General features: G+C 39.1%; 1 protein-coding gene, 1 long non-coding RNA gene and 1 pseudogene across 3 annotated transcripts; 2 read left to right on the forward strand and 1 right to left on the reverse strand.

Annotated features, from left to right (window-relative positions):
• Nucleotides 1-10,271: 10,271 nt before the first annotated feature.
• LOC101439724 (sterol O-acyltransferase 1) lies at nucleotides 10,272-102,249 on the forward strand. 2 transcript variants are annotated; one of them, XM_004478235.4, is made up of 16 exons: nucleotides 10,272-10,448; nucleotides 16,589-16,711; nucleotides 45,138-45,196; nucleotides 73,727-73,878; nucleotides 75,102-75,161; nucleotides 78,313-78,420; nucleotides 79,362-79,644; nucleotides 81,416-81,494; nucleotides 82,035-82,116; nucleotides 82,404-82,449; nucleotides 83,447-83,576; nucleotides 85,743-85,840; nucleotides 92,524-92,622; nucleotides 93,657-93,792; nucleotides 94,763-94,908; nucleotides 97,666-102,249. In XM_004478235.4, exons 2-16 carry the CDS (start codon nucleotides 16,597-16,599, stop codon nucleotides 97,720-97,722), a joined length of 1,650 nt encoding a protein of 549 aa, XP_004478292.1. In that variant the 5' UTR covers nucleotides 10,272-10,448; nucleotides 16,589-16,596; the 3' UTR covers nucleotides 97,723-102,249. The 2 variants fall into 2 exon arrangements, with proteins under 2 accessions (XP_004478292.1, XP_004478293.2); XM_004478236.4 differs by lacking the exons at nucleotides 10,272-10,448; nucleotides 16,589-16,711 and adding an exon at nucleotides 55,027-55,147 and having other exon boundaries at nucleotides 45,136-45,196.
• LOC139436347 (programmed cell death protein 4 pseudogene) lies at nucleotides 45,383-46,609 on the forward strand (annotated as a pseudogene).
• A 4,837-nt stretch (nucleotides 102,250-107,086) lies between the features above and the next one.
• Nucleotides 107,087-107,516, reverse strand: LOC131273049 (uncharacterized). Its single transcript, XR_009180152.2, has 2 exons — nucleotides 107,468-107,516; nucleotides 107,087-107,316 (listed from the first exon to the last, which is right to left on the reverse strand). It is a non-coding gene; the product is annotated as an uncharacterized lncRNA (long non-coding RNA).
• Nucleotides 107,517-144,179: the final 36,663 nt, after the last annotated feature.

Below are 144,179 nucleotides of genomic sequence, written 5' to 3' on the forward strand. Positions count from 1 at the left end.
TCAGTTTTGGAATATATTTTTCCATTGTTAATTAAAATACAAATATATTGATAATGTTAATTTTCATAGACAAATATATTTTATCACCTCACTTTTTTACAAAGTGAAAGAACAAATTCTTTTGTAACAGTTTATAATTAAAGATATTCTTAAGCATTTTGTTAGAGTATTAAAAGTCACCAGCTCTGAACATCATATTTAAACAGGCCTCTATTTAGCACAGTGACAAATAAATTAGTAAAATAGTTAGGAATAGACTTAACTTCCATAATAGAAGTGGCTCTGTATGTTTGTTAAAACCATTAAGGATGTGGTAAGGGCAGCATGGAGTACATGAAGCCATTCTGATAACGTACAGACTCTTTGTGCTTTATATATTCATCATTTCAAAAGGACATATATATTCATCATTTCAAAAGGACATATATATATATATATTTTTTCACTTAAAACAGATGAACAATTTAAGAAAACTGTTACTTTAACAGAGAGAGAAAGTAGATCATAATAGATTAAAGCGGCCTCTGATAGGTTTCTCTGCTATGAAGTTACTTTTTGTTCTCATTATCAACTCCTAGATTTCCCAGATCAGTCATTTACATTGTAATCTTTCAGTTTAGAAAACGCTTTTACAAACTTCTCATAACCATCCATAACCACACAGACTACTTACTTCGCCTCAAGACAAATTATACTTTTAAATAAGCTTACTGAATTACAGTCAGCAACAAGGAAAATCTATTTTCACAACCCTTCTACAACATTCCATATCCATTCAAGTCTTATCCTACATATTTCCACCCTGATTTTCTGAAAACCAGCTATCTTGTCTTAGGACAAAGCACACTCCCTTTTACAAGCTATCATAAACATTCTACTTCTTTCCATATCCATTTAAGTCTCATCTTACATCCCACATTCTGTCCTGTGAAAAACTAGTCATTTCACTCTAGGTAACAATTAGTTTATTTGTTTGCTTTTGTTTTGTTCTGAAAGCAGTTTCACTGAGATATATTCACATACCATACAATCTATCCAAAGTGTACAATCAATGGCTTTTAGTATAATGACAATGTTGTATACTAATCATCACAAAAAAAATTTTAGAACTATTTCATTACTCAAAAAAGAACAACTCCATACCCCTTGAAACATTTCTAAAAACAATAATTTCATTAGTTAAAAACTTAAAATTTTCATTTTTAATTATCTTTTTAAAAAAAGATACACAGATCACATAAAATGTTCCATTAAAAAATATAAGAGGTTCCCATATACCCCACTCCCCACACCCCTCGCTCCTCCCACGTCAAAACTTCCTTCATTAGTGTTATATATTGATTGCATCTGAGAATATATTTTGGAGCACTGCTCCATAGCGTGGATTTTAGTTTAGGTTGTAATTTACACTCTCTCGGTCCATTCAGTGGGTTACGGCAGGATATATAATGTCATCCATCTGTCCCTGCAGTATCATTCAGGACAACTCCAAGTCCCGAAAATACCCCAAAATTATACCTCCTTTTTCCTCTCCCTGTCTTCAGCATCATCATCTTAAAGATTTAACAGACTTCATGCTACCTTATTTTATTAGTATTCATATAAACCTAGGGATATTATACCTGAATAGAATAAAATTAAAATAATGATATTTATATAAGAAATATTTTCTTTCAGGAAGCAGATGTGGCTCAAGCAGTTGAACTCCTGCGTACCACCTCAGAGATCCCAGCTTCAGTTCCCAGTGCCTCCTAAAAAGAAGATGGGGAAACATAGAGAGCACACAATGAACAGACGCAGACAATAGACAGTAAGCACAAACAACAAGGGGTGGGGAGAAATAAATAAAAAAAAATAAATCTTTAAAAAAAAGTTTTTTTTTTTTTCCTCCAAAGTTTAAAACTTGTTTTCATAATACCTTAAAATTATAAATAACCTCAAAAGCATACTGACTATCAGACTTTGAAAAATATAATTGTTTTATTGTTTAATCATGATTTAGGAAAAAAAAACCATTCCCCTAGTTTCCAAGGACATTTTCTTTCACTTACTAAAATTTGGCCACTGGATTATTAGTTACTCTCATCTCAAGGTTGTTAAAATTTAATTGTGGAAATACAAGACAAACTTTGCACAACAAAGTGTATTTTGTTATGTTCCTTTGTCCCTATCATTTAAAAAAGATCTATTCTTATTTATTTCACCCCACCCCCTTGTTGTTTTTCACTCGCTGTGTCTGTCGTCTTCCTTGTTTCTTTAGGAGGCACTGGGAGCCAAACTCAGGACCTCTGATGTGGGAGGGATATGCCTAATTGCTTGAGCCACCTCCGCTTCCTGCTTTTATTGTGTCTCTCATTTTTTTTCCTCACTGGGTCTCTTGTTGCATCATCTGTTGTGTCAGTTCACCATGCCTGCCTGTCATGTCACCTGCTGTCTTTTTTAGGAGGCACTGGAAACCTCCGCTCCCTGCTTTGTTGTATCCCTCATTATATTTTTTCTTCTTATGTTTCTTGTTGTATCAACTTGCTGTGCTGGTCCATCGTGCCAGCTCACTGTCTTCTTTAGGAGGCACTGGGATCCAAACCAGTGACCTCCAATGTGGTAGGCAGGAACCCAGTTGCCTGAGCCACATCCATTTTCCTGTCCCTATCATTCTTTAAAAAGATTTATTTATTTACCCCCCCCACCCCCCAGCCCCCCAATGTCTGCTCTGTGTCTGCTTGTCTTCTCTTTAGGTGGCACTAGGAACCAATCCTGGGACCTTCTGGAGTAGGAGAGAGGTGCTCAATATCTTGTACCACCTCAGCTCTCTGGTCTTCTGTGTCTCTTTTGGTTGCATCATCTTGCTGCACCAGCTGTGTGCTCGGGCCAGCTTGCTGTGCGGGCCAGCACTTTGCTTGGGCCAGCTTGCCGTGTGGGCCAGAACTCTGCGGGCTAGCTCTCCACATGGGCTAGCTTGCCTTCACCTGGAGCTCAATCACTTGAGCCACATCCACTTCCCTGTCCCTATCATTTTTAATTTTTAGGCCTAAGCTATATTCTAAGCTATATTCACATCTCCCCCATAGTCTCTAAAACTGGTTTTATGAGTCATTCAAATTCAGTCAAGTTTAGGAGAAAACGCTGGGGATTGGATAGGCCACAGAAAGACTGTGGAGGAATTCAGGACAACCTTTTAGTTTTCAATGTTTTGTTTTTTTTTCCCTTTAAATAGTGTCTCCAGTCAGATTTCTGTGACTTGTTTATCTCCAAAACACTCACTCTTCAAGGTTTGAGGATCTAGACCATAAGTTTTAAAAGAGCATTAGAATATCATATACATGCACTTATTTAATTTTTAACAATTTGATTCGAGTACTCTTAATTTTTATCTGTTAATTTGATATTACCATCCAGAGGTTTGAAAATATACACTGAATAAATAGGCACAAATAGAGTTAGAACAAAAACACAAAACTCACTAATTTGACTTTTAATTCTCATTCTCTTACAAAGTAAGTTTAACTGTAAAATAACATATTCGAGAGATCTTTTTGAAGGCTCTTTCTGATTATTCTAATCTGCACTGTGGCCATGCAGTTTTGCACAAAAATTTTGTTCTTTTTAAGTCATTGGTTATAACCAAATTGTTCCCAATGCTTTAAAATATAATCTACAACATTTTCCTTTACTTCAGAACTCTGCTTATTTACCTTCTCAGCTTTCAGACAAACCTTGGATGAGTAACACCAATTCCAGTATATTTTCTTTAAGACAGAAACCAAGACCTAGGCAACCAAACTCAGCAACGCTTCCTTATGCCAGGGCTGCTCCCTTCCCTATTAAACTAGGCGTGGTAAAAAAAATCACTTACAGCTTTGACAGGAGCTATTGTGCTGCTGAGGATACTGCTCCAGCCCAATGGTGAGATCTCATACCTAGGGACTACTCCCCACGGATGGCAAGAGGTCTCCAGGCGGGACTCCAACCCACAGTCCTTAGAACTATTCCATCCCCAAAACTAGAAATCTAGAAGCCTAAAAACCAAGAGTGGGCTTGCCACTTACAGTTTTGGCAGAGGATTTAACCCATCACCCCAAAACTAAAACCAAAGAAACCACTACCATAAAACCAAAACCAAGACCAAAACCAACTTAATTTTATACTCACTGAGGTCACTGAAGTCTCAGGGTAAACTGTTTTCCCTCATGACCTGCTGCTTTCAAGATCCTCAATCCTCAGAGCTAAGAGAACTCTGGTAGCTGCTGGACTGAAAGAGTAGACATCCAACCCCGAGGGTTGAGGATTCCACCAGGCAGCAATCTCTTCATAGGTTGTGGGGTCCCACCTGGGGTACCAAATTGAAGGAAACCCTACAGGGGTCCCCCTGAGTTCTTGCCCAGAGCAGATGAATTGGAGTCCACACTGGGAAGGTCATGAAAGAAGGCAGGATTATTTTTTAAAAAGATTTATTTATTTATTTATTCTCTCCCCCCCCCCCCCCCTTTTTTATTTTTGCATTCACTCTCTGATTTTGCTGTCCTTTCTCTTGTGTTCTTAGGTAACTGCTTGTCTTCTCTTTAGGTGGCACCAGGAACCGATCTTGGGACCTTCTGGAGTGGGAGAGAGGTGTTCAATCTCTTGCACCACCTCAGCTCCCTGGTCTGCTGCGCCTCTTATTGTCTCTCCTCTGTGTCTCTTTTTGTTGCATCATCTTGCCGCACCACGAGTGCCGTGCGGGCCAGCACTCCACACGGGCCAGCACTCTGCATGGGCCAGCTTGCCTCCACGAGGAAGCCCCAGGAATCGAACCCTGGACCTCCCATATGGTAGATGGGAGCCCAATTGCTTGAGCTACATCCCAAGGCAGGTTTATTAATGCCAGCAGACGAAAAGTGATGGGGGTGCCACAAATCTGCCTTTCCAGAACCACAGGGACCAGGAGTTTTTATGGATTCAAACAGGGAAGAGTAGAGTAGATACCATCACAATGACAAGTATACACAAGGGTGAGGCTAGTCTTGAAATAACTATAAATAAAGTTAAGTCCAGTCTATAATTACCATCACAACAGTACGTAGACACAAGAGTGGGGCTAAGTCTGGAGTAATCAGAACCAGGGCTGAGACCTGTTTAGAAGGACTACGATAATAGGTCTAGGCTAAATCCAGCCAGTTTCAGCAATTTTAGATATTAACCTTTTGCTGTTTAAATATAAAGGCATCTATATGATTTTATGGTCATAATCATTTGTTAATTCTTAACTTTTAGTTACACTTTCAGGCTTATTTTCACTTCAAAACTACACTTTTGTCCATCAACCAAACAAACCAAAATGGAGCTAGATTTAAATTGCTGTGGTTCACTCAGGGTGGTGGAATTTCATGTGATTTTTCTGTCTCCCAATATACTTTTTTATATTGTTTGAATGTGGATTTTTAAAGTTCCATGAAGGAATAGATTTATTAGATAAATAATACAAGCTTATTGAAAAACTTTCTATTAAAGGAAGCTAGCCCTTCCTTTTGGCGAAAGAACTTAATGTTGCCGGATTTTTCTCTAGGTTCTTGGCTACAAGAAATGAATTTCAAGATCAAGCCAGGTTAGTTAGGCCAGTAATTTATTAATTTATTAAGGAAGGAAGGGAAGAGAAATGGGAGAAAATAACAGATCATGGGTAGAAAGTAGACATGGTAGAGAGAAAGGGGTTGAAAAGTGATAAAAGAGGGCTGATTTACAGACAATGATTCTCCATTACAGATTATAAATGCCTAGGTTTTACTTGCATCCCATCCCAGGCAGGGGGGAAGAAGGCAAGAGCAGGGGGTATAAAGCAAGAACAAGGCCAATTTGATGTCCCCCTTGCTTTTTGTGTGTGTTTTCTTCTTTACTTTCTTTTAAATGTTACATTCAAAAAATATGAGGTCCTCATATACCCCCCAACCCCCTCATCCCACTCCTCCCACATCAACAACCTCTTCCATCATCGTGGCACATTCACTGCACCTGGTGAATACATTTTGGAGCACTGCTGCACCACATGGATAATGGTGTGGTCTACATTGCAGTCTACACTCTCCCCCAGTCCACCCATCAGGCCATGGCAGGACATACAATGTCCAGCATCTGTCCCTGCAGCACCACCCAGGACAACTCCAAATCCTGAAAATGCCCCCATATCATATCTCTTCTTCCCTTGCTTTCTAAACCATGAATGATTCTGCTCCATTGCTAATGACAGGGGAGGAGTCCCAGTTGTTTGTGGGGCACAATCCCTAGGAAGGGCCAGTGATAAGGCCTGTGGAGAATATCTATGGCTTCTCCTGACTTCCAGAAGAAATCCTGTTCCAAATGTAAGTTCTCGGAAAGGTCTTCCAGCAGCTGTCTTGGGGGTACCAAAGGCCACATGCTTAATGGCAGCAGTTTTTCTGCCAGGTTCCAGATTCCCCTATGAGTCCCTATCTAGCCTGCCTCACTGATGCCAGAGAAGATGAACTGGGTCAGCAGCAGCTGTGTGGCCCTCTTCTCTTCTTCCATGGGACAGTAATAGCACCCAATTACTGGTGTTTCCTCATGCACACACATCCCTTGAGTTGTTCTACGTCTACGGTGGTGTCTAGAATGTAGTTTGTTACTTAAAATATTTAGGGCTAGAGAATCCATGGAGTCAAGCTGGCAGCCTACTAACTTGGATAGATCTTTGTCTCTTTTGTATATAAAGATTTCCGTTTGCAGAAAAACAAGTGATTACATAGCATGGAAGATGACTGAATCGCTAAGAGAAGAAATGTAATTGAGACTCATCCCTAGTGTCTTTGGGATCTTCCCACAGTCTGGGGACTTAGGCCTTCAGTTGGCTTCATTCATTCAGCCAATACACTTATCAGGTAACTCTTAGGTATGTGCTTTAGGAAAACATAAACAAGACAGCACTCCAGCTGTCCCTGAGTTTTCATGGACACACCAATTACCAATGTCCTGGTTTGCCTGGTTTATCCTGATACACACCTTTGCTCCACTGTCTTTAATCTTAATCACAAAACCCTAGATGAATCCAAGTATTTTGTTTTCCCTATGCCTGGATGCCAATACTAAAATTACACTTAACGGGATGAGATAGATTTATTGATAAAAAAGAAAAAGAAAACAAAGGAAAGATTTATTGCTTATTTTGAACAGTTAAGAGAGATGTGACTCTTTCAAGCTGAGATGCTTATGTTTTAAAACCTGGCTTGGTTTCATGTTCCATTTCCCTCTCCAGCTCCTGGTCCAACCCTGTGCCTTCAGGCAGTGCAGCTCAGTCCCCAGGCTCAGGTCACTTTTTCTTTTCCTAGGGCCAAATTTAGTTGCATCTATGGGTAGCAGGATAATATATGGTTTTTATCTTTGTGTTTTTCTGTATTTGATTTTTTGTCTGCAATAAGCATCATTATTATTATTAAGGAGGTACTGGGGATTGAACCCAGGACCTCCTATGAGGGAGGCAGGCACTCAACCACTGAGCTACATTCGCTCCCAATAAACATGCATTATTGACATAAACAGAAAAAAATGTTAAAAGTTTTTTTCACTGAAAAAAACACAACACAAAACTTGATTGCTACTTGTACAGTTCCTTCATGTCTCAGTAGAAGATGGACTAGTTCATCTTACATATTAACCCAAGTAAAACTTATTTTTGCTCCTTCTCCAGAATATATAGTCTTCAGTCAACATTGACTCCAGCCACCCATGCTGATAAACCCAAAATCCATAATACAAGTTCGGGATTCAAACAAAAAGCTCCCAAGTCCGGCCGGCCTTCAATAAACCATTAAAAAAAAAAAATCCATAATACAGCCAAACATCTAATTCTGGTAATGGTCCCTTTAAATGTCTCTCAACTTTGCCCCCTACTTTCCATCTCACATGCCATTGCCTTAGTTTAGGCCTTTATCTCTCACCTATATTAAGGCAACGGCCTTCTAATTGATCTAACTACCTGCAATTACATCATCCTCTAGTATAGTTTCCTAAATCATGACTCTCCCCTGCTTAACATCCTTCACTGCTCCACATTGCCTAGCAGAGTCTGAGTCAGAGTGTCACAGCATGGCTGACAAACACTTTAAGCCCTAACTCCATATTTACCTCTTGTCACCCTAAGTTGGTACCCTACACCATAACACTACTCTACTACCATCATGTCTTCTAAATGGTTCTGGTTCCTTGTCTTGTGTTCTTTTACCTCATTTTTTTTCCTTTGCTTGGAATGTGCCTTCCCCCTTGTCCGAAACTAAATCCCTACTCTTGCAGAAGTATCCAGAAGAAGAGATATTCTTATTTTTATATTCCCAGTACCTAGTATAGGTTCTCTACCCCGTGTTTGTTTGGAATAAGATGAAACATTTAACTGAGTCCTGATCCCAAGATCAAGGATTGTGAAATTTTCAGGCTGTGGGTGAGAGAGGCTCAGAATTTGGGCAGAGGTTTTCAAGGTCTCTCCAGTCGCACAGTATGTTCTTTTCTCTTGCACTTAATGGCACTGCCTTCTCCCAGTTGCTTAAGGAAGTCACCTGATTTACTGCCTTTCTTCACATCTGCACCTCAAGAAAATATTCTGAAACCCTTCCAGTTCTATTTCCATGACAAATACCCTAGATTATCTAGATTATCACGATCTGTATCATGCTCTTGACTAATAGTTCACTATTGTTCTCAAGATTCTCCCTGTTCCTCTCTAAGACGTTCTCTATAAAACAGGTGGAATAAATTTTAAATCCAAACCACATGATTTGGCTCCTGCTTAACTGTGTAACATCAATCTCATACCCTTCACTTACCATACCCAGGCCTCCTCAAACAATCCAAACTTGTTCAGCCTCAGGGCATTTTTACCTGTTATCCTCTGTTTAGAATGTTCTTCTTCCCAATGCTTGGCATGACTGGCTCCTTTTCATTTAGATCTTAGCTCAGATCCCCTCCTCAGAAAGTCCTTTCTGACCACTCTGTTCTTTTTCTTCTCAACACTTACATTATCTCAAATGATCTTTTACTTTTTTATAATTTATATTTTCAACTAGAAACAAGCTTCTAAAGGCAGGGGCCTCTTCTGTTTTATTCACTGCTGTATCTCTAGCACCAGAACAACACACCATCAGTAGTTTTTGAAAAAATAAATGAAACAGTAAAAAAGCAAGAGTCTTCGTGTATATATAAAAGGTGGCCAGCAGAGTCCCAATAGCAAAGAATGACTGTGTTCCCATTGCCCTTTAACTGGTGGGAGGGGAGAGGTGTAGCACAAAAGATGTTGGGATGGACAGGATCTTCTCCCCATCTAGTTGGCAGAAGCAGCAATCAGAAGAGGCAAAACTGGGCGGTATTAACTCAACTTAGGCCTGTTCTGCCTTGGGGTAACCAGTGCTGCTTGCTTTGCTCCCAGGAGAAATTGTTAAGAAATCCATTCTGTTAAAAGGTGCACAGAGAGTGTCAGGTTAGGTAATAGTGTGACCCACTGTTTCATGAACACTGACAGGGTCAAGGGGCACCGTCCCAACCGGTTTGAAGGAGGGATGGAGTGATGAGGCTGCCAGTGAGCTTGACTGGTTTGCAGGCTGAGTGAGGCTCTTCAGTCTCGGCTCCAGTCATCCTGCCTTTTCACCTACCTCATCCCTAAATCAGCTAACTGTGCCATCATGACATCTCACGATTAACTGTGGTATCTAATCTACGTCTTAAATCTCCTTGCATCGTTATTTTTTCATGGATCGTGAAGTCCCAAAGAGCCGGAAAGGACTCTTAAGTTACTTAAGTGCCTCATCATTTCATGTGGCTTCCTACTGCCGCTCACACAATTCTCTGACCACGGCTTCGAGCTTGTTTCTACAGGGTCAGCTCTCCCGTCCTGATCCACACCTCCTGAGGCGGCTTCTGGGAGTCCACGGAAGAACTGCCACACTCCCCAGGCGGGCACTACCACGTGCGCGGCTGCTGTCGGACTTGCAGGAAGTTTTTCCATTCCGGTCGCCCGGGTCCCGTTGCTGCCGCGAACTCGATCGCTGGGGTGGAAACGGAAAGCAAGCCGTGGTCTCGCCGGAGCCGGGTCTCCCGCGCGCAACTCGCCTCTCGCGACGCGGGGGCCGACGGGGGCCGGCGGGGGCTGGGGGTCTCGGGCGGCAGGCCCCGGCAGCCGGAGGGCGAGGGGGAGGGGGAGCGGGGCGGGGGGCGGGGCCGGGCGGTGGGCGGGGCCCGGCCGCCGGGACCTCCAATGGAACGCGGAGCCCGCGCTCGCCGGCGCGTGACGTGGCGGGGGGCTGGGGGCGGGCGGGGGCGCCGCGAGGCGGCGCTGTGCTCGCGCGCTGCGCGGCCGCGGGCAGTGCGGACCTCGGGCCTCCGGAGAGCGGCTGCGGGCGCCTCTCCCGCGGGCAGTGCTGCGGCGTCTCCCCGGCCCTGCCGCTTCGCCGAGTTCCTCGGGCGGGTCCCGGCTCCAGGTAACGCCGGTGCCCCCCGCCTTCTCCCTTCCCGCCCGGGTCCACCCGCCTCCAGCCGGGCTTCCCGCGCCGAGGGGCGGCGGCGCATCCGGGGGGCGGAGGCCCTGCGGGTCCCGGGGAGTGGGAGGCTGTGCGGAGAGCGCAGGGAAGGTCCCGGCAGGCGCCCGGGCTCCCGGCAGCCTTGTAAGCCTTGGGCGTTTGTTCGGTGCCCGTCACATCCTGAGGCATCTCTCAAGCTGGCAGTGAAGACAGTAATGAGTAAAGGGACATTTTATTCTTTAAAAAGCGAAGCGAAAAAATGCACCCAGCAAGTCAGCTTCTTACGAAGTTCGGAAAAGTGAGGAAAGAAGCAGAGCTCTGCAAAACATCGAAATTTATCTGGGCACCAAAGCCTTTAAGTAGGCCCTGAATTTATTTTTACATGTTATAATGTAGTTACTAAGTTTCTGTCGTTGCCCTTAAATATTTAAATTGCCGTACAATTAAATTATGTATACACACCCTCCACACGGAGGGCTCATTTTGAACTTGTAAATGGGAAACAACAAGCTTTGCTCTCTCTTTGCATTATTTACGTATAGGATAAGTTCATTGAAATCATTGGTCTTTTTATTCTTTTAATAGTTCCGTGGCCGCCATCTGTTTAAAACTTTTTTTTTCTTTCCGGACTGGTTGTCTTTTTCTCTCTTAATGCTTAACCTTTGAAGCATTCTTTTTTGCTTTCTCGAAGTTGGGAAAGATTGATGAATGGATTGTTAGGGAAGTTTATGTGCCCTCTAGGTATGAGAATGTACTTCTGACGGAATTTTGACGCATTTAAGAGTAATTGTTGTAGAAATGTGTTTATCTCCATGCATCACGAGCTTAGAACCCGTGAAAGATTTTACATTCTGTTAGGATAAAGAGCAGAATACTCAGTGAGTCCTTTAGCTCGTTTTGGGTCACTTTCCTCATGGCTTTCTGTGTTCAGGTTGCCCTGGCTTTATTTTTGTTCCTGGGAAAGCTCTTTCTCTTTCTTATCCTTTGGTTTTGAGGGATTCCCTCCACTTCCAATGCTTGGTCCTCTCCGGTTTCCTAGTCTCCTATAAATTCTTCAAATATATAAGCCCAGGTATTACTTCCCCAGGAAAGCCACACCGTGGTTAAGTTCTAACACTGTACTCTCTTTAGTAGAAGTTAATCATCAGTTGTAATGAGTTGTGTTAATTAGATGTTTTGTTTCCTCTACTACTATGTAAGTAGGTTGGGCTAGTTGTATTTTTCTCAGGGTCTTGGCAGATCCTGGTACAATGAAAGCATAAATGACTGGAGGACAGATGAAGGAACTTTTAAATAGGAAATATTACTTAAAGAAAAAACACTCAGTGTTCTGGAAGAGTGCTGCTTTCTCTGTGAAAGAAATGGAAAAAGTTTTTAGCAAAGGCCAGTCACGCTTGATATGTTAAATGTGAGACCTTTTGTTTTGTAACTTAGCACATAGGCTCAATGGTTACAGTAACCGTAGGGATATAAATGAGAATTTCTCCTTGTACTTTGGTTTTAATGGTTGCCTTGATGTCCCACTTTTTTGGTTTGAAGAAGTTGGAAGGTTGTACTAGAGCAATCCTTAGGAGAGAAAAGGGAGAAATTTTATGTTCCCCCCCCTCCCCAAACCTTAGGGAGATGTAGCGCTCATTTCCTTCTCCAGAGTGGGAGATCACTATTTGTTTTATGATTTATAGGTTCTTTTTGGAAACACTAACACTGCTGGCAGGCTAAAGTAGACATTTCTTTCCAACATGTTTGTTTTGTTTTCCTAAGGCAAATTTGATATTGTCACAACTGAATATTACAAAATTACAACACCCAGATTAGATTCTTAAGAAATTCTTGTTCAGTCAGTATGTCATTGTACTTTTAAATAGCTATCTATACTTTGTTTTATGCCACCTCCAGTGTAAATATTTCCACTGCCTTTTACTGCTGTTTGACTTGGAGTAAGTTAGCATTTCTAAATCTCCCACTTCTTTTAACATGGAAATGTTAAATGAAGTATATGTGATGCACTGACTGTGCTTCTTGACACTGTAAATCTTACTGGCTCAGTAAATATTAGTTCCGGGTTCCTTTACTGCCTGACCTCTTCAGAGATTAGTCTTATGATCACTGTTTTCACTTCCTCAACTCATCTTGCAACCCACTCCAATATATCCCTCTCCTCTTTATTGAAACTGTAAATGGTAATTGTTAGGACCTCAAATTGCTAAATATCCCATGTTGCCCTTTCATCCATTTTTCATCCTACTTGACTTTGCTGTAGTATTGGCCACAGATTACCTTTTCCTGAATCTTTTTTTTTTTCCCAAACATGTTTTATTTTATTTCTCTCCCCTTCCCCCTCTCCCCCCAGTTGTCTCCTCTCTGTGTCCATTCACTGTATGTTCTTCTGTGACTGCTTCTATCCTTATCAGCAGCATGGGAACCTGTGTCTCTTTTTGTTGTGTCATCTTGTTGTGTCAGCTCTCCGTGTGTGCGGCGCCATTCTTGGGCAGGCTGCACTTTCTTTCGCGCTGGGCGGCTCTCCTTATGGGGCGCACTCCTTGTGCGTGGGGCTCCCCTATGCGGGGGACACCCCTGCATGGCACGGCACTCCCTGCGCGCATCAGCACTGCGCATGGGCCAGCTCCACATGGGTCATGGAGTCCCAGGGTTTGAACCCCGGATCTCCCATGTGGTAGACGGACGTCCTATCCATTGGGCCAAGTCTGCTTCCCTCCTGAATCTTTTTGAAGGAAACCCCAAAGGGATCCCTCTGGCTTATCGCCCAGAGCAGATGAATTGGAGTCCACACTGGATTGTCATGAGAGAAAGCAGGTTTATTGACACAGGTGGAAGTACAGGAGATGGGGGTGTGTTAAATCTGCCTTCCCCAAACCATGGGGAGCAGGAATTTGTAAGGATTCAAACAGGAGAGTAGAGTGGTTACCATCACAATGGCAAGTATACACAAAGGTGAGAATAATCTTGAAATAACTATAAACAAAAGTAGGTTCTGTTTAGAATAACCACCACAACAGTAAGTTTACTCAAGGGTAAGATTAAGTCTAGAGTGACCATAACCAGGGCTGAGACCTGTTTAGAATGACTATGGTAATAGCAAGTCGAGGCTAAATCCAGCCAGTTTCAGCAATTTCAGATACTAACCTTTTGCTATTTTATAATAACAAAGGCATCTATATAATGATTTTGTAATCATAATTATTTGTTAATTCTTAATATTTAGTTACACTTCAGGCCCCATTTCACTTCAAAACAAACTGGACACTTTTGTTTATCACCTAAGCAACTAAAAGTATTTTAATGTTAGGTTATGGAGGACAGGACTGCGTCATTCAAGACCCAGGTGTTTGCAGAAAGCAAAGTGGGACTGAATTTAAATTTTTTGAAAAAAGATTTATTTCTCCCCCCTACACCCCCATTCCCCCTTGTCTGCCCTCTGTGTCCATTCACTGTGTGTTCTTCTGTATCTGCTTGTATTCTCATTAGGTGGCTCCAGGAACTGATCCTGGGACCTTCCTGAGTGGGAGAGAGGTGATTACTCTCTTGCACCACCTCAACTCCCTGTTGTGCTACATCTTCTTAGTTTCTCTCCTCTGTGTGTCTTGTTGCATCATCTTGCTGTGCCAGCTCTCCACGTTGGCTGGCACTCCTGTGCTAGACGGCATTCCCACACAGGGCAGCACTCCTTGCACAGGGCAGCATTCCCGTGTGGGCCGGCACTCCGTGTGGGCCAACTCGCCCTCACCAGGAGGCCCTGGGCATTGAACCCTGGACCTATATGGTAGATGGGTGCCCAGTTGGTTGAGCTACATCTGTTTCCCGGGTTGGGTTTAAATTGCTGTGGTTCAACACTCCTTGCTCCTGATTCTCCTCTATTCTCTACTAGGCCTTTTACGTGCCTCTTTTTTCCTGTTTGCAATATGTTACAGGGAAAGTTACTTAACTACCTGTAAAGTGAGGTAATAGGCTCTATTGCATAGGCTTTTATGAGGACTAACTGAGCTATAGCATGTGGTATATAAATGTTAGTTGTATTATTTCCTCTATAGCATCTTTTCTTGAAGTGTGATTTCCCTGAGGAACTTGCTGTGTCTTGTCCTTAACTTCCTCATGTATGCTGATGAATCCCAGATCTCTAGCCAGTGTCCAGATTTGTATGCACACTCAGCTGCCTGTTAATTTGGCTCTTAGTAACACTTTACCTTGTGCCTTTTTTTGAGTTATATTTTTGTAATTCTTAATTTATTATATACAGTTTGAACTTTATTTGCAGATTGCGTATTTGCTAATTTACCCCCTTGCTAAAATTTATTTGTAACACTACACTTGAGCAGTGTGTAGCAGTGTGTAGCAGTTTGATGTAATTGATGAATTCCAAAAAGAAATATTGGATTATGCTTGTAATCTGATCTGAACCTGGGCATGACTGAGTTATGATTAGGGTGTTGAGTGTGGGGACTCACAGATAAAAGGCATGGCGTAGAACAGAGTTGAGGGCTTTTAATGTTGGAGTTTTGATTTTGGAGTTTGATGCTGAAGACTTAAACTGGAGCCACGGGGAAGTAAGTTCACAGAGGAAAGAGAAGCCAGCCCCAGGAAGGAAGGAATCTTGAAGCCAGAGTAAAGCAAGCTCCAGGAACATAGGTACCCAGGAAGCCTGAGCCCTTGCAGAAGTCGGCAGCCATTTTTCTCCAAATAGACATTGGTTGAGGGAAGTAACTTATGCTTTATGGCCTGGTATCAGTAAGCTCCTACCCTAAATATATACCCTTTAAAAAAAACAACCAGTGTCTGGTATCTTGCATCAGCATCCCTTTGGCTGACTAATACAGGGTGCTTTCACATCATTCCTGGTTGTGTGGAGTGGTGAAAAACTTCATTTGCTCCACCCACCTTAGTTCAAACAAGGTGTTGCTGTGTGTGTGTGTGTGTTTTTTTTTTTCCCTCTTTCTTTTTTCTTTTTATTTGAGGTACTGTGGTCAGGGATTGAACCCAGGACCTCGTATATGGGAAGCCCATGCTCAACCAGTGAGCCACACTGGCTCCCCTGAGTTGTTTTTTTTGTTTGTTTGCTTGGTTTTAGGAGGCACCAGGCACCTAACTCGGGTGTTTTTTGTTGGAGGTTTTGCTGTTTAAAATGGCCCCCAATTGTATTGCTGTAGTGCTGAGCCCCAGAAGGCTGTGACGAGCCTTTCAGAAAAAATGCAAGTATTAGATAAGCTTGGTTCAGGCTTGAATTTTAGTGCTGTTGACTGTGAGATCACTGTTAATGAATCAGCACCTTATTTAATGGGCTCCAAAAATCTGCTCCCCCCAGTGCAGTTTATGGTTAAACTTGCTTAAACTTACGTTCTGAGTCTTTGTTTAAATGTTGCTCTAATACCAATCCCTGTATGTCGTCCTCTGTTGACAATGATTTACAATGACTTTATAGTATTGATTATACCTTATGCCTTGCTTGTTCATCTAAATTGTTCTTTAAAATGAGGGTTGTGTTTAAATAAATACCTTTGAAGCCAGCCATTTCTTTATAGGGGCTAATTCGTATTTGCTTCACTCAGAATATGTTTATTTTGTTTGTTTATTTTTTATTTATTTCTTCCCCCCCCACCCCGTTGTCTGCTCCGTGTGTCCTTCGCTTTGTGTTCTTCTGTGTCCATTTGTATTATCAGGCGGCACTGGGAAACTGTGTCTCTGTTTTGTTGGGTCACCTTGCTGCGTCAGCTCTCCCTGTGTGCAGTGTCACTCCTGGGCGGGCTGTGATTTTTTTCATCCGGGGCAGCTCTCCTTGCAGGGCACACTTCTTGTGCGTGGGGACATCCCTGCGTGGCAGGCACTCCTTGCGTGCAACAGCACTGCGCGTGGGCCAGCTCACCACACGGGTCAGGAGGCCCTGGGTTTGAACCCTGGACCCTCCGTATGGTAGGTGGCTGCTCTATCAGTTGAGCCACATCCACTTCCCAGAATATGTTTAAACATATGATTAAAAGAAAAGGAAGAGAATATGTATGTCATTAATTTCCACATTCCCTACGTATGGTGATAATTGTAAAACTTACTCAACCCAGTGCTTAGTTTAAAACTTTTTATATCTTCCCTAGAGAACACAATGGTGGGTGAGGAGACTTCCCTAAGAAATCGACTGTTGAAGTCCAGTGAAAATCTTGAGGAGGACGAAGACCAGAAAAACGCCATAAAGGAGTCCCTAAAGATTCCTAATAATGGTGAGACTTTTAATTTTTTGGAGTGAATTAATGGAATGAAGATAAAATTTACTTTTCTAGCACAGGAAATGCCATCTCTTTAGCTCTGTCTTTTATAAAAGAGTGCTACCGTTAGGTAGTGTAGAGATACTACCTATGATAGAGATAGTGGAAAGGAATAATTTAACTGCCATTCATAGTTGTGTTTAGATACTGTTGGTGATACTGGTGTGTAAATTCCTATGCATCTCCTAGAGGTGAACTTTATTACTTAAGTTGACTTAAGTTGACTTTGTAACATAATTTCAGTTTAGGATCTATATTACATAGCATTCTGTATATCTGATAACTTAAAAAAATTAGACGTGCTTCATCTTTTAGTTCCCTCCGTAGAGGTTGAATGAATTATCTGGATGTAAATTTTGAGAATGAATCTGGTCATGAAAAGTTCAGTGTCTCCCGTTCCACCCTCTTATTGTAATCCACCTGCCATTTAATGCACACTTTCTCCAGTGCTTGCCTCTCCATTGTCTGCATTTCATAGATACACCAGTATCATTTGGGGAGGTCTGAGATAATGCAACTCTGCCTGTGGCTGAATGGGTAAATGCAATTTTGAATTTCATTGTTAAGAAATCCATTGTTGTTGTAAATATAAGGCCATCTTTGAATCTAAAAAAGAAAATTTAGAAAAACAAAACTCTTGTTAAATCAGTGAACATTTATTGGATTTAGTGCATATTGCTATGCTTTACATCAGGGGTTCTTAACCTTTTTGTTCCATGCACTGCTTTGCCAGTCAGGGGAAAACCACAGACCCCTTACTAAGTTCATACTGTACTCTGTATTATTTAAGAAATATATCACACCTGCACCAACACATCCCCACAAGAATAATGTTTTTTTTTTAATTTAAATTCAAGCTTGTTGGTCCCTTGTTAAGAACCCCTGCTTTAGATACTGTTTTCATTTGCCAAAGGCTGCCAGTGCAATATACCAGAAATGGTTGGCTTTTATTAAGGGTGATTTTTATTTTATTTATTTATTTTTTTTGCAGTATTAGGGCCTGGGGAATGAACCTGGGACCTCTTATATGAAAAGCCAGTGCTCAACCACTGAACCACAATGGATTCCCTAAGCTGGTTTTTTTCATTTGTTTTGCTTGTTTTTGTGTTTGTTTTTTCCCAGGAGACAACCAGGAACTGGACCTGGGACCTCCCATGTGGGAGGTGGGAGCTCAACTGCTTGAGCCACATCTGCTCCCATAATGGGATTTTTATAGGGTAAAAGCTTACAGTTCCAAGGCTGCAAAAATATCCAAATCAAGGCATCATCAGGGGTGTTTTCTCACCAAAGGGTGGCTGCCAGCAGATTCTGGAGTACTGCCATGGGTCTCTCGATTGCTTTTTACTTTCTCCTTGAGCCCAGCTGTGGGTGAGCAGGCATTTCTCCTTGGGCATCTTCCCCTTGAGCCTCTTGGGGATTCTCTTGAACTGTAGGTGAACCTGGAGTCTTTTCTGTCTTATGGCAGGGTCAGGGCAGAACTCCTTTTTTCTGTCTCTGTCTCTCTTTTTTTTTTCCCTCATTCTTTATCAATTCATTCAGTCCTGGGAAATTTCCTTGGTCCACTCAGTCTTGTGTTAGCAATCTCATAACCAATTGGCTTCTTCACTAGACTTCTGGAATCTTTACTCAGCCCAGTAGTGTGGTCTTAAAGTTATTTAAGCTGTGTTAAGAGAAGTCTGTGCCCCAAAGTACTGGCATAGTCCTTTCTGTGGGTCTCCAAGACAGTTGTTTTTGTTGGAGACGAAGCATCTGGCCTGTAGCTGATTGCAAGTGTTTTTAGGGAAGCATCATAAAAAAAACCATCTGTTGATGACAAAAGACTTATAAGAGTCATTGTTAACTTATTACTGTTTTAGAATAGTAAAAGTTCTGATGAAAGTTCATAATAAAAATAATGCGATTGAGAAGGAATTTTGTTTCTGTGACATGTAAATTCTTTTCACCTTTTAAAAGATTTTTATTTTAAATCAATTTTATACGTATAAATAAAGCATACAATTCATTCAAAGTGTACAATAAATGGTATTTGATATGATCACATAGTTGTGCATACATCACTTCAGTCATTATTAGAACATTTTCATTATTTCAATAATAAATAAAAACAACCAAGAGGAAGTGGCTGTAGCTCAATCATTTGGGCTCCCGTCTACCATACGGGAAGCCCTGTGTTCGTGTCTTGGGGCCTCCTTGTGAAGGCAGGCTCACCTGCACGCTGGTGGAGTGCTGCCTAGCCTGCAAGTGCTGTGGGGAGCCAACTTAGCAAGGTGATGCAACAAAAAGGGAGACAACTAAAAACACAGAAGAGTGCACAGTGAATGGACACAGAGCACAGACAACAAGCAAGTGCAAGGGGGGGGATAAATAAAAATATATACAGACATACAGAAGAATGCACAGTGAATGGACACAGAGAGCAGACAGCAAGCAAGCCACAAGGTGGGGAGGGAATTAAAAAAAATCCAATAAAAAAAAAAACAACCACCAAGAAAACGCTTCACTTCTCAATCTCTGTTTCCCCTGTTGTACATAGCTGCTATTTCTGGTTATCCACAATTATTTATTTATTAAGCTATTTCACTGAGATATATTCACATACCCTACGATCTATCTAAAGTGAATAATCAATGGCTTTTTGTATAATCAATGTTGTGCATTCATCATGACAAAAAATTTTAGAACTATTTCATTATTCCAAAAAGAAAAACTCCACACCCCTTAGTATGCCCTCCCTAGCCCTATGTAACTGCTAATCAAATTTCATCTTTATAAATTGATTTGCATTTTATGTAAATGAATTATATAATATGTTACATAGTATATTTAGTTCATAGTAGTGTAATCATACAGTATTTGTCCTTTGTGTCTGGTTTGTTTCAACATAATGTCCTCCAGGTTCATCCATGTTGTCATATGCTTTATCACTTCATTTTTTCTTATACACAATATTCCATTGTGTATATACCGGTTTGTTTATCCATTCATCAGTTGATGGACATCTGGGTGGTTTTCCAACTTTTGGCAATTGGGAATAATGCCACTATGAATTTTCTCTGTATCTCTTTCTTTCATTGTGTTCCCAGTTTATATAAGACCCAAAAGGAGGATGGAAACCAACCTGGGTCATACCTTATTGACTTAGTCCAATCAAAAACCCTAAAATGATCTAATCAAGGGTCCCTTAGCTGAATGTAATGCAATCAAAGGACCCCATACCTATAGGAATGGATTAGTTCAAGAATATGTTTTCTGGGATTCACAAAATTCAAATGATCACAGATACTATATTCATTTTTATTAATTGTCAACTAGCCTATCAGTATTTATTGAGGTGACCTGCTAGGTGCTGAGGGTACAGCAGTGATCAAGATAGGCAGGTGTTTTTCCTCATGGAATAACTAGTTAAATGAAGGAGAAACCCCTCTGCCAAACTACACACAGAATTAGATTACTACAAGTGCTACTGATTGTTCATAGTAGATTTAATGAGTATGACAAGAGAAATAGAGTGTACCTAACTTAGTTAAGTGGGATAGAGAAAGCTTTTTACCCATTCAACTGGACTAAAAATTTTGGGATAATGGGAGAGATGAGGGAGTTTTATTAGTTCTTAAATCTAAATTAGCTGAGTGCATGAATACAAAAGTTGACACAGTGTTTCTTATTAAGGTCAAGGTTTACTGGTTTAGGGTTCACTGTGTTATAGAAAGCTTTTTTTATCCTCTAGGTTTCCTTCTAGTAACATATAATACAAAACTTCCCCTTTCAACAACACGCACATACTTCAGCGTTATTAATTATAATTACAATAATGTGCTACCATCACTGCTGTCCATTTCCAAAGAATTACAATCAACTTAATTTTATATTCTGCACAGAATTAAGTATCAGTTCCCCATTCTGTACCCCCATTCTGTTTCCTTGTAAACTATCTTCTAGATTCTACCTCTGAGTTTAATTATTATAATTAATTCATATTGGTGAGATCAAACAATATTTGTTCTTTTGTGTTTGGCCTATTTCATTCAACATAAGACCTGTGAGGTTCATTCATGTTGTGGTGTCAGTACTTCATTCCTTCTTAACAGCTGAATAATATTCCATCTTATGCATATATACCACATTTTGTTTGTCAGTTCTCTGTTGCTGTAACTTTTTTTTTTTTTTAAGATTCATTTTATTTATTTCACTCCCCTTCCCCCCCATTTTCTGCTCTCTCTGTGTCCATTTGCTCTGTGTTCTTCTGCGTCTGCTTGCATTGTCTGGTAGTACTGGGAAACTTCGTCTCTTTTTTGTTGGGTCATCTTGCTGCGTCAGCTCTCCATATGTGTAGCACCACTCCTGGGTGGGCTGTGCTTTTTTCACGTGGGGCGGCTCTCCTTGCACGTGGGGCACCCCTATGTGGGGGCATCCCTGCATGGCATGGCACTCCTTGTGCATGGCAGCACTGCATGTGGGCTAGCTTACTGCATGGGTCAGGAAGCCCTGGGAGTTGAACCCTGGACCCTCTATATGGTAGACGGATGCTCTCAGTTGAGCCACATCCACTTCCCAGTTGCTGTAACTTGGGTTGCTTCAAATTTTGTGAATAATGCTGATGTGAACATTGGTGTGTGTATATCTGTTCATGTTCCTGCTTTCAGTTCATTGGGGTATATAACTAGGATTCTGAATCATATGATAGTTATATACTTACCTTTCTAAGGAACTTCCAAACTGTCTTCCACAGCAGCCGCACCACTTTACATTCCCACCAACAGTGAATGAGTGTTGCTATTTCTTCATACCCTTTTCAGCAGTTGTAGTTTCCTGTGTTTTTGTTTGTTCTTATAAAATTTTACTGTAGTATATCATTCACACATGAACATGCATAAGGGTATAAGTGTAACAAACAAGTGTACACTGAATGTTGTAAACTTACTGAACAAACTTGCATATCATCCTACAGGGTTCCCATACATCAGTCCTGCACCAAAACCTTGCATTGTTGTGAAACGTCTGTTACAAACTCTGCAAGAGCGTCATCAATATAACTATAGCCCATATCCTTCACTTAGTGTGTTTTTTCCCCTGAACCCACTCAATTAGTAACACCTGTATTAATATATTATTTGCTGTTGTTCAAGAGAAAATGTTCTGTTTGTCCTGTTAACCACAGTCCCTCATCCACCACTGAATTCTCTGTGTTATAAGTCCCATGCTTTGTACAAACCATTCAAAGTGTACACTCACTGGCTCTTAATTTCATCACAGGGTTGTGCTGTCATCACCTCAGTCAATTTTAGAATGTTTTTATTACTCCAAAAGGCAAAATCCCATACCCCCCCATGCCTCTGTTGTTATCCCTTAGTATTGAAATAATATCTTCTTGCCATTGCTGCAAAATGTTATAAAATTATTGATTGTCCTTAAGTTACATTAGTTTAATTTTCCCATGTATCTCCATATTCTTAGCACTTGGTAAAAGAACATTCTTATATTTATACTGTTAACCACAGTCTTCATAAACCACCAGAATCACTATGTTATACATTCCCTAGATTATTCCCTAGTGTCCTTTCCATGACATTTATGCCCACATTCTACCCCTTTCGGCCACAGTCACATTTATAAATCAGCAGTGTTTGTTATACTCGTAATGTATTACTCTTAACTCTATTTCATTTCCACACCTTCACATCTGGTCCTGGGCTTTTCATTTTTGGGAAGTTTTTAATGATTGTTTCAATCTTTTCACTTGTGATTGGTTTGTTGACGTCTTCTATTTATTCTAGGGTCATTGGACGTTGTTTGTGTGTTTCTAGGAATTTGTCCATTTCATCCATGTTGTCTAGATTTTGGTGTAAATAGTTGTTCATAGTATCCTCTTATGATTTTTCTTGTTTCTGCAGGGTCAGTTTCATTTGTTTCTGCTCTGGTCTTTATTAAATTTCTTTCCTTTAGCTTGGTTTGGGATTAGTTTGCTGTTCTTTTTCTAGTTCCTCCAGTTGTGCAGTTAGGGCTTCTTTTTAGCTCTTCTTTTTTTGTGTAAGCAGTGAGGGCTATAAATTCCTTTCAGGGTAAATTCACAACCATATTCTGATGCCTAGACATCAACAAAAAATTATAAGCCATTCTGTAAAACAGGAAGCGATGACCTAGCCAAAGGAACACACCAAAAATCCTGACAAAACACAGGATTTAGGACAACTTATCAGTGATAATCACACACATCTCCAAAATTAGTTCATGGAGTTTAGGGGAAATATCACTAAAGAGGTAAAGAATATTAAGAAGGCACTGGGTGCATATAAAGAACAGTTAGAAAGTCTGCAGAAAAAACTAGCAAAACATATGGAAATGAAAGACACAATGGATGAGATAAAAAATGCAATAGAAGCATGTAACAGCACATTTGAATTGATGGAAGACAGAATTAGTGACTTGGAGGACTGAATATCTGAACTTGGAAAGAAAGGAAGACAAGGAGAAAAGAATGGAAAGAATGGAACAGAGTCTCAGGGAATTGATTGACAATGCGAAATGCACAAACATATGCATTACAGATGTCCCAGAAGGAGAAGAAAACTGAATAGGGGCAGAAAGAATATTTGAGGAGATAATGACCAAAAACTTCCCTCCCCTTAAGAAAGACATAAATATTAATATCCAAGGACAGCATACCCCAAACAGAATAAATCTGAATAGAACTACTCGAATACACCTATTATTAAGAATGACAAATACCAGAGATAGAGAATTCCAAAAGCAGCAAGAGAAAAGCAATGCATCACATACAAAGGAACCTCAGTAAGACTAAGTGCCAATCTTTCAACAGAAACCATGGAGAAGAGAAGAAAGTGGTATGATGTGTTAAAGGTACTGAATGAGAAAAACTGCCAGCCAAGAATTCTTTATCTGGCAGAACTGTCTTTCAAAAATGCGGGTAAGTTTAAAGTTCACAGACAAATGAAAAATGAGAGAGTAGGTTACCAAACACTGTTTATTAAACACTGGTTGTTTAATATTGTGTTGTTTAAATCCTGTACATTTGTGAGTTTTCCAGTCTCCGCCCATTATTGATTTTATTGATTTCCAGCTTCATTCCATTGTGGTCAGAGAAGTGTTTTATATAATTTCATTCCTTCTGAGTTCATTGAGACTTGTTCTGTGATCTTACATATGATCTATCCTGGAGAATGATCCATGAACACTCAAGAAAAATGTGTATCCTGGTGTTTTGGGGTGTGGTATTCTGTATATGTTTGTTCATTCATAATATTGTTTGACAGCTCTGTTTCCTTATTGATTTTCTGTCTAGATAGTCTATCTTCCGCTGAGAGCTGTGTATCAAAGTTCCCTACTATTGTGGAGAAGTCTGTTTTTTCCTTCAGTTTTGTCAGTGTTTGCCTCATGTATTTTGGGGCACCTTATTTAGTTGCATAAATGTTTGTAATTGTTCTTTCTTCTTGGTAGATTGCTTCTTTCAATAATAGTGCCCTTCTTTGTCTCCTGTAAGAATTTTGCATTTAAAGTCTATTTCGTATATTAGTATAGTTACTCCTACTCTTTTTTGGTTACTATTTGCTTGGAATAACATTTTCCAACCTATCACTTTAAACCTATTTGTGTCTTGAGTCTAAGGCAGGGGTTCTTAAGAAGGAGTCCATGAGCTTGAATTGAAATTCAGATAAACATTATTCTTGTGGGGATGTGTTGGTAGAGGTGTGATATAGTTATTAAATAATATACAGTATAGTGTGGACTTAGTAAGGGGCGTGTGGATCTTGGAACCAAAAAGGTTAAGAACCTGTGGTCTAAGGTATGTCTCTTATAGATAGCCTATATATGGATCATGTATTTTTTTTAATCCATTCCCTATTAATAGGCATTCATTTTTCAATACTTTATAGTACATGGCTAGGGTTTAGAAGATATGTTATTTATCAGTCATGTTGCAGTGTGCAAAATGTTTTATTTCTTTGAATCTTAGCATCTTTATTTATAAAATAATAATAACTACCCTGCTTATTTCAGTGGGTTGTTACAATGAATAAATGGAAATGATATATGGTAATTCCTTTATAAATGTTAAAATTTCTGTAGCAAATTAATTTTTTAAAGATTTATTTTATTTATGTATGTTTTTATTTATTTATTTCTCTCCCCTCTCCCCCAGTTGTCTCCTCTCTGAGTCCATTCACTGTGTTCTTCTGTGTCTGCTTGTTTTCTTGTCAGCAGCACTGGGAATTTGTGTCTCTTTTTGTTGTGTCATCTTGCTGTGTCAGCTCTGCATGTGTGCAGTGCCACTCCTGGGCAGGCTGTACTCTTTGTGCAGAGCGGCTCTCCTTATGGGGCGCTCTCCTTGTGTGTGGGGCTCCCCTACGCGGGGCCACCCCTGTGTGGCACAGCACTCCTTGTGCACATCAGTACTGCACGTGGGCCAGCTCACCACACAGGTCAGGAGGCCCTGGGTTTGCACCCTGGACCTCCCATGTGGTAGGCGGACACTCTTATCAGTTGAGCCAAATCTGCTTCCCATTCTGTAGCATATTTAAAGAGCATGAGGATTTAGAAATTTGGTGGCTATAGTGACCATACAGAGAGAAGGATTGCAGAAAGGAGTTGGGGGAAGCAAATGTGGCTCAAGTGATAGAGCGTCTGCCTGCCATATAAGTGGACCTGGGTTCAATCCCTGGGGCCTCCTGGTGAAAAAGAAGAGAAAGGATGCTCATGCAGTGAGCCAGTACCCATGCGAGTACCCACGTGGTGAGCCAGTGCCCAGGCAAGTGAGTTACGCAGCAAGATGATGACGCATGAAAAGAGAGACAAAGGGAGAGTCAAGGTGAAGTGCAGCAGAAACCAGAAACTGAGGTGGTGCAGTTGACAGGGAACCTCTCTCCATATCAGAGGTCCCCAGGATTGAATCCCGGTGAATCCTACAGGAGAGAAAATGAGATGAGAAGACAGCATAGACAGCAAAAACAGCAGGGCAGGCAGAGGGGAAGGGGGAAAAGAAATAAATAAAAATAAAAATAAATTTGAAAAAGAAAAAAGAAAGGAGTTGGGAATGAACTGTAGTGATAAAGTGAAGATAGAAAGTGTAGGCCACTTTATGAGAGCTTTTTATGATAAAGGAATAGAACAGAATTGTAGGCGCCCATGAGGAGTAAAAAGATCATTGGAGTGGGTTATTTGTTTTATAGTAGTGTATCCCAATGTTCAGTTATTCATTATTTTTGCCAGTATCTATATATCACATTGTTATTATGGAACATTACAAAAATCTAATCACTTTAAAAAACAGCTTAGTGTCATCTTAAGCAATAAGTTCTAAGAAGTCTTGGATTTGATGGTCTCTTACATTTTTTCTAAAATATTAGATACATAACATTTAAACAATTAATGTTGGTGGTACCACAGATTTAACTTTAATACCACTAATGACATTTATGTCATAGTTTCAGAAACATCATTGGTAGAGAATAGGTTGTATCTGAATATAAATGTGGACATATAAATGATTCAGTGAGGGAAGAACTTTTTTAATAGTTTCTCAATGGATGTGGGAAGAATCAAGAATAACTGAAGGATTATCCTTGAAAAAAAGATATGTTACACCTTCCTCTAGACAGGAACAGTGTAGAAGAGGATTAAAGGTAATAAAAATTAAGAGTACTAGAAGACATTCAAGGAGTTGGTACCAAAAGTTAACAACTAAAGGTTGTTTGGTAGTCCTTGAGTTTAGGAGGGTGGAAGGGGTTTGGAACTATGGTTGTGAAGAACATTGCAGAAATTTGTCAAGAGGTACAGACACACATTGCATTTTATCATTGTGGGAGTCTGGCCAAGGCTTGACATTTCATCTCAATTTAGTCCCATATTTCTAAGTATTTCAGCAGTGCATGGCCATTTGGAATTAGAGAAAGCTCATAGATAGGCAGTGTCTGGGGTTGGGTGTGGCGTGGTGGGTTTAGAAAATGGTGGTGATGAGGATGGGATAGAAATAAAGAGAGGTTGTGAAGCGGACTTGGCCCAGTGGTTAGGGCATCCGTCTACCACATGGGAGGTCTGCGGTTCAAACCTTGGGCCTCCTCGACCCGTGTGGAGCTGGCCCAGGCTCAGTGCTGATGCACGTAAGGAGTGCCCTGCCACGCAGGAGTGTCCCCCACGTAGGGGAACCCCATGCAGAAGGAGTGCGCCCCATAAGGAGAGCTGCCCAGTGTGAAAAAAAGTGCAGCCTGCCTAAAAATGGCGCTGCCCACACAGAGAGCTGACACAAGATGACGCAACCAAAAGAAACACAGATTCCTGTGCCGCTGACAACAACAAAAGTGGACAAAGAAGACACAGCAAATAGACACAGAGAACAGACAACCGGGGCTGGGGGGTTGGGGGGAAGGGGAGAGAAATAAATACATCTTTAAAAAAAAAAAAATAGTAATATTTAAAAAAAATACAGAGTTGGTAAATCTAGTCTTGATAAGGAGAATTGGTACCAAAATAATTTCCTTCAGAAGAGAAACTTTCTTTTCTTATGTTTCTGTTCAGAGTAATGAAACCTTTCTTAGAGATTCCCCAAAAAGATTGTCATGTCTCATTGGCCAGAAATAGGTGACAGGTTTTGCTAGATATGTTGATTTTTGCCGTTCTACCCTACTTTGTGCCCTGGCAGGCTGACCTTATGGACTGTATCTATAGGGTTCCGTAGTATCTCGTGTCTGATAGGGCATGGACAATGGGGGGCTAGGGCAAGAGATCCCAGGGTAGAAAGTGAAGTGGGCATATTTATAACTTAGGCTCCCTTCCTGCTAGGTGGCATTACTCCTGTTTTGTTTTTTTAAATTTAGATTGATTTTATTTATTTCCCCCCCTTCTCCTCCTCCTGCCCTTTTGTTTTTGCTGTCTGTGTTGTCTTTTCTTCTCATTTTTTCTCCTCTAGGATTCAGTCCCGGAGACCTCTGATTAGGAGAGAGGTTCCCTGTCAACCGCACCTCCTCAGTTCCTGGTTTTTCTTGTACTTCACCTTGACTCTCCCCTTGTCTCTCTTTTGATGCGTCATCATCTTGAATCAATTGCGAAGGGCACTGGCTCACCACGGGGGCACTCATGTGAGCCCTGACTCACCACGCAGGCTCTGGCTTGCCATATGGGCCTGTTTTCTCTTCTTTCTGACAGGGGGCCCCAGGTATCGAACCCAGTTCCTCCCATATGATAGGTGGAAGCTCTATCAGTTGAGCCACATCCACTTCCCCATTACTCCTGTTCTCTCCAAGAAGTTCTCTCTGGGTTCTGGTAACCATTTCCATTCCTTGCTCTTGCAGGCTTAAGAAAAGTAATAGCTTTCCTTAAGTTTGTACTATTCCTGGAATTCCACACCATCTTCTGTTTCTTTTCTTAAACTCTGCCCACACATTTATAGACAGGACCTTTTTAAAAAACTTCTACCAATAAGCCAACTTGAGTGGGCCATCTTTAGGCTGCCCGTACATTGATGCACATACTCATTCATAATTCAGTTACTGGCAAGGGAAATGAAACACGTACCTTTGCTGGAGAAGCAAGGAACATGCTCACCATAGTTATGATAGATGATAAAATAGTGTGTACATGTCAGTTATATTTGCCAGCTACTTTTATAGTAAATTTAGCCATCTAGAACAGAGGTTGGCAAACTCCAGCTCACGAGTTATATTTGGCCTGCCGCTGGCCTGCTGCCAACTCACAAGCTAAGAATGGATTTACATGTTAAAGTAGTTGAGAAAAGAAAGATTATTACTTTGTAGAATTATAGAAATCCACATTTCACTGCCCATAGTTGGTTTTTGGTATAAATGCTGCTTTTATGCTATGACAGCATAGTTTAGGCATAGTTGAATAATTATAAAGTAGTTGCAGACCATATGGCCCATTGACATACTTCCTATCTGGCCTTTCACAGAAAAAGTTTGCTGGCCCCTGATCTAGAACTATATTCTATATGGTAGCTTATAACCACATGTGGCTGCTGAGCACTTAAATTGTGACACATCTGAATTGAGGTGTACTCTAAGTATAAAATACACACCAGATTTCACAGAATATACACACTTTCACATGATTTTACATGTTTAATTTTTCTTTTTAAATTTTATTTTTCTTCAAAAATTTTGCCGTTTTAACCATTTTCATATGTACATTGAAAATTCAGTGGCATTAATTACATTAATAATTTTGTGCAACTATCACCACCATCCCTTATAAAAACCTTTTCAGCATCCAAAGGAAAACTCAGTATCTATTAATCATTAACTCCTGTTACCCTTGCACTTCCCCCAGACCCTGGCAACCACTAATCTACTTTGTCTCTATGAATTTGCTTATTCTAGATATTTTATATAAGGGGAATCATGTAATATTTGTTCACTTGCGTCTGGCTTATTTTACTCATTAAAGAGTTTTCAGGGTTCATCCATGTTGTCACATTATCAGGGTTTCGTTCTTTTTCACGGTTGAGTAATATTCCATTGTATGCATATACCACATTTTGATTATCTATTCATTTTTCAGTGGACACTTGAGTTGTTTCTACCTTTTTGCTATTGTGAATAATTCTTTTTCAACTTTTAATTCTTTTGGGATATACCTATGAGTGGAATGTTCAGGTTATATGTAGTTCTACCTTTATAACCTTTTGAGAAACTGTGAAGCTGTTCTGCATAGCAGCTGCCCATTTTGCTTTCCCCTCATAGCAGTGTGTGAACAGTCCATTTTCTTCACATCCTCATCAACAGTTTTTATTTTCTGCTTCTTTAATAATAACCACTTCTCTGGGTGTGCAGTAGTATCTCATTAGTTTGTTTTTGTTTTTGTTTTTGTTTTATTTTCCCTTAAGCATTGGGGATACAGCAGTGAATTAGCAAAACAAACAAATCCCTGTTCTCAAGAAGCTTACATTCTCCTGGGAGAGATACAGGCAACTAGTAAAATAAATAAATGAAATATTTAGGTGAAGTGGTGGTTTTAAGTGCTTTGGAGAACAATAAAGCAGGGAAGACGGTAGGGAGTATTGGGATAGATTGTAGCACACACCAGAGCTGAAGGTCCCTGGACAGTCATGGGCTCAGCTCCATTGCCCAAAAGGGTGGAGGGTGAGATGGGGGAGAAACTTGGAAATCAGAGACTGTTATCATCAGTCATGGGTCCTTCTGTGTGTGATGGCAGCACACCCTACTAAGCAATTCACAAAGTCTTTTAGCTTCTTGGACCCCTTGCGCGATGCTTTGAAGCCGAAAGACATGGCAGAGTTTAATATCCACTTTATAGACTGGAAAGCTGAGACCGTAAAGAGGGGAGGCAGCATGCTAGGGCAATGCTGCAGATGATGGCTAGTGTGATGACTAGAGCTTGAGTGTTCAACAGCCTAACCCAAGACTATTTTTGCTGGACCAATGGGTTTATCGCCAAGCCTGCAAATTCACTTTTACCTTGAACACTGTCTTATAGTAGGCTACATAAGTGACTTGTCTTACACACCTGGGAAACTATATGGTTTATTTTATTTCTAACATGAACCTCAGGAGATTATGGTATGTATCCCAGATTTGAAATGTTTTCAGAAAGTCACTAATGCTCAATGTGTCTATTGAGTGAATTGGTCAGACCCCTTCCTTGGTGGTGGAACAGACCTAAGGGTACAGGCATGTGGCTCTTCAAAGACTGGCTTCTCCAGCCCACCAAGTCACCCTCCAGGAAGTGCAGAAGTTTGGAAGCACAGGCCTATGGCTTGGGGCAGCCCAAAAAGCTTCTTATGGAGGCAGTGAGTCTTCTGCCTCTTCTGGATATGGATTACACACCTACAAATAGGTCTTGTGTTTGGGTAGAGGTTTCTGGCCAGTTTAAACCCCAAGCTGCTTGCTGGAAAGTTCCTTAGGCAGTGAGTGGAGCTGAGCTGTCAGCCCTGCAAGAAGTAGAAGGTTGATGGTCCCTCTAATCCCCAAGCTTGACCCTGGAGACATCAGTTCTCAGTGCTTGGAAAGGATGTTATTGAGGTTCTGATTGCCCTTAAAGATGCCAGGCTCTCTGTTTCCCTGGGAGTCTCCTTTGTGCTATTTCTGCCTAGAACACTTGCCTCTAGCTCATCATGACATGCCCACTCTTATCCCTCAGGTGTCACTTCATTGTTAGTCCTCACAGAGTCCTCACATCACCAAAAGAAGTAACTGTCCCCTGTTCTTTTCCATCACTGTAGCCATTTTCCTCCTTGGTGCTTTTTAAAAGCAGTTTAATTGAGGTATGTTCACATACCATACATCAAATCTATCCAAAGTGTACAATCACTGACTTTTAGTATCATCACAGTGTTGCGCATTCATCACAACAAAAATAGCCACTGCTATGGGTGTGTAGTGGTATCTCTTTGTGGTTTTGATTTGCACTTCCTTAGTAATTTATGTTGAATATCTTTATGAGCTTACTGACCATTTGTGTATGCTAGAGATTTGTCTATTTAGCTCCTTAACCAGATACGATTTGTAACTATTTTCCCCAATTTTGTAGATTTCTTTTCACTTTCTTGATAATATCCTTTGCAAACAAAGATTTAATTTTGATGAAATCTAATTTACCTATTTTTTCTTTTGCTGCTTGTGTTTTTGGTTACATCTAAGAATCTGTTTCCATATCCAGATAATTAAAATTTTACCTCATGTTGTCTTCTAAGACTTTTATGTTTTTAGTTGTTCAGCTGTTTTGAGTCAATTTTTGTATGTGGTGTGAGGTAGAGGTATACCTTCATTCTTTTGTGCATGGAAATTCACTTTTACCAGGTCAATTTTTTGAGACTATTATTTTTCCTTTGAATGGTCTTTGAACCCTGGTTGAAAATTGAATGGCCAGGGAAGTGGACGTGGCTTAACAGATACAGCATCTGTCTACCATATGGAGGGTCCAGGATTCGATCCCCAGGGCCTCCTGACCTGTGTGGTGAGCTGGCCCATGCACAGTGCTGCTGCGTGCAAGGAGTGCCGTGCCATGTAGGGGCGCCCTTGCATAGGGGTGTCCCACTCACAAGGAGTGTGCCCCGTAAGGAGAGCCGCCCCATGTGAAAAAAGCGCAGCCTGCCCAGGAGTGGTGCTGCACCCATGGGGAGCTGACATGGCAAGATGATGCAACAAAAAAGAAATGCAGTTTCCCACTTCTGCCGGATAATACAAGCAGATGACACAGAAGAACACACAGTGAATGGACACAGAGAGCAGACAGAAGGGGAGAGAAATAAAAAAAGTAAATCTTAAAAAAAAAAAATTGAATGGCCATATTTATGGGTTTATTTCTGGATTCTCAATTCTTTCCATTGGTCTTTAGGTCTAACCTTATGACAAAACCACACTGTTCTAATTATTGGAGCTTGGTAGTAAAATAAATCAGGAAGTGTGAGTCTTCTATGATTGTTTTGGGTATTTGGGGCATATTGCAGTTCCACATGGAATTGAGAATCAGCTTTTCCATTTCTGCCAGTAAGACTGGTGGAATTGTGATAAGGATTGCTTAAAAACTGTAAATTGCTTTGTGTAATATTGCCATTTTAGCAATATTAAGCCTTTCAATCCATGAATGTGAGGTGTTTCCCCACATATTTAGCTCTATTTAATTTCTTTCAGAAGTGCTTTGTAGTTTTCAGTGTAATCAAGTCTTTTACTTTCATGGTTAAACTTAGTCCTAGGTATTTTATTCCTTTGCATGCTATTTTTTAAAAATTTTTTAAATTTATTTTTAAAAGATATATAGGTCACACAAAATATTACATTAAAAATATAGGAGGTTCCTATATGCCCCACTCCATGCACCCCCCTTCTCCTATATCAACAGCTTCTTTCATTAGTGTGCTATATTCCTTGCTTTTTACATTTTTAAAATTTTTAATTAAAAAATTTTTTAAATTAAAGTTAATCGATCACAAGGAATGTTACATTAAAAAAACATAAAAAAAACAAAAAACATAAGAGGTTCCCATATAACCCACTCCCCACCCCCCACCACATCATTTTTATAAATTGTATTTTTTTGAAGATACATACATCACACAAAAAAAGTTACATTAAAAAATATAAGAGGTTCCTGTATAACCCCCCCACCCCACTCCTCCCATACCAACAACCTCCCTCATCATTGTGGCACACTCATTGCATTCAGTGAACACATTTTGGGGCACTGCTGCACTACACAGATTATACTTTACCCTGTAGTTTACACTCTCCCCCAGTACATTTAGTGAGTTAAGGCAGGGTATATAAAGTCCAGCATCTGACCCTGCAGTATCATTAAGGACAACTCAAAATCCCAAAAATTCTCCCGTATAACATCTCTTCTACCCTCTCTCTGCCCTCAGCAACTACTGTGGCCACTTTCTCCACCTCGATGCTAAAATTTCTTCTATTACTCGTCACAATAATTTTACAGTAGAATATCAGTAAGTCTACTCTATTCCATATTTTATTCCTCCATTCTGTGGACCGTGGGATGGCGATGTCCCCTCCACCTCTAGATCAAGAGGGGGCTTAGATTCCACATGGATGATGGATGCAATTCCTCTGCTTACAGTTGCAGGCACTCCTCATTCCCTGGTGTGATGGTTGACCATCTTCGCCTTCCTGTTAGCTGACCTGGGTAAGACCAATGAACCAGAGAGTAGGGAGATGCCACTCTGCTGATGCTCAGGGCCCCGCTGGCACATGGGCAGTCCAGGGATTCAAGTCTCCTGGGTATGGACTATGCCTAGCACCAACCACAGGCTCAGTAAAAGTGACAGAAGAGGCATGTGTAGAAAAGTCACATCTGAGTCCAGCTCCATCACACTCAGGAGCACAAATTCCAAAGTAGGGCTCTCTGACAAGGCACAGGAGCTCTGTGCTATTCATTGCTTTTGATGAATACATTTTGGAGCACTGCTACACAGCATGGATTATAGTTTACATTGTAGCTTACACTCTCTCCGAGTCCATTCAGTGGGTTATGGCAGGATATATAATGTACTGCATCTGTCCTGGCAACAGCATTCAGGACAGCTCCAAGTCCCAAAAGTGCCCCCATATCACACCCTCTTTTCCCTCTCGCTGCCTTCAGCAACTCCCGTGGCCACAGTTTTCACATCAATGATATAATTTCTTCCACTGCTAGAGTCACGATAATTCTATAGTAGAATACTAGTAAGTCCACTCTAATCCATATTTTATTCCTCCATCCTGAGGACCCTGGGATGGCGATGCCCACTCCACCTCTCATTTGAGAGGGGGCTTTGATCCCACATGGCTGCTGGATAGCACCCTCGTGCTTGCAGCTGTAGACTTGGTTCCTTGTGGTGGTTGTCAATCCTCACCTCCCTGTCAGCTAACCCAGATAAGTCCAACAACTGGAGAGGTGCTGTGACACTGCTGAGGCTCAGGGTCCAGCTGGCACATGGACAGCTCAGAGATTCAAGTCTCCTGGGCATATACCAACCATAGGTTCAATAAAAGAGACAGAAGAGGCATGAGTAGAGGTCAATCTGAGTCCAACTCCATCAAACTCAGGGGCACTGCTTCCAAAGTAGGTCCTACTGTCAAGTCTCCATACTCTGGAGCCATCTGCCATGACCGTAGGATTTGGGTGTTTCCATAGCCCTCAGAAGAACCACTACCTGGGGTTGTATTTACTTTGACTGTCTATGAGATCCTACTGAGACATGCAGAAGCGCAAACCTTCTGATGACCTCCTGACTCCTTTTGAAGTCTCTTAGCCATATAAACTCATTTGTCTTTACCATTTCCCCCTTTTATTCAAGGTCTTTTTCCAGCTGTATCACCAGTGGGTGCTTGGTAGTAATCCCTCAGTGCAGGGAGGCTCATCCCTGGAGTCATGTCCTATCCTGGGGGGAAGGTAATACATTTATATGCTGAGTTTTTCTTAGAGAGTGGCCACATTTGAGCAACATGGAGGCTCATAGCAGGTAACTCTTAGGCATCCTGCAACACTAGGCTAAGTTGAAATTCCAAGCACAACAGACTCATAAGCATAGACATTAGTAGCAAGGGCCCATCATTGGATCATCCTTCATCACTGGTCATTGCCCTTGCACTTGGGGGATTGTTGCTCTTCTAGTGGGGAACGTGGTAGAGCTCCCCAGGATGGGTATCCAGCATTCCCTTATTTGCTGTGTGAATCTCTCACCACTGTGTCAATATCCATTGAATGTCCAAACATATCTATATACCCTATGTGCATTCCCAGGGGAACTCCCTCCCATGCATCCCCTGTCAATGATACCCCACACCAGTGCTCCTCCCCTGCCATGATTGAAACCCTCTGTGATCCAAAACTTTTTAAAAAATGAAGCTTAATATATTGCCAAATTCAATTAAAAAGAAAATAAAATAGTCATGATAGGTTGAAACATTAGAAATAAAATACATAATAATTTAGAAAAAGTAAAATAAAGTAAAAAAAATTGGGGTATTAAAAAAATAGTGTTAAAATTTTTTTTTTCATGTTTTGCCTTTCATTACTGTAATAGGTGTTATCCTCTATGTACAGTGGCAAGGCAGTCTCTTCCATTTCTTCCTCAGTGTCTTACCTCTTTTTTTTTTTCTTTCCATTATGTCTTCAAAGAAGTTTTAGTAAAGTAACATACAGAATATAGGGGACTCCCATATACCCAATACCCTCCCCCTTCTCCCCTTTCCCCACCAATGATGTTTTTACATGTGGATGTTACATTGGCTACAACTTATGTACAACTATTGAAACATAGCTACTGAGTATGGTCAGTAGTTTACATTATGGTTTACATTTTAGACTGTACACTTTTATAAATTTTTGGTGAAATTTAACATGGCCTGTATCCATCATTGCAAGATCATGCAGAACACTTTCATTGTCCCCCTTTTCCATCTACTATATTCTTCTCTCCCCTCCTCAGCAACCACTAGGCTTCACTCCTTAAGGAAGAGGTTCATGGAGACTTGCAGCAATGCTGAGGGCTTGAAACACTAGTCTGTCCTCCCCTTTTATGAACTACCCATACTCTTGAGAGATACCCTCCCTATGTTTGAGAACATGTGGCCTCCCCAGGATGGGGGTACAATGCCTTCCCACTCATTGTATGGGTCTCCACACACTGATATAACACACTATGACAAGATGAGCACCCACAGACTCCCTAAAAGCCAGCCCCAGGTGCACCCTGTGCCAAATGCCCCATATCCAACACCCTAAACCAGTAACCCTTCCTTATTATATTGTCTAAAGAGTTTTCTCAACATTATGGTGTTGGAAAGACATAATGATCTCCTATGGATAAACAGGCTGTTTGCCTGGTAACGCTTGCAATGTAAGAAGTTTGGCAGTTGGGAAAGAACACTCAAGCAGGACAAAGCTGTCATGGGCTACAAGAATAATGAACATTTGTACTTCGTAGTTATATAGAACATCTAGATTTTGTACCCTGAGATAAGACTTTTTAGTTTCTTAGGATGGATGGGTAACTTGAGACAATAGTCGATTGAATTCTGTAGGTTATAGGTAATATTAATGTTTAACTACATGAAGCTGCTTGTTTGCATGTATGTTGGGGTATATATAGAAGCCCCTCTGAGGCAATAAATTTGTCTGATGAGTCTTCACTCACAGACCCCCTCATCCCAGCTCTCTCTCTTTCTTTCTCTCTTCTCTCTTTGTTTCCATCCCGATACCTTTTCAGCCTTAGTCTCCAGCATTATAATGCCTACTATTTTATTTATTTATTTATTTTAAAGACTTATTTATTTCTCTCCTTTCCCTCCTTCCCCCCCAGTTGTCTGTTCTCTGTGTGCACTCGCTGTGTGTTCTTCTGTGACCGCTTCTATCCTTATCAGCGGCACCGGTAAACTGTGTTTCTTTTTGTTGCATCATCTTGCTGCATCAGCTCTCGCTGTGTGCCCAGGGTCACTCCTGGGCAGGCTGCACTTCCTTTTGTGCTGGGCAGCTCTCCTTACGGGGTGCACTCCTTGAACGTGGGGCTCCCCTGCGTGGCAGGGCACTCCTTGTGTGCATTAGCACTGCACATGGGCCAGTGCCACACGGGTCTGGCAGGGCGCCAAACTCCTGAGCTGTCAGCCCTGCCTATAGTTTCTGGATTCTCCAGAGCCGTTAGGAACCCCACTATTTGAAGCAATATTTACTGTGGGATTTAGTGAAAAAAGAAAAAAAAAATTTTAAGTTTTTTCTTCATTGGTGTAACTTGCCTTTTTTCCCATCTTATTAATGTAAATTGATTTATATTTATATTTTATATAAACGGAATCATACTATATGTATGCTTTGTGTCTGGTTTTGTTCACTTAGCATAATGTTTTTTGTCTGATTAATATTTTGTAACATTGACATTTGTTTAATTTCAAAGAAAAACATTCTTGTGTGTGCAATTTTATGCATATTCATATTTCACATGCAGTTTTGTTATGCTATCCAGTTCCGTGTTACATTTTTTTAGCTTTCCTTTCAGTAATATACATGACCTTAGACTTTCCCTTTAAACCCCTTCTATACCTACATAATAGAGCTGCTAGTTACAAACATTATGTTGGGCTTTCACCTTTTCTATTCATTTCCAAAGATTAACACATTCTTTTTAACCAATTCTGCACAAGTTAACCCTCAGCTCTCTATTCTCTAATCATTCTGTTTTTTGGTCATCCATATTTAAATTATTAACTGCTTGTTAATAATTGCAAATGATGTTGAACATTTTTTCATGTGTTTTTTTAAGCCCTTTGTATTTCTTTGGACAAATGTCTGTTTAAGTCTCTTGCTCATTTTTAAATCAGGTCATTTTTCTTTTTATTGTTGAGTTGTAGCATCTCTTTATATATCATGGATATTATACCTTTATCAGATATGTGATTTTCAAATATTTTCTTTCATTGAGTGGCTGCGTTTTCACCCTTTTGACAGCATCCTTAGATGTGCAAAAGTGCTTAATTTTGAGTTGGTCCCATTTATCTTATTTTTTCTTCAGTTGCTCATATTTTGGGCAATGATCAGTATGCACATAAGTGTGTGTTCTGCCATTGTTGGTTGTTATGTATATGTCTTTTAGTTCAGTATTGTTCATGTCTTCTATTTCGATACGCTGTGAAGGTATTATTTCCATAATTAAAAGTGGTCTATTGAAGTATCAAGCTATTATTGTAGAACTGTCTATTTCTCTTTCCAGTTTTGTCACTGTCTGCTTATATATATTTGAGACTCTGTTATTAGACGTGTGTATGTTTATAATTGTTATAGCTTCTCCATGAATTTACCCTTTTATCACTGTGTCATTGGTTTCCTGTAATAGTTTTTTTTTTTAAGATTTATTTATTTCTCTCTGCTCATCTGCCACCGCGCCCTCCTTCCCCCTCCCATTGTCTGCTCTCTGTGTCCATTCGCTGTGTGTTCTTCTGTGTCTGCTTGCATTCTTCTCAGTGGCACGGGAATCTGTGTCTCTTTGTTGCGTCATCTTGCTGTATCAGCGGCGCCACTCCTGGGCAGGCTGCGCTTTTTTTGCATGGGGCAACTCTCCTTGCAGGGCACATTCCTTGCACGTGGGGCTCCCCTAAGCAGTGGACACCCCTGTGTGGCAGGGCACTCCTTGCGTGCATCAGCACTGCGCATGGGCCAGCTTACCACACAGGTCAGGAGGCCCTGGGTTTCATCCCTGGACCTCCCATAGAGTGGGCTTTATCAGTTGAGCCAAATCCACTTCCCTCCTGTAATAATTTTGATGTAAGGCCTATTTTATGTGATATTAATATAGCCGTCTGAGTTCTTTTTCTTGGTTATTTTTTGCATGGAATTTTTCTTTTCTCTCTCCTTCCCCTGTGACTTCAATGCATATGTTGATATTCTCAAGAAAGTATCTTATAGGTCTTTAGGCTATGTTCATTTCACTTTATTCCTTTTACTTCCTTCTCTTCAGACTGGATCATTTCAATAGTTCTTTTCTCAAGTTTATTGAATCTTTCTTTTTCTTGCTTATATTTGCTTTTGGACCCCTCCAGTAAAATTTCCATTTCTGTTATTGTACTTTTCAGCTCCAGAATTTCTGTTTGTTTCTTTTTTATAGTATTTGACACTATTGATATTCTTATTTTGTTCATGTATTGTTTTTCTGATTTCTTTTTATTCTTTGCCCATGTTTTTATTTTAGTATATTATTTTAATATACTTTTAAGGCTGTTTTAAAATCTTCATGTAGTATGTCCAGTGTCTTTGCTTCTCAGGGATGATTTGGTTCATGTATTATTATTTTTTTAAATACTTATTTTTATTTTATTTCTCTCCCCTTCCCCACCCCCCCAGTTGTCTGATTTCTGTGTCCATTCGCTGTTATGTTCTTCTGTGTCTCCTTGTATTCTTGTCAGTGGCACCAGGAATCTGTGTCTCTCTTTATTGTGTCATCTTGCTGCGTCAGCTCTCTGTGTGTGTGGCGCCACTCCTGGGCAGGCTGCACTTTTTTCGCACTGGGTGGCTCTCCTTACGGGTTGCACTCCTTGCGCATGGAGCTCCTCTGCATGGGGGACACACCTGCATGGCACGGCACTCCTTGCGCACATTAGCACTGCGCGTGGGCCACCTCACCACACAGGTCACCACACAAGGTCCGATGTGGTAGGTGGATGCTCTGTCCATTGAGCCAAATCCGCTTCTCTGGTTCATGTAATGGTCCATTCTTTGCTGTTTCTTTGTGTGATTTTTCTTTTTTTGTGTGAAATTTGGACATTTGAAAATGATAATATATAAATTCTGGAAATCATTTTCTCAACCTTTCCATGGTTTTTTGTTTTTTAATTGTTGATGGCTATTGTAGTTCATTTGTTTAGTCATTTTGCCTAGCTAATTTTTTGAAAATTAATTATGTTTGCAATGACTTTATTCCTTGTTATTTGTGGTCAATGAAATCCTTTAACATCTACTCAAAAAAAAAAAAAAGTTAGGAAGAGTTTAACTGAAAAAAAAAAACACATCTACTCAGCTGTGTTTTGGCAGAGATTTCAATGATTGCCAAGGGCTGAAAAGACATCATACCCCTAAATAAACAAATAAAAGCCACCTTTCCTAATCTTAGCACGTTGACTGCTGCAACTCTCCATCAATGCTTAGTTAGGCTTGCACTGAGCCTAGAGATCTCCCTGAGTTGAAAGCTTAGGTACCTTTTATGTCTTTTCTAAGCATTTGTCTTTCCCAAGGATTGCATCCTGGCGCAAGGATTGCATCCTGGCTTTTAAATAACCGTGTATACATGGGTTCTTTTGAACACCCTGATTTACTAAGGATACTGTCTCCAGCTTTTCCTTTCAGATCCCAGACACTCTATTGTACGTCTTAACTATAATTTTATGCCTTAGGTAATTACATTTTGATTGTTTCCTTACAGTGTTTTCAACAATGCCTGCCATTTTTCTACCCTGACTGATTTTCAAGATAGGTGAAACAAACAAATGCTTTGGATCAGTCTTTCAGGTATATACCAGCGAAGTTAGAATTAGACATACACACTAATTTACAAATTAGGTGTGCTCTATTCCATCTGCAATCAGGTACATCTGGTGCCGGTGCCATGTATGAATCAGTACTGCCATCTTCCGTACTGCTGCTGTACTAGGAATGGTTGGGGCAAGGGTGGATAAAGCAACACAAAGCTTTCATGCTGGGTTTTTTTTCTTAAGATTTTGTTTCTCCCCACCCCCCTCATTTGTACTTACTGTGTGCTGTGTCTTTAAGTGGTCCGGGACTGAACCCGGGACCTCCAATGTGGGAGGGAGGTACCTAATCACTGGAACTATCTCCATTTCCTGCTTTGTTGTGTCTCTCATTGTTTTTTCTTCTTGTGTCTTGTGTCATCTTGTTGCGTTAGCTTGCTGTGCCTGCCCATTGTGTCAGCTCACTGTCTTGCTCATTTTTTCTTTAGGAGGCACTGGGAACCTCTGTTCTCTGCCTAGTTGTATCTCATTATGTTTTTCTTCTTGTGTCTCTTATTGTGTCATCTTGTTGTATCAACTTGCTGTGCTTACCCATCACGCCAACTCTGTCTTCTTGAGGAGGCACTGGAACTAAACCACGGACTTCCCAGCGGTAGGTGGGAGTTCGGTTGCCTGAGCTACATCTGCTTCCCTTTTTTTGGTTCAGCATTTACTTGCCTTTTTTTGGTTCAGCATTTACTTGGTTGCTGTAAACTTTAGTCTGTTTTGCAGAGTTCTCTAAAGTTTGTTCTGAAAGTTTTTGCTAGTTTTTGTTTCTCTTCGAGGATGGGAGTTTGGTGTAGCTTATTCCATTATCTTGCTGACATCAGTCTCAGCCTGTTTTTATCTTTTAATGTAGCACCTAGAAAATTTAAAATTACACATGTGGTTATTAATATATTTCCAATGGATAGAACTGTTCTAGCATGCCACTGGTAACCTGGAAAGAGAATAGATAAAAGCTTCTGTTAGGTAAATACCTCTGATAAAATGTTCCATTGTAAAGCAAAAAGCCTGGTATGGAGACATTTGACCTAGGTTCATGTCCCAGGAAACCCAAGTCTTCTCAAGTCTTTATGCTGTTTTTTGTGCCTGGCATATTCTTTACAGCACCTATTCAAAATATTTTCCTTTATTATTTGAGAATCAGATTAAATATTGACTTCTTTTGCAAAGGCTCCTACCCCCTTGCTCCCACAGTATTATGTTTATTTTAAGTATCAATGTTTGCATATTTTTCTTCTGAGATCCTCATGGAAATGTTTTGTAATACAGTATAATAAATGATCACTGTTACTTGCTCTAAAACTATGTATAGTATGGTCTCTTTTAAACTAGTAAGGCATAAAAGATTTTATGAAGATAGACATCAAATCTGTTTAAAATAATATTTTTGACATTGCAGTGCATAAATTTTCAATATTCTAGGTAAATGAGTTATTACTGTAGTAGTCCTTACAAGGGTCATATAACATTTTTTTTAAAAAAGATTTATTTATTTATTTATTTAATTCCCCTCCCCCCGGTTGTCTGTTTTCTGTGTCTTTTTGCTGCGTCTTGTTTTCTTTTGTCCGCTTCTGTTGTCATCAGCGGCACGGGAAGTGTGGGCGGTGCCATTCCTGGGCAGGCTGCTCCCTCCTTCGCGCTGGGCGGCTCTCCTTATGGGTGCACTCCTTGCGCGTGGGTAGCACGGCCCTCCTTGCGCGCATCAGCACTGCGCATGGGCCAGCTCCACACGGGTCAAGGAGGCCCGGGGCTTGAACCGAGGACCTCCCATGTGGTAGACGGACGCCCTAACCACTGGGCCAAAGTCCGTTTCCCCATATAACATTTTTTCAAGGAGATTGTTGCAAGCTTGATTTCGTTGCATATCAGAGTTGTGCACGGAGTAAAAAACAAAGAATATCTTGTGTCATTTTCCTTAAGGATTTATCATTAGGGTCTCTTAAGTTTCAGTTAGAAAATAATTTACTACTAGTGTTGTTAGTATTATTAAGTAGGCAGATATTTCAGAAATAACATAACCTTCAGTCTTGGCTTATCACTATTTCAGGGTCAATGTTTGAGAAATTTAGAAGCCTTGAGTTGACTTACGTGGCTGAGTTTTAGTTCATATTTCATAGTTCTTTAAATCATTAGCTTTTAGGGCATAATTCTTTAGGTTTTATGATATTTAAAAATTTCAGACTTTTAATTAGCAAGAAAGTATTTTTTATTGTGTAAAGACTTTTTTAAAGTGAAGGGAAATGAATTGAATTGGCTCTTTTCATATATTTATCTTCAACTTATGAAACTTTAATGTCATTTTTGCCAGATCTTCAGAAGTACTTATCTTAAGCATGAGCAAAATTGAGAATTTGTAAGCCAATTTGTGATGATAGTTACCATGTTATTTGTTGGTAGAAAGATTCTTTTTTTGGAAGTCATAAACAAGTAGTGAGATCTAGTCTTAATATGTCTCCTTCCCATCCTTCTCATAGTAGTTGAATTAATTGAAGAAGTTTTTGTATTTATTTGCTTGTGAAATAGTATCTTGTTTATGAAACCATGATCTGATCACAGTATATAGAGACTATAGAGTTATTTTATTATTTTTTTCATTTAATAAACTATATTTAAAGAGGTTTTAGACTATAGAAAAGTTAAAATGAAAGTGTAAGGGATTCCCATATACCCTACCCCCTCCCATGTCTTCCCCTATTAATAATATTTACAAATGTGTGGTACATTTGTTATAATTGATGAATAAATATTAAAGCTTTGCTGTTAACCAAGGTCTGTAGTTTACATTGTGGTTTACACTTAATTCCAATGCCCTAAAAATATCCAATGTTCCACCTATTATTCCCTCCTCTTCCCCTCAGAACCTCTGGTAATTACTATCTTTTTAACATTATTGCATGTTTTTCTATTGCTACAATATTAATAAGTTTGCTTTGTCCGTGGTTTCATTCCCCTCTTTATGTTTGTACATTTCGCCAAACTTGAAATTTTTGGGATGGTGATGTCTATTCTGCTTCCATTTGAGAGGGGACTTAGATCTTATGTGCGGATGGATGGAACTGTTTTGTTTGGTTATAGATACTCTGTTTTTTGGAAATGGTGTTTGTCCATCATTATTTTGTTAGTTGTCCTGGGTGAATCCAATGATCTGGAGAGTAGGTATTGGCTGCAACTCTTCTGAGATTCAGGGCTCAACTGGCATATGAACTGACCAAAGATTGAAGTCTCTGAAATATATGTAATGGGTATAATACTAACCACAGGCTTAAATAAAAGGGGTAGAAGAGTCATGTGTAGGGAAATTATCAATGAATCTAACTCAGTTACATTAGGGAAATAGGGTGTCATATATTTCAAGGTAAGGCCCACTAACAGGGTGCTGATTTCAAGGGATCGTGTGCTTTTTTCAGGGACCTTTTGTGTTATCATGAATATTCATAAAGTATCATCATGGGACTGTCCAACATAATGACTTCCTCCAAGTAGATTGCAAAAGTTCCTGGTCAAAAAAACTTCTATTGTAGAACAACTCACCATCCATTTCCAGAGCAGCTCTGGTTGGTACCTATCTCCAATTGCCTATTTGTTTGGATCTGTTCCTTGTTTTAGCTTTTAACATTTTCCATCACTGTTGCTCCGGGTTGCATTCTGAATAATTTCTTCCAATCTGTATTTCCATTTGCTATTACTCTCTTCCGACGTGTTTATTCTGCTGTTTAATCCATTCATTGGTTTTTAAATTTGTTGTTTATATTTTTAATTTCTAAAGTATGTTTGATTCATTTTTAGATCTGCTCAGTTATTTAGTTTCTTGTTCCTTCTTGTATTTTCATGTTTGACTTGAACACATATATTCTTATTTTTCATCCTGTAACTGATAACTCTAGAATCTGTGGATTGCAAATTTGATTCCCTTGGCCCTTGTATTGTTGTTTGTCATTTATGTTGTCTAATTTCCTTGTGTGATTTATGAGTTTTGACTATGAAATTTCTTTTTTCTTGGAACTTTATCTGTTAGAATTCTTTAAGGTCTTACTTGATATTATGATCTTTCAGGGAGGAAGTATTCTGAGGACACAAACAAATTGGGATTGCTTTAAAATATTAATAAATTCACGTGTTGAGGTATTTCAGACCACATCGATAGATGAATTTAGATTGTCAACTTGACTTGAGGTTCAGTTCTCAGCAAAAAATTTGTTTTCCTGTCAGTATATCATGAAAGTAGAGACAGACATATTTCTTTACTTTTTCTCTTGTTGTGAGTTTCTATCTTGTACACTGATGATGTAGTACTATAAGTTTCCTATTTTATAGGTGGTATTCTGTTAGACTTCCTATCTTGGGCAGACCCTAGACTTTTTCTTTCATCCTCTATTCTTGTCTTGCTGTTAGGATGGAAACTTATGTTTTATAGGCTTTGGCAGAGATCCTTAAGTTTTTTGCAGATTCCATAGGATTCTTGTTTCTTTTTCATTTCTGTTCTTTTTTTGCTTCTGTAGATTTGAAACATTTGGCAGTAAGATAGAAACTTTTTTTTTTAAGTGTTTAATATTTTACCACCAGTTTAGTATCCTCAATTGTAGGATCCATTCAGGGACTCTGATTTCCCATACTGTCAGAAGTAGAAGGATCTGTACTACTGCATCATTAAGATAGTGTAATTAGTATGTATACACATAGTATCTTTATGTTCTACCTAATTTTTTTGGAATAAATTTTCTTCTATTCATATTACCTATGCCTCATTTAATAATTGTGTAATGTTTTGTGGTCGTGCCATAGTTTACATAGCTTTCCTTTGATTTTGATTTGCTTGCCTGGGCTTTCATCTTCTTGATTAAATAGTACTGCTTGGTACCCATATCTTTCAATTATAATGTCACATTTTTTTCCTCCCATAGGTCAGCTTGACATAAAACAATTGATATCAAAGAAGATACAGCTGACAGCAGAGGCAGAGGTAAGTAACTCCTCCTAGGAACAAATATAGAGCTTTAGGGTGAGGGTTTTGCTTAGAAAAATTTTAGTGAGAAATTGCTTAAAGAACTATTAAAATTTCTTGTAGGTTGACATCATGCTATGGTACAGGGAAAACAAGGTCTGCCACTGTGTTAGTTTCCTTGGCTGCTCAACTAAATACCATGCAATGGGTATGCCTCAAAGTGGGAGTTTTTTAGTTTGCAGTTTTGAGGCTAGGACAGGTCTAAACCAAGTCATCATCAAAGTGATGCTTTCTTCCTAAAGATGTGTTCTGGAGCAAAGGAAGGTTGCTAGATAGGCAGTTCAGATCTTGGAAAGGAAGAGAATGGCTAAAGAAAGGTGATGCAAGAAGCAAAGGTGTCTGGGGTACACCTGGACAGGTATATGATGTGGAGGAGATAGATGTAAAGATTCTGTGATGATGACCAGTAGAACTGTGTTTATGAAACTATTTCTGCCTTTGGATGAGAGGGCATTTGAAAAGACTTTAAACCAATTATCCAGGAATATTTTGAGCATGGAGACACTATTGAAGTTGTGGAAATGCTAAGAGTTTAAATCTTGGTGAATTGAAAAGTGGAGAACCAGTGTTGGCAGTGTCTTTGGCATTGGAAAAGAAGGCTAGTCATAGAGAAATGACATCTCAGCTTCTTTCTGACCTTTTTGGGTCAGTAATGAGTATAAGTGATAAATGAAAAATCATTTGATAAGTTGTTGAAAGAACTACCGAATTAGCACTGTATACTCCTAGAGCCTCACAGTTGGTGGGACAGTTTATTGCTAGAGCTGTTGGAGATGGAATTTTATGTAATACCTATATTGATAGTTACAAAGGAACTGTAGATTGTGTGCAGGCTAGAGCAGCATTTGACAAGGCTACAGTGTTCCTGAATACGTCTAAAGGTAAAAAGCATAAAAATAGCGTGTGGGGGCTCTAGAGGTGGGCAGCAGTCTGTTAATCACCTTGTCAAAGAGATTGATACTCTGCTGAAAGAGTAATTACTCTCAGGAGACATATCTGAAGCTGAACATTGCCTTAAGGAACTGGAAGTACCTCATTTTCACCATGAACTTGCCTTTGACGCTTTTGTGCTGGTTTTAGTCAACTGGAGAAAGTACATTTAAAATGATTTTGGATTTATTAAAATTTCTTTGGAAGTCTTCTACCATTACTATAGGCCAAACGAAAAGAGGTGATGAAAGAATTTACAGTGAAATTCCAGACTTTAATCTGGATGTCCCATATTCATACTCTGTGCTTGAGTGATTTGTTGAAGAATGTTTTCAGGCTGGAATAATTTCCAAATAACTCAGAGATCTTTGTCCTTCAAGGGACAGAAAGCATTTTGTAAGTGAAGAAGATGGAGGTCATGTTAAACCAGAGAGATACTGAATATAAGAACTCTTGCAGTCTTAGATATTATAAAAACATAACTGAATTGTAAGAGTTGTTTGTACAGTTTTTGTTTTTTTTAAAGCCCTTGTTTTGGGTATAAGGCATTTCTGAAATTTTGTAAACTTAGATGGAAACTTTTAAAAAAGTTTTTATTTTGTTTTGTTTTTGAGGGTATAAAGGAGGGATTGAAAAGTAACCAAATACTTAACCTTGCCTTTTTTACCTGCTACTTTTCTAAAAACCTGCCTGGGTTTCTCTTTCTCTGCCTCTCTTCTTCCACCATCCTTTATATGAAAGGTGCCTTGGAAGAAGCTACAGGGCCAAATGTTGAGGCACCTGCCCTTTTTCTGCCTCCTTTAGTAAAACTCCAAGTGAACTGATATTCCTTTTTGGTTTTTACTTAACTGTTTGAAGCCAAAACCTCACACGCAAGTGCACAAACTGTACAAATCGACAGAAAAACTAAATATGTGTACAGTTGACATGGTAGTGTACAAAGGATTGTTGTTGATCTAATTTTTCTTGATTTTTGGCTTTTAAGTTATTTTACCTGTTTTTTGTTTGTTTCTTTGTTTTTGTTTTTAAAGATGTGCATTCTAGCCTGGAGGTCAGTGTTATGTGTTTGTTTATATATTTGGTTCCCTTCCTTCTCCAAGCTTCCAGGCCTGCTGTCCTAGTTTTTGTTCCTTCTTTCCTCCTCTGGCTTGGGGACCTTTGGGGGAAGGCCGTGACGCCTACTCTGTTTGTGGGGTGATGGAACTCGGGCAGGACAGCTGCTGCAGCTCCCTGACTGCCATGGGGCCCCCCACCCACTTACCCAAGTGGGTCTGGGTTCTGTGGATGATGGGGGAAAGGTGTTTCTGACTCGTGTGTAGAGGATAGATTCATGAAAAGCAGTTCTGGGTGGTGTGCCTTCCAGGTTCTCTCTGGGGCTGTTTTGAGCAGCATGTAGTCTGCTGGTTTTATGAGTGAAATCCTATATAGGGGAATAAAAGAGATCTTATTATTATTTTTGAATAAAAACCTTTTGTCTTTAAAAAAAAAAAAGTAACCACTTCTTAACTGGACTATTCTAATAAACTACTTTTATATAAGTGCTATGTTTATGACCTAATCCAAGTTTTGCATTGATGTCTGACTACCACTCCTTTCAAGGATAGTGTTTTTTAGTAAAATCACTGGTTTATACAAAGCTTTATTTAGCGGGTAAAGTTAAGCCGCTAAAACCCCATGTTGGCTTCTGCTTTGAATATGTGCTTTGGAAGTAAAAAGAAAAGTTATTTCTTTGTCTTAAAGAATTTTAAGAAAATTTTAAGAAAAATCTCATAAGCCATGAGACTTATTCATCTTTCCAGGGAAATACTGATTGGTTTTAAAGACTAGATAGTTCAGTAAATGAGGGCTGGAACATCTATTTTTCTACAAAACTGGAAAAATGAACCTAGTTTTACAAGAATATATGACAAAATAAAACATGTAAAGCAGTGTTAAAAAAAAAGATGTAACAGTAAGAAGTCATTACAAGTGGGGCAAACCATTTTATATGTCAGAATTCAGTAGTGCCCTCATGAAATTCTGGAGGACAAATAACCCTTTTTTTGTTTTTTATTTTTAATCCAATACTGTACCTGAATGTAAATTGAACTCAAATTCAAAGCATACCCCCTTCCATTTTCCCAGTGAGATATTCACTTCCAGAATTTTTGGCCAACTTGAAATCTTTATTTTATTTAATTTTTTATTTAATTTTTAAATTTTTGTCTTTTTTTTTAAAGATACATAGATCACAAAAAATGTTACATTGAAAAATATAAGAGGTTCCCATATACCCCACACCCCATCCAACCCCACCCCTCCCACTTCAACAACCTCTTTCATCATTGTGGCACATTCAGATAAACATTTGGTGAATACATTTTGGAGCACTGCTACACCACATAGGTTATAGTTTACATTGTCATTTATAGTCTCCCCCAGTTCATTCAGTGGGTTTTGGGAGAGGGAAGAAGAGATGTGGGGGCATTTTTGGGACTTGGAGTTGTCCTGAATGATATTGCAGGGACAGATGCAGGACATTATATATCCTTAATAACTCACTGAAGAGACAGCACTTTTTAAATCCAGCTATGATGCTGTCACTAGAACTTTCATTACAAGTACCTACCCATTTACTTATCATTAGGAGTTTTTTTTCCCTTTTGTTTTGTTTTGTTTTTTTTCTGTGTGTCTGTTATTTATTTTATTTCCCCTTCCCCGTCATGGCTTGCTTGCTGTCTGCTCTCTGTGTCCATTCACTGTGCACTCTTTTGTGTTTTTGCTTGTCTCCCTTGCTGAGTCAGCTCTCTGCGGCCAGTGGGCAGGGGCGGCACCCCGTGCGTGGTGCTTGTAGGCTGGGCTGCATTCCGCCGGTGTGCAGGTGAGCCTGCTTTCACAAGTAGGTCCCAGGAGGCGAACCCAGGGCCTCCCATATGGTAGATGGGAGCCCAACTAATTGAGCCACAGCCACTTCCCCCTTTTGTTCTTTATGTATATTTGTGATTTGTACACTGTAACCACTTTCTGTATTGCTTTCTTAAAGTGGTATCTTAGTTTGACAGGCTGCTGTGACAAATACCACAGCATGGGTTTGTCTTACAGTTTTGGAGGTTAAAAGGCTTGCTTCCTCCAGATGTTGGCAGGATTCTGGCCTGCCAGCATTCCTTTTGGTTCCTTGACTTTCCTGTCACTGGAGATGCCCTCTCCTTTCTCTTCTTGTTTCCTTCTGACTCCCTTGGTTCCAGCTGCTTCCTGTGGCTTTTTCTTTATAATGGTTCAGTAATCTAGATAAACATCCACCTTCATTCATTTGGGCCACACCTTATCTAAAAATAACATCCTCAAGAGGTCCTATTTACAATGGGTTCACACCCATAGGAACACTGACCAAAATTAAGAACATGGCTTTCCTGTGGTACATAACCTAGTCTACCACATTCTACCTGCTGGACCCCAAAAAGACATGTTCTCCCACATGCCGAATACATTCATCCATCACAACATCCCAAAAGCCTTAAATCTTTTAGTAACAACTCTGAGCACAAAGTGACATCAGACACTTTTATGACTGATGTGTCCTGGGGCAAAGTTCTTTTCTGCCTGTGGGTCTGTGAAACCTATAAAATAAATTTCTCTTTCCAAAACACAATGATCAGACAGGCATAGGAGAGCCACATCCATTCCAGAAGGGAGAAATTGGGAGGAAAACAGGGATCATGGGTCCTAAGCATTCCAAAACTCAGCAGGGAAAAGTCCATTGGATCTCAAGGCTGAGTATCATCTGTGGATAAATGCTTTGTCCTCTTGTGTCTTTTGGAGTGGCAGCCCCAACCTTTCTAAGAACTTGTATGGGGGACATGCTCCTGTGAATGCTAGGGCCTAGGCCCCACTCTCTCTAAACAGGGGTGTATGGCCATTTTCCCTGAACACCTGGGCATGGACTCCATTCTGTAATTATTGGGGTGGTGCCCAACTCTCCTGAAATCAGGGTGGGAGCATACCTTCCAATAACCAGGGCAGATGGCCTGCTCTCTCCAGTGGCAGGGGCGGACTTGCCCTTGCCATACTCATGTGTGGGTCTGCTTTCTTGACTTGAGGGGATTTCTTCTGTTGAGACTTTGACTTCTGTTGTTCTGTCTTTGAAGTCATTTTCCCTTCAATTCCTCTCATCTCTGTTCTTTACAGTCCTGGTTGACAGCCTGTGTTCATCAAAACTTGTAAAAAAATCTTGTCAGTTTCTGTATATTTCAAGGATTTTCCACATCCTTTCTAGATAACTGCATTTCCCATCTCAACTTCCTCAGAGATTGCTGAATGGATCCATACACAGCTATACCCACTTTAGCAAAGGGTTGTTTGCCTTACCCTCATGAGAAGCTTCGTTGTCTGGAGGTTCAATTCCCAAGATATAGGGACGTCCCTGATAGAGCCATTTCTGGCCTTATTCTCAGTGCATATCCTCTGGATTGGCTGAGAATTTCCCAAATCATTCATTGCAGGTTTCTTTGTACTTAGCAGTTCAATTGTAAATCTCTTTCCTCTCTTATCTCACTATAAGCTACAAGGAGAATTAAGACTTCACCTTCTACACTTAACTGTTTTTTTTTTAGGAGGTACCAAGAATTGAACCCAGGACCTCGTTCATGGGAAGCAGGCGCTCAACCACTTGATCTACATCCACTCCCCCACACTTATCTTTGAAATCTCCTCAGCTGAATATCCATAGTCATAGCTTACAAGTTCTGCTCTTCATCCTACACCAGAACACAGTTTCAACAAATTACCTCCCACTTCATAACAAGAATCAACTTTCCTGTTTTCCAGTAATACGTTCAACATTTCCTCCTAAAGCATCACTGGAATTACCTTTATCATTCATATTTCTATGAATAGTCCCTTCAGAGCAATCCAGGTAGCTTGTACCTAGTGCTTCACAATTCTCTCAGCATCTACCAATGCCAACAATTCCAAAGTCAGTTCCATATTTTTAGGTATTTGCAGTAGCAGTGTCCTACTTTCTGGTACCAAAAACTGTCTTAGTTTTCCACGCTGCTATGACAAATACCACAGTGTGTTGGCTTAAACAATGGGAATTTATTGTCTCTTGGTTTTGGAGGCTAGGTTTTCTTCCTCCTGGGGTGTTAACATCCTGACTGGCCAATAATCCTGTGGTTTCTTGGCTTTCTCATCATGTGGCTATGTGCTCTTCTTTATCTTCAGGTTCCTGCTTCTGACTCCTTCCTATGGCTTTCTCTTTTTAAGGCCTCCAGAAATTGGATTAAGACCCACCCTCATTCAGTTATGCTACATCTTAACTGAAAAAAGCATCTTCAAGAGGTCCTAATTACAGTGGATTTATACCCAGAGGAATGTAGACCAAAATTAAGAACATGTCTTTTCTGGGGCACGCACACCTATATACCACAAGTGGAGTTCAAAGGATATATTTACTATACTTGTAACTTTGACTCCAGACTCCTAGTTCAAAGTGTGTTAAATTTTATTTTATTTTAGGTACTGATTCCATTAAGTTACCTGCGTAAGCCTACAAAATCACACTGATTAAGGTCATTTCTGGTGAATGTGTTCTCTAGTTAGCAAATTGTTGGTCTATTATGAGAGACCATTTAAAGGCTTATTAGGCAACTTCCACTTAGCTGAGAGAGAAAAATTTTGGCCAAGAAAATAAAAATTTATTTAATATACAGACATAGATGGTTTTAAGGACCCGTTTTTGCTTGTTTAGTGGTTAAAATAAAGCATTTGTTTTACAGTTTTCTAGTTGTTTCTGGCCCTTCTTAATCTTCAGTTAGGCACCATATCAGGGTTTGTCTACCATTCCTTCTGCCTTCTTTGCTTCTTCACCCCTTTCCTAGTAAGAACACAAAACCTTCTTGTGTTCTATTTGTGAAGTAAGGATTTCAAATAGGTGAAAGGATAATCTGTCCATGGTATCATTGCTTTGTATTTAAACAAATCTTAAATGGGATGGGAACATTTTTCTGTGCAGAATCATAAATCCAAACGTTAGTGGGGAGGGTCATGGTGAGTTGAGTGGGGGAAAAGGGAGAAATATTCCAAGGATTTAGTATAAAAATATTGCTTTTTTTTTTTTTGGAGAGAGATTATTCTACTTATATGCATTGCATATTAATCAGTGAATAAAATGATTCAATTGTTTGGTTTGTTAGGAGCATTAGAAGGAGAAACAAAGAAATGAATGAAGTAAGGGTTAATAAACTAAGGGAAAGGTAGACGTTTGTTTAACTAGTAATATTTATTTGACTGTGTTATGCAGGTGATATGAGAGCTGCAGAATTGTGCAGGACTTGTTCCCTGATGTTAAGGGAGGGAATGGCTTCAATAAAGGTGTGGGCGTAGAAAACTTATCCTGAATCTTGGAAATGTCACTTGGTTGAAGTCTGTGCCCTTATTGGGTTTAATGGAAAGAAAGATAAGGTTGGAAAATCGGGGTTAGATTGTAAAGCATTTTTCCCATCTCCATTCCTGTGTTCAATGCCATCCTCTTTACCTGAAATATCCTTTAACTCCTTACTTTCACCAGTCAAAATATGATATATCCTTAAAATTCTTCTCAAATGCTGCTGCTTCTGCAGTTTTCTAAATGCTCTAGCTTAAATGTATACTCTAAAAAAAATTCTTAGCTTATACCCTTAGTGTAAACCCTGGTTTTATTAGAAAGTGGTTTAGAAAGTGGTTTGTTTGGAATAATCTCTCAATTCCAATTGAATTTATAGGTGATTTGATTTAGAAGTTTTTTTTGGAATTATTTGACATTTAATGAGATTGACCATTTTGCCATTGTTTATTCACTGGAATATTTTTGAGCAAAATATACTGGGAATGTGATTCTGATGTCAAAGTTCACAGTTTTGGCAACAATGAGGCCAGATAGGCAGCTATTGAATATTTTAGTACTCTAGACTGAGTACTCAGAAGCGCAGGGAGGAAAAGGGAATTATGTTTAGAAGTTTATGGGCCAGGTCTTGTACTAGGTGCCTTTTTTATATACATAATCTAATTTACTTAAATGATCCCATTTATAAGAACAGTCTCTTAACTGGTCACATTTTTGTGTTTTGTTTGCTTTATTTGTGACATTTCCTAAGTAAAATGACTATTGAGTTACCAGATACGTGTACATTCACAGATTAATCTTTTTGGTGCATTATATTTTTTGCAAAATGAAAACCAGGCTCCATCTGTGCGTTCGTTGAAGCCGCTGGTCTTGGCCAGCACGGCCCTGGCCCTCCCTCTTTTTCCTTTCCTGGGGCCCCAACCCAGTCAGCCTGCTGGCTTGCTTGCCTGCTCTGTACCACACAAGACAAGGTGCCAGGGGCCACAGAGCAGCAAGAGGCACGTGGCCACAGCCAGCTTGGTCACAGGAGTTAGTGTGTCGCCCTGGTGGAGGAGTTGGGCGAGAAGAGCAGGGGACACCCTGCCCGCTCCCTCTGCTGACCAGCCCTCAGGAGTGCAGATAGAGAGGCAGGATGGAGATATAGGGAAGATGTTTGTGGCTTCTGAGTGATCAGAGGACTTGCCTATTGTCTTCAGAAAACTTTGCATAGCAGCAGGAATGGATTAACAGGCCCTTTCAAATGCTGATTCAGACTTTAGACAAAGGTGATGATCACCGTGAAGTTTTTCTACTTTCAAGTACTACAACATCAAGTTAAATACAAAACTCAGAACTAACTGCTGTTCAAAAACAGCTTATTAGGGAGATGCTCCTATTGTAGCTTCAAGCTCAGATGCTGAATCCCCAACCAGAGAAGACTTATACGAAATAAAGCAGCCCAAGTCTTTGCCTTTCTCTTTGTTTCAAAATATCTCACTACATGGCTCAAGTTTTGTTTTGTTTTTTTTTTACATTCTCTCAGTAGGAGACCTAAATCTGGGGAGAGTGGATTTGTACCTCTGAATCATTATGACTTGATTCAGAATTGCTGCATGGTGATGTGGTGCATGCAACAGAGTCGGCTCATAGGAACAGTCTTAGATACCATGAGGGAGCAGTGCATTGCAAATCTCGTGAAATAATGGTACCAAAGCTTACAGAATTATCAATATACTAATTCAGAAGTGGCATGTCAGTGCATTGAAGTAGGTGGGGCTTACGCCTATTAGATAGACTTATTCCTTACAACCAATGCTAGGTTTATAAATATGCTGCTAGGTCATCTGTTGATAGAAGTTCTATGAGAAGAAGCATGTGACTGTTTATTTGAAATTGTAATTAAAAGAATGGACCCTGTTGATAAAATGAAGCTAGTAGAATTTTTGTGTTTACTAGTATTATAGTCTGCTGGGTTTTTCAGCATTTACTGGGAAGATGATGTTGACTTTCTGGCCAGATTTTCTAAGATGGTAAGTGGAATGGTAAAGTCATTGATAGTTAGCTGGACTAAATTATTAAAGAATGGAGATATCAAGAATGCATTAGAGGCGCTACAAGTTATTGAAACAAAAGTAGCACTCTTGTTGCAGCTATTAATTCATGAGGATGATCACATCTCCTTTAACATTATTGGGTTTTATGATTATCTTCATATTTTGAAATAGCTTACAGTGCTCCAGGATCAGCTAAAAGCTAAGTAGAGGGGGTGGGGGGTATACGGGGACCTCATATTTTTTGAATGTAACATTAAAAAAATAAGGACAAAGAAATTAAAAAAAACAGGTAATGTAGAGACAATCATCTTGGCATTTACGAAAAAATTGACTTATGATGAACAATATACCTTTGAAAATGATGGTGACAACAAAGTCATGTTTATAGAATACAGAAAACAGCTGTAGTTATTGTTGGACAGGCTTGCTCAAGTCTCACCAGAAATACTGCTGGCTTCTGTTTGCAGAGTTTTTAGTTCAGCACTGTGGAATTGACAGACTACATGGTTAATGGAAGTTGCAGTAGCAGTAAGATTGCTGTATATGTTGGCAGAAGCTCTTCAGTATCTCATGGTCCTCTCTTCTCAGGTGAGGTTTCTGATGCGAACTTTGGTAATGTCAGCAGTTCTTACCAGCATACATCTGTGACTTTGGAATTCTTTGAAACTGTTATTAGATATGAAAAGTTTTTCACAGTTGAACCTCAACACATTCCATGTGTTCTAATGGCTTTCTTAGGTCACAGAGGTCTGCAACATTCTAGTACAAAAGTATGGAGCAGAATCGCTTTCTTGATTTGTCAAATCTCTCAAAAAAAAATTGATTCTTTCACTGAGGATATTCTAAATAGAATACAAGACTTATTAGAGCTTTCTTCACCTGAGAATAGTTAACCAGTCCTTGTTGAGCAGTGATGTTCAGTTATTTATTTATGAGACAGCTGGAGTACTGACTGTTAATAGTGAAGACCCAGCAGAAAGGCAGCAAGAATTAATGAGGAGTTTGTTGACTCCACTAATGGAGAATTTTAAAATTATGTTGGAAAAATTGGTGCTGGCACAAGATGAAAAAAAGGCAGGCATCTCTTAGTAGACAGCTTCAACCATGCTGTTGGATTTGCCAGTTAAACCAGCAAAGCTTTCAGCAACAAGCAAATTGTAAAACAATTTGTGACTGTTCTGAAATTTATCTGGACTGTTCAGTGGTTTCCCTAAACATGGCTCTTCTGACTCTTCTGTTTGAACCTATAATTAGTACTAGGGTTGATAGGTGTACATACAGACATTTTGACAGTCCACAGTTCTCCCTTTTTTTTAAAAGATTTATTTATTTATTTATTTATTTCTCTCCCCTTCTCTCCCGCCCCAGTTGTCTGTTCTCTATGTCTATTCGCTGCGTGTTCTTCTTTGTCCGCTTCTGTTGTTGTCAGCGGCACAGGAATCTGTGTTTCTTTTTGTCATCTTGTTGTGTCATCTTCTTTTTGTCATCTTGTTGTGTCAGCTCTCCTTGTGGGCGGTGCCATTCTTGGGCAGGCTGAACTTTCTTTTGTGCTGGGCGGCTTTCCTTATGGGGCGCACTCCTTGTGCATTGGGCTCCCCTATGCAGGGACACCCCTGCGTGGCACAGCACTCCTTGCATGCATCAGCACTGCACGTGGGCCAGCTCCACACGGGTCAGGGAGGCCCGGGGTTTGAACCATGGACCTCCCATATGGTAGACGGGTGCCCTAACCACTGGGCCAAGTCTGCTTCTCTCAGTTTTCCCTTACAAAAGAATATTCTCAGAAGTGGAGTTTGTACTTTCCTTAATTGCATGATTATATGCCCAGACGAAGAAGTTCTTTTGTATATTCCATTTGCTTCAGAGCATATGCTCAAAGATAGTGAAGCAAAAGATTTCCAAGAGTTCATTCCTCTTATCAACCACATTACAGTCTAATTTCAAATACAGATATTCCCATTTTTACAACTAATGTTCATGCCTCTCCTACATGCAATTTCTGAAGTGCTGCTTCATCCAGCAGAAGAAAACAGCCAGTCTGCTCTGCTTTAGAAAAGCAAATATTATAGAATTTATTTTGCTTTCCTGCACAATGTCATGGGGAGTGGAAAAAGCTAAGTCATAGCAAATCAAGGTGCAGAGAATGTAGAACAGGTATTGGTTACTGTCATCCAAGGACCGGTATGCACAGAGAACATATTTATCATCCTCTCAGAGTTGGTGGAACTCTGGAGAGGTAAAGATGGATCAGAGGAATTTGCTGATGTTGTTTGTAAGCACATTGTCCCTGCATGTTTCCTCAGACCTTTAAAACAAACCTATGACCTGGCAGGTGCACAAACAGTATTGGTTTTATCTATGTGTACAGTGATACTGACAACAGTTCATCTCAAATGGGACCCAGAATGTATTTAGTATCTTCAATAAGAATACCTGCCGTCCTTGCAACTAGCTCCAGAAATAATTCAGGAATTTTGTCAGGCACTTCAGCAGACTGATGCTAAAGTTCTTAAAAACTTACTTAAAGATGTTCTTCCAGAGAGGAAGGCCCTAAGGACAGGATCTCTTTGTGCCGACTTCATGATCAGGAATTACAGTGAAATAATTATAAAAATATGATTTTTGTGTGACATTCATCACACTGATCTTTTTTTAACATAGCTTGAGTATACGCTAGTATACGTATTGGGATTTTTCTGTAAAATGGGTGTAATTTTCCCTATGTACAGGTATGTGACAACATGAGTAGTTGCTGGCACGCAAACTTATTGTTCTATATAAAAATGTTGTTAAAAGGAAGTGGATGTGGCTCAAGCAGTTGAGCACCCATCTCCCACATGGGAGGTCCTGGGTTCAGCCCCCTAAGAAGACAAAACAACAAGCAGACATTGAGCAGAAAAACATAACAATGAGCAGACAATGAGAAAAGGCAAGGGGCAGGGACAATGAGCAGACAAAGAGCAGAAACAAGCAGGGAATGGATGTGGCTCAAGCAGTTGAACACCTGCCTCCCACATGCTTCCTAAATAAAACAAACAGACAGAAAACAGACAAGAACAATGAGTGGACAACTAGTGCAAACAATGAGCAAAAAAAAAAAAACTAACAAAAACAACTGAGCAAACAGACAAGGGAGCTGTGGGGGTCGGGGTGGGAGTGGGGGTGTGATGTTAAAAGATACAGCAAAGTTACCCTAGTACCACAGTTTTTTTATTTGAAAGTTTAAATCCAATCCTTTATAAAGATTATAACAGTGGAAAACAGTATACTGCTTAAAATTACCGAATATAAAATGTTTGAGAAATTTTATTTTCTTCAATGTGTGCAGACACATTAAGAATGAGGGGAATAGAGAACCAGCAAGATGGCGGCAGAGTAAGGAGCTCCTAGAGCCAGCCCTTCTACAGGGCAGTTAGCAAATACTCAGAGCTCTCTGAAGCTAGCTGAAGCACCTGTCTGGGGGCTCCAGGAGGCCAGAAGAGCATCCTGCAACATACTTGAAGGAGTGGAAGGAGACTGTCCACCTGCAGAGAAGACTCGTAAGTAGAGTGCTCCACGCCACAGAGGCCCGTGCCCATCCTCCACTGGAGGCACAAGCTGCCTCTGGAGCTGTTCTGTGGCTGGGATTGAAACCTCAGTTCCCAAAAATGGGGAAGGAAGAGATGGTTGGGCACCAGTTTAAACTATGATGAGGAAATTCAGTGGGCTACAGTATGATCCTGAGAACAGCTAAGGTTTGAGAAAGAGGCTGGGAGCTGCCATCTTAACTCCGCACCTGGCACAAGGGTAAGCGGGACAGACTGAGAATCCCAGTGCTGGTGGACACTGGCTTCTTCCCATCCAGATTGCATGTCTAGCCTAGGCCCCAGTGCCACCTCCAGCAGGAAGGAAGCTGTGGGGGCCTGCACCAGCCTCTCCAGGAAATTACCGGCCAAGCCTCGGAGGTCGGTGATTATCCTGCTCTGGCGGCACAAGCCTCCCCAGGAGCTGTTCTGTGACAGGAATTCGAAGATCCATTTCCCAGAAAAGGGAGGAGGATAAGGTTGGCTGCCAATTTCGGCTACAGATTGGGAGATTTGGCTGGCTAAGAGATAACCCTGGGAACAGCTGGAGTGAGACCCAGCCCAAGTCAGAAAGAGGCCAGTAGCCGCCATTCTGACTCTGCCCCCAGTCTGAGGGGAAGCCAGGCTGACTGAAACTCTCAGTGTCAGCAGGAACCAGTTTCTTTCCCTCAGATCAGCCTGCAGCCATAACCTAGGCTTCAGCCCTGCCTCTGGCAGGGAGGAGGCTGAGGAGCCCTGCACAAGCCTATACAGGGAACTGCAGGGAATTTTGGCTGGCATAGACTGAAAATCAGAAGTCTACCAGGGCAACTGTGGTCATCTTGGACCCACACTGCATAGATTGCTGCCCACACCTGCAGCTCCATCCCTGCCCCAGGCAGGGGAGAAAGGGATATGAAGCTTCATCAGTTTCTCTGGACAACTACAGTCTAGGCCTGCACGTGGATTATTCCATGTAGCTGTGACTCTGTCCCTATCACTGGCAAAGGAGAAAGTTGGAAGAAGCTTCATTGGTCCCTGGTGCAATGAGGGCAGCTTGAGCCTCCACAGCTTACAGCAACAACTACATGCTTAGCTCTTACTGCATAACCAGCAAGGGAAAAATGATAGGAAGCCCTAAAGTAAAGAGATAAACTGTACCCAGAAAAAGTACTCTAGTAAGTCAGATGTGAAGACACCAACAAAATATTACAATCCACACCAAGAAACAGGAAGCTATGGCTCAGTTAAAGGAACAGGATAATCTGCCTCCAGATAACATAAAGGAGTTGAGACAACTAATTATAGATATTCGAACAAATCTCCCTAATAAATTCAATGAGATGGCTAAAGAGATTAAGGATAGTAAGAAGACATTGGATGAGCACAAAGAAGAATTTGAAAGCATACATAGAAAAATAGCAGATCTTATGGGAATGAAAGGTGCAATAAATGAAATTAAACATTGGAATCATGTAATAGCAGATTTGAGGGAGCAGAAGAAAGGATTGGTGAACTTGAAGAAATAGTCTCTGAAAGTGAACATAAAAAAGAAGGAATGAAGAAAAGAATGGAAACAATTGAACAAGGTCTCAGGGAATATATGACAGCAAAAGGCATGCAAACATACACGTCATGGGTGTCCCAGAAGGAGAAGAGAAGGGAAAAGGGGCAGAAGGAATATTAAAAGGAATAATGGTAGAAAATTTCCCAACCTATTGAAGGACATAAATATCCCTGTCCAAGAAGCACAACATACTCCCACCTGAAAAAATCCAAGTAGAACAACTCCAAGACACATACTCATCAGAATGCCAAAGGCCAAAGACAGAGAGAATTCTGAGAGCAGCAAGAGAAAAGCAATGCATAACATATAAGGGATATCCAATAAGATTAAGTGCTGATTTCTCACCAGAAATCATGGAGGCAAGAAGACAGTGATCTGATATATTTAAGAAACTAAAAGAGAAAAACTTCCAGCTAAGAATCTTATATCCAGCAAGACTGTCTTTCAAAAATGAGGGCGAAATTAGAATATTCACAGATAAACAGAAACTGAGAGAATTTCTAAGCAAGAGACCAGATTTTCAGGAAATACTAAAGGGTGTCCTAGAGCCTGAAAAGAAAAGACAGGAGAGAGGGCCTGGAAGAGAGTCTAGAAATGAAGATTATATCAATAAAAGTAACTAAAAGTGTCAAAAGAGTGGTGAAAATAAAATACGACAGGTAAAACTCAAATAGGAATAAACTTAACTAATGATGTAAAGCACTTGTATTCAGAAAACTGCAACTCAATGTTAAAACAAATCAAAAAAGCCTAAGTAACTGAAGAATGTTCCATGCTCGTGGATTGGAAGACTAAATATCATTCAAGATGTCAATTCTACTCAAATTGATATACAGATTTATGGCAATCCCGGTAATTCCACCAGCATTAAAGAAAAAATTGAAAACACAATCATTAAATTTATTTGGAAGGGTAAGGAGTCCTGAATAGCCAGAAACATCATAATAAGGAAAAGTGAATCTTCATCTCCAGATTTTAAATCATAATGCCTACATATAGTGGTAAAAACAGTATGGTACTGGCCTAAAGACAGACACCATAGACCAATGGAACCAAATTTATGGTTCAGAAACAGACCCTCGCAGGTATGGTCAAATGGTTTTTGACTAGCCTGTCAAACTCACACAGCTCAGGCAGAACAATCCATTCAACAAATGGTGCTGAAAGAATTGGACATCTGTAGCTGAAAGAAGGAAAGAGGACGCCTATCTCATACCTTATCCAAAAATTAACTCAAAATGGATGAAAAAACTAAAAATAAAAGCAAGAGCACAAAACTCCTAGAAGAAATTATTGGAAAATATCTGCAAGACCTGGTGGTAGGTGGTGGATTCTTAAAGGAGATAAGAGAAGGACTGAGTGGACTACTGATGTTTGTATATAGATGATTTAATTACCTTTACTGTAAAATTGTGGAAATGTATATAGAGCAGATGGTAACACACAGTGAATAACAGCTAGTTTATAAATGGGGATGTGACTGAAAATGGTAGTCTCATTATATAAATGCCAGTTGAGAATGACTGAATGCTTGAGAATGATCTAGGAACTTGATAGCACAGTAAACCAAGAGGTGGGTAAGAATTGTGGTTGATGGTGAAGATGCAAGAGTGTCCTTTGTGAGCTACAGCAAATGTAAATCACTACTGCAGGGTGTTGGGAATGTGGAGAAGCATGGGAAAAATGCAGCTGGAGTGACCTATGGACTGTGGTTAGTAGTAATAATATAATATTCTTGCATCTATGCAAAAGATGTACTGTGTTGATACTGAGCCAGTATGGAAAAAGTGAGCCAAATGTACGCTATGGACATGGCAGTAATCAGATGATGTTTTTTTCTTTTAAAGATTTATTTATTTATTTCTCTCCCCTTCCCCACCACCCCAGTTATCTGTTCTCTGTGTCTATTTGCTGCGTCTTCTTTGTCCACTTCTGTTGTTGTCAGCGGCCCGGGAATCTGTGTTTCTTTTTGCTGTGTCATCTTGTTGTGTCAGTTCTCTGTGTGGGTGGCACCATTCTTAGGCAGGCTGTACTTTCTTTGGTGCTGGACGGCTCTCCTTATGGGGTGCACTCCTTGCGGGTGGGGTTCCCCTACGTGGGGGACACCCCTGCGTGGGAGGGCACTCCTTGAGTGCATCATTACTGTGCATGGGCCAGCTCCACAGGGGTCAAGGAGGCCCGGGGTTTGACCCGTGGACCTCCCATGTGGTAGACGGACGCCCTAACCACTGGGCCAAGTCCGCTTCCCAGATGATGTTTTTTTATTTGTAGCAAATGACACAGAGGGGTGTGTTGTTTGGGAATTCTGCACATATGTGTAATTGTTTTATAAGTTTACAGCTTCTGTCATAAAAAAATATATTTAAAAAATAATAATAGGGATGGGTTGGGGGAAAAACACACCAAATTTAAGATAAGAACTATGGTTAGTAGTAAGATTTTGACAGCTGTTTTTTCATAGTTTGCAACAAACGTCTCATGACAATACAAGATATTGGTGGAAGGTTGATATGTGTGATCCCTGTATGACGTTATGCATAGTCGCTTTGTAAGTTCACAACTTTTACTATATACTTAATTGTTCATGTATGTTCATATATAAATGATATAAAGATAATAATGGATTGGTTAGGGGAAAAATAATTTGTTTAGTAGTAATAATTTTGAGAATGTTCTTTAATCATTAGTTAAAAAGGTTTAAAAACAATGTAAGTTATTGGTGGTAGGGTGAGATGTTATATATGTTTGTTTGATGTTATATGTTTTTTAAATTCACAACTGTTATACATTTATTGTTTATGGTTTATGTATGAGTGATATATTTCAATATATCACTATATAATCAATATATATCAATATATAACAAAAAGCTGAAAAAAAAGAATGGGGGGAATATAATAATCAAAACTATTTTTTTTGTACATGGCCATTATTTCTTTAAACTGTTTCAGTATCAATGTGTATTCTACAAAAGAGAATGTTTTCGTTAATTGATTTAAAAAAAGAAAAAGGAAAACCAGGAATCTTTTCTAGTCATTTGTTACTTGGTGTCCTGTTCACCCAGTTGTCACTCCTGTCCATTGTGTAGGCTCCTCTAATCTTTACTATGATAGCACTGGAGTAGCTATGTCCCTGGTCGCCTTCAGCTCTAACAGTCTGTGTCATAATTGTGTAGCTAACTTAGACTTTTGCTCCTCATTCACTGTTTCGTGTTGTAAAAGGAATATGGTAGTCTTTAAATGCTGTTGGGCCCATCTTTGAGCTCCACAGAACTAGAGTTGGCAGATAAAATACAGACTGCCTAATTAGATGTGAATTTTCAGATAAACAAATAATTTTTCAGTCTTCATGCAATATTTGATATGTACTTAGTTAGACTAAATAAATTATTCATTATGTGAAATTCAAATTTTTAACTGGGCATCCTATATTTTCATTTGCTAAATCTGGCAACCCTACAAAGAACTCTCCATGAAAGTTTAGGTTTGTAGTTAGGGTAGGTCATATTAAGGAAAGATGTGAAGAAGGTTGGCAAGTGCTGAGAGCAAGCCCTTAATCTAAGGAGTACCAAGAGTCAATGGGGTGGTGATATTAGGGGTTTGAAATTGACTGAATCTATTAAGGTCACTTCCAGGCCTAAAATGATGTCATAAGGAACTTTTAAGTATTTACTTTTTATCTGGAGCTAGTTGGGTCATACAGAATTGTGTAATCCTGAGTCATGACCTTTTGAAATCATTACAATTACGTTGTTACAAGACTCAAAAAGAACTTGGAACAGTCCAAAGAAGATTCAAATGAATAATTATCCCACTTATATTAATAGGTAATTAGCTTTGATTTAACTTTGTGTTAGTTAACCTGAGTCTCTTGATTATAAGTAATAAATCTACTTTGGCTTTCTTAAGCATAAAAGGGAATGTATTTGAAAGATGTTAATGTATCTCATAGAATCCGAAGAGAAGTTCAACACTTATGCTTTAGAAAGGATTAAGAGCAGGGGAACTTAGTAACAAGAGTTCAGAAACTATCTGCCTGGATATTTAATTTAGTAAGATTTTTACTATTTCAAAACCTAGAAGTTCAGATTTATTGTAGAGAGAATGGAGAGAACTGCAGTCACTTGGTTTTTGCCAGTAGGGTAGATTCATTTAGTACCACCCTGGCCTGACTACTGGTTGCCTGTCTTCACCTGTGAGGACAGTTTCCTGAAAAAGTGGTTATGTGGAGAAGGTTTCTGGAAAAACAGAGTGACTTTATTATCAAGATTTGTATATATAAAATAGTAACATAAAAATAAAAAGATAAATTTGTATAAATTTTATTAATGTATGTAACTTTATAGAAGAAGCATTATGGTTAATGTGAAAATGAAGGGATGAAAAGATTACTTCCTACTTCTACTTCCTAAAAATACTGATTTATTGCAGCATATTCCATTTACTTCTTCTATAGAATTTCAGTACTTTATCCTATTGCCCAACCATTGGATGAGCAAACCGTAATGAGTAATAATCAGATGGTGACTTCTTATCACAGACTATCACTTATTCAACTAACCCTTTCTAAAAAAGTTTTTAGATAGAGCTGATCTACCTGATTTATTGGGACACTGATGGACAGACAAGTCTCATTGTTAAAAACCTAGCACTGTGACCACACCTACCTGTAAATTTATTCTGGACATTCACTTGCCACGTAAAAATCAAGGATTCTATTATAGTATTGTGGGATTATGATAGGGTTGACAACTAACAGTCTTTACTACAAATGGTTTATTTTCCTCCCTTTTCTGGTCAAGTTTTATCTTCTTTTGGCTAGTTATAAGTCTGACTACATTCTTCCTTTTTTTTTTTAAGTAGTAAGATCCCATTTTATTTAAAAAATTGTATAATGAGATTGTAAATTTACAAACACTATACTCAAAAGTGTTCAATGTGCCTTCTTTGTTTCTCAAAATTGATTTTTCTTTTTTAAATTTTTTAAATTTTAAATTTTTAAATTTTTATTTTTTTCTTTATTTTCTTTTAAATGTTACATTAAAAAATATGAGGTCCCCATATACCCCCCACCCCCCCACCCCACTCCTACCACATGAACGACCTTTTCCATTGTTGTGGCACATTCACTGCACCTGGTGAATACATTTTGGAGCACTGCTGCGCTACATGGACAGTGGTGTGGTCTACACTGTAGTCTTCATTCTCCCCCAGTCCACCCAGTGGGCCATGGCAGGGCACACAATGTCCAGCATCTGTCCCTGCAGCACCACCCAGGACATCCTGAAAATGCCCCCACATCGTATCTCTTCTTCCCTCTCCCTACCATTCTTCTGATTTTTCCCTTCCTACCTTGTCCCATTTAACATAAATATGTGGTTTTTATGAGTATCCAAAGTACTTTGAAGAACCTTGTTGGAAATTCTGTTCATCTTACTCAATGATTTTATCACTTACGAATACAGAAAGGTAGCTGCCCTATTGTGCTCTTAGGAATGCCCAGCAACTCATTTCTTTTATACTGGGTTCCATTGTTTGTTGGCACTATGTTAGGGGCTGGGATTCTAAAGTAGGGCTTTATATCATTGAGCTGTAAGGTTATATAAAATGACCACACTAATAAAAGAAGTTGTTGATGTGGGAAAATTGGGGGGGTGTAGGGAGTGGGGCATATGGGAACCTCTATATTTTTTAAAGTAACATTTTGTATGCTCTATGTATCTTTTAAAAATATTTTTAAAAAAGATTATATAAAATGGATAACCAAGAGGATCAGTTGCCAAATTACGTATCTTAAAAATGTGCTTTGAAAGATGTGAAGTGAGATTTAAATGTTAGTAGGTATTCCTTATTAGAAATCACGTTATTTTAAAGCTATTGAAGTGCTTACAGATGATAGAGTTGTCCTCTATTTTACAGTTAATATGACAATCCAGAATATCAAAGAGAGTCAAATGGTAGCCATTTGCAGCTCATTGATTGAGGAACACATTTTCTCCAAAAAATATTTTAATATCACTGAAATTGGAATGTATATTACTATATGCCAAGAAAGTATAATGTAGTGTAGTTTAATTGGCACCTTGTTCTTTCTTTAATGCCAGACAAAATCAGTGGCATCTTAAATGCATTATTTAAAAATGTTCCCAAGGTTTGTTAAGATTTTACTTTAATGTTTTGCTACTACATAGAATTGCTTCACTATAATAGGAGGAATATGTTTTCTTACATAAAATAAGTTTTAAAAAAAATTATTATAGCAGTATAATAGTACAGAGTCCTTATAGGAAATTCATAAAAGACAAAGTATAAAAAGGAGTCAGCTATTTATATGCCCATGCCCTACGGATAACATTTTGGTGAATTGGCTCCCAATAGTTTGCTTTCCCTTTTTCATCACACACACAGATCTACATAAGCACATGCATATTTAATTTAGTTTTTAATAAAATTAAAAAATGTTAATGAAGAATATCAGTTTATCATTCATATATGAGCATACGTAAACGTATTGTGAACTTATAAAACATTGTGAACTTATAAAATAAACGTGTAAAACATACAGGGCTCCCATAAGCATCAAATTTTATGTTCACTTTGTGTGTTGTTCTTAACATTATTTTGTGCTTTCCCTGTGTCATAAATACTCTTTGAAAATGTGATTTAAAAAATTATTTCATTTCGTTTGTATGAATATATCATCTGTTTCGCTAGTAGAAAAGTATTTTTACTATTTTTTGGTTTTCTGGCATTTTAACATGGTTATAAAGGAGATAGGTAAATGGTGAGAAAAAGTAAAATGTAAGATTTTGATAAGTTATGGGCAACTCACCTAAGTAGAAGATTGTTAGGTGTTTTTTGGCTCAGTTTAGACTGATAAGACTATTGTAGTCCACTTTAAATAAGATGGCAGCCCAGGATATTTTTAATAAAAAGGGGTTGTTATTCAGAGCTGTAATTTCATCAGTTTTTGACTTACCCTGAGCTTTAGGTTTCCTTAGTTATCTAACGGTTGTATCAAGACATGTCCATACAAATTTGTATGTGTGTGTGTGTGTATATGATGAGTTTATTATACGTACTGTTTAGGATTGCAAACCTCTTCTACATTAATGTCCTCAAGTGAAATATTCGCAGTGGAAGTAAGCTAAACAAGAGCTTACTTCTCATTAGATTACCTGCTATTTTCATGGTCTTTTATTGTTTTTTAGGTTTTGCTTTTTTGGCTTATAATACTAATCATATGGAAAGTATTGCAGAAAAAAGTACAAGCTAAAGCAATATTGTGTAATGTGAACTCTGGGGTCCTAGAGACCTGGGTGTTGATCTCAGTTCTGCCCCGTACAAGTTCTGTGACCTTGGACAAGTTAAGCACTAATCTATAGGACTAGGTTTCCTCATGTATAAAACAAGAATTATAATGCTCATTTCAAGGTTATTTTAAGACTCAAAATAATAAATAGAAGCCTCTTTTTTGAGTGTTTGGCACTTAGTATTCACTCAGTAAATGGCAGCCATTATGAACTATAACAATAGTGATCATTAGTCCTTTTCCTATCATACCTTCTGGAAAGAAATCAGAGCTAGTCAGTTTTAGGTAACTATTTTCTATTTTGTAATAATAAAGAGTGAACTAAGTCATCAGTAGTATGAGTAGGAATTCAGTGCCAGGGACTGGGTTCAAAAGCTGTTGGAAATAATATTTAACATTTGCTGTATTGCAGTCACTTTTCTGTGTTTGCTGGAGATTAACAAAACAAACAAGGTGTTTAAGTCAAGTGGGAAAGAATACATTAAGAAACCAAAATGTAAAAACGAATTGTATTAAGTGCAGTGAAGGAAAAGAAGACATAATAAGAGATAACAATAGGAAGAACTTTGGAGTGAATTGTCAGGGAAGACCTCTCTGAGGAGTCAATTTAGTTAAATACCTAAACCCTGGATTACTTGTTCTACTGTATTTCCTGTTTTGCCCAGAATGGTTGGGTTAATGGTTCCATCCCATGCTGTTATGAAGTTAAAAGATGCTCTGTGTATGGGAAGTGGATTTGGCTCAACTGACTGAGTGTCTCCTTACCATATGGGAGGTCCAGGGTTCAAACCCAGGGACCCCCACCCGTGTGATGAGCTGGCCCACGCCCAGTGCTGATGTATGCAAGGAGTGCCATGCTATGCAGGGGTGTCCCACGCACAGGGAATGTGCCCTGCAGGGAGAGCCACCTCATGCAAAAAAGCGTAGCCTGCCCGGGAGTGGCTCCGCACACACACAGAGCTGACACAACAACAACAAAAAGAGACACAGATTCCCAGTGTTGCTGATAAGAATGCAAGCAGATACAGAAGAACAGAGGGAATGGACACAGAGAGCAGACAACAGGAAGGGGAGAAAAAAAAAATCTTTAAAAAAAAAATGATGCTCTGTGTAAAGCTAGGCACCGAATCAGAGAAACAGGTAGTTCAGGGACTAGCAATGTGACCTGGGGCAAAACCTATTTCAATTTTCTTATCTGCCGGACAGAAATTTGTGGAGTCAAGAGTAAAATTGTGTTTAAAGCTATTTTTAAAGAAACTGGGATGAATTAATCTAAATTTTTGAGAACTGAAAATGCTATTCCTAATATATAATGATTGTTTTGCTCTATGTTTCTTTCTCTCAGCCTACTTTTTTTTTTTAAATGCCCCTGTGCCTTTGAAAGGATATTTTATCTTTCCATGAGTGTCCCTGACCTTTCCTCATTTTGATTCAATGGAGTTATCTTCCTAAAATGCAAATTTGAGCATGTTTATAAATCTTGTGCTTATAATTTAAGGCTTCCAGTTCCAGCTGCCAAGATCTGGCCCCTACTTGCTTCTTCAGCTCTCTGATCTCTTAGTTCTTCATAATTTGTTCAACCATAATTTGGTCTTTGCTTTATGTTTGTTGTTCCCCATTAATGGAATATTATTTAGCTCAGCTACTTACTTAAAATAAAAGGAGTTGAGCCAGATAACCTCTAGGTTTCTTTGATCTCTAAAGTGATTTTGTTTAATAGTAGATTATGTCCATACCTTCCTTTTCTAGTTAATTACCACCTCTTGCTGCTCGCCTGCCTACCTCCCTGCCTGTCTCCCTCTCTTCTAGCCATCCTTCCATCATGATGTCGAGACTATCATGGTCTATGGACTGGAAGAAATTAATGTTAATAGATGTGAGTCTGAGAAGATAAGTGAAATTGCAAGCTTATATCCTTCAACATTTATGGTGTTTTGAAGCTGTATGTACTCTAGAGAAACATGCTCTTAAACTTAATCCATTCCTGTGTGTGTGAACCTTTTATAGATAGAACCTTTTGATGAGGTTACTGCAGTTAAGGTACGGTGCTTAATTTTATTTCTGCATGAAACTAAGAGAGAAAGCCACCGGAAGCAAGAAGCTGAAGGTATACAGAATCCAGAAGAGAAGGCAGAGGTCAGAGAGGGTGCCACATGCATCGTCATGGGACAGTGGAGCCCAAGATCATGAAGCACTGGCAGTTAGCCCCAGAACACCAGTCTTCAGACAGAAGACATCACCTTGATGTTGCCTTGAAACAATGAGCTAGTAAATTCCCATTGTTTAAGCTTACCCATTGCACCTTATTTGGTTGAGCAGCCTAAGAAATGAAAACAATCTTTTTTCTGGTAACTGATATAAGGCATTATTCAGATTTACTGTAATCGCATTTTGAAGTTCTAGGGATGACAATTTCATATGATAAACCTTGGAAAACAGTAGAAGTAGACCACGTCTTGAGCTGTGTTTTCCTATGCTTCCTCTTACTGGATGTGACAGTATTAAGTAGTCACTTTTCATTAGTGGTTGGAAAAATGAGAGGAAGAGGTTAAGGAAACTTGATGGTGTTCACAATAGACAGTTCCTTCTTGTCTTTCAGTGACACAGCTTCTGTTTAATTCCTCAGAGACAAAGGAGAGAGGTATTAAGAATCAAACACAGAGGAGTGGAAACATTGGGCATCTGGTGGTTATAATACTATGTAAGGGAATGTGGTAGATTTAAGTAGTTACCTTAGAACAGGTAACAGTTGCAGTTGTAATTATACATTGTTTTGTTTTTTCCTCATAGCTTAGCTCAGCCTGAAGGGGGTAACTGACAGGTACTATGGTGGATGCTTTTGCAGATGTGTTTTTTGTTTGTTTTGTTTGTTTGTTTGTTTGGTCCACACAGCAGTTTAGCAAGATAAGTATTATTCATCTCAATTTTGCATGAGTAATTGACCTTTCAGAAATGTGAAAAAGCTTGTCTGTGGTCACACTCAAGTGGTAGAGTTAACTTTGAACCAAGGTTTGCCTAGCTGAAATATGAAAGTTCATATTTTTACTCCATTATTATAAGTACTATAGATGTTTTTTCTTAGCATTGTACTAGTTCAGATATAGACTCCTGAACTAGCTAGATAGAAGTTGTATTGCAGGAAAAGAAGACATGAATTAATCATTATTTTTTCAGATAGGAACCTTTTTAGCTCGCCATACTCAAGCAAGATTTTGTAAGTGTTTGAGGTGTCAGAGGTTGAGGTCATAGGTAATGAGTTGTGAAAGAAATTTACAAGGGGTGCTGCCCTCACACTATCGAGATGCCTGTGATTTCTTTTCTAATCTTGTTACTTCTCTTTCTTTCTGAGTTCTCCTGCCTCTGAACTGTGCTTTCTTTGTGGCATTCATAGCATAAGCACTCAATTTATTTTCTTGCCTCATTGCTGGACAGTGAGCTCAAAAAAGCAGGAGCCAGGACTCTGTGTGTATCCTGTTCCTCACCTAAACTGCTGAGTAATAGAAGTACTTGTTATCTAAATCTGTTTGCTGCCTGAAATCAGATAGCAGGTTGGGACATTGAGGGATGCTCTTCTTGTGGACTGACTAGGAAAGAAGAGGTGGGAGTTGTGGAGTGTGGGGAGAAAGGAAAGGGAATAGGAGAAAGAGGAAAAGAAAAGGGTACAATTATTAAGAAGGGTGAATGAATATAAGGAGCTTGCTATTGGCTTTCTTACTCACATGACTGGAAGTTACCAGTTCTTAGGAATGTATAGTAGAGGCTCAGCTGTGAGTCTGTAGTGAGTAAGGCTTGAGTTTGTGCCATAAGAAGTTGACTTCTGTGTTCAACTTGGAATAGGTGGTTCAGGGCCTAATTTTAGCATCTTTTGCAGACATTTGTGTAACATTCACTACTTTTTTTTCATGGTTCTTGTCTAATTAACTTAATGTTTATTTGGGAGTGGCGCTAGTACCAGAATGTGGGGAGCTCTAGCTGGAAGAAATGGATTGATTCCCTTTGTCACTGCCAAATTCTATGCTTCTCTTTTTATGTTGAGTAAAATTGAAAAGGGATGCTATAAAGTAGGAGTAAAGTATTAAGTAAGGCCTTGTATGGTTTAGCAACCCATGCTGCCTTATTTTCTGACCCCAGCTTTTATCACTCATCCTTTAGTTTACTTAAAAAAAAATTTTTTTAAGGAGGCACCAGGGGTTGAACCTGGGACCCTGTGGGAAGCAGGCACTCAGCAACTGAGCTTCACCCACTCCCCTTTGATTTACTTTTGATCATCTCCTTGTTCTTTCTTGAACATGCCAAAGATATTCCTTCCTTAGGAATTTTATACTTACATCTCCTTCTTTTTGCAGTGGTTCCCCAGATATCTACTAACTTGCCCTCTTACTTCAAATATTCTCAAATGTTATCTCACCTTTGAGGCCTTCCCTGACTTCTCTGTAGAAAATAACACCCCCTTCCATTACTATGTTTATTTCTTTCTATAACACAGTCTGTCATACTACGTATTCAGTCTTCACTCACTGGAATTACAAGTTCCAGGAGAACCATGACTTGGTTCTGTACATTGTTGTATGTCCAGCACCTATACAGTACCTAGAACAGTACCTAGAACTGTCCCTAGAACACTATCTGGCATGTACTGGAATGAATGAATCCTTTCCCCTTTTCTTTTTTAGTATATTTCTACATTGTACAATTTTTTTTTGTAATTGAAAGAAAAACCTTTATTAATTCATCTATTTCTAGAGATTTAGTGACAGAACCTTTTATCTTTTTGTTCCCTGCCCCCCTTTTGAAAACAAATGGCAAAATGAAGGTGAGCCTAAAACTGCGATAGAATAAGCAAAAGGAACTATAATTAAATACTATTAGATAAGCTTAACAGGAAAAAATGATTTTATAGAAACTCTATTCTTTTTTCTCTGGACACCAAAGGCCCTTAAACCTATCTCCTCATTTGTCTCTTTTACTGTTCTATGGCAGGGGTCTTCTGTTTTGGCTAAAACTAACCATATATTCCTATTTCCCTAGGTTTTTTTTTTTTTTTCTTTTCTTTTAATCTCCCCTCTCCTCTTGCCACATTTTCACTTAATCCAAGTCCTAGTGGCCCCTGGAGGTTTCAGCTCAATTTCCAGCTTGGAAGAGACATTTCCAAACAAAGAAGACATCTTTTCTTTGTTTGCTAAACTCTGCTATGTTATTTTTTATTTTCTGCTATATTATTTGAGTCTTTATTGTTGGTCATACTGCTCATGTGACACTTAAGTAGTCTTCTGTATATTGTTTATATGTGTATATATTTTATTTTCCAACTCTGTCAGTTGTCCTGTGAGAACTGGGACCTTCGTGTATTTTCACTGCTCAGGACTCAGTAGGCATTCAAGAACTGTGGGAGAGCACAGAGCACAGTTTAAAAAGCCTTCATGTAGTTCTGTTAGATACTTTGATATTTTTGGGTGTTTACCTATAAAGAACTTTTTCTGTCTTAAAAGAATGGTGCTTCAGATCGTTTAGGTTCAACTTAAAAACATTGTCAGAGGACAAGAATATCTTTTTCTTGAAATACTAGTAATTAACATTTTGTTTTCCTTTATTTGAAAATCCTGCCAATTTTTTCTTTCTTTTTTTTTAAAAAGATGTTTATTTTTCCCCTTCCCCCCCCCCTCCCGCCACTCTACTATTTTTGCTGTCTGTGTCCATTCGCTGTGTGATCTTCAGCATCACTTTCTGTCTTTTCTTTTTCACTTTTCTCCTCTAGGACTCAAGGGGATTTGATCCCGGTGACGGAGAGGTTCCCTGTCAGGTGCGCCTGCCTCCTCAGTTCCTGTGTTTCACCTTAACCTCCCCTTCATCTCTTTTGTTTGTGTCATTATCTTGGCTTGCCACTCGGCTTGCCACTCAGGCATGCTCTCTCTTTTTCTTTTTCACCAGGAGTCCCCAGGGACTGAACCTGGGTCCTCTCATATGGTATGATGGAAGCCCTATCACTTGAGGCATGTCCGCTCTTGTCCTGTCAATTTTAAAGTATCCAGATTTATAATTTGGGGCTCTATAGTAGGTGCCTATAACTTGAAGAAATATTTCTGCTTCATACTTTTACAAAAAAGGATGGATGTGCAAGTTTAAGATGTTAAGGATAGTCATGAGACCAAAGTATATAACAGTTTTATCTTATGAAAATATATGTGTGTATCTACTTATATATTTATGGTTAGATAAAGATAACTATGGAGGTAGGAATAAGTATTATTGTATAAATGTAGGTGTCATAGAGAAATAATATGCCTTAAAATATAATCAGTGGGTACATTGGGTAGAAGGATTACTTGCGAAGAAAATGGATTTAAAGTTATGTCTTTAATATGATGGTGAGGAAATGCTGAATTTTACTTGATGTTTTTTAAAAAATGTGAATAAAGTAAGTCCCATTTTTATCATATTTGCTATTTTGCTTTTTGTATATCATTTGTAGGAGTTCATTTAGTAGGTCATTACTTTGATTTCTACTTAAAAGGATATGAATTTTAAAAGGGTGTAAATCCACTGTACTGTTTTTTTTACTACCCATTTCTGAAACTATATACAGTTCGGATATAGAAATCATTTTTTACCTTTTATTCTTATGAACTCACTTAGAATGGTTTTCTTTTGATCCGTCTTTGTTTAAGAAAGCCCTTTTAAAAATGTTAATTATCCACAGGCATGTGTTAATTCCTAATGTTTTCCTTTATCTGTTTTAAAATTTCATAGCAACTGAAGCTGTTTTTTATGAAGGAAGTTGGCAGTCAATTTGATGAGTTTGTGACCAATCTCATTGACAAATCGGCATCATTAGACATTGGTGGGTCTGCTCTCACATCGTTTTCTGTTCTTGAAGGCGAGAAAAACAACCATAGAGCTAAGTAAGTATGTATATTATTTTCTTTTGATGTGCAAATCTGTACTGGGATAGCTCTGTCTGTAGTCAAAGGTTAAACTTTGTAGCAAGAAAGTCTGAGTTCATACTCCAGCACCAATTTTTATTGGTTGTGTGTTGCACAATTTGAACAATCAGTTTCTTCATCTCAAAATGTAGATTATAACATAAGACTATGCAGATTCAGAATAATAATGAAATCAACAATTATTGAGTGAGTGCATACTGTCAAAACTCTTAGATGCGCTACATGGTTTAACACATATACAAAGAGCAGGTACTACTTGAGGTAGGTACTTTAACCCTCTGCAAATTATAGAAAAGAAACTGAAACACAGAGTGGGTTATTGTTGTCCGACTTCATACAGCTGGATTTTGAACCCTGTCTGGCTGTAGAGTCCATTCTCTTAATGGCGTCATTATACTGCCTCTCTATTGTACTCTCTACAACACATGCAATAAAGTACAGTGTGATTATTTTTGTCATCCTTCAGTCATCCAGAGCAGTCGAGGGAAAGCTATCAAAGGCTAATATGAGCTAATTTGTCATTCTGTACTTTCCTCAGTTTTATGCCTCTCATGGTCTTTCTGCCAATCTCACCTGTTCTGGAGAACAGTTTTGACCAGAAATAGCTGAGAAGAGTGCAAATGAGAGTTCTCATGGTACTACAAAAAGCCCTGCAGAAAATGGTTGTGATAGATGGTAAAATGCAAGTTTTGAGTAACTGGAGGCAACTTAAGGGTAAGAATAGGAGCTGAGGATTTTGAAAGTCCTTGCACATTACCAAGGGTATCATAAGCATCAGTGTAGGTTTGGAGACAGACCAATAACAGAATATGAACTGAGATAAAGTGCAACTGGTGGCATGTCATGGGCTCCAGATGTTTAGGAGGAGGAAGAGTGGTTGCCAATGTGTGATGCCAGGAATGCATCTCCATAGGGACTGGGAACTCTAGGGACCCAGGAACTTTTTGGGCGCTGCTTCAGTTGAGTGTGCCTTACCTGTCTTCCCTTCTACATAGGTATTCATTTTCAGAAGGAGTAAATGAGATAACACACATAAAAAAACCATCACACAATACCATACCAGTCTTAATAGTGATATGGTACTTAATTATGTTGGTAATATTCTTTCTTAAAGCCATAGATTTTAATGTCTTCTAACACTTGAAACATTTATATGTTGTTTTAATTTTTGTTGCACCCAGAGATCTGAGGGCACCTCCCGAAAAAGGAAAGCTTTTTATTGTGAGACGATCTCTTTTAGAGTGAGTATTTTTAATTGCTTTGACTAATTTTTAGTTGGAATTAAAAATAAAACACTCCCTTGATTGATAAAATCACTACACATTCTTTGGATGTTGAATGAGTTTGTAATAGGTTGACATAAATCATTAATTTTGGTATTCTCTGCATTTACTGTCTCTTGTTCCTTCTTTCTTATCTTCTGGTTTGTATCTAGTTTCAAAGGAGGGATTAAGGATGTGAATGTTCCTCTGATAAATTTTTTGCAGCTGTGTTTCAGAGAATTGGTTACCCATAGACCTAGGACAAAAGTTTTCCAATTACCTAAATCACTTAGAAAGTGTTTTGGAGTTGCTGCCTTTTTGATACACAATTTTTTTTTTTTTCATCTCTGGTGCTGGCCAGTTTAGAGACTTACTAGCTTTCTCAGAGATTCTTACTTAAGAACCTTAATTAATATAAATTAATTGTGGACACCTCAATTGTGAACTGAAATTAAATGTATACTTGATGAATATTTCTTTCTATGTTCTCTGAGTAGATCATTTATTTACTCAATTACGTATTCAATCACTTCTGAAATTTTACCAGCATTAGTGTAGGCAGGTTAAATTTTCACCTGTGTTGTTGAAAAGTTTTCTTAAGAAGTTTCTTCATGTACTTTTCCTTTAAAATGCATCTTATGCTTATCAAAATTTACTTTCTATTAGCCAAACTGATATGTACTAATTAACCTTGATGAGAAGGCCAAAGTTTTCTAAATACGTAACGTAAAATTCCATCCTAGTGTTTTCCATGCAATTGTTTGAAGAGATTTATCTTTTAAAATTTCTGTCTGGGGAAGAAAATGAGTAAGGCTTTCCACATAAAAGGGAAAGTAAAATAATTATTTTAAGCATTATAGTTAAGACTTTAATGATAGAATTGTACTATATGATTAAAACAGAAAATTAAAATATACTTAAAATTTTTTTTTTTTAAGATTTATTTATTTATTTAATTTCCCCCCCTCCCCTGGTTGTCTGTTCTTGGTGTCTATTTGCTGCGTCTTGTTTCTTTGTCCGCTTCTGTTGTCGTCAGCGGCACGGGAAGTGTGGGCGGCGCCATTCCTGGGCAGGCTGCTCTTTCTTTTCACGCTGGGCGGCTCTCCTCACGGGCGCACTCCTTGCGCGTGGGGCTCCCCCACGCGGGGGACACCCTTGCGTGGCGCGGCACTCCTTGCGCGCATCAGCACTGCGCACGGCCAGCTCCACACGGGTGAAGGAGGCCTGGGGTTTGAACCGCGGACCTCCCATATGGTAGACGGACGCCCTAACCACTGGGCCAAAGTCCGTTTCCCCTACTTAATTTTTTTTTTAAGATTTATTTTTTAGTTATTTCTCTCCCCTTCCCCCATACCCCCATTGTCTGCACTCTCTGTCCATTTGCTTTGTGCTCTTCTTTGTCCACTTGCATTCTTGTCAGCTCTTGTGTTTCTTTTTTTGTTGCGTTATCTTGCTGCTTCAGCTCTCTGTGGGTGTGGCACCACTCCTGGGCAGCCTCTGCTTTTTTCGCACAGGGCAGCCTCCTTGTGGGGTACACTCCTTGTGTGTGGGGCTTCCCTATGCGGGGGACACCCCTGCATGGCATGGCACTCCTTGCGCGCATCAGCACTTTGCTTGGGCCAGCTCACCACATGGGTCAGGAGGACCTGGGTTTGAACCCTAGACCTCCTATGTGGTAGGCAGATGCTCTATCAGTTGAGCCAAATCTGCTTCCGTACTTTAAAATTTTTAACCAAGTAAATAGAACACACTTTCTGTATCTTAGATGGGTATTTATTAGAATTTGAAGAGCCCTAAGATAATTTAATAATCTTTTAGATTCCTTGAAAAATCATTTAGAAGGTTGCTATGTATCTTTTCAAAAATAGGGTTAAGATACTTTTTAAAAGTCAGATTCATAAGGTACTTTGTAAACTCTAGAACATCAATCATTGTTATGTTCTGAAAGAAGAGTATCCTAGTGTTAATCAAATGCAAAGATCAATAAGGATAGAGAGTAAAAAGCATTTATAAATGGCTGTTTTATAGAAGTATAGGGTGGTGGTTGGCTATCACCATCAACAGTATAGAAACTCATATATGTAATTCTTCACATCTTGGAGATTGATAGTACTAATATACTAGTTGTATTAAATGTAGGGAAAAGAATGTAGGGATAGGATTAAAAAATCCTTGTAGCATTTGAAATGATTTCTCTGTTTCGTACTTTCAGTGAATGTCCTTTTTTATTTACCTAGAAAACACTTCTTAGGTTTTCAAAAATGCACATCATTTGTTGATAGGAGTTTGGTATCCTTATTGTGTTCTAGGAGTGTATTAGCCAGCCAAAGGGATGCTGATACAAAATACCAGAAATTGGTTGGTTTTCATAAAGGGTATTTATTTGGGATAGGAGCTTATAGATACCAGGTCATAAAACATAAGTTAATTCCCTCACCAAAGACTGTTTTCACGTGTTGGAGCAAGATGGCTGCTGATGTCTGCGAGAGTTCAGGCTTCCAGAGTTCCTCCCTTCCATGGTCTTGCTTCTCTCTGGGTTCAAGGTTCCTTTCTTTCCAGGGCTTGCTTCTTCTTGGGCTCAGGGTTCTTCTCTTCCTGGGGCTTGCTTTTCTTTCCTCTATGAACTTAATTCCCAGGGCTCCAGCTTTAGGCTTCAGCATCAAACTCCAACATCAAAAACCCTCAACTCTCTACTTTGCCATGCCTTTTATCTGTGAGTCCCCACCCACCATAGGGCACAAAAGGTTTACATAATTACCTAATCAAGTAAACCTATGAATCCAATATAATCTAATATACTTAGATGAAAAGATCAGTTTACAAACATAATCTAATATTTCTTTTTAGAATTCATCAATAATATCAAACGTCTACAAGGAGGCACTATCATTTAATTGGGAAAAGCTCTTCTGTTCATTTTTTTACCTTTATTTTGTCATCATTTTTTTACCTTCATTGTGTCATTTAATTTCTCTACTTCAAGTTTAATGTATACAGTGGTGATAACTTTTTTTTTGAGACTTTGTGGAGGGTGAATTAAACATCTTCTGAACTGCTGTAATGAAAAGTTTTTAACCTTTTTTGATTAAATATAAATTATTAATTTTATTTGTTTGAACTATATTTACAGTGAGCTGTTTGAGGTGGACCACATCAGAACAATATATCACATGTTTATTGCCCTGCTCATTATCTTTATCCTCAGCACACTGGTTGTAGATTACATTGATGAAGGAAGGTAAGACAACACAAAGGATGTTCGTTCGGCTGGGAGCAGATGTGACTCTTGCAGTTGAGCGCCTGCTTCCCACATGGGAGGTCCTGGGTTTGTTCCCTGGAGCCTCCTAAAAACTAAAACAACAGACAACAAGCAAACAAATGAAAAAAGCAACTCAGGAGAGCCAATGTGGCTCAATGGTTGAATGTCAGCTTCCCACATATGTGGTCCCAGGCTGGTTCAGACCCTGGCCCTGGTACCTCAAAAAAAAAAAAAAAAAAGTTGGGGGGAGGGATGTTTGGCTGGTTGATGCCTGAGATGTTGGGAGTTTTCCCTAAATTTAAATTTGGTAAAGGGTAATTTGGTTAAATTTGCTCCAGAAAATACTAAAGCAGCTAGTTGAGGGTAATAGTCACTTCTGAAAAGTTTCACTGATAAGGAAATTAGAAGTTTCTTTAATTTTATTTTTCATCTGATGAATTTTAGTTGACTTTCCTTGTAGATTCTAGGTAATTTTTCTAAGTGGGAGAATTTTTACAGTATATTAATTTTCTACTATGGGTACATGTAAGATTAAGTTACTAAAGATACATAGCTTATTGTATCTTTACAATAAGTTTTGAAAATTTGACTAATTCTTTTTAGCATAAAATCAAATTGTAACTTTTAAAAACACATGGTAAGAGTTTTAAACTTTTTTTAATATGAAAATCAAATCTTTGAGAAGTTTAAAATCTTTGATCATATAATCTTAGGGCTTTTAGGAAAATTTGTTGTGGAGAGAAATTGTGATGCAGAATTCTAGACCTTAGAGTTCCAAGTGAGTGTCTATTTAGTACAACCATTACATTCACGAGTTTACTGTATTAATCTTATGATGCTTCTTATTGTTGAAAGTTTTGGAACGTCATATATATCAAAAATTCACTTCTGTATTCTTTCTCTCTGCTTTCTCTTCCCAGGTTGGTACTTGAGTTCAGTCTCTTGTCTTATGCATTTGGCAAATTTTCTGTTGTTGTTTGGACCTGGTGGGCTATGTTCTTGGCCACGCTTTCAATTCCCTATTTCCTTTTTCATCGTTGGACCAGTGGATACAGGAAGAGTTCTCATCCAGCGATCCATTCCCTTTTCCATGGCTTACTTTTCATGTTCTTCCAGATTGGAATTTTAGGTTTTGGACCAACTTATGTCATATTAGCATATACACTGCCACCAGCTTCCCGGTTCATTGTTATATTAGAACAGGTAAGCTTTCGAGTGCTGCCCAAAGCAATGCTCTCTTTAGTTAAATAATAATAATACAGATATTCTGGTTATTTTTTGCTATATTAACTGAGATAAATTGTCTTCTCTGGTTCTTTGTGCCATTATCTCTAAAATTAAAGCATTAAAGCTAGATAAATTCATCTCTTAAATTTTATTTGGTGTCAATGTTCTTTGATTTGTTGATAATTGAAATAAATTAAACTGAACTTTCTGGGTAACAAAGGTTTATCTGAATAGTTTTATAAAAGACAACTAAATTAAAAATATTTTTGTAATTAAAATGCTCAATTTTTGTAGTATCAGATTCTTATTTTATAATGAAACGATTGCCATCTAAATAGTTTATTTTAATTTGATTTTATTTATACCTTTCAGAACTTTCTGACTTTTATTGGTTATGTGATGTAGCCACAGTTTAGAAAACCTTCGCCTTTTAAACTGAATTAACATTTGAATGCTTGCATAATGAATAGTGTTTTCGAAACAAATTTCAAATAGTAAAATCTCAAATAGTGAACAAATTTGATGTAAAAATACAGAAAAGTGTTTGTATTTATTGATTTTATCTTTATTTGTTCTGTTTGACTAAGGGAAAAGACTGTTTTAGGAGACTTTTTTGAACAGGTTTTTTTTTTTTTAAGATTTATTTATTTATTTTTCTCCCCTTCCCCCCCACCCCGGTTGTCTATTTTCTGTGTCTGTTTGCTCCGTGTTCTTCTTTGTCTGCCTCTGTTGTTGTCAGCTGCATGGGAATCTGTGTTTCTTTTTGTTGGGTCATCCTGTTGTGTCAGCTCTCTATGTGGGCGTCGCCATTCTTGGGCAGGCTGCACTTTCTTTCGTGCTGGGTGGCTCTCCTTATGGGGCGCACTCCTTGTGCGTGGGGCTCCCCTGCATGGGGACACCCCTGCGTGGCAGGGCACGCCTTGCGCGCATGAGCACTGAGCATGGGCCAGCTCCCCACGGGTCACGGAGGCCCGGGGTTTGAACCGCGGACCTCCCATGTGGTAGACGGATGCCCTAACCACTGGGCCAAGTCTGCTTCCCGTTGTTTTTTTAAATTTGTTTTTAATTTTTATTCATTTTTTTATTTAGTATTTTTTTTAACAAATCAATTTTATTGGTACATATTAATAAAGCATACAATTAATCCAAAGCATACTATCAGTGGTATTTGGTATAATCACATAGTTGAGCATTTATCACCTCAGTCATCATTAGACCATTTTCATTATTTCAATAATAATAAAAAACAAATAAACAAGAAAATTCTTCACTTCTCCATCTCTCTATGCTCCCCCTGCTCTACATTGCTGGGGAAGGACTGCTAAGGGGTGTAGAGTTTTTCTTTTTGTAGTAATGAAATTGCTCAAAACCTTGTGATTATGCTAAAAGCCATTGATTATACACTTTGGATAGATTGTATTGTATCTGAATATCTTAAGTAAACTCCGTAATAAATAAGTAACTGTAAGAATAGCCAGAAATAGCAGCTATAGACAGGTTTTTAATTTCTTAATTTGCGATATATTTTAAGAGGTAGTGCTGTTAGAGGTATATAACTTTAGAGTATTAACATTTCTTACTTTAGCATTAATTTTTAAAATTTGCTTCTGTATGAATTAACTTGGGGTGGTACATGTAAAATGAAGTAATTCTTTTCTGTGGGTACAATCTAGTGCTGTTCCAGGTTGCTTATAGAAGATAAAACAATGACAGAAAATTCATGTTATTTTTTTCCCCACTTTTCTAGATTCGTTTGGTAATGAAGGCCCATTCATTTATCAGAGAGAATGTCCCTCGGGTACTAGATTCAGCTAAGGACAAATCAAGTATGTAATATCATTAGGTCAAAGGATTATTGACAAGATATTTTAATGTTTGGATTTTAACGGGCTGGAACATTATGTTCTGTAGAGCTTGTTTGGTTTTAAGTGTATAGGATCCATACTGATTTTGAAGACTAACTCATTGTTTCCTGATTATTCCTCTTTTGCCTTTGTACCTCTGGTTTTTAAAAAATTGATCATTTGACTCTCTTGCAGCTTTGCTTTATCTTCACCGTCTTTACATCCATGTGTGCTTATAATACTCTTTGGGAAGTGCTGCTTCACACTCTAGAAGTTATCTAGTTAGAGGACTAACTTAGTTTAGAAGGATTGGTACTATTCAATTCATGTAAAAATAAGAGGAATAGGAGGAAGTAATTTCAGGAGATCAGGACAAAACAACATAAGCAAAAGGAGGTAGTCTTATTCTTCCCTGTTCTATTCTTATTTTCATTTTTTTTTTTTTTTTTTTTTTTTTTTTAGGTTTGCTGGGAGAAATCAAAGAGCCCTAGTTTGATCTAAGCATAACTTTCCTTTTTTCAGGCACTGTTCCAATCCCTACAGTCAACCAGTACTTGTATTTCTTGTTTGCTCCAACGCTCATCTACCGTGACAGCTATCCCAGGTAATGGCACCATGAAGTGGAAATGTGGTGAGCTCCAGAAGAGTGGCATCAGTCAGGTTGGGGAGGTTGGCAGGGGTCAGTTCAAAATGAGTTTTAATATTCTCTCTGGAATGGGAAGCCCTTGATGGTGATCATAGCAGTCTGATTTTACATCGTAATTCTTGACAGAATTCTACAGGTTCTTCAAATGTTTGTAAATTATGTTCTCTATGGGAATTGTTAATTGTGAGGGTATTAATGTTCAATTATTTACTTTTTTATTTAGAAAACATTTTGTTTCTTTTTAGGACTGCTTCTGTAAGATGGAGTTATGTTGCTACACAGTTTGCACAGGTATATTTAAAAAAAACCTCTAATGTGTAAGGTGTGTGGATTAGTGGGAGATGGAGATTCATATTTACAATAATAATTTTTTTTTTTTTAGGTACTGGGACCAGGGAATGAAACTGGGACCTCGTAAGTGGGAAGCCAGTGTTCAACCACTAAGCTACACTGGCTCCCCTGAGTTGTTTTTTTCATTTGTTTGCTTGCTTGTTTTTGTTTTTAGGAGGTACTCAGGATCATACTTGAGACCTTGTACATTGGAAGCAGGTGCTCAACCACTTGAGCTACATCCATTCCCCTACAGTAATAATTTAATCCATTTATAGTATTAGTAAATTTGTGTCTATTGTGAGTTCTAGAACTCTTTTTGTTTAGACTATGAAGTCTTTTCAATTATTTCCAGTACTGTAAGTAGTGTTTCTTTGGCCAACATAAAAAGTAATTTTGTTCAAATAAAAACATAATACGAGTGTTTTCAGTAAGCATCTACATTTCCACTGCCACCTCCTCACCCCATTGTAGTTTGTGTTGGGGTAGTGTTGAGATCTGAGCTCCCTATATCTGCCCCATTTACCTGAATCTTGAATCCCAGATTTTCCTGCTTTAAATCCTTGTCTAAATCAATAACCTGTTACAAAAGAAGTTATTTTGTTTTCAGGTTCATTTGGCAGAAAAAACAGGTTCTAAAAGACTCTGCTCTTTTAAAAATGTAAATTTGGTCAGGGTTAGAAAAGAGTATCATAGAAACTAGGCATGAGTAATACCGCTGAAGGATTATAGTTTGACAGGCTTAATATACAATTTTTAAAAATTATTTTGATATTTTTAAATGTACGTTTTTCTTCTTTTTTCTTTTTTCTTCCTTTACAAGAAAAAGAATAAAAAACAAAAGAAGTACAAATTTTAAATGGAATATATATGAATATTGGTTTAAGGGTCATGTTTATTTTGGAATTTGAAATCCTCTTCCATCTTTTCTTATCAAGCCATCTCTATTACATTCCAGGTTTTTGGATGCCTTTTTTATGTATACTACATCTTTGAAAGACTCTGTTCACCTTTGTTTCGGAATATCAAACAGGAGCCCTTCAGTGCTCGTGTTCTGGTCCTGTGTGTATTTAACTGCATCTTGCCAGGTAACGTGGGTACTGGTTACTCTGGTCATTCATAAGTTCGCAAGGAAAACAAAAAGCTACTGGTTATGATTGCCTTTGGTTTAACCTCCTTTTCCCCATAAACACACCTTCACATCTGTATGCATCTTGTCCTTTTCCATGCATATCTAACATGAGGTGTCCTTCCGGTCTCAGACTAATCCTTCCATTTGTCCTGTGTCTTTCACTCAAGTTTTGCTTTCTCTGAACTGTGGACAGTACATATTTATGTTTACTCTTCCCATTCACATTTCAGTTCATTGTAACTTTGTTCCTTATCCCACCAGACAATTGAAATAGTCTTTGCTAATAAATATTTACTAATAATATTTGCCAATTCTAAATCCAGCAGATTGTTTTGCCCTTATTCTCTTTGACCTCCATGAAGCATTGAATACTGTTGACCACTTATTTGCTGTTTGAAATCTCTCTTGCCACTATTTCTTATTCTTTTCCTGTCTTATTGACCATACTTCACTCTCTAACTTCATTCATTCCACTTACTTCTTGCTAGGGATATGTGAGTGCCTTATATGTGCCAGGTATTGAGGATATGAAAAGTTTTAGATTACATAGAAGGTACATCGAAAATATAGGGGCTATCTATATACCCATCTTCCCTCCACACTTTACCCAGGTAACATCTTCCATTAGTGTAGTACTTTTTGGCCATGGTGGCTGCTAGGTGTGGGGAATGGGAGGAAGAGATGAGATGTGGAGGCGTTTTCGGGACTTGGGGTTCTCCTGGGTGGTGCTTCAGGGACAGTTACCGGACATTGTAGGTCCTCGCAAGGCCCACTGGATGGAACGTGGGAGAGTGTGGGCTATGATGTGGACCATTGACCATGAGGTGCAGCGATGCTCAGAGATGTACTCACCAAATGCAATGAATGTCTCATGATGATGGAGGAGAATGTTGCTATGGGGGGAGTAGTGGGGTGAGGGGGGTGGGGGATACATGGGCACCTCATATTTTTTGAAAGTAATATAAAAAAATGAATTAAAAATAAATTAATTAAAAAAAAAGAAAAAAAAGTCTAGTACTTTTGTTACAATTGATGAACAAATATTGAAGCATTGCTACTTACCATGGTCAGTGGTTTACATTTGGTTTACACTTTGTACTGCACGCTTTTATAGGGTTTGACAAGATGTATATTGGCCTGTATCCATCATAGCAAAATCATGTAGAACACTTCCAGTGCCCTAAAACTCCCGTGTTCCACCTATTCTTCCCTGCGCCTCCCCTTGGAATCTGTGGTAACAAATAGATTTCAGTTTTTCAAGAATAAAGTTGATAGTTACATGCATTAATATTGAAGGTTCGACACACTGGTCTGTTTTCTTTTATTAAGCACTTCTTATGTACTCGAGAGATTCTTGCCCCTCTTGCCCCAGGTTGGGAGTTTATTTATTTATTGTGTGGGTTTCCACCCACTGAGATAACATCCTATGACAAGAGGAACACATTCATATTCCATTGAAGCATGCCTCAGATGCACCCTTTCCCACATTTCCCCCCATCACTGACACATTGCATCAGTGACCCTCCCCTGCCATATTTGTCAAAAAACATTCCAGCAATTGCAGTTTCAATCACGGATCTACAAATCCCCAGAATTCACTTGTTCTTTTCTCCAGCCGTTTTCCCAGGTCCATGGATATTCAGCCCAACCCCCACCACCCTGCTCACCCTCACATTCCAGCGGCACCTACCCCACTCACATCTCTGCATCCCCATCTATTGTCAGATCACCCCCTTCCACCTTATCATAGGTTCTGCCCATATTAAGTATTGGCTCACCACGTGCTACTGCCTTTCTGCCTCTTTATAACCCTTTCTATTGGCTGCTTACCTATCTTCCAGACTCTCTCTCTATGAGTCTGCTCAGTATTCTTAGGTCGTATTAGTAAGGTACTCAGTTAAGTCATACATGTATTAAAAACAGCCTGTCATCTTTAAAACCAACATGGAAATTATTATTCATAAAATTAAAATAATTAACTTTCAAAAGAGCACTGTAATAGATAAGCAGGAATAATACTTTTATTTTGCAAAATAATTCCAGCTAATGCATGATGACCTAATTAACTGCTTGTTATGTGAGCTACTGGAAGGACTCTTAATACTGTTAATCTTATTTTTAGGTGTGCTGATTCTTTTCCTTTCTTTTTTTGCGTTTTTGCACTGCTGGCTCAATGCCTTTGCTGAGATGTTACGCTTTGGTGACAGGATGTTTTATAAGGTAATAATAATGTAGTTGTACTTATCTTTATTTTTAATTTAATTTTATTTATTTCTTCATTGCAAAGTATTTGAATGCCGTTGACTAAATAACATTACCAGCTTTTAACGTAAACATTGTGAAGTATTTTTCTTTCCACAAGTTTTACCAATATTAAGTTTGAAATTCTGAAACATACATAACTGACATAGCTTCATCTTTTCTCCTGTCTGTAATAGCTGCTCCCTTAATACAGCTAATATTTTCTTCTGCATCCTGTGAGGATATATTGGTGATTAAGTTAGGAAAATACTTGTTCACAGGGCATTAAGAGGCTTCTTTGTTCATTCCTTTAAAGTTGGCTCTTATTCTGTAGAAGCCTTCTCAGTGAATTACTCCATTTAAGGCAGTTGAGCAGTTCAGGAGCGAAGTAACTTTTCCCTCTTTTATTTTGAAAATCATTAATCCTACTTAAAATGATATACTCCCAGGATTTGGAATTAAAGTCAGTTGACAATTTTAAAGTCAGTTAAAGTCAAGCCAGAGTGTATGTTCATACTCATCTTTAATACCTTCTTAAACCCTGTATAGTTTTGGTTGTTTACTCTTATCTTGTTAACACTCCAAATCTACCACTTCTTTCTCAAAGAAACAATAAATGTGAATTGTGTCTTTTAGATAATCTTCTTTCATTGTTCTGATCTTAAAATTGTGAATAAGTATGGGCATACCTTGGAATTGGGGTTTAATTCCAGTCCACTGCCATAAAGTGAATATTGCAATAAAGCAAATTACAGGTTTTTTTGTTTTCCCTGTGCATTAAAAGTTATTTTTTCACTATACTGTAGTATAATAAGGTGTCCAGATGCATTATGTCTAGGAAAACAATGCTTGTACCTTAATTTAAAAATACTAAATAATGCTAACTTATTTTCAGCAAGTTGATCTTTTTTTAAAAAAAATTTTTATCGCCCTCCCCTTCGTGTTTTTTTTTTTTTTTTTTTTTAACACTCACTGTCTCCTTTATGTGTCTACTTGTCTTCTCCTTAGGCGGCACTGGGAACCAATCCTGTGACCTTCCAGAGTAGGAGAGAGTGCTCAATTTCTTGTGCCACCTCAACTCCCTGGTCTGCGGCATCTCTCATTGTCTCTCCTCTGTGTGTCTTTTTGTTGCATCATCTTGCTGTGTCAGCTCTACACATGGGCCAGCGCTGCTGTGCAGGTGAACAGTCCTACACGGGCCAGCACTCTGCATGGGCCAGCTTTGCCTTCACAGGAGCCCCTGGGAATCAAACCCTGGACCTCCCATATGGTTGATGGGAGCCCAGTCCCTTGAGCCACACCTGCTTCCCAGTTTGATCTTTTTTGCTGGTGAAAGGTCTTGCGTCAGTGTTGATGGTGACTGACCAGGGTGGTGGTTGTGACCATTTCTTAAAATAAGACGGTAATGAAGTTTGCACACTGATGGACTCTTCCTTTCATGGAAGATTTTTCTGTAGCATGTGATGCTGTTTGATAGCATTTTACCCACAGTAGAATTTCTTTCAAAATTGGAGTCAATTCTCTCAAACCCTGCTGCTGGTTTATCAGCTAAGTTGATGTAATATTCTAAATTGTTTTTTGTCATTTCAACAGTGTCCATAGCATCTTCACAAGGAGCAGATTCCATCTCAGGAAACTGCTTTCTTTGCTCATTCATTAGAAGCAGCTCCTCATCCATTAAAGTTTTTTTATGAGATTGTAGTAATTCAGTCACACCTTAAGACTGCACTTCTAATTCTTGTTTTCTTGCTGTTTCCGTCACATCTGCAGTTACTTCCACCACTGAGGTCTTCAGCTCCTCAAAGTTATCCATGAGGTTTTGAATCACCTTCTTCCAAACTCCTGTTAATGTTGATATTTTGAGTTCCTCTCATGAATCATGAATGTTGTTAATGACATCTAGAATGGTGAATTCTTTCCAGAAGGTTTTCAATGGACTTTGTCTATATCCTTTAGAGTAATCATTATTTATGGCAGCTATACCTATATGAAACATTTTTCTTTTTTTTTTTTTAAAAGATTTATTTATCTGTGTCCGTCCCCCCCGCCCCGGTGTCTGCTTGTATTCTCATTAGGCAACTCCAGGAACTGATCTTGGGACTTTAAGGAGTAGGAGAGAGGCGATCATTCTCTTGTGCCACCTCAGTTCCTTGTTCTGCTACATCTTCTTATTGTCTCTCCTCTGTGTCTCTTGTGTCATCTTGTTACACCAGTTCTTTGCATCTGCCAACACTCCTGCGGGGGGCAGCATTCCTGTGCGGGGTGGCACTCGTACGTTGGACGGCATTCCCACATGGAGCGGCACTCCACGTGGGCTAGCTTGCTGTGCGGGCCAGCTTGCTCTCACCAGTAGGCCCTGGACGTCAAACCCAGAACCTCCTATATGGTAGATGGGAACCCAATTGCTTGAACCACATCTGTTTCCCTGAAATGTGTTTCTTACATAATAAGACTTGAAAGTTGAAATTACTCCTTGATCCATGGTCTGCAGAATGAATGTTATGTTAACAGGCAGGAAAACAGCATTAATCTCATTGTGTATCTCTTTCAAGAGCTCTTGGGTACCCAGGTGCCTTGTCAATGAGCAATGATATTTTGAAGGGAATCTTTTCCCTGAGCCATAAGTGTGAACAGTATACTTAAAATATTCAGTAAACCATGTTGTAAACAGATATCCTGTTATTCTAGGCTTTGTTCTATTTATAGAATACAAGCAAAGTAGCATAATTTGTAAGGGCACTTAGGTTTTTGGAATGATAAATTAGAATTGGCTTCAACTTAAAATCACCAGCACCCTTACCCCTAGCAAGAGAGTCAAACTGACTTTTTTAAGCCAGGCATTGACTTGAATCAAAATGCCTGGTGTCTCCCAATATAAGGTATTTTGTCTACATAGAAACTATTTTGTTTTGTGGCGCCATCTTCATCAATTCTCTTAGCTGGATCTCTTGGATAACTTGCTTCAGCTTCTACATTAGCACTTGCTGTTTCACCTTCCACTTTTCTGTTATTGAGATGGCATCTTTCTTTAAACCTCTTGAACCAACTGCTGCTTTTCTTCTGCAGCTTCCTTACCTTTCTCAGCTTTCATAGAATTGAGGAGAATTAGGGCCTTGCTCTGGATTAGGCTTTGGCTTTCAGGATGTTTTGGTTGGTTTGATCTTCTATCCAGACCACCAAAACTTTCTCCATATCAGCAATAAGTCTATTTTGCTTTTAGAGAAAGGAAAGCCTGAGGAGAGGGAGAGACGTGGGGAATGCCAGGTTGGTGGAGTTGGTGGAGCAGTTAGAACCCTTACAACATTTATCGTTTAATTTTTGTTTTATATGTGCACAGTTCGTGACACCCCAAATAACTACAATAGTAACATCAAAGATTGTAGATCACCAAAGCAGATATAATAATTATGAAAAGTTTGAAATATTATAAGAATTACCAAAATGTGACATTAGAGACATGAAGTACGCATACTGTTGGAAGAATGATGCAAGAATGAGTTGGTCTACACAGGGTTCAGGGTTGCCACAGACATTCAGTTTGTGAAAAAAAAAAAAAGCAATATCTGCACAATGTAGTGAAGTACAATAAAATGTATAGGAACAACTGGATTTGAAGGTAGCTACCATCTTACTCCTTATATAATTTACATTGTGCCATTAATGATAACACTAAACAACTTTTTAGTGTAAGCATTTTATCTAGTATATATGACCTTAGAATTCTCTTATGTTTAGCAAGGTAAGGGGTTTACTGATTACTATAGCTGAATGTTAGTTTTAAATTTCTGTATGTTCAGATTTTCATTACAGACTTACTGGCAGAGGTTAATAGAGTACCATCATAACTTACTTGATAATGAGACAAAATGAAACAATAGACTTAATAATATTTAGAACTAGAATTAATATCTTATTGAACATTATTATCCAAAATGCCAATTTTTAAAAAAAATGAGGGGAAATTCACCTAGAATTAACCATTTTAAAGTGTATTTCATTGGCATTTTGTGCATTCACAGTATTGTGCAACGACCACCTCTCTCTCGTTTCAAAACGTTTTCATCATCCAAGACCAACACTCTGTAAATTCCTCCCCCTTCCTTTTTCCTTTTCATTCCCTGGCAACCACTAATCTACTTTCTGTCTCTATGGATTTGTCTATTCTTGATAATTTATGTAAAAGGGATCATAATACGTGCGACTTTTTGCATCGTTTTTCTCATTAAGTGCAATGTCTTTGAGTTCATTGAAATTGTAACATGTATCAGAACTTCATTTTTTAAAAAAATGTGGTAACATATACAACAGAAAATTTCTCATTTTAATCACTTTCAGGGATACAATTTAGTGGCATTGATTATATTCACAATGTTGTGTTACTATCAGCACCCTCAATCAACAAAATTTTTCATCACCCCAACAGAAACTCTGTACCCATTAAGCATGCACTCCCCATTCCTTCCCTGCCACCTTTACTCTACTTTCTGTTTCTATGGTTTGCCTATTCTTTTCATTTGGTGTACGTAAAATCATCCAATATCTGTCTTTTTGTGTCTGGCTTACTTCACCATGATGTCAAGAGTTATCCATGTTGTAGTATGTATCAGAATTTTCATTCCTTTTTATGAGTAAGTGATGTTCCATTGTATGTACAGACCACATTTTGTTTTTCCACTAATATGCCGATGGCCACTTGGGCTGTTTCTAACTTTTGGATATTGTAAATAATGCTCCTATGAACACTAGTGAACAAATAACTGATTGAGTTCCTGCTTTCAGTTCTTTTAGCTATATAACTACTAATAGAAGTGGAACTGCCGGGTCATATGGTAATTCTATACGTAAGTTCTTGAGGAACAGGAAGCAGTTTTCCATAGCAGCTGCCCCATTTTACATTCCCTCCAGCAATGTACAGGCTTCCTATCTCTCCCTATCTTTGCCAATCATTATTTTCTATTGTTTTGATTATTGCCATCCTGGTGGGTGTGAGGTTGTAACTCCTTGTGGTTTTGAGTTGAATTTCCTTAATAAGCAGTGAAGTTGAGCATGTGTTTATTGGCAATTTATATGTACCTTTGGATTAAATTGTGGTGATTAACTACCAAATATTAAAATAGAATTCTTAGGTTTGTGATTTATGTGTTCTTAAATCATAAATTTGACAGTCTTTTTTTTTTTAAGAGTTTATTTATTTATTACTCCCCACCCCCTGTTGTTTTTTACTTGCTGTGTCTGTTTGTCTTCCTTGTTTCATTAGGAGGCACTGGGAGCCGAACCTGGAACCTCTGATGTGGGAGGGAGGTACCTAATCACTTGAGTCACCTCCACTCCCTACTTTTGTTGTGTCTCTCATTATATTTTTCCTCCCCTTGTCTCTTGTTGTGTTATCTTGTTGCAGTGGCTCACCGCACCTGCCCATTGTGTCAGCTTGCTGTCTTTTTTAGAGGCACTGGGAACCTCTGGTCCCTGCTTTGTTGTGTTGCTTGTTGTGTCAGCTTGCCACGCCTGCCTGTCAGGCCAGCTCACTCTTTTCTTTAGGAGGCACTGGGATCTAAACTGGCTACCGCCCATGTGGTAGGCGGGAGCCCAATCACCTGAACCACATCTGCTTTCCTGATAATGTCTTTTGATGTATAAAAATTTTTTTAATTTTAATAAACTTGTTTATTTTTCTTTTCTTGTTAGTGTTTTTGGTGTTATATATTAGAATTCGTCATCAAATCCAAGGTCATGTATATTTATTCCTATGTTTTCTTTTAAAAGTTTTATAGTTTCAATTCATATGTTTAGGTTGATTAATTTTGAGTTAATTTTTGTATATGAAGTGACATAGGGGTCTGACTTCATTCCTCTGCTTGTGGTTATCCAGCTATTCAGTATCAGTTGTTAAGTTGCTTTCCCCATTAAATAGTCTTGGCACCCTTGTTGAAAGTCAGTTGAGCTTAGATGTTTGTAGTTGTATGTAGACTCTCAATTCTATTCCCTTGAACTATATGTCTCTCCTTGTGCTGGTACCATGCTGTTTTGATTACTGTAGCTTTGTATTAACTTCTAAATTTGGTAAGAGTAAGTCCTCTTTATTTTCCTTTTCAATATTGTTTTGGCCATTCTGGGCCCCTTACAAATCCATTTCTGCAAAAAAGACCACTGGGATTTTGATGGAGTTTGTATTCAACCTGTAGATCACTTTGGGGTGTGTTGCTGTCTTAACAGTATTAATTGTTCTGATTTATGAATGTGGGATATCTTTCCATTTAGTTAGGTCATCTTTAATTTATTTCAACAATGTTTTGTAGTTTTCAGCATATGTCTTTGACCTCCTTGGTTAAATTTATTCTTAGGTATTTTATTGTCTTGTATGCTATTGTAAATGGAATTGTTTTTAAATTTTCTTTTTTGGATTATTCCTTGTTGGTGGATAGAAACACAACTGGTTTTTGTATGTCATTCTCATACCTTGCAACTTTGATGAATTTATTAGCTCTAGTAGTTACTTTGTGGTAACCAAAATGCCTTTTCAGATTTTCTGAAATCAGTGAATGGACTAACAATTTATTATAACATGCTTTGAGTACTACACTATATGTTTATTCTTTGTGAATATGCAGGATTTTTTGTTTTGGTTCTTTGTTTTTATTACTGTATCTTTAATTTCTCCTTAGGATTGGTGGAATTCTACATCATACTCCAACTATTATAGGACATGGAATGTGGTTGTTCATGACTGGCTATACTACTATGCTTACAAGGACTTTCTCTGGGTAAGCAGCAAAAATTATTTAACTTTTGTTTAAGAAATGGAGATTCTTTTCCAACAAATATTTATATTGTACAGCTGGGAGAAGTTATACTTAATTGTGCATTTATATTTAGCTGTGCATAGATAGAAGACGATAGCATCTTGTGTTTGGTTTTCCTATTAGATTTTACCTTTAAGAGCCCTCTGCTTTGAATAGTACTGCTTAGAGACATGTATGTATATATATATATCACCACATAATATTACTAGGTCTAATACCATATTTTTGCTCTAGATTTTATTTTACATATTCAAAGTAAGTTTACATGGAGACCCTGGAAGAGTAGTAATGATTCACCAATAATGAATAATTTATTTTGAATTTCATTGCCAGCAAATAATCTCCCTCTGGCATTCATTTATTTGTATATTTGGAAAAATTCATGTGTGTCGATTTACAGTGATATATTTGATACTGATAAAAATGTAATCTTGAATGTGCTGATTGAGAATCTCTAGAGTCTCTAGATTACAGCTGTTAATTTTAGGTAAAGCCACCTTTGGGCTAAGTGACAACATGTTGTGATGCAAAAAACACTGAATATGATTGCTAGTTCTGTTATTTATAAGAGTAGTTTCACATATAGATGGGGAACTTACCCTTTCTAAGCCTTAGCTTTGTTACCTATAAAAATGGAGAGAATGCCTGCCCTATCTACTATACATTGTTACTTTAAAAATTGAGATATGTGTTGCAGTTATATGTAAAACGGTTTTGTTCCTCATAGTGTCTTATAAATGTGTTATTAATATTTTTGGAAAGATGCTTAGATAGTTTAACTAATTTTTTTGAAAAGACTTCATTTTAGCAAAAGGAAGTTTTATAAGCTAATATGATTTTTTGAAAATATTTTAATACATTTGGATTAATCCAAGGATTAGTTATGGAATATAAAATTTAATATAAAATCAAATAGGTGCAATTAGCATATGACAATTCTAAGTCTTATATAACTCATGTTTAATTACTATTTAATATTTTCCTTTTTCCCCTAGTTTTTCTCTAAGAAGTTTAGATCTGCTGCCATGTTAGCTGTCTTTGCTGTGTCTGCTATAGTACATGAATATGCCTTGGCTGTTTGTTTGAACTTTTTCTATCCAGTGCTTTTTGTGCTTTTCATGTTCTTTGGAAGTAAGTATCTGACATACTGTGAGTATTGTGTATTATGCTAAAAGAGAAAACTAGCCCCAAAACAACTAACCAAACAAAAACTAAAATTACTGTAGAAAATTAGGTAGTAAGTACAAACCACCGTTTATCAAGTGGTAAGAACATTGACTTTGTATAATTATACACACAACTTGGTTTAAGATATTTACACCTTCAAATAGGAAAGTGAACTAGGTAACCTCATATATATATATATATATATATAGAGAGAGAGAGAGAGAGAGAGAGAGAGAGAGAGAGAGAGAGAGACGTATTAATAAAACATGCTATTCTTCCAAAGTGTACAATCAGTGGTATTTGGTATAATCATAGTTGTACATTCATCACCTCAGTCATCATAGAGCATTTACATTATTTCAATAATAATAAAAAGAATAAAAAGCAAACTAAAGAAAATTCTTCACCCCTTGATCTCTGTGCTTCCTCTGCTATACGTAGGTGCTATTTCTGGCTATTCTTGCAAAATTACTTATTTTTTAAGCAGTTTTAATGAGATGTATTCATATACCATATAATCTATCCAAATTGTTCTAAAAATTTTTTTGGTGATGAATGCACAATATTGCATTTATTCTAAAAGCCAATGATTATGCACTTATGTAACCTCTTGAAAACCATTGTCCCATTTAGTGGGTATACCCTGGAAAACGGACCATTTTTGGGTGGGTGAAAGGGACAAGTTAGAATATGAGTAATTCCATGAAATTTATTTTCACCTTTTCTTAATATTCTCTGATTTCCTATTAAATGCTGATTAATAAACTTCAACTTTGAAGTTCCACTTATATTTCTAGGAACAGTGGCCAGAATTGTACGTGAACAGTTGATGCTCACTGTGATTATTAAATAATGATGGCAGATGGCAGAGGCTACTCATCTCCTAATAGGTTGTTTTGTTAAGTATGTGTTTTTGTCATCTTTCTAACTTTAGTGGCTTTCAACTTCATTGTCAATGATAGCCGGAAAAGGCCAATTTGGAATGTTATGATGTGGACTTCTCTTTTCTTGGGCCAAGGAATAATTGTGTGCTTTTATTCTCAAGAATGGTATGCACGTCAGCATTGTCCTCTGAAAAATGTGAGTCATCAGTCAGGTTGGAATGGAAAAGTAGCCTGTTTGTCCCCTGATTATGAGGGCGGACATTATTGGAAAGGCTAGTAGTGGAGGATAAGATGAATTAGTATAAGGAAGGGAAATAAGGAATACCAGCATAATTTTATTATATGGTCTTATAGAACTGTCCTTGAAATTTGTTCTTTGGTTTCTTCACATTGAATTCTCCAAGTTCTTATTTCTCTTTTACTGCTTTTTCTTTGGCATTTTCTCTAATTTTCTTTCTGTTTCCTAAAAATGTAGATATTCTCCAGGATTTTCTCCAATGGCATGTGCCCTTCCCCCTGCTCCCACCAACCTATACCTATGTATTTTTTCTCCCTGGCCCTTCCAATATAATTTTTTTTTTTTTTAAAGGTACCAGATATTGAACCTGGGGATTGAACCTGGGACCTCGTATATGGGAAGCCAGTGCTCAGTTGCTGAGCTACATCGGTTCCTCTGAGTTGGTTTTATTGTTAGTTTGCTTGTTTGATTTATTTTATTTTTAGGAGGTATTAGGAACCAAACCCAGGACCTGCCATGTGGGAAGCAGGTGGATTTGAGCCAGTCCACTCCCCCAATGTAATTTGCTCTGGGTAAAAATGTCACATAATGCTGATATACAGGCAAACCTCAGAGATCTTACAGGTTTGGTTGCAGACCACCAGAATAATGTAAATATCAAACTATATTTATATAAAAGTTAGGTTTATACTATACTATGTTTACACTATGCAATAGCATTATGTCTAAAGGAACAGTTTATATACTTTAATTAAAATGTGACAGACATGAAGTGAGCACATGATGTTAGAAAAATGGCACTGAGAGACTTGCTCAATGCAGGGTTGCCACAAATCTTCAATTTGTAAAAAAACAATATTTTGAAGCATAATAAAGAGAAGCACCATAAAATTAGGTATGCCTTCACCTAGGGATCCATTTCTCTTAATTCTTTTTTTTTTTAAATAAAATTTTGTTAAAGTATATCATTCATACATGAACATACTATAAACAATAAGTGTATAGTAAAATTTTTGAATTTACAGAACAAACATGTATATCATCATACAAGGCTCCCATACATCTCCCCACCAGCATCACCTTGAATTGTTGTGAAACATTTGTTACAAACTATGAAAGAGAATTGTCAAAATATTACTACTGTGAAGGGGATGTGGTTCAACCCCCTTGGGTATCTACCACATGGGAGTTCCCAGGTTTGGGTCCTGGTGCCTCCTAAAAGAAGACGAGCAGATGCTGCCTCTTGCCACAACAAACAGATGCCAGAAGTCAGCATAAGCTGCAGCCTGTGGAGAGCAAATGTGGCTCAGGCTGTTGGGCACTCACCTCTCTTGTTTGGTTCCAGGTGCCTTCTCTAGAAGGCGAGTAAACAGTGACCAGACAAGAGAACCATCTGGGGGAGTAGAGGGATTAAATAAAGTAAATAAAATAAATCTTTAAAAAAAAATTATTGCAACTATAGGCCATACCTTACATTTGGTATGTTTTTCACCCAACCCTCCCAATTATATATTACCCTATATTAGTATTATATATTTATCATTTAGGAGAAAACATTCTCATATTTGTCCTGTTAACCATAATTCCTTATCCACCACTAGATACCCTGTCTTATACAGTCATGCTTTGTATAAACCATTCAAAGTGTACACTCAGTGGCTCTCATTTTCATCACAGAGTTATGCTGTCATCACCTCAATTTTAGAACATTCATTACTCAAAAAAGGAAAATCCCATATCCCCTTACACCCCCTATTGTTGTCCCTTAGTATTGGAAATATTATATTCTTGCATTGTTGCAAAATATTACAATATTACTGTTAACTATCTTAATTCTTATTTTTGTTTTTCTTCTTTTTCTTTCTCATCTATTCATCCATTTAGCCTTACGGCTTTCATTTTTACCTGGCTTCTTCATATATCTGCCAGGCTATGTCACAAGCACCTAAAACTAAAGGTACCCCAAATCAAATTAATCACTTTCTCTTCCAAAGCCTCTCATCTTTCTTTGTACCCTGTTTTTGTTATGCTACCCTAAATATCCCATGTTATTTCCTCCTTATCCCCTTTGTGAAACTAAAGTAACTGCTCTGGACTCTGGACTCCTGATAATTGTCTCTGGTTATGCTGCTCTTTATACTCAGCTTCTACATGCCAGATTCTGTTCTTTTGTTAAAACCTATTTGGATGACATGTCTCCCATGAAGCTTTCTCAAATTCTTTCTCTTCCCTCTTTCCTGCTTCTGAAGTTTCATAGTACTTCATTTCTTCTTTCTTTAGAAATTTAGTAATTTTAAGCCATGTGTTAATGTAATTTATGTATATATTTTATCATCTTCCCCCTTCTACCACCATTTACATTTTGGCTGCTAAAAGTAGGGCTCTGCTAAAAAACAGGCAAGACAGGAAACAGGAAAGGTAGTGCCTGTTTGGATTTGGTTGGAAGTCCATGCAGTTGTGTGATTTTGAGTTTACTAGACTTTGGAAGTTTTAAGCATAATTTCTAAGTTGAATAAATATTGTAAATACAATTATTAAACATGTTTGAATTAGTGAGCTGCTTATAGTGTAAAGGTCACTGAAATGCTAGGAGACATTTTAGAGATGTACAGTATATAATTAACACCCCTTAATCTACCTCCATTCTCCATTCTCCAAACATACAGTGCACACAAATTAAGTATTCTTCCACCCTTTTTTTTTTCTCCTTTGTAGCCCACATTTCTGGATTATGTTCGGCCACGTTCCTGGACTTGTCGTTATGTGTTTTAGAAGTTTGGACTCAGGATTGGGTGTTCTTTCCAGTTTGGGGCCAGCTGTTGTTTCAGGCTGTTACTGAAGTTACCTATGTTATTTGGACCACTCCAGGTTTTACAGATGGCTTACTCTCTTCCCAGGTCATGAGCAGCTGGATGTTCACTGGTATCTGGTACACCTGATCAGGACTTTTTTTCCCTTTTGGAACAGGGATACTTAATAGTTGAGATAATGACAGATTTTGAAAAAACTTCAGTTCTATTCAATGTTTACCTTGTTTTCTCTATATAGTATAAATTATGATTTCTATGAAGCAAACATGCTTTTCTTCTTGAATTCTGGAGTTTGCATCTGTAACATTATATATTGAGGGATATAACTTCCAAAAGTAATTTGTTTAAAGGTTTGCAGGGCTAATCATATGTTTAAGTTATTTTGTTTACAATGGAACTTAGGTGGAAAAGGACTTAAAAAAAATTTTTTTTAAGGTAATAATTTTTCCAAAGTTTTTTAGAAGTATCATTTGGTATAATTATTTCATTGTCTAATAATATTGACCTATCTTGAATTATTTTGCAGACCAGTAAGTCTGTAACCTAAGTATTAATCACCTTCATTCATAATAAAATTAATGATTATTAAAGATCCAGAAGCTGGCTTCTGTATTTGCTCGATTATGATACTTTCAATGGTAGTTTACTTTTAGGTGAAACAAATGAACATGTGATTGTTTTCAATGAAATGTACCCTGTGGTTGATGTCTCCACATTTTAAGATACCCATTTCTAATATAGTGTTGTGTGTCATAATCCTTTTGTTTGTGTATATTAGGTGTGATTATGTTCATAAGTATCGAGCATTTAAAGGGATACCACAGCCATGTAGTATGTACCACCCACAGAAATGAAACATTTATTAACCAAATGATCAATGTTACTTTGAATAGCTAACTTATGAAGCTATCTTGCTATTCTACCTGCCCCACTGTCACCCAAAAAAGTTTGGAAACTATTTTGGAATTGTTTTAAACTTACACTGATTATCACAAGATGATAAGAAACGTTTCTTAATAGTCACAACTTAATTTGGTCCAAAAGTACCCAGGAAAATTTTATTCACCATACCTTTGATATATGTGAATTGAGGCAGATTTAAAAAATGAAATCCAACTTCAACAAACGAAAGTGCACCTCAAAGGAGATTGTTTTTTTAAAAAAGTTTGCCACATGTTCTCAAGCAGTAAAAGTTTTATAGAGCGGTATTGTAATTGTAATGGAACCATAAAGTCCTAACAAAACTGCTTTTATAATCTCTTGTATGTCTGTATTTTTCTTAAAAATTAAAATGTCAATCATTTGGATTTGTTAATTACATTTTTAAAAAATTCATTAATTTTTTTAGTTGAGAAGTTGTGAGTTTACAAAACATCATGCATACCACACAGGATTCCCATACATTGCCCCACCTCCACCATCTGACATTGTTGTGATATATTTGCTACAAATGATAAAAGAACATCATCATAATATTATGGCTATTTATAGTCCATAGCTTATAGTTGGTGTATTTTTCCTACAAACCATCCTTTTATTAATACCATGTATTAGTATTGTATATTTGTTATAATTCATCGGAGAACATTCTCATAATTGTACTGTTAACCACAGTACATCATTCACCAATGGCTTCTCTGTGTTATATGGTCCCCTGCTTTGTTCATGCTATCCAAAGTGTACACTCATTGGCTTTCATTTTCATCACAGAGTTGTGCTCTCATCAGCTCATTCCATTTCAGAATGTTTTCATTAATCCAAAAGGAAAAAAATCACATTCCTTCATCTATACCCCATTATTGACTCTTAGCATTGACCTTCTTTGCCATTGCTGTAAAAATATTACAATATTACTATGAACTATAGTCTGTTCATTACCTTAATTATATTTTCCCCATGTATCTCCATATTCTTCACATCTTGTAATAGAGGAATATTCTTGTATTTGTACTATTAACCAAATCATCATCTACCACTATAATCGCTGTGCTATATAGTTCCTAGATTATCCTCTAGCTTTCTTTCAATTGGCATTAACCTTCATAGACTACCCCTAACAGGTACAATCACATTTTTAAGTCAACAGTGTTAATTATACTCATTATAATGTGTTACCACCAACTCTAACCATTTCCTCACAATACAGTCCCCCGTATTAAACATTCTATATACATTCAGCATCAGCTTGCCCTTTTTAACCCACATTTTATCTCCTAGTAACCTTTAGTTTAACTCCGTGAGTTTACTCATCATATTTAGTTCATATGAGCAAGACCATGTAATATTTGTCCTTTTGTGTTTGGCTTTATTTCACTCAACATGATGTCTTCAAAGTTTACATGATATCACAGTTTATCTGTGTTGTCCCAGGTTTCTTTCTTCTTACAGCTGAATAAGCTTCCATTGTGTGTATATATTATACTTTATCCATTCATCAGTTGATGGATACTTGGGTTGTTTCCATCTTTTAACAATTGTGAATAATGCTACTATGAACATTGGTATGCAAATGTCTATTCCTGTCCTTGCTTTCAACTCTTCTGAATATATTCCTTTTAGCAGGATTGCCAGATCATATGGTAGTTCTGTATTTTCCTTCCTGAGAAACCTCCAATCTGTCTTCCATACAGGCTGCACCAGTTTACATTTCCACCACCAGTAGAAGTGTGTTCCCATTTCTCCACATTTTCTCCACCACTTGTAGTTTTCTGCCTTTTAATAATGGCCATTCTGTAAGGTGTGAAATGATATCTCATTGTAGTTTTGATCTGCATTTCCCTAATAGCTAGTGATGTTGAGCATCCTTTCATGTGTTTTTTGGCCATTTGAATTTCTTCTTTGGAAAAATGTCTGTTGAAGTCTTTTGCCTATTTTGTAATTGGTTTACTTGTCTTTCTTTTTTTTTTAATGGCCAACTGATTTTTTTTTAGCAAATCAATTACATTGATACATATTAATAAAGCATACAGTCCATCCACAGTATACAATCAAAGGTATTTGGTATAAACACATAGTTGTGCTTGTCTTTTTATCTTTGAGTTGTATGATCTCTTTATGTAGCATGAAGATTAAACCCTATTGGCTATGTGGTTTCCCAAAATTTTCTCCCAATAAGTAGGCTGTCTTTTCACCTTCTTAACAAAGTCATTTGAGGCACAGAAGTGTTTAATTTTGAGGAGGTCCCTTTATCTTTTTTTTCTTTCAATGTCAATGCTTTGGGTATAGGGTTTAAAAAGCCACCACATACCACAAGATCTTAAGGATGTTTTCCTACATTTTCTTCTAGGAGCTTTATGGTTCTGGCTTTTGTGTTAAGGTCCTTGATCCATGTTGAGTTAATTTTATAATAAGGTATGAGATAGGGGTCCTCCTCCTTTCTTTTAGCTGTGGATATCCAGTTCTCCCAATACCATTTATTGAGTAGACATTTCTGACCCAGCTGGGTAGGTTTGACAGTTTTGTCAAAAATCACTTGTGTGGGTCTGATTCTGAATTCTTAGTATTTTTTTTTTTAATTTTTTATTTCTCTCCCCTTCCCCCCCATTGTCTGCTGTTCCATTTGCTGTGTGTTGTTCTGCTCTTGCATTATACGGTGGCACTGGAAAACTGAGTCTCTTTTTTGTTGTGTCATCTTGCTGCATCAGCTCTCCATGTGTGCAGTGCTACTCCTGGACGGGCTGCACTTTTCTTACATGGGGCGGCTATCCTTGCGGGGCACACTCCTGTGCGGGGGCACCCCTGCCTGGCACGGCACTCCTTGCTCACATCACCACTGTGTATGGGCCAGCTCACCACATGGGTCAGGAGGCCCTGGGGATCAAACCCTGGACCCTCCATATGTTAGATGGATGCTCAATCATTTGAGCCACATCCACTTCCCTTAATATGATTCTATTTGTACATAATGTTTATCTTTGTGCCATACCATGGTCTTTTTTTTTTTTTTACCACTGTAAAATATCCTGCCTCTCATTTCTGATTTATTTGCATCTTCTTTCTTTTTTTCTTTTCTAAGTGTCAATTTTGTTAATCTTCACAAAGAACCAACTTTGGCAGGGGCTTACTTCACTTGCAGCAACATCTTCATTAAAATACCCAAGACATTTTATACAAGATTGTTAAAGGCCCTCACTCTTATTTCCATCTCACCAAAATTTTCATAATTACTTGCTTTATCATTAGGGAGGGGTGGAAAACTCATAAGTGGGCATGCATTTCTACTACTACCTAGGTACTTAAATGTGTAGAAGTAGTATGGTATACTCTACTTCGGTTTTAGAATTTATGGAGGGGAAGGGAAATAAGGAATATTTTTGCCAGTGTAAAGAATACTTATCCTTTGGAAGACATAATATTTTTCTCAAGGAATGGTTTCATATGTTTATTAATAAAATTTAAGCATGATTTACTTACTAATCTTTTGTAAAACTTCATGTAATTTATGTATTACAGGAGTTCAAATACAAACATATATCTAATACCAAAGAAAGATCTGTCTCGGATATTTTGTCTTTGTATCTTCATTATCTCTATGCTTTATGTTTATGGCTAAGAGGTTGAAGGAACTGGGACATAAACGTTTTGTGGAATAAAATGAATATTATTAATAAAGCTTATAGAAGAATTAGTTTCTAATATTACTAAATTTTCTTATGAGGTAATACAGTAGTGGAACCCTTTGTTAAAATAAAATGGAGTATCTACAACTGTAAGCAAAATAATTCCTTCCACCTGCCCCATATCTAAGTTCCCTCTCAGCCTGAAGCACTCAGAGCAGACATCATCCCAAATCCCTCAAGACTGAGGAATGAACAAACGTAAGGTGGGAGTATTACCATGGACCAAAGTAGATTGTTATTGTAGTTATTATATTGTGTTAATGGAAGAACTTGTAACATTGATAAAAAGATAAATGATTGCCAGGGATTCAGAAGGGAAGGGAAGGGATGAATGGATGGAACACAGGGCAAAATTAGGGAGTGAAATTGTTCTCTATGGTACTGGAGTGATGAACACACGGTGTTATACATGTCAAAGCCTATAAAACTGCACGACACAACACGTAATCCATAATGTAAACTATAGACTTCAGTTAGTAGCAATGCTTGACTATTGGATCATCAATTTTAACAAACATACCACATTAATGTAAGATGTTATTAACGGGAAACTGGATATGTGTGTGTGGGATTATATGGGAATTTCCTATACAGTGTAATTTTTCTGTAAATCTAAAACATCTCTAAAAAATTTTATTACAAAAATGAGAGAAAACAATATAAAGTTTGACAAAAGCCTCAATCTCTGTTGATAAGCCATTTTGTAATAAGTTTCATTACAGTAAAAAAATTATACATATGTCCAGCTTAAAAATAACAGAGAAAATATAGGTACTCTTGTTGAAATAGGCAGAGTGGGCGTGGAGCCTTTCTTGAGTAATGATGAGTTTGAAAATCAGTAGACAATGATAAAATTGAATATTTTTGGCTTAGTAGGAATGCTGATAATCTGTGTAGTCTATAAATATTTAGAAGTGATGTAAAGAACACCACTCTGGGAAGCGGATTTGGCTTAATGGATAGAGCGCTTGCCTACCACATGGGAGGTCCAGGGATCAAACCCAGGGCCTCCTGACCTGTGCGATGAGCTGGTCCATGCGCAGTGCTGATGCGCGCAAGGAGTGCTGTGCCACATGGGTGTCCCCTGCGTAGGGAAGCCCCACGTGCAAGGAGTGCACCCCGTAAAGAGAGCTGCCAGCACGAAAAATTGCAGCCTGCCCAGGAGTGGCGCTGCCCAAACGGAGAGCGGATGCAGCAAGATGATGTAACAAAAAGACACAGATTCCTGGTGCCACTGACAAGAATATAAGCGGACCCAGAAGAACACACAGCGAATGGACAATGAGAGCAGACAACTGAGGGGGGGGGGCGGGGAAGGGAGTGGGGGGACTGGAAAGAAAGAAAAATCTTTAAAAAAAAACCCCACAACACTCTAAAATGCCTTTGTATTCTTTTTTTAAAAAATGCTTCTTGCCTTATTTCTACATTATTTCATTCACATTTCTGCTGTCAATATGCCCTTCCCAGTACAATGCTAACCTTTAACTATCAGCTACTTCATCATGCTTTGTGGTAGTCTTTTGTTTAATAAATGGAAAGTGTACTTTAACTGCCTCATGTGCCCAGTAGTTTCGAGAGTTTAAATTACATGTGCAGATATACCAGTTATTGGGTGGCAAGAGAGCTCAAGCTCAGTCAAGCTTTGGCATTTGGGCCATTGCAACAGTTTCCTGGGCTTGTAGTTTTCCAATTTGTACACTGATATGGTGTCCTGAGAACAGCAGAACACTTAAATCTGAAGTTGCTTTAAAGGTTATTCTATAAAGATGTTTATTCTAAAATATAAAGTTGTCTGCATTTTCCTGAATTCTTGCCACAAGTGTGCCCCATCCTTTATCTAATCACTGGAACCATGATTCTGGTTTGTATGCCTTGTGTTATTTTTAATTTTAATTTTTAAAAACATGTGTACAAGAGGTATTAAAATAATGCATATGTGAAGAATATGGTAAATATACTTGGTGGAAAACAAGTTTATTCAATATCTCTTTGTAAATACAAGTTTTTACATTTTATGCTCATAAATGCTTTTTTTCTTAATATCAAGCAGCTTCAAATGCTTAATATAACCCAAAGGGAAGGAAAATAATTGAACAGGACATTCTTGTCTAGGCTAGTGGAAGGGAACCATGTTACAAAGAGAAAAATAGTGGGGTCCATTTGTGACTTGTATTTACATCAAGAAAAGCAGTTAAACTGACTTTGTTCTTTAAACAAATATTTTTTTCTTAGTCTTAAAATTTCTTCTAGTTTCTTATTGTAAGTTATTTGTTGCTTGATTCCTTCTGCTATTCTGCTGTTAGACTTTTTGTTTAAGGTGGTACCAAGGATTAAACCCAGGACCTCACACATGGGAAGCAGGCGCTCAACCACTGAACTATATCCACTCCCCAGCTGTTGGGAATTTTAAAACCTTTGAATAATGGATCTTTGTAAGAAAGCTCCCCCTGCTTGCCCCAAAAAGTATATATTGACTTTCAAAGTCTAAATAAGGTGAAAAAATCTGTTGGCTAGAATGTGCCTTTTAAGACAAGACCTGAGTAAATCTATTTCTAAGCAAGATATATTTCTTCCTTTCCCCCCAGACTACTGATAGTAGGGACCTAGCACGGCTAGTACTCCATCCAGCAACATTCTTTCCAGAAATAACAGAATGGTGGCATTTCATAGAAGCCTGTATAATAACACTCAACAGCCTTGCTATCCCACTCTCCCCTGCAATGCAAGATGAATGGGGAGGGGCAAGTGCCTTCAGAAATTAAATGTTCCACATTTTGTGGACAAAGTGACTGTTAAGTGCTACTAAGGCCAAAGCCTTGGTGTGGCATTTTTTTCTTGATGGATTTATGAAAGTTTAGGGTCCTGTCTTTTCAGGCAGATAGCTTGATGTGGCTCCAAAGCAAACAGGCTCATGCATCTGATTTATAAAGGTAGAATAAATAGTTTTGAACCATCAATACCTCACTTAGATTTTTCAAACTAGATGAGAATATTGAAAGTTGGGTTACTTTTTTCTTGCAATACCTACAGGTTTGATGAGCCATGTATGAACTGACACTGGAGTTTTGGGACCTCCAAAGTTCAGTAGGGCGGTTATGGTTCAACACTAACATGCAGTCACAAATTCAGTGCAGTGTGGAGGAAGACAGGCAAAAATTTAGGGGGCAATGGTTGCCAGTCCTTAAGATGCGATGCTATCTGTATGTGTTTAAAGCCTGGAAATCTAGCAGGGTTCTTAAGAGATCCTTCAGCTTGAACTGAATTTCACAAACAGCATTATTCTGGGGACGTGTTGGTGCAAGTGTGATATATTTATAAATAATACACAGTATAGTGTGGACTTAGTAAGGGGTCCATGGATCAAAAATGGTTAAGAACCCCTGATCTAGAGAAACGTTAAGGTGATGGGAGAGATGCTAAAGGCTAAAATGCTCAGACACTCAAGGTATTTGAGTCACAGGACAATTAAAATGAGCCATGTATCTTGTTTTGAACACTGCCCATATTTCTCTTTGCTGTTGCTTAGAAACCAGGGCCTTAATTCTATAAATACAAAACAACTATCCATTAAATTTCAATCACCATGTATTGAAAAAGTTTTTTGCCAGTGGCATGACTAGTACTAGGAACATGACTGAACAAAATAGGCAAATTTTCTTTCATTTGGAAATTTGTTACACTAAAGCCTTCTACACGCTGGGGTTCCATTGGCATTCATTATGTGGCATTAAGGTTCTGTCTTAATGCAAAATGCTCCCAGGTGGAAAGTAGGAGTGGTGGGTCTTAGTTCCTAAGTGCGAAGGAGCTTATCGCATTCCTTCCTGAGCGTAGGTTTACAGGCGAAAAGACCAAACGATTTTAATAGTTTGCCTCGCTTCAAGTGCAATCCTCCCTTTCTGTCTCCTGCTGAAAGAAAGAACGTCAGGAAGGCCTTCCGGTTGTTCCGGACCTGGGGACGGTGTGGTTGAAGGGTCCAGGGAAGTAGGGATCAAGATGCCAAGGACATGGGCAGCATTCACAGCAAAGCCTCAATTGATGGGAACCCATAATTTTGATTACCCAATTTCCCCCCTGAAATTGGCTTTTAGGAAAATAGAACAGGGAAGTGAACTTGGCCCAGTGGGTAGGGCGTCCGTCTACCACATGGGAGGTCCGTGGTTCAAACCCCGGGCCTCCTTGACCTGGCCCATGCACAGTGCTGATGCGCGCAAGGAGTGCCATGCCATGCAGGGGTGTCCCCCGTGTGGGGGAGCCCCACGCGCAAGGAGTGCGCCCCGTAAGGAGAGCCGCCCAGCGTGAAAGAAAGTGCAGCCTGCCCAGGAATGGTGCTGCACACATGGAGAGCTGACACAGCAAGAAGATGCAGCAAAAAGAAGAAATACAGATTCCCCGGGCTGCTGATAAGGATAGAAGCGGTCACAGAAGGACAGACAGCGAATGGACACAGAGAGCAAACAACCCGGGGTGGGGAGATGGAAGGGAAGAGTAATGAATAAAAAAAAAAATCTTAAAAAAAAATAGAACAACAAAGAGATTAAAGCGACGGGAACAGCTGAACAGATCCTAACTCAACCAGCTGTGCCTTACGCCTTACATAGAGGGTAGGAAACAGGCATCCCTGGAAGCAATTCAATGACATGAGCGGCTGCCTCTGGCGCCCGCTTGCCTCCGAAAGCCCCTAGATTAGGCACTTTTGGAATCCGTGAGAACTGCCTGATAGAACTTTTTATTTTCTGTTGACATTGACTATATGTTGCGATTTAAATGAAAATTTAAAAAGTCAAACTCAGAAGGATTGTAGGGTTTGTTGCTTAGCTGTCTCTCTCCTCCGCCGGCACTGCTGAAGGCAGTCCCTATTGATGGCGGCTTGAATTTAGGGTCCTGGGTTTCCATGACGACACGTGAGCGCTCTGAGAAGAGGCGAGGAGGCGTGATTCCTGATGGGAAATACAATGTGTGGTTACGGATTGTAGGTATCTGTTTCCCATTACTTCCAATCCAGAAACTATGCTAATCTTGCCAAATTCCCGAGTCCTTGGAAATGGCGTGCGTGAGGGCACGTGGGGCAAGCCGAGAGCACGAACTGACCCGCCTAGAGCGAGGCCGCCCACCAGAGGGTGCCCGCGGTCTGCTGAGGGCCGAGCGTGTCTTTCCAGGCCTGGGCGATGACCAAAATGCGCCGTCAGGCTTCTTGGTCGCGCCTGATGACTTCATAGAACACAGAAGTCTCCGTAACACGAAAAGCCCACGCTGGATGAAATCTGTACCCCGATTTTAATGTAAACGATTAATAAATATTTATTTAGCCTACCGTGCGTGGCATTTCTGACAAGTTCCAATACGCTGCTAATCTATTTCTCGGTTAGCTTTCCCGAAGAATGATAGGAGCCATTATTTATTATATTATTCCCGAAATGTCCTCCACGTTGCCAAACTGCGTCAACGCTTGAGGGCAAAAAATTAGAAGTATCTGCAGCCAAGGAAGAGATGACGCAATTATTTTCGAGTAACCAGGAATATAAATAATCGTGGCCATGGCAGAAATCGCAATCCAGTCACCGTTTTCCTTAATCCAAGATTCTGAATATGGAGCTAAAATTTTCTATCGTGTTTGTTGTTTGTTTAAATAAAACCAAAGCCATTCCTTTTGCAGTATTTTGAGTCGGAGTTCTTTCATTGCTCGTGGACTGTGCTTTAAAATTATATTATTTTAAATTCATCCTGTTTTAAATAATAGTATTAAACAGAACTTTTTTTTGTACTTTAAAAAATAGTAAAGGTATTGACATGCAATTTTGTACAACATATTAATTTTACCAGGTTTTCCTATTTTTTCTAAATGAGATCATTCCTTTTTCATTCATGTACAGATAAATACAGATCTGTAACAATAAGAATCAACTAGACTTGTCTCAATATCCTTAATTAAACTTTTCTAACATGCTTGTTACTCCAGATTCACTTTTACCTGGATTTTAGGAGAGATTGTTAACCCACTCGGCCCCCCTACCCTCCCCCTTTCCTCTGACATTCTGACTACTTTAAGTTCTCAAAAGATAATTGATAGGACCTTTAAAGGTTTTGATGGTTCAAAGCATGATGCCTTCTGGCAGAAATTCAGGTAAGCCATGTTATGTAAGGGGCATAGATTAGTGGAGAGTTCTTTAAAAACAACGACTGACTTCATAGAAGCCCTCTTCCCTATTAACCTTATTACCCACGTTATAACTCCTCTGTCTTAGTCAGTGTGACAATACTTTGTACTGTTCTTATTCTACCAATATGCTCAAATTTTTACACCTTACCAGAATGTCCTCCCTCTCCATATCCATCTCTCAAAACTCTCACTTACTTTGAAACCCAACTCAAATGCTCCAACTTTATTCAATCCTCCATAGCAAAAAAAGTATGGAGGTTAATCTTTGTACCTGAGCTTTTAAACTTGTGTCTGATGTGTGAGTAGACCAGGGAGAGGGAATATGACTTTTTAAAAACTTTTTAAAAAGCGGTTTTTATATTCATGTACCATATTCTTATTTTTAAAAAATTCTTTTTTTCATTTTAAAAACTTATTGAAATATATCATTCATACATAAACAAGTGTATAATAAAAGTTGTGACCTTATAAAACAAACATGCGTAACATCATAAAAGGCTCCCATAATTATCTTGCATTCTTGTGAAATATTTGTAATAAATTATGGAAGAACATCATCAAAGTATTACTACTAATTACAGATTGTATCTTATAGTTGGTGTATTTTTCTACCAACCCACCCTATTATTTTTTTGTTCATAAATGATGCAGTTTATCTGAAGTGTACAATCAGTGGCATTTGATATAGTCATGGAGTTGTGCATTCCTTACTTCAATCAATATTAGAGCATTTTCATTACTCAAAAAACATCCAAAAAACTAGCAGAAAACAAACCACTGTCATACCCATGTTAGTGCTACTCATTATAAATTCTGTATATGCTTTCACTATTTCTATTCATTTCCAAACATTTCCAAACAACTTTTTGGAAATTGAGTTTATTGTAAAGTAAAAGAAAGAGAAAGTACACATGTGAGACAAGGGTGTGGGTGTGCTCAAGGGAGAGACACACGCCAGGGCTGTGGCTTAGGACTTTTTTAAGGCTGGCCTCCCCCCACCTTCCTTCCTCCATGTAAATGAAGGCTTATGAGTTATAATATTCTCATTGGTTCTGTGTATGCAGAAGAAGGATTGGAAACTTTGCCTAAGTGGGGGTTAGGGGTAGGGCTATGAATGGGCTTTTCATTATCTGTTATCATCAGGTATTCGACCTTGGTCAGTTGACTCCTCCCTTGTTGGAGGGACTTCCAGCTGTCAGGTGCATGCAGATGGATGCCTGTGAGCAGGAGTTTTGTACTGAACTGTTTTGTCCTTTTCACCCTAGTGTTTTCCTATGGAACTTTTTTCCCCTCCGTTCCTGATCTAGCCTGCCTCAACATTCACTTCAGAGAGTTTTCACCCTTATTCTTAAGGGGAAGCAGAAGGGTGATGGTCATTTTTCTGTAGCTGCTTCTTGCTGGGGAGGGGCAGTAGTCCCTGCCTGATAGGGTGAAAAATTCTCTGGGCTGTTCAGTTGAAGTTGAGGGGTGGTGTGCTTGGGATGGTAGTTGGAACTGGCTGGAATCCTCACACAATCATTAATTTGCTTTGTAAAGTGTCCAACCTCGAAGAGATAAACTTGACTAGGGCTTTAAAAACACAAGGGGGGAAGCAGATTTGGCTCAACTGATAGAGCGTCCACCTACCACATAGGAGGTCCAGGGTTCAAACCAAGGGCCTCCTGGCCTGTGTGGTGAGCTGGCCCACACACAGTGCTGATGCATGCAAAGAGTGCCATGCCATGCAGGGGTGTCCCTGTGTAGGGGAACCCTATGTACAAGGAGTGTGCCCTGCAAGGAGAGCTGCCCCATATGAAAAATGCCCAGCCTACCCAGGAGTGGGAGTGGCGCCACACACACGGAGAGCTGATGTAGCAAGATGATGAAAAAAAAAAAAGACAGATTCCTGGTGCTGCTGATAAGAACACAAGTGGACAAAGAAGAACACAGAGCAGACAATGGGGCAGGGGGCGGGGAAGAGGAAATAAATAAATAATAAATCTTAAAAAAAAAAAAAGTGTAAACACAAGGGCCCATTAGAAGAATAAAGAGAAAGGTTGAGAGTGGAACTAAAAGTGGTATGAGCCAAGAAAGGTTAGGAACACAGGAAATGGGAGGGTTAGGTTGGATCCAAAGGATTTGGAGGGAGCGATATACACTAGTGAGCATAAGCCTGCCCAGAGGGGAGGTAAAGAGAGATAAGCCTTGTCTCTGCAAAGAAAGAAAATTCTAGTTTGTTAGTTTAAAGTAGCAGCAAATATGAGAATGGGTGAGGGTTTCATCTTCTGTAGTTACTTCCTGCTGATTAGGAGCAAGGAAAATCTTCATATCATCTTGGAGGATGCCCTAGACATAAACTCACAAAGAAAATATAGGCAATAACAAGACAAGCATATGGCAAGCAAAATACAGTACTAAAGAGAGCTATTCTTTTATTTTACAGGCACGTTCATTAATTACTTAGAAAATGAATCAAGTTTGCCAAGACTTTTTAAAATATTTTTTAAAATTTTTAAAAATTATACTTAGATTACATGGAATGTTACACAAAAAAATATAAGGGATTTCCATATGCCCCACTCCCCACACCTCCCACCCTTCCCCACATTAACAACTTCTTTCATTAGTGTGGTACACTCATTGCAATTGAACATATTTGGAACATTGCCACTAAGTATGGACTATAATTTACATTGTAGTCTACCCTCTCTCACACTCAATTCTGTAGGTTATGACAACATATATAATGGCCTGTATCTGTCATTTCAATGCCATTCGGAACAATTCCTAGTCCCAAAAATACCCCTATCTTACACCTCTTGTATTAGTCAGCCAAAGAGGTGCTGATGCAAAATACCAGAAATTGGTTGGTTTTTATAAAGCATATTTATTTGGGGTAGGAGCTTACAGATACCAGGCCATAAAGCATAAGTTGCTTCCCTCACCAAAGTCTATTTTCACATGTTGGAGCAAGATCGCTGCCAACGTCTGTGAGGATTCAGGCTTCTTGGGTTTGTCTCTTCCAGGGTCTTGCTTCTCTCTGAGTTCAAGGTTCCTCTCTTTCCAGGGCTTGCTTCTTCTTGGGTTCAGGCTTCCTCTCTTCCTGGGGCTTGCTTCTGTTTCCTCTGTGAGCTTACTTCTTGGGGCTCCCGCTTAAGGCTTCAGCATCAAACTCCAACATCAAAAACCCTCAACTCTGTCCTTTGCCATGCCTTTTATCTATGATTCCCCACACCAATGGGTGGGGATTCAGTGTCATAATGATGTGGCCCAATCAAAACCCTAATCATAACTTAATCACACCCAGGTATAGACTAGATTACAAACATAATCCAATATCTATTTTTGGAATTCATAACCATATCAAACTGCTACACCTCCTCTTCCCTTTCCCTGCCTTCAGCACCTCCAATGGCCATTGTCTCCACATCAATGATATAATATCATCCATTGCTAGAATCACAATAAGTCTATAGTAAAGTATCAGTAAGTCCACTCTAGTCCATATTTTATTACCCAGTCCTGAGGATTCTGGGATGGTGATGCCCACTTCACCTCTAATTAAGAGGGGGCTGTGATCCCACACAGCTGAAGGATGGATTGCCAAGACTTAATATATTCAATATCCCCCTGCTTATGATCTAGAATAGAGGAGATGTTATCATATTCATCAGGTATATAGGTACAGCACTTAATACTAATCAATGCACAAGTTTCTTTTTGAGCTTCAGTTAATATTTAAGTTCCAGGTTTGCAATACCATACATGTTGTCTCTCCATGGGAGAAGGACTTAATGCCAATTGTGTCTGTTTAGGTTCTACACACATTATGCTGGTAATTATTGCTCCATTTGGTATATCCTCCACAAAACCAGCATGCTACAGCACCATTGTTTCTGGAGAGAACAGGAAAGGTAGCTCCAGTGTTTCACTGGCCTGGTGCATAGTGCCCTTTGGCACCATGAAACAGCCAGTTGAGGCAATGCCCATTTTAAATATAGTGATATTGAGCCATCGCCGGCTGCCACAGGAATCAGCTTATTTCCATCTACTTCAGGAGCATGACCAGGAGATGTGGTACTTTTATTGTTTTAGGGGTTGTAGTGACCAATCTAGCCAATAACTCAAATGGTGAGGCACCATGTAGGATATGGGGGGACATGGTTTAAATGCACAAGAGACTTTGACAACAATGAAGTCTATCCCTTTTAATTTTTCTATACTTTCTAAATACTTTCAATGCAATGTATAACATATTGAATGAACTTAACTATTTTTAGTATTCTACTTTTTATTTTTATACCTTTACCATGATTTCATTAACAGGTATTTTATTTCAGCAGTACAGGAAAAAAACTACTTTCTCAATTATTTTAGGAAAACCTAATATTACCAATGGAATCAAGATAATTTTCTCCCTACCACCATCTCTATATGCAGATTGAGGTGGCCTCTGACAGGTTTCTCTATTGTGAAGTTACTTTTTGTTATCCATTCAGGTTTCTACTTAATTGTGGCTTCCTAGAATTAGCCACTGAAATACTTTCAGTTTAGAAAGTGCTTTTACAGATATCCTATAATCAACCATAACCACATAGACTAGTTACTTCACCTTTAAATAGCCTTATTAAATTATAGTTAGCAACGAATGAAATTTATTTTTATCCATTTAAGTCTTGTCTTACGTCCCTCATTCTGTTCTGTGAAAACTAGTCATTTTCGCTTTAGGACAGATCTGTATTTTCTTCTGTAATTTAATTTTATTAAACATAAACTTACAATTTTCATCATCTTAAAGATTTATTAAATACAAGGCTAATTTATTATTTTTATTAGTATTATATAAACATAGGGAGATTACGCCCAAGCCAAATAAAATTGAATCAATTATACTTTATGCAAGAAATGTTCCTTTTCCCATTCTTCCACTAGAGGCTAAAATCTCTCTTGTCTATAATATGCTAAACTTTGCATAACCTTAAAAACATTTTGTCTGCCAGATTCTGGGATATATTATGTTTAATTTGTTTTAATCAAAATTTAGAAAAATCTTTCCATAGCTTTCAAACACAATTTCCTGGAAATTGGCAATTGGATTATTAATTATCAAACTCTTTCTAAGACTGTTAAAATATTTAAATTGGGGAATTACAGGACAAATTATGCAAACCAAGATTTATTCTGTAACATTTCCTCTGTCCTTCTTATTCTTAATTTTCCAGCCTAATAGGCAGAGCTGTTTTTAAACAAATAAATTTTATTGCTATATATTAATAAAGCATGCAATTCATCCAAAGTGTACAATCAATGGTATTTGGTAAAAGCAGACAAACAAGAAAATTCTTCATCTCTCATTCTCTCTATGCTTCCATTGCCATACATAGCTGCTATTTCAGGCTATTTTTACACATTTCATTATTTTTAAGGAGTTTTATTGAGATATATTCATATATCATATGATCTATTCAAAGGCTATAATCAATGGATTTTAGTATTATCACAATGTTGTGCATTCATCACCACAAAAGATTTTAGAAACATTTCATTACTCCAAAAAGGAACCCCCCCATGTCCCTTAACAATCACCTCTAAATTCCTCTAATCTTCCCCAGCCTTACATAACCACTAATCTAACTCCATATTTATAAATTGATTTATATTTTAATAAATGGAATCATACAATATGTAGTACTTTGTGTTTAGTTTCTTTGACATGTTGTAATTTTTTTGTCTGATAGTAACGTCTTGTAGTATTAATATATTAGTTCATTTTTAAAGAAAAACAGTCTTATAATGCAATTTTACCCATATTCATATTTCACCTATGGTATTACTATGTTATATATTCCCATGTTTCATTTTTTAGCTTTCCTTTAGTAATTACATACATGACCTTAGACATTCTCTTTCAACCACTGTCATACCCTTATAATAGCACTGCTAGTTACAACAATTGTCCTGTGCTTTCACCTTTCCTATTCATTTACAAAGATTAACACTTTTTTTTTTTTTTTTTTTACCAATTCTGCACAAGTTAACCCTCAGCTTTCCATTCTGTAACCTCATTCTATTTTCTGGTGACCCATATTCAAGTTATTAACTCCACGAATATAATATATTTAGTTCATAGTAGAGCAATCATGCCATAATTGTCTTTTTCTGTCTGGTTTGCTTCTTTCAACATAATGTCCACCAGGTTCATCTATGTTGCCATAACTCCATTTCTTCTTACCACTGTATAATATCCCATCATATGTATACAACAGAGTTTGTTATCCACTCATTGGTTGATGAACACTTGGGTTGTTTCCAACTTTAGGCAATTGTGAATAATGCCACTATGAGCATCAGTGTGATGTTTCTTTGTGTCACATCTCTCAGTTCTTTGGGGTGTATACCCAGTAATGGGCCGGGCAGCACTCTGCAGCACCTGTGGGCCAGATGGCGTTCTGCAGCGTGCAGGCAAGCCTGCCTTCACAAGGAGGCCATGGGACGCAAACCGAGGGCCTCCCATGTGGTAGACGGGAGCTCATCTGATTGAGCCACAGCAGCTTCCCTCTCTATTTATTTTAATTTCCTTATATGCACCTCTTTGGTCTGCCAGCAGAAGCTCCTCTTTGGCAGCCCTCTCAGTTCAATGCCTGGTCAGCATATGTTTGATGTAATATGGATCAATGTGACAGAGGCACCTGCCTGGAGGCTAGGAACCTCATAATTCAAACTTTCTCAGCGGTAACTCCATTCTAGCTGGCAGCTCCCAACCTTTTCCCAGGTAGGAAATAATTCCACTCTCCTCTGCATCCTAGTTACAGCTAGTGGAGAGGGAGTTTGAGAGGGTTGGATCTCTTTAGATCCTTGCCAGCTCCCAAAGTCAACAAATGTGTAGTCCCACCCAAGCTGTAAGGGCATGTGGGACACAGCAAACCAAATTTGTGGATCAAAAGCTATGTCACCCTTTGGCTGTGTCAATCTTTCTCCTCTTTCCTGCTAAGATGTGTTCCTGGGGCCCTCTTTGTCTACAGTTGCCAATCCCAAGGCCTGGGAATTCAAAAGTGTCTATACAGTAGAGAGGATGCTGGCATTTGTAGCTGTAGCTTTTAACTCACAGTTTGGCAGTCACAATTCTTTTCCTTTGATCCTCTCTCCTCTGGGCAGTGTCGAGCCTTCCCCTGGTGTCCTAAATCCTAGATTTTTTTTAAGGCCATTTCTGTCTGTCTTCTATTTTTCTGGGGGAGAAGAGAGTCTCATGTCTTCCTAGTCAGCCATCTTCCCCACTCCCCAGTCCTCAGAGATAACAGGACTCTGGAAGCTGCTGGACTGGAAGAGTGGACGCCCACACTAAGAATCAAGAATTCCACCAGGCAGGAATCTCCTCAAAGGTCATGAGGTCCCATTGGTGTGCCAAGTTGAAGGAAACCTTGCAGGGGTCCCTTTGGGTTCTTGCCCAGAGCAGATGAATTGGAGTCCACACTGGGAAGGTCATGAGAGAAAGCAGGTTTATTAATGCCGGTAGAAGGATGGGAGTTAGGGATGTCTCATATCTGCAGTTCCCTGAATCATGGGAAGCAGAAGTTTCTACGGATTCTAACAGGGGAGAATAGAATGGTCACCATCACAATGGCAAGTATACGTAAGAGTGAGGCTAGTCTTCAAATAACCATAAACAAAGATAAGTTTAGTCTAGAATTACCATCACAATAGTAAGTATAGATAAGGGCAAGGCTAGTCTTGAAATATGCATAAGCAAAGGTAAGTATAGTTTAGAATTATCATCACAATAGCAAGACTAGGCTAAATCCAGCCAGTTTCAGCAATTTCAGATATTATCCTTTTGCTGTTATATAATATAAAGGCATCTATACAATGATTTTATCTTAACTCTTAGTTATGGTTTCTAGTAAATTTTCACTTCAAAACAAATTGGGCACTTTTATTTATCGACTCAGTGACTAAAACTATTTTATTAGAAACATTAATCTTGCTAAGTTTTTCCAATTTTCCAACAGTTGAATTAATTCTATTTGTGATTTCATTTTTGCAAAACAAATGCAATTGCAAGGTAGTATTGAAATTTAAAGACATCTTTAGATTTACTTTTCACCCTTATCTAATTTATACTGTGGCCAGGCAGTGTTGCAATAGAAAACCAATTTCTTTTTTTTTTTCAAGGGGGTCCTGTATTAGTCAGCATTTTCTAGGGAAACAGAATCAACAAGAGATATCTGTCAATAGTATGCGATTCTATAAGAGTCTTTCATGCAGCCATGGGAATGCATAACCAAGGACTACAATGAAAGTTCAATGAAGGTTCTTGACGAGTTCTGGGAGATGTTGGCTGTCCAAAGACAAGCTGGGAAATTCTCTCTCAATGCTGGAATCATTTCCCCTTTTAAGGCATTCAACTGATTGGGTTAAGTGTCGCTCATTGCTGATGGCAATCTCACTGATTGATGTAATTATAAACAGCTATCTATGATTTACCACTGCAGTAAAGTCAATGGTGACTAAAGTCCATAAATGCCCTTGTATTACAGTTAGCCCAGTGCTGGCTTGACCAAACAACTGGGCACAATTACCTGGCTGAATTGACACAATAGCCTAACCATCATAGATTCCCTCCAAGTTTAGGTCAATTATCCAGTATACAACCCAAAGGAGATACAGCCAGCACATTCTGAGAGTTTCTCATGAGGCAACACAACAGAAGTCACAAAGTAGAACATCAAGAACAGGGGTTCCTGAAAGACAACATTTTCCCTAACTCAAAATATAAAATTAACAGATAAATCCCAAGTCTTATTGACAAGCTTCTATGCACAAGCAGACTGACAAAATTAAATTCTTTATTTGGTTCTAATTTGTGCTTTACATACATACTTAGCATAGGGAAAGACCCAGTTTTAGAATCACCTTCACACAAAGTGCCCAGTGTCTGCCCATGGCAGGAAACTCACCTGGATCCTCCAGCTTTGGTTCTCCAGGAAAATCTCTAGGCAGCTGCTAAGCATGGAGCTGGGGGATCCAGGGAAGCCCTGCAGATGACGAGGCATGAATCGTGGCTGCCCTGGGACTACATCCCCACTAACTATCTCTTGCAAGGGGTAAAGTCCTATGGGTTTTTTCACTGGAAAGATTAGAGTGTTTCAAGGGGATTGGCAGGGAACTAGGAGGCCATTTTCCAGGAAATCATGTGCCAGAGGCCTTTAACAGCTTCCTCCTTGAGGAGATACTGCTTCCTATGGGGATATAGTTCGTTGGTATTATAATATAAGCAATGGAGACTGGGAAAATCTGAGGGGTTCTTGGGAGACTGTGCTTGGGTGGGTCCCCAGGTCTGATGTGAACTCTATAGCCAGACAAATGGTTTCAAATCCAGGTTCTCAAGCTCTCATTTCTGAGGCACCAGACACTTGGGGGTTCAGGCTGGGGTCTATATATATATTTTTTGTCCTCAAAGGTTTTATTTTTTAAAATTTCTTTGTCTTTATTTATTTTTTAATGTTATATTAAAAAAATATGAGGTCCCATATAACCCCCCACCCTCCTTACCCCACTCCTCCCATAACAACAACCTCCTCCATTATCATGGGGCATTCATTGCACTTGGTGAATACATCTCTGAGCACTGCTGCACCACATGGTCAACGGTCCACATTATAGTTTACACTCTCCCCGAGTCCACTCAGTGGGCCATGGCAGGACCTACAATGTCCAGTAACTGTCCCTGCAGTATCACCCAGGACAACTCTAAGTCCTGAAAATGTCCCCACATCACATCTCTTCTTCCAACTCCCCACCCTTAGCAGCTACCATGGCCACTTTCTCCATCTCAGTGCAACATTTACTTCCATTACTAATCACATTAGTTCCAGAATAGAGTATCAGTAAGTCCACTCTAATCCATACTCTATTCCTCCATTCTGTGGACCCTGGGATGTTTATGTCCGCTCCACCTCTGTATCGAGAGAGTGCTTAGATTCCACTTGGATGATGGATGCAATTCTCCTGTTTGCAGTTGTAGGCACTCTTGGCTCCCTGGTGTGGTGGATGACCTTCTTCACATCCCTGTTAGCTGGCTGGAGTAAGTTCATTAAAGCAGAGGGTAGGAGTTGCAGGTCTGTTGAGGCTCAGGGCCTGGCTATCACATGGACAGTCCAGAGATTCAGGTCCCCTGAGTATACACTAAACCCCAGCGCCAACCACAGGTCCGGTAAAAGTGACAGGAAAGGCTTATGAACAAAGATCACATCTGAGTCCAACTCCATCACACTCAGGAACACAAACTCCAAAGTATAGGCTGGAGTCTATTAATTGGATGCTGGCTCCTAGGGAATGGAGACGATCTCATCCCAGTAATGGAACTGGGCATTCTGGAATAACGAGGAACTGATGAATCGTGAGATTTCCTATTCTAGAGGGGAGAGGTTTAGTAAACTGCCTAGATCTTCATTCCCCCTTCCAACCCCCTTAATAGGCACAACCGAGATGAGAGAAGTCCAGAAGGGCAGGTCAGGGTTCAGGAAGTGGCTCCCATGTAATTAAAAAATTAACAATCTTACCTGCCATGTCAAGGGTCACCTGAGGCTCCTCCTGGGTGATGGTTTGCTGTGTTTTACAAGGAGTCATGCCTGGCCTCGGGCCTTTTAAATCCTCCTTGGTCGTGGTGAGCAGGGTTCATGGCAGAGTCCTACTACCTCCCTAGGGAGCAGTGCATTCCCAGGCCCAGGCCCATTCATTCCACATTTGGGGCAAGGCCCTGGTGGGTCCCAGTGGTGAGGCAGCTGGGGGCAGTCACGTTTCCAGTGGCCTGCTTCTCCACACTTGAAGCAGGTTCATGCTGACACGCAGGCTGGGTTTGGGTGGCCCCAAGGTGACAGGATGCTTTTAACAGCGGCAGCTAAAAGGTGAGCTTGTTCCCCCTTCCACCATTTGCCCCTCCTTACCTGTTCCTCCTTGGCTGTGCGGTCTTGGTTGTTGAAAACTGAGGCTATTTCTGAAAGGGAGTTCAAGGAAGTTTGGGGACCCATGGAAAGCTTTTACAGCTTCCTATGGATATCCAAGGCAGATTGGTTAATGAGGTGATTCAGGATCTACCAGAATGTATTTTTTCATTACCTCTACCAGCCTACCTTGAAACAAGCCTGGGTTTTCATCCTGCTTCTGAGTAATTTCCCTGAGTTTATTATAGTTTACCACTTTGGTAGAGCACTTTGTCATCCCTTTGAGGAGACATGTGACCATATGGTCTCTGGCCCTCAGATCTACCTCTTCCCTTTGATGGTTCCACCCACGATCTGCCTTCAGGATTGCTACTTGCCCCATCACATACTGGTTAGGCTGTTGGGTGGTCAGTCTATCAGTGTGCCCTTGTGCCTCAGTCCAGATGTGGAGCTTTTTCTCCAGGGTGCAGCAAGTTGAGAGAACAAGGTATATCTCACCCCATCCTAATTCAAAGGCCAGTATGAAGTGCTAGAACTTCTCAGTAAATTTAGAAGGGTTCCTAGGGAATCAACCCTTTTTTTTCTTTTTTGCATTGTGCCAGATTGGTCATGAAGAAGGGGGCACGCACCCTAATGGTTCCTGCATCCCCGTTAGCTCCAGGGTTCCCTTTTGCATAGCACAATCAACAAGAGTCCTTCAGGCTCTTAATCTGATATGTGGAACCATAGAAAGTTGGACATAAGGTATTTCTAGCCATTTTCCTTCCCTCTTACACAGTAGGTCTAACTGGAGTATGGGGTTGTAATTTAGCAGCCACGCTTGGCTGTCCTCTAATTTGTATTGTGGCCACATGGTATTGTAGAAAAAGACTAGTATCTTTCTTTTTATACATCAGTAGGCAGGTTGTCTCAGTTCCTGAGGAGACACCCAGTGGGAATCTACAGGAATGCTGGAGGAGCCTCCCATTATTGTAGAGGAGGGTGAATGTGTTCATCAGTCTTAGCGGCATCCCACTCCTAGATCTGACCAAGGAGAGATTGCTCACCATCCCAGCATCTTGGGGCTTGCAAGCCCTTGCAGCTAGGCATCCCCAGGGCCCTCAATTTCTTAGGAAACATCTGGGTCTGGTTCCCAGACCAAAGATACCAAGCTGGACTTCCTCCTTAGGAAAGGGGCTGGCTAGGGAATCTTCCATCCACTTTCAAAGAGGTCCTCAAAAGTACCATGTGAGAGACTTTAAGATTGAGGAAGCAGTAGACAGAAGATTGAAGGTGCTTAATTAAAGGGGTTAACTGTTGGCCTGAGGAGGTGCACAACAGGTGGTAGTCATATTCTGAGAGAAGGCATAAGGAAAGAAGAAAGGAATCATAGAGAAGGCAGGGGAGGGAGTGAGAGAAGGGCAGGAAGATGGGGTATGAGGTAACAGTGTAATTATGGACCCTCTCCTCTGGGCTCCTACATGACTCATGTCACATTCCTAGTCAGGCCTCAGGGCAGTTTTACCCATCATCCAGGTTCTCCTTGAATCTGCATGGCATGGGGACTAGTCCCTGCCACCTCTGAAGAGGAAGCAGAGAAATCTAGTCAGGCTGAGATTATACCCTGTGGAGATTGTTCCCAAGACTCTAGAGTTAGAACCAGTAGGCTTAGAGAAGTGAGGGCACAAGAGAAATGACAGAAAGCACCAGAAGTTGTGTTGGAGAATGTTACTGAGCAGTGAGGAGAGACTTGAGGGCCTGGTGGACTCCCAGTGCACTCCTCCACTATTGGGGAATAGCCCCAGACAGGCCTCAAGGATAGATTCACCTGCCACAGAAAGCCTCCTTGAATCTGCATGGCACAGGTCTACCCCCTGCCACCTCCAAAGACGGAGCCAAAAATCTCTCGGTAGACTGAGATTATGTCCTGTGGGAGCCAATCCAGAAACATGTTTGAAATGGGAGAAGGAAATGATGGGAGGAAATGGTGGACAGACAAAAGATGGCACAGACAGGCTCTGATTAACAGCTTAGACTCACCAGTCTTGGTTGGGTGATGGGGAGTGTTACTAGTTCTCCTGGCTGATTCACCAAAAATGTTGTCAGGGGTCGGTTTCCAGATTCTCGGCCATGTTGCAGAAAGGAATTTAAGGATGCACCATATTTTAAGCAAGCAAGTAAATAGTTTATATTGTAAAGTGGAAGAAAGAGAAAGTACACACTTGAGACAACGGTGAGGCCTGTTCAAGAGAGAGACGTGCACTGGGGCTGGGGCTGCAACCTTATGTAAAGCTGGCCTCCTGCCTTCCTTCCTCCATGTAAATGAAGACTTGTGAGTTATAACATTCTCCTTGGTTCTGAGTTCTGAGTATGCAGAAGAAGGATTGGAAACAACATCTTCATGGGTTCCTGCCTTCCTGAGTGCGGGCCAGGGCTTTTCCTTACCTGTTGTCCTCAGGTATTTGGCCTTGGGTGGTTGGCTCCTCCCTTGTTGGCAGGACTTTCTGCTCTCAGGCACAGGCAGAGATGGCCACCGCAAGCAAGAGGTTTACACAGAGCTGACTGATTTGTCCTTATCACCCTAGTGCTTTCCCACAGCAAGTTTTCCTTCAAGTCCCTGTGCTAGCCTGCCTCATTCTTGTGAACTAGAAGCAATGTTTCTCTGTTAGAAACATATGGATGGGATTAGGTGAGCCTGGGAGCTCCATCTAATGCTCCAAGACACTACAGTAGGAGATTTTCTTTCTGGTTACTTTCTTACTTTTGTAGGACTTCCTGAGTTAAGAGAAAGAAAAAAATATGGTGGATTGCTCAAAACCCCTTCCTACTTCCCTCCAGAATGAGTTCATCCTTGAGAAAGTTCTAATTTCTGTGACCTATACATCCAGTACTGATGCTTATCCTGAAAACTTACCACCTCCTCAGAAAATTAAAACCCCAAAGGTGCGTATTTATGTATATAAAGTACCAGGGAATGCTAATATTTTTGCTATTTGGTTCAATAAGTAGTTATTGAGCATATATTATATACTCCAGTTATTCTTTTTTTTTTCAAAGAAAGAATGAGTTTATTGCTAAGTGTGAAGCAGAAGACCAGATGACCTATCAGCCTAAAATCTCTTCCCTTGAGTAATAGGAGTTTATGTTTTTTATGGATTCAAACAAGGGGTGGTGGAGTTATCATTAAAATAACAGGTATAAACAAGGACTGGAACTAGCTAAAGCAATTATAAACACAAAATGGAACTAGGCTAAAATAACACTATAGTCAGTGGTTACACCTTGACATATCATTAGCTTGGTTAATTCCACATGAAAAACAGAAGAAGCAACTTCTTCAAATAACTCAAGGATAAAAGCCAGCAAAACACTGATTTTGTAGTTTGGTCCCTACAATGCCATATTAGTACAAATATCCACAAACTATTCCTTTTTAATTGTAGCCTGTATCATCCTATATTCCATCTTCACCAAAACATAAGTCATACTTTGTGGTAGACATCCATCAAATTTGGTCATCTTTTAAATCATCTTCCTGTGTTTGGGGAAGTTCCCACATTACAAGCCCTTCTACCCTAAAAGAAGCCAAGACTAAATTTATAGGTTCTTTTATGCTCAGAAAAGCTACATCCAAGTTTGGAAGCTGGCTTGTGATCTGGGTTCCATCAAGGTTCACTTTGGGGAGAATTTGTTTAGCATGAGACAATGGAGAGGAAGCAGGTTTTATTCAAAATCCCTTGCCTTAGTTGAATTGTTTCTGTGTGCAGCCCCAAGAGATTTCAAAACTTTTAAGCATTATCCTCCTGAGAGTTTGTGAACAAATACCTGTTTTTTTTTTATTGGAAAAGTGAAGGTTTACAGAATAATCATTCATAAAATACAGGATTCTCATACATCAGCACATTGCATTGTTGTTGTGGAACATTTATTACAATTCTTTTTTTTTTTTTTTTAAATTTATTTATTTATTTAATTCCCCTCCCCCGGTTGTCTGTTTTCTGTGTCTTTTTGCTGCGTCTTGTTTCTTTGTCCGCTTCTGTTGTCGTCAACGGCACGGGAAGTGTGGGCGGCGCCATTCCTCGGCAGGCTGCTCCCTCCTTTGCGCTGGGCGGCTCTCCTTATGGGTGCACTCCTTGCGCGTGGGGCTCCCCTACGCGGGGGACACCCCTGGGTAGCACGGCACTCCTTGCGCGCATCAGCACTGCGCATGGGCCAGCTCCACACGGGTCAAGGAGGCCCGGGGCTTGAACCGCGGACCTCCCATGTGGTAGACGGACGCCCTAACCACTGGGCCAAAGTCCGTTTCCCTTATTACAATTCTTTACAGCACCTTTTGTTTTTGAAGATTTATTTTATTTCTTTTTTCCTCTCCTCCCCCCCTCACTTCCTAGTTTGTAGTTGCTGTCTGCTTTCTGTGTCTGTTTATTGTGTGCTTGTCTTCTTTTTAGGAGCCACAGGGGACCGAACCTGGGACCTCCCATGTGAGAGGGAGGCACCAAATGGCTTAAGCCACCTGTGCTCCCTGTAGTACATTTTTATAGTGGTACTATTAATAGTTGTACTGTTAAAGTCCATGGTTTAACTTTACATGTTGTGTAGTATAGTTCCCATGCATTCTTTAAAAATGTTTTTAACAATTTACTGAAGTATATTATTTGTACATGAACATACATAAACAATAAGTGTATTATTGTGAATTTATAAAACAAACATGCATAACATCATACAGGGCTTCCATATATCACCCCACTACAAATATTTTGTATTGTTGTGAAACATTTGTAACAAATTATGAAAGAACATCATCAAAATATTACAACTAACTATAGTCTGTGTCTTATATTTGGTGTATTTTTCCCTCAAACTACACTATTATATTTTTGTTCATAAACCATATATTTTTTCTAAAGTGTTCAAGCAATGGCATTGGGTATAATCACCAACTTGCACATTCATTACTTCAATATCCAGATATTTTTAAAAACATGTTTTAAAAGTACTTTCTTATGTTGAAAGCAAAAATCTTTTGCATGAATGTATCTTTCCAATGCAAATGTGTTAATATTTCCATAAGCCTGTTTTTATGGGGATTTACCAACATTTTTTTTCTTTAACTATATAATTGTTCTAGTTTCGGTCTTTATCCCCTGGGAATAGGAATAATATTGAATGAGAAGTCTGCTTTCTCTTTTTTCTAAGGGTATCCAAATGCACTTAATGTAAATACTCAAAAGTGTTTAGAGTTCATTTGATTAGAGCTCCCTCTACTGTGTATTAATGTGTTTTTGTTCTCCCAGCGTAGTTTTCTGAGCCCTATAGAAAATGTCTGGCATCACCCTGTTCCAAGGAACAAGTTCAAATACCTGATTGACCATCCTGTCTCCTTAACAGGAGCTGGAAAATAAAGAAGGAGAGGGGGGAGATAAGGATGAAAAGAAGCAGGAAAGACATACTGTATCATGTTCTCTTTCTGTGTAATTTCCTTGGGAGGGGCAGGATTAGAAAATCATAGAATCAAGATTTTAGAGCTTGCAGGATTTTTGATAAATCAGAATACATTTTGAAGGACATGGATCACCTTTTTGCAATATTTATTATCAATAGGATGGCAAAAGATGCTGGCTTTCCATACTTCTGTTTTTTCAAATTCACTTTTTGCATGCCATTTGTGTATTTGCCTCTATACTCTCATACACCTTGTTGCACCCTACTAAAATGGACAAGATCAGAAAGGTAGATTATCTATAGTGCCCCCTCTGTATGTGTGTGTATCTTTTTTGTATGTTTAAAAGGAAAGAACTAAGTAACATAGCATCATGATACAGAAAACCTTGAAGAATAAGTGCTTAATTCTTGGTTCTTTGTAGAGTGGGCACTTAACTTTTAAATTGTTTCAGGTGAAGTTAGCAAATAGTTTTTCTTGTTTTTGTATTACTTCTAAAAATATTCTAAATGTCAGCATTTTCCCTGTGACCTGCTCATTAGCAAATTAGAGTTGATTTATGAATTTATTACATGCATGTCATTTACTTAAATGTTACTTCATCTGAAATAAAGTTTAAACTTACCATACTTGGGAAGGTTGATCTTTCTGAAACTTCATTTTCTTATCTGTAAAAAGGGAGTAGTAATAGATTTGCTCCATTTTATCTACCTTTCAGAAATATTGGAGAGCACAAATGAGATAATGGATATAGTCCACTTGTAAAACTATAACATGCTATTTAAATATAACTCCTGGAGAAGGGAAGCTGGCCTATGTGGTGAGCTGGCCTGCACAGAATGCTGGCCTGTGTGGAGTACTGCCCCACGCAGAGTGCTGCCCTGTACAAGAGCGCTGGCCCACATGGAGAGCTGGCACAGCAAGACGACGCAACAAAAAGAGACACAGAGGAGAGGTAATAAGAGACACAGCAGATCAGGGAGCTGAGGTGGTGCAAGAGAAAGATTGCCTCTCTCCTACTCCAGAAGGTCCCCAGGATCGGTTCCCAGAGCCACCTAGTGAGAATACAAGCAGACACAGAAGAGCACACAGTGAATGGACACAGAGAGCAGACAATGGAGGGAGGGGGGAGAAATAAATTTTTTAAAAAAATTAGTAGTTATGCCATTTTTGAAGCACTATTAAAAATACAAAATATCTGAATGTGGCAATAAAATGACATAAAATGTTTAATGTCAAATGACTTTTGGCTTGGAATTTTTAAAATGTGAAGATCGGTATTGTAGAAGGCAGAATAATATGCTCCCAAAGACATCCTTAACATAATCCCCTGAAACTGTGAAGATTATCGTACATGGAGAAAGGACTTTGCAAATATGATCAAGGTTATAGACTTTGGGATGGGGAAGATTATCCTGGATTATCAGGGTGGGCCAATATAATCACATTAAGCCCTTTGAAAAGTGGTAAAGGGAGACAGAAGAGTGGCTCAGAGAGAAGTCTCTGAAGAAGAAGGATAGGAAGAAGAGAGATTCCAAGTGTGAGAGAGACTTGACCAGCTCTTGATGGTTTTGTTTTTGGAGGAAGAGGGGAATCTGAATTTGGAGGTATAGTGAATTCTGAGAATTCAGGTTTTTAAGGGCATCAATCCAGAGGTCTAGTGTCAGGTTCCCATTCTTTTTTTTTTTCTTTTGAAATTTTTTATTTAATTGTCTTTTTAAAAAAGATACATATATCACAAAAATGTTACAATAAAAATATGAGTTTCCAAAATACTCCACTCTCACCCCAATCCACCCCATTCCTCCCATATCAACAACCTCTTTCATCATTGTGGAACATTCATTGCATTTGGTGGATACATTTTTTTAAATATAGATATATATATATATTTTATTCATTTTTAAAAAATATTACATTCAAAAAATATGAGGTCCCCATTCACTCCCACTGTCCCCACACCACCACTCCTCCCACAGCAACACTCTCCCCCATCATCATGACACATCCATTGCATCTGGTGAGTACATCTCTGGGCATCGCTGCACCTCATGGTCAATGGTCCACATCATAGCCCATACTCTCCCACGTTCCATCCAGTGGGCCCTGGGAGGATCTACAATGTCCAGTAATTGTCCCTGCAGCACCACCCAGGACAACTCCAAGTCCCGAAAACGCCTCCACATCTCATCTCTTCCTCCCATTCCCTGCACCCAGCAGCCATCATGGCCACTTTTCCCACACCAATGCCACATTTTCTCTGTGGACCTTGGATTGGTTGTGTCCGTTGCACATCTATGTCAAGAGGGGGCTTAGATTCCACATGGATACTGGATGCAATCCTCTTGCTTTCAGTTGTAGGCACTCTAGGCTCCGTGGTGTGGTGGTTGACATTCTTCAACTCCATGTTAGCTGAGTGGGGTAAGTCCAATAAATCAGAGTGTAGGAGTTGAAGTCTGTTGAGGTTCAGGGCCTGGCTATCATATGGTCAGTCCAGAGATTCAAATCCCCTAGATATATCTTAAACCCCAGTATCAACTATAATTCCAGTAAAGTAGCATGAAAGGCTTGTGAAAAGAGATCACATCTGAGTCCAGCTCCATCCCGCAGAAACTCCAGCTCCAAAGAAGGGCCAACTGACGTGGCTGTGAACTCCGTCTGCCGTGCCCATAGAATCTGTGGGTCTCTTTAGCCCTCAAAAGAACCAATAGCTGGGGTTGTATTTACTTTATCTGTCTCTGAGACTCTGCTCAGGTGTGCATAAGGGCAATCCTTCTGACAACCTCCAGACTTTTTTAGAGACTCATAGCCATATAAACTCATTTGTCCTTTCCATTTCCCCCTTACATTAGGTCAAACAGCATTTTTAACTCCTGTTATTATATGTAGACAGGGATATTCTGCTGGTCCACATTGAACCTTTAATTCAAGGTTATTTTCTAGTTATGTCATCAGCTGGTACTTGGTTGTGATCCCTTGGTTCCAGGGAGGCTCATCCCCGGGTGTCATGTCCCACGCTGGGGGGAAGGCATTGCATTTACATGCTGAGTTTGGCTTCAAGACTGGCTACATTTGAGTAACATGGAGGCTATCAGGAGGGAACTCTTAGGCACAGTGCTGCTCTAGGTCTTGTTCTTATTTCAGGTGTATAGGCTCACAAGCATAGTCATTAGTATCAGGGGCTCACTGTTGGACCCTCATTCCTTCCTGGTCCTTCCATTGCACCTGGGGGACTGCCGCTGCTCCCCTAGGGATCACGACAGAGCCCCCCCTGGCCAGGAACCCAGTACTCTCCCAGCTGTTGTTTTTAATTGTTTCCACTATGAGTATATCCAAACATTTCCATGCACCCTGGACACATGCCCTGTATAACTCCCTGTCAACCATATATCGCCTGTCAATAACATCCTATACCAATATTCCTCCGCTGCCATTGTTGAACCACTCTGTGATCCCAAACTTCCTGAAAAGTGAAGCCCAATATAATGTCAGGTTCCCTTACTAGTAAAATGGAATATAGCGATGAGTTTAAAGGTTAGATATAGAATACATATTGATTTGGAAAAATTCTACATCCTATCTTTTTCTTTTCTTTTTTCTTAATTATTGAGCTTCTCTTCACAAGAGCCCTAGATCACAGTAATTCATATATACAATATACAGTACTCCCACATATCCATTATAAAACCTTTTCCCTTCCACAGTGAAACTCTTTTAACTTATTCATATCATATTTACTGAAACTGATGTACAGATATTGAGACAATAGCTTTCAAACAAGGTAATGTTTGTGTTTACACTGTGGTTTATACTTTAGGCTATACAGTTTTCTAAATTTTTTAGTTATCCTATGTTTTACATTATGGTTTACATTATTAGTCTGTCGTCCCCTATATGTTTTTGGTGTAATATTACATGTTTTATATCCATCCTTGTGTACTCTTGTGAAACACTTCTTTTGCCCTCACATTTACTTTGGTTCCATCTATTCTATATCTATTTCCTCCTCCCCTTGGGGCCCACAGTGACAGTCAATCTTCATTTCTTGAAGAGCCATGCTCAGAGATACTTGCAACAGTGTTGAGGGCTTGACTTGCTCAACTGCCCTAATGCCCTGGGAGCCACCCTTTCTCTTGAGAGATACAGTTCCCTCTATTTGATGGCATTAGTACTCCCCAGGATGTGGGTCTACCTTCACTCTCATTATATGGATCTCTACCCAATGGTATAACCCACCCTGGCAAAATGAGCATTCAGATATTCCCTAGGAGTCTGTCCCGCATCAGATTATCCCCTTTGAGTATCTTAAACAGGTAACTTTCCTAATTATATTTTGAAAAGGTTTTCTCAGCATTATACTCTCAACCAACACCTGACAATCTCCTATGTTCATATGTTGCCCCACCCTCCCCCCAATTTCAGGTTCTCATTCTTTTTCTACCAGGTCCCTGACCTTGGCATAGCTGACTTGCCTCAATTAGGAATTTAACCTTTGGAGCACCAGTCCTCTGATGATTAAGTCTTGGGCCTGGTCCTCAGTTTCTCTGCCATTTCTCTGTAGGAAATGTGATCCTCTTTGTGTGGTATCAAGAACACTTTTTGGCTTTCAAACTTGGTTTTCAGTTCCATGATAATAACTTCACTCCCAGTCTTTTATTTTATTTATTTATTTATTTTTAAAGATTTATTTATTTATTTAATCCCCCCCCCCTGCCCCTGGTTGTCTGTTCTTGGTGTCTATTTGCTGCGTCTTGTTTCTTTGTCCGCTTCTGTTGTCGTCAACGGCACGGGAAGTGTGGGCGGCGCCATTCCTGGGCAGGCTGCTCTCTCTTTTCACACTGGGCGGCTTTCCTCACGGGCGCACTCCTTGCGTGTGGGGCTCCCCTACGCGGGGTATACCCCTGCGTGACATGGCACTCCTTGCGCGCATCAGCACTGCGCATCGCCAGCTCCACACGGGTCAAGGAGGCCCGGGGTTTGAACCGCGGGCCTCCCATGTGGTAGACGGACGCCCTAACCACTGGGCCAAAGTCCGTTTTCCTCCCAGTCTTTTATGACTCCTTCCTAGAGCAGCACTTGAACTTAGCAATATCCATCTCTGATACCCAGCCTCCAAGATGGTCCCCAGTGTTCTTTGCTTGCTGTTATTCTCACCTTTGTGTTAGTCCTTTCCCACATGAATGGATGCTGACCTGTGTGATCAGTAGGATATTGGGTAACTGAAAGTGCATGCAAGTGACTTCAGAGGGGAAGTCATAAAAGATATTGTGGGGAGTGGATGTGACTCAAGCAGTTGAGTGCCCACCTTTCACAAGGGAGGTCCTGGGCTCAGTTCCCAGTGACTCCTAAAGAATTCAAACAACAAGCAAGAACAATGCACAAACAATGAGCAAAAACAACAAGCAAACAGACAAAGAAGCCATTTCAGGGGTGAGGGTGGGGGAGACATTGTGGCTTCTTGTTGGGCTCTTTTAAATCACTTGCTCTGGGGAAACCAGATGCCATGCCATGATGACTCTCAAGACACCCTATGGAGAGATCCATGTATAGGGATTCTAAGGCCTCTTACCAACAGCTAGTAACCTATCTGACTGGTAAATGATAACAGATAGTATTATCTTACCAGTGAGATAGTGAGCCACCTTGAAAGTGGATCTTCCAATCCCAGTCAAGCCTTTGGATGACTTAACCCAGGACCATCATGTGACTGTAACCTTATAAGAAACCCTAAGCCAGAACCATTTAGCCAAGTTGCTCCTTGATTCCTGACCCACAGAAACTGTGAGATATAATAAATGATTATTGTTGTATTCAGCCACTAAGTTTGGGGGCGATTTGTTACTCAGCAGTAGATAACCAATGCACCAGCCAAACTTATTATTTTCTAGTTACTATTTTCACTGTATTTTTCAAATGCATGATGTACTGCACCATCTAGAGCATTCTTTTCTACCAGCATCCCAATCCAATTCACCATTGGTGAAAATTTTAACATTTGGATTGCAACTTTGTACCAGGGGCTATCTGTGCTTCACCACCAATGATAATACAGCTCCAAAACTCCATCTTATCATCTGATTTCTTGTACAACTCCTGGCATTACTTATTACAGACTGCATTTTCTGAAAAGCAGATTATGAGATAGAGTTTAATGTGTAGGATACTTATTGGGCTTTGTCCTTGGAATCAATTGGGCAGAGGGAAAAGTTGAGTTTTGATATAGATTTGACAGCCTCAGCACCCTGGATGGGGTGCTCTGGAGCTAAAATGGTCCATCAGAATTGTTCTATGTTGAGCCAATACCTTCAAAATCCTGCCTCCACCAATCAATAGGTATAGGGAAGAAAGCTTTCTACTGCTGAAGAGATGGATGCACAGGCTGATAGCTGAACATATGATTGCCAGGTTATCAAATCCATGCAATGTTTAGGACCTATGTATACTAAGAAATTATGCATTTTTATCTAACATTCAAATTTTACTGGACATCTTGTATTTTATCCAGCAACCCTAGCTGAAGGCTATCTGCAGACAGCACAACAAGCAGATGGGGCAACAAGGCTTTCTTGAGGAGGATCTTGGAAATGAATTTCCTTGTCCATGCCAGAACTAAGAACTTAGAGCAGGTATCATTACTTTCTCATGAACACTTCTAGATTATTTTCCTCCCTTCCCCCTGAAAACCCCAGGTCCTCAAAAAACACATGCCATCACTCAATGGGAGAAAATATTTGACAACCATATCTGATAAGGGTTTAAAATCCATGATATACAAAAAGATCATACAACTCCCATGTGGGAGGGAGGCACCAAATGGCTTAAGCCACTTGTGCTCCCTGTAGTACATTCATGATCATACAACTCAACTACAAAAAGACAAATGACCAAATTTTAAAAATGGGCAAAAGACTTGAAAAGACAGTTGTCCGAATAAAAATACAAATTATGAAGAAACACATGAAAAAATGTTCATTTCCATTAGGGGAATGGAAATCAAAACTACAATGAGATATCATTTCACACCTTTGAATTCTCTTAGTCATACAAACTTGGGGAGCTGATCCCCTGGAGTCATGTCCCATGCTGGGGGAAAGTTATTGCTTTTATATGCTGAGTTCAGCTTAGAGAGAGGCCACATTTGAGCAACAAGGAGGCTTCACATAGGTAACTCTTATGCAAATATGTCACTAGGCTAAGCCTCAATTTCAAGAGCAAAGGCTCAAAATTTCATTTGTTTTTATAAGATAAGTTGTAGGCTTACAGAAAGATGCAGAAAATACAGAGTTCCCACAAACTCCCCATTTTTAACATTTTGCATAAGTATGGTACCTTTTTACAATTAATGAAAAATTATCATTATACTTGTACTATTGACTATAATCCATAGTTTATATTAGGGTTCACTCTTTGTTGAGTACAATCCTATTGGTTTTAAAAAATTTTAGTCCAGCAACATACATACCACCTTAAATTCCCCCTTTTAACCACATTGTGTATAATGACTCTATGATCATCTGTGTGCAGATGTCTGTTGGTATCACTGCTCTCAGTTTACTGGGTATATACCCAGTACGGTATTGCTGGGTCAAGTGGCAAATCTGTATTCAACTTATTTAGAACTGCCAATCATCCTCCACAGTGGCTGTAAAATTCTACATTCCCACCAACAGTGAACAAGTGTTCCTATCTCTCCACATCCTCTCCAACACTTGTAGTTCTCTGTCTTTTTAATAGCGGACATTCTGATAGGTGTGAAATGATATCTCATTGTAGTTTTGATTTGCATTTCCCTAATTGCTAATGGTGTTGAACATTTTTTCATGTTTTTTTTTTTTGTCATTTGCATTTCTTCTTTGGACAAATGTCTATTCAAGTCTATTGCCCATTTTTTAACCAGGTCATTTGTCTTATAATGTTGAGTTGTAGCATCTCTTTATATATCATGGATATTAAACCCTTATCAGATATGTGATTTCCAAATATTTTCTCCCTTTGAGTTGGCTGCCTTTTTACCCTTGTGACAAAGTCCTGTGTGGTGCAAAACTGTTTAATTTTGAGGAGGTCCCATTTATCTATTTTTTTTCTTTAGTTGCCTATGCTTTGAGTGTAAGGTCCAAGAAACCATGACATACCACAAGATCTCGAAGATGTTTCCCTACATTTTCTTCTAGTATTTCTGTAGTCCTGGCTTTTATATTTAGGCCTTTGATCCATTTTTAGTTGATTCTTGTTTAGGGAATGAGATAGGGATCCTCTTTCATTCTTTTGACTATGGATATCCAGTTCTCCCAGCACAATTTGTTGAAGAGACTGTTTGACCCATTAACGTGGATTTGGTAGGTTTGTTGAAAACCAGTTGACTATAGAGGTGGGAGTTTACTTCTTTTGACTCTCAATTCTATTCCACTGATTGATGTCTCTATCTTTATGCCAATACCATGCTATTTTGACTACTGTACTTTGGAATGTATTTCAAGGTCAGGCAGTGAAATTCCTCACACATTGCTCTTCATTTTTAGAATGCTTTTGGCTATTCAGGTCCACTTCTTTTCCAAATGAATTTGGTAATTGACTTTTCTATTTCTGTAAAGCAGGTGTTGAAATTTTTATTGGTATTGCATTGAGTCAATAAATCAGTTTGGGTAGGATTGACATCTTCAGATATTTAGTCTTCCAATCCATAGAATGTCTTTCCATTTGTTTAGGTCTTCATTGAGTTCTTTTCACTTTGTTTTGTAGTTTCCTGAATATAGATCCTGTACTTCTTTGGTTAAATTGACTCCTTGGTATTTGAGTCTTTTTGTTGCTATTGTAAATGGAATTATTTTCCCCGCTTTCCTCCTCAGACTTTTCAATACTAGTGTACAGAAACATTAGTCATCTTTGTGTGTTGATCCTGCAACTTTGCTGACTCACTTATTAGCTCAAGTAGCTTTGTTGTAGACATGTCAGAATTTTCTAAATATAGGATCATGTCCTCTCCAAATAATGAAAGTTTTACTTTCTCTTTTCCTATTTGGATTTTTTTTTTTGTTTTTTGTTTTATTGTCTAACTGCTCTTGCTAGAACAACAGTGAATAAAATAGTGACAGTGGAATCCTTGTCTTGTTTCCAGTCTTAGAGGGGAAGATTTCAGATCTTTCCCATTGAGGACAATGTTGGCTGTGGGGTTTTCATATATGTCCTTTATTATGTTGAGGAACTTTCCTTCCCTTTCTATCTTTCAAATTGCTTTTCTCAAGAAAGGATGCTGGATTTTGTAGAATCTCTTTTCTGCATTGATTGAGATTATCATGTTTTCTTTTTCCTTCAATTTGTTAATGTGGTGTACTACTTTAATTGATTTTCTTATGCTGAAACACCCTGCATACTACGAATAAATCCCACTTAGCCATGGTTTATAAGTCTTTCAATATGCTGTTGGATTCTATTTGCAAATATTTTGTTGAGAATTTTTGCATCTATGCTCCTTAGAGAGATTGGCTGTAATTTTCTTTTAGTCTCTTTATCTGGCTTTGGTTTTAGGGTGATGTTGGCTTCATAAAATGTATAGGGTAATTTTCCTTCCTCTTCAATTTTTTTGGTAGAGTTTCAACAGGATTTGAGTTAATTCTTCTAGAATTGTTTGATAGAATTCACCTGTGAAAACATCTGGTCCTGGGCTTTTCTTTCTTGGGAGATTTTTTTAAACAAATCAATTTTATTGATACATATTAATAAAGCATAAATCCATCCAAAGTGTGCAATCAACGCTAACCAGTGTAATCACATATTTGTACATTATCACTTTAATCATTCTTAGAGCACTTTCATTATTCCAATAATAACAATAAACAACAAACAAACAAAACTCATCTCTCAATCTCTCTATGCTTCCTGTTACACATAGCTGCTATTCTCTTCCTTCTCTCTAGTATATTTATATTCATATTTTATAGAAACAGTCTTACATATGCAATATCACCTATAGTTGCGTTTTACATAAGGTTTTACTATCTTATACACTCTCATGGGAGATTTTTAATGACTGAGTCAGTCTCTTTAAAGGTGATTGGTTTGTTAAGTTCTTGTCAATATAGGTTGTGCATTTCTAGGAATTTGTCCATTTCATCTAAGTTATCTAATTTGTTGGCATATGGTTTCTCATAATATCCTCTTATGATCCTTTTTATTTCTGTGGTGTCAGTAGTAACTCTCCCTCCTTTTAATTTCTGATTTTATTTGCATCTTCTCTCTTTTTTCCTTTGTTAGTCTAGCTAAGGATTTCTCAATTTAATTGTCTTCTCAAAGAACCAGCTTTTAGTTTTGTTGATTTTCTCTCTCTCTCTCTTTTTTTTTTTTTTTTGTTCTCAATTTCATTTACTTCTGCTCTAATCTTTGTTATTTCTTTCCTTCTACTTTTTTTGGGAATGGTTTGCTGTTCTTGTTTGTTTGTTTCTTCAGTTGTTCAGTTAGATTTTTTATTTTAGCTCTTTTTCATTTTTTAATATAGACATTTAGGGCTGTAAGTTTCCCTCTCAGCTCTGCCTTCACTGTATCCCCTAAGTTTTAGAAGTTGTGTTCTAATTTTTTAAAAAGTTTTATTTCCCCTCCCCTCTTGTGGCTTGCTTGCTGTCTGCTCTGTGTCCATTTGCTGTGCACTCTTCTGTGTTCTTGCTTGTCTCCCTTGTTTGTTGCATCACTTACTGAGTCAGCTCTCTATGGCATTTGCAGGCCGGGCAGTGCTCTGTGGCGCTTGTGGGTAGAGTGCTGCTCCACAGCAGGCGGGCAAGCCTTCCTTCACAAGGAGGCCACGGGACGTTAACCCAGGGATTCCCATATGGTAGATGGGAGCTCATCTAATTGAGCCACAGCCGCTTCCCTTTGTTCTAATTTTTATTTGTTTCAATATATTTACTAATTTCACTTAAAATTTCCTCTTTGACCCACTAATTATTTAGCAGTGTGTTGTTCAGCCTCTACACATTTGCATTTTCACCTCTTTCCCATCTATTATTGACTTCCACTTTCATTCCATTAAGATCTGAGAAAGTGCTTTGTACAATTTCAATCTTTTTATACTTATTGAGACCTGCTCTGTGACCTAACATGTGGTCTATCCTGGAGAAAAGTCCCTGAGCACTTGAGAAAAATGTATAACCCATGTTTGGGTGCAACGTTCTGTATATGTCTGCTAGGTCTAGGTCTTTTATCATGTTGTTCAAGTTCTCTTTTTCCTTGTTGATGTTCTGTCTAATTGTTCTATCTAATGATATAAGTGGTGTGTTGAAGTCTCCAACTAATATTGGTTCTCTCTTCAGTTTTGCCAGGGTTTGCCTTGTGTATTTTGGGGTACCCTGGTTAGGTGCATAGATATTTATGACTGTTATTCCTTCCTGGTGGATGATCCCTTTTATTAATATATAATGTCTTTCTAAATCTCTTATAACTTTCTTTTTTTTTTTGCATTTAAAATCTGTTTTGTCTGATATTAATATAGCTACCCCTGATCTTTTTTGGTTACTCTGTGCATGGACTATCTTTTTCCAACCTTTCACTTTTCAGCCTGTTTGTATCCCTGGGTCTAACCTGAGTCTTTTAAAGGCAACCTATGGGTGACACAAATGCCATTCTGTCAGCCTAAATCTTTCAACTGGGGAGTTTAATCCATTCACGTTCAATGATATTATTGTAAATGCATTATTTATTTCCACCATTTTATTCTTTGGTTTTCATATGTCATATCTTGTTTTCATCTGTCTTTTTCCTCTTTTGGTTACTGTATTAGTCAGCCAAAAGGGGTGCTGATGCAAAGTACCTGAAATATGTTGGCTTTTATAAAGGGTGTTTATTTGGGGTAGAAGCTTATAGTTACAAGACCCTAAAGAGTATAACTCAAGGTTGCTTCCTTACCCAAAGTCTGTTGCCACATGTTGAAAGCAAGATGGCAGGCAATGTCTGCGATGGTTCAGTCTTCCTCTTTCCTCTTAAGGCTCCATGTGTCCAACTTCTTCTGATTTCAGCTGTAGGCTGGCATTCAGGCTTGTCTCTCCTCCCAGGGCTCAGCTGCTCAGAGCTCTGGTCTGTTCAGCTGCAAACTATCAGGTGAATGGCTCATCACCTTTCCTGGGGCCTCTGCCATGTCTATGGTGCTGTCTCTCTTCCTCTGTGTATCTTCTCTTTGTATCTACTTCCTTGTGTCTCCTTGATTGAGTGTCCATTTATATAGCCCACAAAGGGAGCAGGGACTCAACCTGAGTTGCCCTAATGATGTCGTCAAGTCAAAGCCCTAATCTTGATTTAATCAAGCAAATGTAAAGCCTTTGATTTTAAATTAATCAAAGGGTATAATGACCAGAGGAACAGACCAATCTACAAACATAATCAATATCTCTTTTTATATTTTTTTAAAAATTTTCATTAATTTCGCCCCACTCCCTTGTTGTTTTTCACTTGCTGTGTCTGTTCATCTTCCTTGTTTCTTTAGGAGTCACTGGAGTTGAACCCAGGATCTCTGATGTGGGACGAAGGTGCCTAATCACTTCAGCTACCTCCACTTCCTGCTTTGTTGTGTTTCTCATTATGTTTTTCTTCCCTGTGTCTCTTGTTGCATCATCTTGTTGCATCAGCTTGCCATGCCTGCCAGTTGTGTCAGCTTGCTGTCTTCTTTAGGAGGCACTGGGAACCTCTGCTCCCTGCTTTGTTGTGTTTCTCATTATGTTTTTCTTCCTATGTCTCTTCTTGTGTCAGTTTGCTGTACCTGCCTGTCATACCAGCTTGTTGTCTTCTTTAGGAGGCACAGCGATCCAAACCAGTGACCTCCCATGTAGTAGGCAGGATCCCAGTCATCTGAACCATATCTGCTTCCCAATATCTCTTTTTTGAATTCATAAATAATATCAAACTGCTACAGTTAGCCTTTTTGCTATTCCTGTCTTCTATACTCTCCTCCAGTCCTCTCCCTCCTGTCTTTTTCTTGCAGGATTAAGATTTACTTTAATATTTTCTGCAAAGCTTCTTGCCCCTGTGGTTTCTGATGAGAAATCCACGTTAAATCTTATAGGGCATCCCTTGTGTGTAATGGTTTGCTTCTCCCTTGATCCTCTCTGAATTTTCTCTTTATCTTTGATGCTTGACATTCTGAGTAGTATGTGTCCTTGAGTAGGTCTATTCACATTTATTCTGATTGGGGTATGTTGTGTGCTTTTTCTTTCATGAGAGTTGGGAAACTTTCAGCTATTATTTCCTTAAATACTCTTTCTGCCCCCTTTCCCTTCTCTTCTTCCAGAACTCTCATGATGTATATGTTGTTGCATTTCATGTTATCATTCAACTCCCTGAGACCCTGCTCAAATTTTTTCATTCTTCTCTCTTCAATTTCAGCTATGCTGTCTTCTGTATCACTTATTCTTTCTTCTATCATTTGATTCTGGTCTTGTATAACTCCAATGTTTTTTTTGTTTTTTTGAGGTATTGGGGGCCAGGAATTAAACCCAGGACTTCATATGTGGGAGGCTGGTGCTCAACGACTGAGACACATCCACTCCTCTCTAATGTGTTTTTTTTTTAAAAGATTTATTTTTTATTTATTTCTCTCCCCTTCACCCCTCCCCAGTTATCTGCTCTCTGTGTCCATTCACTGTGTGTTCTTCTGTGACCGCTTCTATCCTTATCAGTGACACCAGAAATCTGTGTTTCTTTTTGTTGCATCATCTTGTTGTGTCAGCTCTCTCTGTGTGCGGTGCCATTCTTGGGCAGGCTGCACTTTCTTTCACGTTGGGCAGCTCTCCTTATGGGGTGCATTCCTTGCGCGTGGGGGTCCCTTATGTGGGGGACACTGCTGTGTGACACAGCACTCCTTGTGCACATCGGCACTGTGCATGCGCCAGCTCCACACGGGTCAAGGAGGCCTAGGGTTTGAACCATGGACCTCCCATGTGGTAGACAGATGCTCTAACCACTGGGCCAAGTCCACTTCCCTAAGTGTTTTCTGGAGCATTGAAAAAGTTGTTTCTTTCAGTTCTTGCTGGTTGTTGAAAGCGTCTGTGGAACAGAGCCCTGAAGAATCTCATTCAGCCATCTTGATCCAAGAAATATGTTACTTTTGATAGAGAATAGAAGTACAGTCTTACTTGCAACTTTAGTTTATTTTCTTTAATAAACATATTAGTTGTTCAGCTCTCTGGGTTATAAATATTTCCCCTTTTTTAGTTCAATGATTCCCAAAAAGGGATTTTACTGGCATTTTGGTTGAAACGATTCTTTCTTTATATATACATATATATAAGGACTATTTATTTAGTTAGTTAGTTACTTATTTTAGGGGGTACCAGGGATTAAACCTGAGACCTTATACATGGGAAGCAGGCACTCAAACCACTGAGCTACACCCACTCCCTTATTTTATAATATATAATACAATACAGCATATTACAATATACTATCATTCTGTCCACACTATTATATATATACAATACAATATATATAATATAATATAATATAATATAATATAATATAATATAATATAATATAATATAATATAATATAATATAATATAATATAATATAATATAATATAATATAATATAATATAATTTCTGGATTCCAACCACAAAATTAAAGTTCCACACCCCAGTCATTGTAACAACCAAAATGCCCTCAAACATAACACATTTCCAAATGCATAATAGAAGATAGCAATGTCCTGGTTTGTGAACTACTGCATATTAGCACAGATAAAGAATTATAACACAGGGAGGCAGATGTGGCTCATTGGTTGAGTGCCAGCTTCCCACATTCGAGGTACTAGGTTCAATCCCCAGTCACAGTACAAAGATGAGGAAGAACAGTAGAGTTGCCTTTCTCTGGATCTGCTCCAACATCATTAGATCTTTGTGGCAGTTTGGGAGTAGGACTACACTTAGTGGTAGAGGCTTTTTCCTCCATCCAATGGAGAGGCACTTGGAGGCTGGATCTCAGTTGCCTGGAGCTGAATATTCAGTGACTCCTGGACTCCTCCTGGGGGCACCGCCTCATAAATGAACTCCTTCTGCTCTTTTGTATGGGTTGGGACCTGAAAAGTTGGCATAAGATTTATTGACCAGGCTGGTCATTTGCTTGCAGTTCCTTCATTGCCACATGCCTTTTATGCTTCTCACAGATTTGGGAAGCCAGGGCTGCAACCTTCCTCAGTCATTCAATCATATGACTTAGAAAAATAATGACAGTTTTTGAGTCTGTTCTGGAGAAACTTCCCACAGTCTGCAGCTGGAGGAAGGGGCAGAGGTTGCTCCAACAAATGTGTCAGCTCTCCACTAAGTTCCTACCGCAGGTTTACCTCCTGCAGGTGCCTGCCCACCTCACTGTTCAGTGTCTTTTTGATGTTCTTTATCTCTTTAGCCATATTTTCTTTCAACTCATTCATTTGATTTTGGAAATTTGTGTGTACCTTATTGATTAGTTGTCTCGAATCCTGTGTCTCTTCAGTGGCTTTGAGATACTCCTTTTCTTGGACCTTTTCTTCCACATTGTTAGTATGGCTTGTAATTTTTGCTGATGACTAGGCATCTGATTAGGGTGATGAGTTTACTCAGATGCTCAATTTCTCTCTCTTTCATAGGGATTTAGAGCGGGAGGTTGTGTGTTACTGCTGTTCTTTGATTTTTCATTCAATCTGCTCTTGTTCTTTAGGATTGTCCTGTTAGTTGCTCAAATCAGGCCGTGCACCCACTGACAGGTTGCAGACCTGCTTCCTAGGGCCTTGGGAAGGGAGGCTTAAAGGCCAAAAAAAAAAAAAAAAAAAAAAGCCTCTCTTACTTATTTACTTTTAATTTCTTCACATGCACTTCTTGGTCTGCCAGCAGATGCTGCTATTTGGCAGACTTCTCCATTCAAAGGCTGGTCTGTGTGTCTTTGCTGGGACATAGACTGGATCAATGTGATAGAGGATCCTGCCTGGAGGCTAAGAATCTCATAATTCAAACTTTCTCAGAGGCTGTTCTCCAACATTTTCCATCAACTGCTTCCATTCTCCAAGGTAGGAAATAATTCCACTCCCCACTGCTTCCTCAAAACCAGTCTGGGTTAGTAGAGAGGGATATTGAGAAGGTCAGATCTCATTAGCTTGCCAGCTCCCAAGGCAAACCATGATACAACTCCACCTGGCCTGGAAGTGCTTGTGGGTCAAAAGGTGAGTAAGCCTTAGCCTGTGTCTCTCTCTCCCTCTTCCTGGGGAGGTGGATTCCTGGATCCTTCTTTGTCTATAGCTGCTGGCCCCAAGGCCTGGGAATTCAAACGTGTCTATAGGGCAGGGGAGGATGCCAGCAGTTGCAGCTGCAGCTTTAAACTCACAGTTTTGCAGTCACTATTCTTTCCCTTTGCCCCTCTTTCTTCTGGGTGGTGTCCAGCCTTCCCCTGGTATCCTAAACTGTAGAGGACATTTCCAGGCTATGTCTGCCTGTCCTTTAGTTTTTTTTCCTGGGAGAAAAGAGTCCCATAGAACTATAGTTTTTAATCAGTACCAGGATGCTGTGCAATCTGCTCTGCCACTTGAACCATATGATCCAGTAGAACCATGGAAGCTCAGGTCTGAACTAAAGACTTCCATGTGTGTGGAAATGGCAAGTTCATCACTGCATTTGGAGGGGGCAGGTCATCTGCCATAGTGCTTTGAGGGGTGGGCATTGTGTCCCATTGTTTAGGGAGAGTGCTACCACCCCAGTGCTCAAATATGGTTGGGCCTGCACCCCAGCATTTGTGGAGAACCTGGCCACCATTCCATTGCCCAGGGAGAGTGGAGCTTGGGTGTCTCAACATTTGTGGAGAACCTGCCCAGCATCCCAAAGCTTAGAGGAGGTGGAGTCTTTACTCCAGCATTTGGGGGAGAGCATGACCACAACATGAATACTGGGAAGGGATGGGATTACAACTCTATCAGGCTTGGAGGACAAAAATCAATCCATAGATGACTCCCAGAACTTGAAATCTAATAGAGTTTACCTTATTAGGTTTCTGACTTGTTTGGGACCCATGACTCCTGTTTTACTTCCATTTTCTTCTTTCTGTCTATCCCATGTCTGTTCCATCATTGTACAGTGGAAGCAGATAACTTATTTTCTAAGTTTAATAGGCCCACAGATAGCGGGGAATTGTGCCCCAGAACAGACCACATCCATAACTGATTTTGAGATTTTAAGACTTTGTACTTAGCATTGTTACTGAAATGACTTAAGGCTTTGGGAATGTTGTGATAGAATGAATGCATTATGCCTGTGGTAAGAACATGTCTTTTTTGGGGGTGAAGAGGGCAGACTGTGGTGGCTTTGAGATATGTAGCCAAGAAAAACATGTTCTTGCTCTTACTCCATTCTTATGTGTATTAACTCATTGTAAATATGACCTTTTGAGGATGATGCTTTAGTTAAGATGTGACCCAACTTTATCGGGATGGTCCATAATCCTATTGCTGAAGGCCTTATAGGGAAGTTCACAGAGAGAGAAAGCCAGAGGGAGAAGCCAGAAGCTGAAAGTCAATGGACTCAGAAAGGAAAAGAGAAGGCATGCATATTGCCATGTGACAGGGAAGACAAGGACCAAGGATAATGGTCAGCCAGCCATCAGAATGCCACAGTCTTCTGAGACAAAGCATCACTTGATGATGTCTTTTTTTAAAAGATTTATTTATTTCTCCTCCACCTTGTTGTTTTGTGCTTGCTGTCTACTTTCTGTGTCCATGCTCTCTGTGTTCTTTTGTGTCTGCTTGTCTTCTCTTTAGGTGGCACCAGAAACTATCCTGGGACCTTCTGAAGGTGGAGAAAGGTGCTCAATCTCTTGTGCCACCTTAGTTCCCTGGTCTGCTATGTCTCTTGTTGTCTCTCCTCTGTGTCACTTTGTGTTGCATCTTCTTGCTGCGCCAGCTGTCTGTGTGGGCCAGCACTCTGTGCAGGCAGCACTCCTGCATGGGCCAGCAGGCTGCACAGGTCAGCACTTTGTGTGGGCTGGCACTCTGCGTGGGCCAGCACTCTACTCAGGCCAGCTTGCACATGGGCCAGCTTGCCTTCACCAGCAGGGTCTGGGAATTGAACCTTGGACCTCCCCTATGGTAGATGGGCACCTAGTCACTTGAGCCACATCTGCTTTCCATTGATGATGTCTTGATTTGGACTTCTTCTAGCCTCAAAACTGTGAACTAACGAATTCCCATTGTTTAAGATAACCCATTGCATGGTATTTATTTCAGCAGCTAGGAAAAAAAGGAAATGACTTTTAAAGAAGAGGGCACCAACAATAGATAATATTCCTTGGAAGTAGTGGAAGATAAAAACTGATAAGAAGTTTTAAAATTTGATAGTAAGAATTCATCCTCAGCTTCTGGAGAATAGTTTTAGAAGAGAGATGATGGGGAAATGAGATTTTGGGGAAATTTCAAGAAGTTTGATGAGGGGGGAGGTAATAGGTAGGTAGGTAGGCCATGATGTCATGAGGACATTGCACAAGATTGCATGCTCAAGGCAGATTTTTAAGTGGGGGGAAAAGTTGAGTCATATACCAAGGGGAAGTGTCCAATAGAGAGGCAGATACACAAGTTATAATTGAGTAAATAAGATCTCTGAGGATGTGGGCAAAGATGGAATCAAGGATATAAGTAGAAGGGATAAATTTGGGAAGAATACATCTTAACCTGAGATGGAAGGAAAGGAAAGAATTTATGAAGTGAAAGGAAACTTTCAGGTGAGGAAGACGTATAATGTGTGAGTATCTTACATCTAATACTCAGTCTTGGGGAGTGGTTGTAGCTCAGTGGTTGAGTGCCTGCTCAGACCCTGGTACCTCCTAAAAAATGCCCAGTCTTAGTAAAGCATGAGGTGTGGAGATCAATTTTGCTGACATAAGTGCTCATTTTTATCCACTAGAGGATGTGTATTGACCTTTCCATTCTTAACCAGTAGCTAGTTGGAAAATTTATTTTGTAAATATACTTTTCTTAGGTTTCATTGTTTTTTTGTGTGTGTTAAGGTAAATGGTGCTGTGTTTTTAATTTCAAATGACAACTTTTCATAGTAAATCAATAGACTTTTGTATATTAACCTTCTATCCTACAATCTTGCTATAAATGTTTGTTAGTTCTAGGAGTTTTTTTGTTGATTCTCTGGGGTTTTCTACATAGACAGTCATATCATCTGTGAACAAAGTCACTTTCATTTCTTCTTTCCCTAGCTTTCTTTTCTTGCCTTGTTGCTTTAGTTAGGACTTTTAGAACAATGTTGACCAGGAGTAGTGAGAGGAAACATCCTAGTCTTATTTCCAATATTATGTGGAAAGCATC

This window comes from Dasypus novemcinctus, chromosome 13 (assembly GCF_030445035.2).
Source record: "Dasypus novemcinctus isolate mDasNov1 chromosome 13, mDasNov1.1.hap2, whole genome shotgun sequence".
NCBI lineage: Eukaryota > Metazoa > Chordata > Mammalia > Cingulata > Dasypodidae > Dasypus > Dasypus novemcinctus.

Bases quoted from the DNA above. Each gene is read 5' to 3' on its own strand.
- LOC101439724 (XM_004478235.4), top strand. From the start codon at position 16,597: ATGGTGGGTGAGGAGACTTCCCTAAGAAATCGACTGTTGAAGTCCAGT. The intron at 82,117-82,403 runs GTAATGGCACCA...GTTTCTTTTTAG, and splicing joins TACCGTGACAGCTATCCCAG to GACTGCTTCTGTAAGATGGA. The intron at 82,450-83,446 runs GTATATTTAAAA...ATTACATTCCAG, and splicing joins TTGCTACACAGTTTGCACAG to GTTTTTGGATGCCTTTTTTA.